Source organism: Puma concolor, chromosome D2 (genome assembly GCF_028749965.1).
Source record: "Puma concolor isolate L17-30 chromosome D2, mPumCon1.1.hap2, whole genome shotgun sequence".
NCBI lineage: Eukaryota > Metazoa > Chordata > Mammalia > Carnivora > Felidae > Puma > Puma concolor.
Window position 1 is genome coordinate 52,776,684 of NC_141677.1, and position 144,179 is coordinate 52,920,862.

The window sequence follows — 144,179 nt, forward strand, 5'->3', positions numbered from 1 at the left end:
GGTGTATAAATGTAAGTATGTACAATATGCTCTTGGAGCAGAGAGAGAGAGAGACAATTGATTCTAATTAGGACATTAAGAAAATGTCTTCTTTGTAAAGAATTCAAGTAAATGCTACACGAGCGAGGGGTTTCAAAGTTTTGCTTTGAAATTTTGAAACAAAGGGCTGACAAGAAGTTACGTATTTTGAAAAGGTCATTCCAGTAGGAATTGGAGCAAGTAAACACTGAAGGCAAGACCAAGTGGCAAGCTATGGAAATAATTTGGGTTAGAGGTTGTTGAGGGCCCTTACTAGGTCAATGTCCAATGGTATCTAGAGAGAAAGAACACATTCAACAGAGGTCCGATTTAAAATTCAAAGCTTCAGTTTTGCCTCTACCTAAACCTGTGCAATTCTTTAAAAAAAGCCATCTTGGGGGTATTCTAAAGAATAAGTTGCACAGATTCAAAACGTATTTCAGTATGCTCTGTTATAAAAACAAATCAAGAAACTGTGTGTGTGTGTGTGTGTGCGTGTGTGTGTATGGATGGAGAAATATTCTAAAGATACAGACCAAGGTCTTAGCAATTATCTGTAGTTGGGTAGGATCCAGAGTTTATTTTCTTCATTTTGCTAACCTGTACTTTCTTTTTCTATAATGACAATGTGTTGTTTATGTAATAAAGAAAAGCTATTTTTTACATAATAATTTTATTTTTTATTTATTTTTAATTTTTTTTAAACGTTTTTATTTTTGAGACAGAGAGAGACAGAGCATGAACGGGGGAGGGGCAGAGAGAGAGGGAGACACAGAATCGGAAGCAGGCTCCAGGCTCTGAGCCATCAGCCCAGAGCCCGACGCGGGCTCGAACTCACAGACCGCGAGACCATGACCTGAGCTGAAGTCGGACGCTTAACCGACTGAGCCACCCAGGCGCCCCTTTACATAATAATTTTAAAAGCCACAGTCATTAAACCTAGGGAAGAGTTCTAACAATGTTTTTAATGACGTCAACATGGCTAAAATAGTTTCTTTCACCAAGTTTACTACTACTTTAGGACAACAGTTGAAATGTGAAAAGGATGTTTTCTTTAAAAAAAAAACACCTTAAAAAAATAAAACAAGTTACTATTTCACAGCTATACTTTCTACAATTAAGGTATTAGTTATAAATCACTCTTGAAAGACCCGTCAGAATTTACTTTTCTATTGTTCACTAGATTACTATTGTTCTGTGTAATTATAATAGAATGTTATCTATAATTAGACCTTCCATTACCTTGTAATTTGGTCCTTCCTTTTCTTCCACGGAAATAACCAGTTCTCTAACCTTTCCACTCTTCAAACTCCTATTCCCCATAGATATAATTAATGGGCTTGGTTTTCTTTTTTTTTTTTTTATTTTATTTTTGGGACAGAGAGAGACAGAGCATGAATGGGGGAGGGGCAGAGAGAGAGGGAGACACAGAATCGGAAACAGGCTCCAGGCTCTGAGCCATCAGCCCAGAGCCCGACGCGGGGCTCGAACTCACGGACCGCGAGATCGTGACCTGGCTGAAGTCGGACGCTTAACCGACTGCGCCACCCAGGCGCCCCTGGGCTTGGTTTTCTATCTGGATTTAGGAAGGTGAAATGTTTCTCCTGCCTCACTCCCAGTTTTTCCAAGGCTAATGAGTTTATACTTAGATGCCATCACTGTTGCACTTCTGGCTGACACTTGCATAGCCAAAAAGCATCTTCATACTTTTGTATGGAACTGCCAAAGCACGTCCTGCTCCACAACCCTCTCTCTCCCACCTGGGCCCAGAGGCATGTTCGTGGTGATTGGGAATGAGCCCCTCAAGCCCACTAGTTCCCTGGGAGCCATCACTCTGAAGCTTTCCAGCATCCCCTTCCCTGCCTCCAACCCCCATCCTAGAGTTCATGTGCATCAAGAAGGGAAGGAGTTTTGCCTGGAGAGCAATGTACTTAATAGGATGTAAAAGAAAACATCGATGAATTATGGTTTGGGGTATGTAACTCACAGGTGAGTTAATCAGTGGACTTGTTTAGAAATGGATTATCTATGTTGGTGCAGTAGCAGAAATGAAAATTTCTGACTTGCCTGGTTTTGCCAATATTTAGGCATTTTGTTCTATTGAATGGGACTGCATGTACAGACACACTTTTATTTAGTCTCACACATGAAAAGAGAAAGCATAAGGCATGTAACTCAAGTGATTTCTCATCTAAGCATTTTTATCACAAATTACTAAATCTAGTTGAAAACAGTAAGAAAGGATACTTTTCCCCCTCTAGTATGTGTTCTACCAACCTAGCTTGGCAAGCTCAGAACATCTTGAATTGTAGTTAAAGGCTTCCCTTTACAAAACAACAGCTAAGTTGTTGCCATATCAAAAGATCAGCAAGCTGGCCTGCTAAAAGTCGGATGTGATTATATGTTCCTCCCTAGAAGGTATTTCAGAGGTTTAACAAGGAAAGAAAATCCTGAGAAAGAATTCAAGAAAAATAGGGAGAATGCTTCAAAGTGATGTCTGTATACATTATTTTCCCCCAAGGCTAATTAGCACAGAAATACTTTTTCCTATTACACTTGCCCCATACCTTTTACTAATTAACACTTAAATTGGTGATAATGGCAACGATAACTAGAAAGCCTTTCTATAAATGAGTCATAATTTGTGATTTAGAAATTAATTGAATACTAATTGTTATACTCATTACATTGGTTGCTTCAGATCTGCTTGCTACAAATTCGGGGTTTGAAAAACATGCAACTTCTGCACTTTAGTACTTAGTTATGCTACTAATTCTGAATTATGTAAAACAACAGATAACCCAAACATCATCTTTGGCTTTGTTTCAGATATATTTTTGGTTCTTGGATCTGGGTATCCCTTTATCTGACAATTCACTCAACCTCAAAGCAGCAAAGCCACAACCTAAAAATCTGAAGACCTGAATGCCAAGAAATTGCCTACATTTAATAGGCAAAACAGCGCATTCTTACTCTCTCCCTTCTCTTAGATCTGCAGGTGTCCCCGCTGCTCCAGTAGACTGAGAAAAGAAAAAAGAGGGGGCGACAAGAAAGAAAAGGAAATTGTCTTTGTGGTTGGGGGTGGGGGAGAGATTGTAATATCATGATTAAGAAGCTTTCCTTTTCTGTTTGAAAGTTCTTTCCCATATTAATGATCTGACATTAAGGAATATGAGTCTACGCAGCAGCGGAGTTTGAGCCTGTCCATCTGTAACTTATAAAAGGAAAGGAACAAAGCAGGGATAGGAGGCAGGAAAGGGATGCAGGGAGAGAGCGAGATGTAGGCGCGTGGGGACGGGAAGGGAGAGGCGGATTTGGCAGTCAAAGGGGGGACGAAAGGAACAGGAATGGAAAGTGTGGCCTGGCCGTCCAGCGCTGTGGTGGAGAAGGTGGAACCCACGGCGTCTCACTTCCCCCCCACCCCCAGGTTTTTCCTTTGTAGGTGGGGGCTCTCAGGGCATCTGGAAAGGATCGGTGGGCTAAGAAAGGAAAGGCTGTCGCCTGAGGATGCGCAGGCTCGAGACCGCCTCTCCTGGAGCAGGCGGGCAGGCAGGGACAAGCAGTGACCCCAAGGCTTTGTGGGCACTGGGCGGGGGAGGGGAGGGGAGGGGAAAGGCCACCAGCCAGGTCCCGCGGGTCCCGGACGCCCAAGGTCAGGGCTGTCCATGTAAAGCATGTGGCCGCGCCCGCCCCGCCCTAACCAGCGCCAACTCGGGCGCTCTCTATCCCGGCCCGACCCTCTGCAGACCTCCGCTTGTCCCCCCCCCCCCCCCCCCCCCCGAGCCCAGACACTCTAGGGCAGACCCCTCCTCGCCGTGCCTGGCGACAGTCGGCAAACAACATGGCGGCCGGCGTCGGCCGCGGCACCTTCTCTCCCAACCCCGAGAACGGCCCGGCCGGCTGCGGCGGGCGCCCCGACCAGCAACCCGCGAGCCCGGGGCGGGGCGGGGGCGGCCGCGGCGAGCGGCGAGCGGCGGCCGCGGGCCCGGGCGCGCGCGGGGGTGGTGGCAGGGCGGGGCATCCGGGCTCGCACCCCAGGCCGGGCGGCGGGGAGCGCGGGCGCGGGGAGCGCGGGCGCGGGGAGCGCGGGCGCGGGGAGCGCGGGCGCGGGGAGCGCGGGCGCGGGGAGGGGGAGCGCGGGCGCGGGCGGAGGCGGCGGCGGCGGTTGGAAGCGGCGGCCCAGAGCCCTCTCGCGGCCGCGGCGGCAGCAGCGCCAGCCCCAGCAGCAGCCCGGCCGCCGCCGCCGCCGCCGCCTCGCGCTCCCGCCGCCCGGCCCGACATGAGTGAGGCGGGTCGGGTGCCCTCGCCTGCCGCGCCGCCGGAGGTGGCGGCGGCCGCTCCGGACGAGAGGAAAGGGAAGGAGCCGGAGCGCGAGAAGCTGCCGCCCATCGTGTCGGCGGGCGCCGGCGCGACTGCGGTAGGTGACGGGCGGGGGCAGCCGGGCGCCCCGACGGCGGGCGTCTGGAGGGAGGGCGAGGGGCGCTCGGAGACCCTCGGGGCCCCCCGCGGAGATGCGCCCGGGCCACCCTTCCCCGGACTGCAGTAGAGTGTGCCTGGTGGACAGCCGCGAACACCTCTAAAGCTGCACCTTTCACCCTCGGGAAATGTTGGGGTGGCCGCGTCCGCTGGCTGTTCGCGGTTATTGTCTGCTTTGAGGGGCCCACTTTGTCTAAGGAAATGGCCAGCATCTCGGAGGCGACGTTATCATCTGTTGGATGAGGATAAGGTGTCAGGCAGGGAGGAGTGGGTTTTCCACGGAGGTGCCTGCCTGCCTGCCTGCCTGCCTGCCTGCCTTAGGGGCGCCGAGATTTCCCCCCTGGCTTCGCTTTTCTTTCCCTTCCCCCCCTTCGGATTGCACAGGCTGGGCGGCGAGTTTCCACTTAATTGTGACCTTTCCGTGGCTGTCAGGGTAGTGGGAGGTAGATGCCTCGGTGATGGTTTTAGTTTTCATATGGTACAGACATGTGACGTAAGGTGGGGAGGCTTTTTTAACCTTTTATTTAAACTCAAGTTATCTAAGCTTGACAGGGATGATTTCCCAGCTGGATTTTCTTAAGGATTATTTGGAGAGCGCTCAGCGGCTTCAAACTACATATTGCCAGATGATGTAATGGGACAACCCCCCCCCCCCCTTCCCTGTTTTTACTGATGGTTATGACTCTGGTACTTTGGAGCACACACACAAAAATTAATCTTTAACTTCTGGGATTTTTATTTGACATAACATGTACTTTCTGAAAGTTTGCTTTGGTACATTTAAAGACCATGACTTGTCATGCATCTGTGCTTGACAAAATAGTAAAAGTTTAAAGAACATGATACATTTTCTTTATTCCTACTTGCAATTCATTTCTTAAAACCTCCCTCTTAAATGACTAAGAAGTTACTAAAATAGCTCACTCTTTAAAGCGTTCGGAATAATGTTTTGATTCTGTAGGTTTTTCAAAAATGTCTAAGGACTGTGATAACTGGAAATTGTTAGAACAGGCTCTCTTCATTAAATCATTGTGGCTAAGTGTGGACAGTAATAAAAGAACACATATGGTAAAATATAGCTACAGTTGAGTGGTAAATTGGAGTTGCGGTTAGGAATCACTTTGGGAAATGCTTTGAAGGAATTTGTCATCCAACTGCTTGCAGACCCATTGGGGTTCCTGTGTTGGTACCCTGGACTTTCAGAGCTTATCCAGGACTTTCTGAACTTGCAAAAAGGCAGTGTTTTAAAAGTTCATTTCTAAATCGGTTGTTTAAAACAATGAATGCATATGCTTATGAGAAACAGTTACATGAATGTGGGTCCTCAAGTGAGTGTCCTCCCCAAAACATATTTATCTCAGTGTGGCTGAAAAATTGAAGGCTTGTAATAAAAACTTGGAGAAATTGATAGTACGGACCCAGGACTACAGACTGTTTCCTGAAACCCTTGGAATTCAGAAATTTTCAGATTTTTAGGAAGGTAATTTGATATATAGGTCATGTATAATATCCACAAGTGGGGTCCTGGCCAGTTCCCTATAATCAACATGTCAGTAGTTCTGCAGTGTAATGTATGTTTGTTCCCACTAAGTGAGGTGAAGTCAGACTTAAGTATAAATAGCGTCAGATCAGTTCAGATCAGGTTGGATTGTCAAAGAGTTCAGGTCAGGTACATGTTTCATCATCATATGAGTTACAAAAGCCTTTCCGTTTTAATAGCTTATGGGGTTTCGGAAGTGTGAATAAAGGATTATGGACTTTTACCACTAGTCAAACAGAAGAATAGAGTTCAGTAAGCTTTTTTTTTTTTTTTTTTTTTTTTTAACCTTGAATTACAGAAATTAAAGAAAATTGAAGAAAATATGTGTTTGGTTCTCCAGAGGGCAAGAGAGCTGGGATGATGTCTCAGTTCACCAGCAAGTGGGGAAGGCCTTGGTGTGGAGGGGCAGGGAAAGACAGTTTGTGGCCTGTTTGGTTCTTTTTCAGCCTCCATTGTGGATTAGATGGAGCTTCTGGAAGTTTGCTTAGGAACCTGATTGCCATCAGTAACTTTTTTCTCTGGGCTACTTTCGTGATTCTTTTTTGCCCCAGGTGATCAGTTCTGTCTGTGTAGACTGAGTTCATGATTCAATTAATGTAACCCTCCATTGTTGGCTTTTTCCAAAAATCATTCTATCACGTTTTTGTGAGAGTTTGGAAATAATTCAGAGTGACAGCTCCCTAGAATAAGTAGAAGGTCAGATTATGATGACCCTAATGAAGCCTGAAGAGTTGGGACTATATCCTGGAAGTTTAAAGAAATGTGCAGGAGTGGGCTTCAGGGTGCTGGAAAGAGAGCCCTAAAGTGATTGATCCTAAGACCCCTGAAGTGTGAAGGAAGCCCATTCTAGCCAGGAAGTGCCTAACACAGTGGTCTCAAACCTGACTGACCAGAGTTACCCTGGTAGCACGTCAAAATCCTAATTCCCAGGTCTCCCTCCACAGCACGGGTTTTCAACGTTTGTTGCACCGTAGAATCGCCTGGGGAGCTGTTAGAGCCATCATTGCCCGGTTTCAAATGCAAGCCAGTGAAATCGATCTCAGGCTTCTTTTTACTTCTCACATGTAGCTAAGATTGAAAAATTGATGCTTAGGGGCGCCTGGGTGGCGCAGTCGGTTAAGCGTCCGACTTCAGCCAGGTCACGATCTCGCGGTCCGTGAGTTCGAGCCCCGCGTCAGGCTCTGGGCTGATGGCTCAGAGCCTGGAGCCTGTTTCCGATTCTGTGTCTCCCTCTCTCTCTGCCCCTCCCCCGTTCATGCTCTGTCTCTCTCTGTCCCAAAAATAAATAAACGTCGAAAAAAAAATTTAAAAAAAAAAAAAAGAAAAAAAAAGAAAAATTGATGCTTTATGTACTGAATTAAGGGCTCCATGGAATCTGTGTTTTAACTACATTGCTTCAAGTCTACTTAGTTGGTAGAGCAGTATTTGAAATGGACTGGTGAAAGGTATGGATTAAATGAATGGGGCACAGCAGAAACCAGGGGTGGTGGGAGAACTGAGAGAAAAGGTGGTTAAAGTGGCTCTAGGATGCTCGAGAGGCTCAGGATAGAGCCCTGAGAGAACCATCAAGGTGCGTGGTTTGTGTGGCGAGGTCGTGCAGATCTGCAGAGGTGAGGAGCCCAAGGAATTGGAAATAGTGCGTGGATACGAAAGGCTGGTGGTGTGAACACTGAATCTACTGAGACTGATGGATTAGAGTGGAGGAGAATATTGCAAATCAGTTGCTACTATAGTTGCTAACGGAAGTTAGAAAAATATGGTGAATGGGGGAGAAGAAAGTGGTCAAAGGAAGAGCAGAAATGAGTGGTGGTGAGGATGAGTTTGTCTATTTCAACATTTAAATCAGATGAACAGGAAAAGGGAGGAGGTTCTCCACAGGATAGGGTGGCAAGGAGTGGAATAAGTTCTAGCAAGAGTTAGCTTTAATCAGGTCAAGAAGGTGAAGGGAAATGGGGAGATCAGTTTAGGATTTCAAAGAGAAGTTTGCCCACAGTGAGGGCCAGGAGACTTGTCAAGTAGGTGGAAGGTGGGGGAAGGTTTTGAGGGAAAGCACAGAGTTTGTGGAGAAGATTTGATAGGAAATCAGTAGCAGGAATGAGAGGTTTGTACACATTGTATGAGGTGTGTATAAATGGGCTTAGTGGAACCACTAGCCAAAATGTAACTACCAGTTATTAAACACCTATTATGTTTAGCTTTGGGCTAGATGCTAAGAAAACATAAAAACAAGGTTTAAAAACATTCCTGCCTCGGGGTAGGCAGGGCTAACACATAGAAACATAACAAAGCAAAGCAATGTGTAGAAGTCACAGTGAGCCATAGAAACAATTTGCCCCATAGGAGACCAGAGTAAGGAAATCAGTGTGTGCAGAACTGTGAAGAAAGGCCTGGAAGTAAAGGTAATTATTTAAGCTGGCTGGCCATTGAAGGATGATAGGATTTGGATGGGCAAAAGAAAGTGGGAAAAGTACTCCAGTGGGGAAAACAACATGAACAAGGCTTACAGAGAAGCATTAGGGAGCCATACAGCGAGTCCAATGGAAGTGTGCTGGGAACTTGTGGGAGGTAAGTAAGATTGCATGGGGGCTGGAGCCAGATCACTAGGCACAGAAGTATGGACTTTTTTTTTTTTTTTTTGTCCATGGTTAGTGGGAAGCCACTGGAGTTGCTTAAATAGAGAATGAATGGCATAATGAAATCCATGGTGGTGATTAGCAATAGCATGGACAGGAGGAGGAAGAGTGTAAAGGAAGGAGCTTTGTAGTCGGTGCCCAAGATGACAGGTGCATCCACTCAGGTGGTGGCCATGTGATAAGGGTAAGGGATGGAGGAACCCGCGTGATGTGGAACCTTATTAGAGAACAGAATGAAAAAGAAGGAAGATTGATACATAAAAGGATTCTGCAGTTTCCAGACAGGTTCTCTCAGAGAAACATGTTTACATAAAAAGGTAATCCAGCCAACATCATTCCAAATGATGTGTATAAACTCACATAAACTCTGTCCCATCTAGTGTTCAGAACAATCTAACATATGGAGAATCTTGTGCCCTTTGTCCATCTTGTTCTAAACAAGAGGTGAGACAGGAAAGAGTGAAGGCTGTGGTGCCGAAGGTATTTTAAGCAATTGAATAAACAACAGATATTACAAAAATACATCATATATGTGTATGCTTAATACATATAAATCATAAATAATAGCTAGTATTTGAGTACCTACTCTACACTAAGCATTTTCCCTGTGTCTCTTGTTTAGTCAGATTGCAACCAAAAACAGTCACCACAACCACTGTGATGGTGAGGAAGATAATCTTCTTATTTCACAGAAAAGGAATCTGAGAGTCAGAGAGGTTACCTGTTCCTTGCTGGAGGGTAAAATGGCCGGTTAGGAGCAGAGTTGGTTTTAAAATTGAGATGTTTCTGACTCAAAAACTCTATAGTCTGCTCTTTCCACATACTATATTGCTGGTGAGGGGCAGTGTGGTTCAAAAAACCTGCACCTACAGCAGTATTTGTTATTTTTGAAAAGAGGTTATGGTCCAGTGACAAGTTAGTTCAAAACTTTGTTACTGGAGATAGAACTATTATGGAAGAGAAAGATGTGTTCAAGGATATCTGATAGTGTCAGTTTTCGTGATGGTGTGAATGTATCATTAACTTCTATGTAAAATAAAGCAGTCTAATTAGAGAAAAATAATCTGAGAGTTTTGCGATGTAAAAAGGAAGGGCTATAGCTATATAAACACATATCCAGGGTGTCTCTAATTTTGAGTGGGTTGTAAAGTCTGTTTGTCAATTTTTTTAACTGCACAGCCATTATGTAGTTGCCTGCTTGTTCTCTCATTCATAACTAATTCAGAATGTTAGGACGTGAGTAATTTGACTATATTTAACACTTGGAGAAAAGTGGTCGTTGTGCGTTGTGAACCAGGGAACCTCCAAAAGTGCCTTATATGATTCTGAATCTTCTTCACAGGGGAAATGAGAAGACTAAATTAATACACCAAAAGCATTTAGGAAAGAGGCTTGACAAAGTGAGCTGAATAAATGTTGGATGATATTATTATTATTATTTGCAAACCAACATCTGTCGCTGGAAAGCTGTTTGTAAGCCAGCCAGCCCTTTCTAAGTCCATCCTGTGGCTTTGGTACTTTCCTTCACAACTTTGTGTATCAAGCCTCCAGCCCCGTACCACCCTGTCTTCTTTCTCCTTTCCTTCTGTGCGTAGACACCACACACACACACACACACACACACAGACACTCACACACACTGAATTAAAGGACCTCACGCGTCCTCTGAACTCTTCAGGGCTGGTGTATGCCTGGGTTCACGTGAATTTCTTTTTGGAGAGGAAAAGAAATAGCTTCACAAAGGGATACAGCTAGTGTTGCCAGAGGAGCAGCTTGTTTTGGCATAGTGTTTGGAAATTAACTTATTTTGAGTTTGAGTTGAGGAAGAGAGAGTAGAGAAGGATCAACAGAAGACAAGTGAGGAAGTAGGTGGAGCTGAGAAGGCTCTGGGAAGCTTTGATTTCCCTACTTTTTCTGTGGTCTTGCCTTGCAAAAATGTTAGACTGCTACGCCTTATATGAATAACAAGTTGTTCCTAAGTTGATATTTGTAACTTAGTGACATTTTGGTACGCAATCAAAAAACATCTTTGGGGGAATGATTGTAGTAAATGAATATGCCTCTTAAAAATAGAAATTATTGGGGTGCCTGGGTGGCTCCGTCAGTTAAGTGTCCGACTTCGGCTCAGGTCTCATGATCCTGTGGTTCATGGGTCGGAGCCCCATGTAGGGCTCTGTGCTGACAGCTGGGAGCCTGGAGCCTGCTTTGTGGATTCTGTCTCTTGCTCTCTCTGCCTCTCCCCTGCTCGTACTCTGTCTCTCTCTCTCAAAAATAAATAAAACATTTTTTAAAAATTTTAAAATTAGAAATTATTGAAATTTTACTAATTCAACTGAATTGAAAAGTCTGTCTGAAGTCTGATCCTAGTCATTAAAAAGAGCTCTATTTCAAATTACCTTGCTTTTGATCCACATGTTTTTATTAAAGAATAGCAAATTGGTTGAGGAATTGCGATTGCATCAAATCAGACATTTTAGAAGTAGTATTTTACTGTATAAAGATAATCTGTTGATGAAAAATTTTTTTCTATTCCTATGTTGTAAGATATGTGAATAAAATTTCCCATGCCACCTTTCTTTCCTGATAAGTGAATACTGAATTTTCTGAGCTTCAGGACTAACCTTTCTTTTATATTAAGTCGGATTACTTTTCAGTTATTTATAAGATTAATTAATTGCATTGTGACTTTTCTGGTGTCAAGATTTTGTTTCAGAATCCACATCCTTATTCCTAGTCTCCTTTGAAAGAATTGGTTTATGTCACTTAAGAAAAGCAATTCCACTTGGACTGGTGCTACTTAGTTTGGGAGGGAAGTTCACACCTTGCAAGTAGCTAACTTTTCACATCTTAATAGAAGGCTACAGAGCAAAGTTAGCACTTTTTAAATTTTTTTTTTTTTTTTTTTTTTACGTTTATTTATTTTTGAGACAGAGAGAGACAGAGCATGAACGGGGGAGGGTCAGAGAGAGAGGGAGACACAGAATCGGAACAGGCTCCAGGCTCTGAGCGGTCAGCACAGAGCCCGACGCAGGGCTCGAACTCACGGAGTGTGAGATCGTGACCTGAGCCGAAGTTGGCCGCTTAACCGACTGAGCCACCCAGGTGCCCCAGCACTTTTGATTTTATAACGCAGCATCCTAATAGGGAACTGTGAAAAAAAAAAAAAAAAAAAGAAAAACAAAATGTCTTTATCCAGTAACAGGGCTTAAAATAGTCTCCTTTGTAGACTAAATACAATTGAGGCCTCTCATCTGATGTGTCCCTAACTGGTGGTTTAGGTCAGTTTCTATTAAAAAAAAAAAAAAAAATTGATAAAGCAGAGAATCTTAAATGCTTTTTATTTTAACTTAAACATATAAAAAACTTTAATGTTTATTTTTGAGAGAGGGAAAGAACAGGGGAGGGGCAGAGAGAGAGGGAAACACAGAATCCGAAGCAGGCTCCAGGCTCTGAGCTGTCAGCACAGAGCCTGACATGGGGCTCGAACTCACAAACCATGAGATCATGGCCTGAACCAAAATCAAGGGTCAGACCCTTAATCGACTGAGCCACCCAGGCGCCCCATTAACTTAAAACATATAAATGTACATATGTTCACCTGGCTTTTGATACAGTGACCTTTACTCAGTATCATAGAAAGTCACTTAATCTTTTGTAAAGTAGTTTTTCTATGCATGATAGGTAGTCCCTGGACTCCTTAATACTGAATGATACATGCATTACCTTAGGAGCACTTAAACTGTTGCTGAAATATTTATCTTTGGATTTGAAAAATAAATTTCAGTGAGGCATGGCCCAAAGTATAGATTGCTATTATCCCTACATGCATATCAGAAATCACCAATGCAAGAAACTCAGTTTTTATCCATTTAGATAATCTTTCGTTCTTTTTCTATAGTCTGTTTTATACTGCATTTATATTTACCACTTTTCCAGCAAAGCCCTTCATCCAAAAGTGATGCAGGGATATTCTGAATCAGAATAATAGTTCTTTTCTTTTTCCTAAGGTTGTATGTTGTATTGAGTCTAGTTTAGGAAAGTATGTTTTCATCTGTCTGGATCAGCTCTGTCGAATAGAAATATAATGTGAACCACACATGTAATTAAAAACTTTCTAATAGCTACATTAAAAAGAGTAAAAATAAAGAGGAAAAGTTACTTTTAATAATATATTTTATTTAGCCCAACATATCCAGAAACTTACACTTCGGTATTTAACCAATATAGACACTTCCTGAGAGACTTTGCCTCTCTTTCGTACTAAGTCTTTGAAAATTGTGTATTTTATACTTCATAGATATCTGTTTGGACTAGCACATTTCAAGTACTCAGTAGCTCCCTCTAGCAAATGTAGTATATGCTCCAGCAAATGGGCATATTAAGCAGTGCAGATCTAGAGAATATCTTCTTGTGCTCCCAAGATTCCTTAAATTCATTCTTAGTTTGAATGCCTATTGTTGCAATCCTCAGAGTGTCCTCCTCCTCCTCCTTATAGAGATACATGAGGTGGAAACTACTTCTATGATGATACTAAGTGTAGCATCGTAGTGTAGAGCCTAGTTTTCTAGAGGATACATGACACTTGGTATCGCAACAAATTGAACACAGAAGCAGGTAGAAGAATCCAGCTGTCTTCTGTGAAATCAGATGTTAAAAAATAGATTTGCAAAATGCAAAACAATGGCACTGTTCTCACTAAGAGGTTTGTTTGGGAAAATAATATTTTCTACAAACGGGTTTATTGTTCTCTTAAAAGGAATTAATACATGCAATAATTTTTAAGAGGGTAAAGGGATTCTGAGACCAGAAAGTTGGAGACACAGGTTGAATTCCCTTGGTTCTTTATTTGGCATTATTGATGATAGGTATTCCACATAAGTGTGTTTTCCAACTAACGAAGTGTTATTGCACATTTTAGAATGTCCAGATGTTGCTTATTGTATGGAGCATTTTCTAAAATACATCATGTATGGGGCACCTGGGTGGCTCAGTCGGTTAAGCGTCCGACTTCAGCTCAGGTCACGATCTCACAGACCGTGAGTTCGAGCCCCGCATCGGGCTCTGGGCTGATGGCTCAGAGTCTGGAGCCTGCTTCCGGTTCTGTGTCTCCCTCTCTGTCTGCCCTTCCCCCATTCATGCTCTGTCTCTCTCTGTCTCAAAAATAAACGTAAAAAAAAAAAAAAAATTTAAAATACATCATGTACATGTCAGATGATACTGAATGTAATCTAGCATGTCCTGTTGACTGGACCCCTGCGACAGCTCTGCATCCAGAGCTTACGTATCCGCGGAGATCTGTGTCAAGTTCATCTAGCTGTACATTTGCAGTGTTGGTCTCTTCTGTGAGTAAAAGTTCGGCCAGTTGACCCATCCAAATAGCTTAAATGTAACATTAATTTTCACTTGATACAGTTTAAAATGCAAGCATTTCCAGCTTGTTCACAAAACTAGTAGGTTGAACCATGTTATGAATGAATAATGAGTTTTGTAGATAGAGAAATTCAATTTTAATTCAGTCTAACATAGTGGTGAGATGCTATGGCTTGAAAATGTTTCATGGTGAAACAGAGCCAGCAAGGATTATTTTATCAATGATTGGTTTAGAATGTGAACAAAAATGTTTTATATTGTACAGCAGCTTTTGGGGATTAGAGGATGAGCAAGGTAAATTTTATCACAATCTTGAATATGGTGGAACTTGGTATTCAGCACAAAAGCTATTATGGAAAACTATGAATGTCCCTTTTATTAGTATCTGATGAGAAATATGGTAAAGAAATCAGAAATTTAACTCAGGGGTAGTTTGTTCCTCAGTAAAAGTTGAAAATAGGAATTTGTATTAAAATAAAATTTAAAATAAAGTTGACAGTATTTTATGTTAACAGGAGCAGAGCAGTTTTGTCTGTTTGTCTAAGTATTTTTTATTTCCATTTTTGAAATTGCTTGTGATTATAGAGACCACTGAGGTCAATGTTAGGTATTTGTGAAATGTAATCTTTGGTTAGTTATATAATTACTGCGTAAAAATTTTTCTGCTGTTCGTTGAGCTCACAGTTGCCTCTGCCTAGAGAGTCAAGTCTATTATTTGCTATACCAGGTTTAAATATTTTGAGTTTTTTCCTCAATGAATTCTTGCTGTTCTCTGCCCCCCCCCCCCCCCCCCATTTGTGCTTATCTTCAATCTGTAACAGCTGGTTGGGTATCCTGCTACTCTGTGTTCTTCAACACATCCAGCCCACTGTTTGCAGGCTGGCCACATTCCAGGACTTCATCCTTAATGTTCTCCTTCTGTAGGACTCACAGATCGCATTTCCGAAACTCCTCACGAAACCAGATGTAATTGTGGTAGATCCAATTCTTAGATGACTCAAAAAGTAATGATCTCTAACCTTTAATTTAGTCTGATGTTTGATGTCAGTTAATACCCAATAGCTTGTTGAGTTGTTTCTCTGATTTTTAGTTTACACGGCACAATATGCTGCCCTGTTTCTTCTCAGGAAAGTATTGGTTTCGTGTAAGAGTTCTCTTATGTCTTGGACAAGAGTGTGGGGCAGCGGCTGTTTTGAGAGTTGGCTGTTGTTAATCTGTAGTGTACTGTCAACCTGTAAAACGGTCCACAATTTATCCCATGTCATCTAAGTATAAGGTATCAAGAACACAGCTGTCTTACAAACGAGAGACTTACGAGACCAAGGATTTCTTTTTCATGTCATTTAAGGTTTTTTGATTAGAAGGAGCAGAAAGTAAGGATAAATATGCCTCCTTTTTGAAAAAGGTGGGGGACGCCTGGGTGGCTCAGTCAGTTAAGCATCCGACTTCGGTTCAGGTCATGATCTCGCAGTTCATGGATTTGAGTGCCACATTGGGCTCCAGTTTGGAGCCTGGAGCCTGCTTCGGATTCAGTGTCTCCCTTTCTCTCTGCCTCTCCCCCACTCATGCTCTGTCTCTCTCTCTCTCAAAAATAAACATTAAAATTTTTTTAAAAAAGAAAAGAAAAAGGGGGTTTATTGCAATGATACATGCATGCATATCAGAACCAGAAAGCAAAGTGGAAGAGAGACTGGCTACTTTCTGTGCCTCTGCTGTTCTCTTACTCTTGGCTGGGCTCTCTTTTCCATATTCCTTTATCTGAAATCTGGAAAGACCTTCTGATGAAATGCTAGGAAGCATTGATGCCCTTTATGTCAGGTAACCTAATGTGTAGCCACATAGGCTGCAGATGGCTGCCTTTTGGTTGAGTGCCTGTCTCCGCTCCCATCCTTGGCCATTCCTGCACAAAGAATAGCAGTAATGCTATGGGGTCATAGCAAACATTGGATTTGGCAGCCATGAAACATGCTCGGTGTATCTTCCCTCAAACCTTTGTACCTTTCCAGCCACTGGCCTTTCTCCTCTGCTATGAAGCTTCTGGACAGAGCAATCCCTGCTCATTGCCTACATCCCAAATTTCCCATTCATTCACCAGTCCATTTCATATAGTTTCTGCCACTGCCTTCCCTGAATTTGTTGTCTCCAGTGTCCCCTAGATTTCACACTTGCTCATTCTAGTAGGCTCATTTCAGACCTAACCACTCCATCATTTAACATCGTTGATCACTTTTTTCTTGAAACTTTATCCTCCCTTAGTTTTTAACACATTACCTTTTCTTGGATTTCATATCTCTTTGGCTGTTGACTCCTTCTCTTCTTTGTCAGCTTAATCATACATGCCTCAGAGATACTGTAGGTTGAGTTCTAGGGTACTGTGATAAAGCAAATATTGCAATAAAGTGAGTCAAATGAATTTTTTGGTTTCCCGGTACCTATAAAATTATGTTGACACTATACTGTAGCTTATTAAGTGTATAAAAGCATAACATCTAAAAATCAATACACATACCTTAATTAATACTTTATTGCTAAAAAATGCTAACCATCATTGGAGCTTTCAGTGAGTTGTAATCTTTTTTGTGGTGGAGGGTCTTGCCTTGTTTTTTTTTTTTTAAGCAAAGCCTTTTTACTTATTTTCTTTAAAGGATGGGGAGAAGGGCAGAGGAAGAGTGAGAATCCCACACTCAGTGTGGAGCCCAACATGGGGCTCAATCCCATGAGCCAGAATCAAGAGTCAGACACTCAACCAACTGAGCCACCCAAGCACCCCAGTCTTGCCTTGAGGTTGGGGTGTCTGTGGCAGTTTCTTACGACAACAGTGAAGTTTGCTGCATCGATTGGCTTTCCTTTCACAAATGATTTCTCTGCGGCCTCTGATGCTGGTCGATAGCATTTACCCACAGTAGGATTTCTTTCAAAATGAGAGTCATTTGTCTCAAACCCTGCTGCTGCTTTATCAACTAAGTTTTCGTAATAATCTAAATCATTTCTTGACATTTCAGCAATCTTCACCAGGAGTTGATTCCATCTCAAGAAACCACTTTCTTTACTCATCCATAAGAAGCAACTCCTCGGGGCGCCTGGGTGGCTCAGTTGGTTGAGCGTCCGACTTCAGCTCAGGTCACGATCTCGCGGTCCATGAGTTTGAGCCCCGCGTCAGGCTCTGGGCTGATGGCTCGGAGCCTGGAGCCTGCTTCCGATTCTGTGTCTCCCTCTCTCTCTGCCCCTCCCCCGTTCATGCTCTGTCTCTCTCTGTCTCAAAAATAAATAAATGTTAAAAAAAAAAAATTAAAAAAAAAAAAAAAAGAAGCAACTCCTCACCTGTTCAAGTTTTATCGTGAGATCGCAGCCGTTCAGTCCCACCTTTGGGCTCCACTTCTGATTCCAGTTCTCTTGCTCTTTCCGCCACATCTCCCTCCAGTGAAGTCCTGGGCCCCTCAAAGTCCTCCCATGAGGGTTGGAGTCAGCTTCTTCCAAACTCCTGCGAATACTGATATTTTGACCTCTTCCCATTAGTCACAAATGTTCTTAATGTCATCTGGAATGGTAAATCCTTTCCAGAAGGTTTTCGGTTGACTTTGCCCAGGCCTATCAGAGGTAATCCTGTCTATGGCAGCTATAGCTTCATGAAATGTATTTTTTAAATATGACTTAGAAATCAAAATGACTCCTTGATATATGAGCTGTAGAATGTTGTGTTAGTAGGCGTGGAAACAATATTCGATGCCTTGTACATCTTCATCAGAGTTCCTGAGTGACCAGGTGCCTTGTCAATGAGCAGTAATATTTTGAAATGCATCTTTTTTTTTCTGAATAGTAGGTCTCAGCAGTGGGCTTAAAATACTTAGTAAACCATATTGTAAACAGATGTGCTGTCACCCAGGCTTTGTTATTCCATTTATAGAGCACCGGGAGAGTAGACTTAGCATAATTCTTAAGGGCCCTAGAATTTCCAGAATGGTCAATGAGCATTGGCTTCAAGTTAGAATCACCGGCTGCATTAGCTCCTAGAAGAGAGTCAGCCTGTCTTTTGAAACCAGGCATTAACTTCTTTCTGTGAAAGTTTTAGATGAATCTTCTTCCGATAGGGGGCTGTTACGTCTACACTGAAAAATCTGTTGTTTAGTGTAGCCACCTTCATGAATTATCTTAGCTAGATCTTCTGGATAACTTCTGCAGCTTCTACATCAGCACTTGCTGTTTTACGTTGCACTTTTATGTTATGGAGACAGCTTCTTTCTTTAAACCTCATGAACCAACCTCTGCTAGCTTCCACCTTTTCTCCTGCAGCTTCCTCACCTCTCTCAGTCTTCATGGAATTGTAGAGAGTTAGGGCCTTGCTGTGGATTAGGCTTTAGTTGAAGGGAATGTTGTGGCTGGTCTGATCTTCCGTCCAGATCACTAGACCTTTTTTCATATCAACCACAAAGCTGTTTTGCTTTCTTATCATTCATGTGTTCATGGGATAGCACTTTTAATTTCCTTCAAGAACTTTTCCTTTGCATTTTCAACCTGGCTGTTTGGTGCCACAGGCCTAATTTTCAGCTTATTTCCTGCATCAAAATACCTTCTTCACTAAGCAGAATCACTTCTGGCTTTTGATTTAAAGTGAGATATGCAAGTTTTGCCTTCACTTGAGCACTTAGAAGCCATTGTAGGGTTATTAGTTGGCCTAATTTCGATATTGTTGTTTCTCAGGAGACAGGGAGGCCCAAAGAGAGGGAGAGAGATGGGAGAAAGGCCAATCCATGAAACAGTCAGAACACACACATTTATCAATTAAATTTCCCATCTTATATGGGCATGGTTTGTGGTGCCCCAAAACAATTACAATAGATCAAAACAATTATACCAAAGATCACTGATTACAGATCACCATAATAATAATGAAAAAGTTTGAAATCTTGCAAGACTTATCAAAATGTGGCACAGAGACACAAAGTAAGCAAATGTTATTGGAAAAATGGTGCTGATAGACTTCCTTGATGCAGTTGCCACAAACCTTCAATTTGTAAAAATGCAGTATCTGTGAAAAAGGATAAAGTAAAGCATAACAAAAGGTGTGCCTGTATTTCCCACAGTTCTGTCCTTATATTAGTTGTGAATAACAATGGCTACACAACAGTGGCATAATGATAACCCTGTCAATTAGTAAAATATCCATTATCTTGACATGAGAAACATGCTTTTGCCTAGCAGCGAGCATTGATTCCTTTTCCGGTCACTCATGAATCATAGTCTTATAAAACCCAGTCTAGAATTTTCAAGTTTTTGGTGAGTTGTCAAAGTATGCCCGTTCTCCTGAAATTTGAAATAGAGCATTTTACATTCCTTATTTATTTTGTAATTTATGGAAGAGTTCTGTGATTCTCATTATGCTTCACATTTGGAACTGAAATAGCTGTTACGTTTTGCCATTGTTTTGGCCCAGCCCTCCGTGCCTCTTCTTTCCCTGTTCCTGTTGTCCTGGTTCAGACTTCAGATTTCCTCTGATAGGCCTGGTTTAGCTTCTGAAGAGCCCTTCAGCCTCTTGCCTACACTGCCGACAGAGTGATTTTTCTGAGATACAGATATGATCATGTCACTCCCTGCTTAGAAGTCCTCAGTGATTTTTCCCTTTCTCCTTCCAGCACATCATCTCTACTCCGTAGCCTGAAGCCTTCATGAGATGGTTCTGCCTGCTTTTCCAGTCTCATCTTACTGGGCCATTCTCCCCTTCTGATTCTCTCTTTCAACCACACTGCTCCCTAAATCCTACTATTGCTAAGTCTTAAATGACGGCTGTCTTTGACAGTTATCAGTGGAAAAAACAAAAACCTTCCTTTGCATATTAACTTATTAGAGATATTTAAAGCCAAGTTAACAAAGCTCCATTATTGAGAGGCCATTCATTGATCTCATTGTACAAATTGGTTACTTACATTGCTTACTATGTGTAAATGAAATATATAGTGCATCAAATTTGGCATTTGCTCCCACTATCCTTTAAGATATTCTATAGAACAAAACATACAAATTAAGCAAACTTGGCCCTAGTAGTTAATACAATTCTTATTTAAGTATCCTAATATTTATAGTAAGGAATGATTTACTTTTTAAATATATAGCTTATTTTTATTTTATTTTCCTAATCAACATACTAGTTTTGTGAATTTGATTATGCAAATTATGTAATTTACTAAGACTGTTTTATAGAAAAATATTGGATATCACTGTCTTTTTTTTTTTAATGTTTTTATTTATTTTTGAGACAGAGAGAGACAGAGCATGAGCAGGGGAGGGGCAGAGAGAGAGGGGGACACAGAATCCGAAGCAGCTCCAGGCTCTGAGCTGTCAGCACAGAGCCTGACGCGGGGCTCGAACTCACAGACTGTGAGATCATGACCTGAGCCGAAGTCGGATGCTTAACTGCTTAACCGACTGAGCCACCCAGGCGCCCCTGGATATCATTGTCTTATCTCTTTATCCAATTTTCTCTCTCCTTGGGAATCTGTATTCTAATTCTACTAGAGATTAGAATTGATAACTGTTAAATAGCTTTATTGATAGGATCAGTTAGTTGTTATTTTTTATTATTTGGAGATTCCACATATGAACTGAGCAATGTTCTTTGGGACCTTCTTTTATTGAGAAGGGGTAGAGGAAGCAAGAGGAAAATAAAATATTGAGTCTTTCCTGGATTGCTAGGACATCAAATATTTCCTTAAAGTACACTTAGTTTTTCTCTTTAACATTAATTTCCTCTGCTTAGGTGAGTTGCTCCTAAAGCTATTGAATTTCATTCAGCATATATCTGTAAAAGTCAAGAAGATAATGTCAGCCACAAAAGGTTGTTGTGAAAACAGCCTGTGTTAGGTATAACACACTTACTGTCACAGGATAGATTCTTAATAAGTGATAGCTACTATACTGAGAGACTTTGATATAAGGTGATTTAAGGGTAGAGAGTTCAGAGTCATTCAGAGTTGGAATCCCCACTTACCAGCTTTGTGGCTGTGGGCTTGGCACTTCAGTTTCCTCATTCACAAAGTGGGGTGTAAATACATACCTCATAGGAATGTTATATTAAGGTACTTAATACAGCACCAAGCCTATAGCAAGTACTCAATAAATGACTTATTTTACTATGTTATCACAGGAATAGTCATTTCTTGAGCCACTCATCACATCATAGGTTTTGTACAAGACCCTACATGATCCTATTTATGATTTTGAAAACAGATTCATATCCTACATCCATTAGAAAACTACTTTACAGAGGTGCCTGGGGGGCTCAGTCAGTTAAGCATCTGACTCTTGATTTCAGCTCAGTTCATAGTCCCATGGTTCGTGGGATCGAGCCCCGTGTCAGGCTCTGTGCTGACAGTGCAGAGCCTACTTGGGATTCTGTCTCTCCCTCTCTCTGTCTCTGCCCCTTCCCTGCTCATGTGCTCTCTCTTTCTCTCTCTCTCAAGATAAATAAATAAACATAAAAAAAGAAGACTACTTTAGTTAGGCAATATGTTTAATGGGCTGGATTATATAGACTAATCCTAACTCAGAAATACTAATTAGTCTTCACTGAGCCTAAGTGTAGGCAATGAGGAAGTAAAATTTCTACTTGTCCCCATTAGAATGAGTCAGATGGCCCCACTTGTCTGTAAAAGAGTAGGGAAAGTGGGAGCGTGAATCCATGGTAATTGTAAATATTTCTGCTACATGTTATATGAGCAGATTCTGAAAAGGCAAATGGAGGTCAGTTTGGTGAATGAGGAAGGAGGAGAAGAAAAAAAGAAACTGAAAGACAAATTAAAGGAGCAATATTCCATAGTATATATACACCACATCTTCTTTATCCATTCATCAATCAACGGACACGTGGGCTTTTTCCATAATTTGACTATTGTAGATAATGTGCCATAAACATCAAGGTGTAGGTACCCCTTTGAATTAGTATTTTTGTATTCTCTGGGTAAATACATAGTGCAGTTGCTGGATCGTAAGGTAGTTCTATTTTTAACTTAAAAAAATTTTCTTAATGTTTATTTTTGAGAGAAAGACAGAATGCAAATGGGGGAGGGGCAGAGAGAGGGAGACACAGAATCTGAAGCAGGCTCCAGGCTCTGAGCTGTCAGCACAGAGTCCCACGCGGGGCTTGAGCCCACAACCCGTGAGATCATGACCTGAGCTGAAGTCAGACGCTTAACTGACTGAGCCACCCAGGAGCCCCTTAACTTTTTGAGGAACCTCCATACTGTTTTCCAGAGTGGCTGCACCAGTTTGCAACAGTACAAGAGAGTTCCCCTTTCTCCACATCTCACCAACACCTATTGTTTCTTGTGTTGTTAATTGTAGCCATTCTAACAGGTGTGAGGTGGTATCTCATTGTAGTTTTGGTCTGCATTTCCTTCATCTTGAGTGCTGTTGAGCATCTTTTCATGTGTCTGTTGGCCATCAGTATGTCTTCTTTGGAAAAATGCCTCTTCATGTCTTCTGCCCATTTTTAAATTGGATTATTCATTTTTTGGGTGCTGAGTTTTAGAAATTCTTTATATATTTTAGATACTAACCCTTTATCAGATATGTTGTTTGAAAATATTTTCTCCCATTTTGTAGCTTGCCTTTTAGTTTTGTTGTTTATTTTCTTCCCTGTGCATAAACTTTTTTATTTTGATACAGTCCCAATAGCTTATTTTTGCTTTTGCGTCCCTTCCGGAGACGTATCTAGAAAGAAGTTGCTGCAGCTGATGTCAAAGAAGTTACTGCCTGTGTTCTCATCTAGGATTTTAATGGTTTCCTGTCTCACATTTAGGTCTTTAATCCATTTTGAATTTATTTTTGTATATGGTGTAAGAAAGTGGTCCAGTTTCATTCTTTTGCATGTTGCTGTCCAATTTTCCCAGCACCATTTGTTGAAGGGACAGTCTTTTTCCCATTTGATATTCTTTCTTGCTTTGTTGAAGATTAACTGACCATATGGTTGTGGGTTCATTTCTGGGTTTTCTTGAAGTCTGGAATTGTGTCTCCTTCAGCTTTGCTTTGTTTTTCAAGATTGCTTTGGCTATTTGGGGTCTTTTGTGGGTCCATTCAAAATTTAGGATCGTTTGTTCTAGCTCTGTGAAGAATGCTGTTGGTGTTTTGATAGGGATTGCATAAATATGTAGATTGCTTTGGGTAGTACAGACATTTTAACAATATTTGTTCTTCCTGTCCACAAGCATGGAATGTCTTTCCATTCCCTTGTGTCATCTTCAATTTCTTTCAGCAGTGTTTGGTAGTTTTCAGAGTAGAGGCTTTCACTTCTTTGATTAGGCTTATTCCTAGGTATCTTATTATTTTTGGTGCAGTTGTAAATGGGATCGATCCCTTAATTTCTCTTTCTATTGCTTCATTATTGGTGTGTAGAAATGCAACAGATTTCTGTATGTTGATTTTCTGTCCTGCAACTTCTGAATTCGTTTTTCAGTTCTAGCAGTTTTTTTGGTGGAGTCTTTCAGGTTTTTTATATATAGTATCATGTCTTTTGCAAATAGTGAAGGTTTTACATCTTCCCTGCTGATTTGGATGTCTTTTGTTTCTTTCTGTTGTGTGATTGCTGAGGCTAGGACTTCCAGTACTATGTTGAATAAAAGTGGTGAGAGCGCACATCCCTCTCTTGTTCCTGACCGTAGAGGAAAAGCTCTCAGTTTTTCCCCATTTGGGATGATATTAGCTGTGAGTTTTTCACATATGACCTTTATTATGTTAGCATTATCTTTTTAAATTCTGGCACACCCAAGGTATAGTCACAGTGCTTGAAAAGAAATGAACTCTAATAACAGGTTTATCTTTTTGCCTGAACTTTTCAAGTTGCTGCATCAAAAGACAACAAAACCTTCAATGAATTGATGTGTGAAGTATCACATGCATGTTACCTATTGGAAATAATATTTGTGGAGCTCATAAAAATAAAGTTATCTAAATACAAAATGAAAAGAGCAGTTAACATGAATGGAGCGTGTTGTGCGAGGAGCTATGCCGGTTACTTTCTGTGCATTATCTCAGTGAAACCTCACAGTAACCCTGTGAGGAAGATACTGTTAATACCCCTGTTTCCAAACTCTGTCAGTTTATAGCATGATATGACTATTTTCATTGTATATTTAAAACAATTTGGTCCTAGAAAAGGTAAGTCAATGTTATATATTTTGTCTATTATCATACATCTATCATCAAATTAAAATCTCTGTTATAAGTGTTTATGATTTCTGCAATAAAATAATTTAAATATAGCCAGTGGGAATTGTGCTGCAATGTTAATTTTTCTGTTTTTAGGGTTTGGACAGAGGATCCAAAGGCCAAACTTCCACTTTTAGCAGTTTTATTTCAACTGTTAACCAGAAGAAAGAAGCTGCTGAAAACAGAAGTTCACCTACACATCTTGTTTTCCCTAACATCAAGAATGGTAAATTAATAATAATTAAAAGTACACATAGTCTGGATATTTTGGTTGAAAGTATATTATCAAACTATTAAAGAGTCATCTGGTAGGTGAAGTTAATTAATACAGTATGAAAAAGAAATAAGCTGTATAAATATTTACAGAAAGAAGCAAAATTGTTATTGTAGGTGATTGTTACATAGGGTAAGGTATGAATGACATATAAATCTCATGAATAATAATGTTTGGCTAGACAGCCGGATACAAAACAAATATACGAAAATTCACTAGATTTCCTTTATTTGAGGAATAATCAATTAGAAGACTTGATGGAAAACAATGAAATACTTAGAAATAAACCTAAAAGGAAACAAGCAAAACCTATGTGAAGAAAAGTGTAATACTTTATCAAAAGACTAAAAGGTCGTGGGATGGAAAAATGTCGTGAATATCATAAAGATGTCAGGTATACCTGGTTTACTCTCTACATTTAATCAAATTTTGGGCAGTTCTTTGTGGGGGGACCTTAAGAAAATGGTACCCTATGTGATCTAGAAGAGTCATTGTCCAAGAAAATGCAAGCAAAAACACTGAGGAAGCCCGTTCCTCCAGAGGACACATATTATAAAGCTATTCTACTTGCATCAAAAGTAGCCAAATGGACAGTAAAAATGCAGTGTATAAGTGGTATTCAGCTGTTCAAAAAATGGAATCAGGATGACTGGTTAACCTATCAAAAATAATAACTTGAGATTTTTAAAACTAAAAAATACCAGAAGAAAAGGCAGGAGGTTGTTTCTATACGGTCTCCTGGCATGACAACAATGCCAAGAGCCATAAAACAAAAAATTGACAAGTTTGAGTACATAAGAAAATTTAAAACTTCCATAGGAATTTTTAAAAGTCATAAAGTTAAAATATAAATGTCTATAAATGTCACAGTTGGTGAAAAACATATCCTTAATCATAAAGATTATGAATAAATCAATAAAAGGAATATTCCAATAAAAAAAAGGCGAGGGGTATGAGCAGACCAGTCAAAAGAGGAGATATGAGCAGTTAACACGCATGTGAAAGGATGCTCAGTCTCACTTGTATTTAAAGAAGTACAAATTATAACAAGAATTTAACATTTTCCTCTTCAGTTGCAAAGAGTGAAAGGATTTATATCTGTGATGTTGTCTAGGGAGTGTGAAAATTGGCACTTTTATGAATGGATGGCTTGGAATACTATGCCTCTATTAAGAAAAATGTGATATGTATATAAAGTGTCTAGGAGAAAGAGCCACACAATACACTGTAAAATGAAAAACCCAAGTTACCCATAATACAACTCCAATTTTCTAAGAATAGGGAAACCTTTTTTACTTCTTTGAGCATATGAAGAGGCATGGAAGGATGCCCACCAATCAGTTAATGGTTTTCTCAGAAAAGTAGAATTGGGTGTATATTATAAATATGCTTTATTTCTTTATACAACTCTGTATTGTTTTGTCACAGGAAACATCCATTACTTGCATAATTTTGAGTTCCCCTGGCCTGTAACAAAAGAAATCTGCAAAGGTTTAAATGTCCCTTGCATCTAAACAAAAGAAAACAAACCTAGAAATGTTTAAGGACACAGTTTTTGGTAAATTATTGTGTCCATCAGGTGCATGTGACATAAATTATTCTTTTTTTTAATTTTTTTAAAATGATTATTTATTTTTGAGAGAGAGAGAGAGAGAGAGAGAGAGAGAGAGCGTGCGCACGCCAGGGAGGGGCAGAGAGAGAGAGAGGGAGATACAGAATCCAAAACAGGCTCCAGGCTCTGAGCTGTCAGCATAGAGCCCGACTTGGGGCTCGAACTCATGAACCATGAGATCATGACCTGAGCCAAAGTTGGACACTTAACCGACTGAGCCATCCAGGCACCCCTGGCATAAATTATTCTTACACAGATTTTTAGGTGACATTCCACACTAGTGCTCGACCTGTTGATTTACACTTTTACTTAATTTACACAATAATTTACACTTTTGCAGGTTAGTATTTACATTATCTGATTTATCAACCTTTGCCTTTGATAACTTCTTTTTTCCTTTATTTATATACTCAACAGTGTGCACACATACATAAATTCATATTCTGTCATCTCAGGCTTACTCCAAGGAGGCACTTGTGCCCTTTATGTCACAGTCCCCTAGCCCACAACAAAATAAAATAAACCTGTAGTTTGGTACCATTAAACAAAGAAAATGAGCCTATTTGATGAGGGAGTGGAGTTGAGAGAAATGATATGTATATGAGACATGTTAACTGCATACCAGCTATAAATTTTATTTGTGTATTATTTGTGTATACATTATTTTATTTGAGCCTCACAACAGTCACATAAAATAGAATAGATATTAGAATCCCTGTTGTATTAGTTATCTATTGCTGTATAACAAATTACCATAAACCTAATTGTTTTAAACAACACCTATTTATTAGCTGATGGCTCTTTAAGTCAGAGGTCTTGGTGGGTGAGCAGGGTTTTCTACTCAGAGCCTCACAAGGTGTTGGCTGGGCTAGACCCTGGGGAAGAATCCTTCAGGCACCTTCAGGCTGCTGGCAGAATTCATTGTTTGCAGTTGTAAGGCCAACGTCCCGCCTCCCTGGTGGCCATAAGCCAGGGATGCTCTCAGCTTCTAGAGACCACTTGCACCCTCCACCTCCGCTCATAGACCCTGGAGTATCACAGCTTCCTGTTTTAAGGCTGGCAGCCGGCGCCCTTGTGTTGAATCCTCTTCCTGCTTCCAGTCTCTCTGACTTTATCTTTTGCAACCAGTGGGGGGAAACTCTCTGCCTCTAAAGGTCTCAGTCATTAGGTTTGCCTACCTGGATAATCTCCCTATTTTAAGGTCAACCAATTAGTAACCTTAAGTACTTATTTCTCTGCAGTCCCTTTTGTCATGTAATCCCGATGGAATATTAGAAAGCTGAGACTCATGGGGGCCATCTTAGTTTCTGTTTATAACACCATTTTATAAGTAAGGAAACAGGCTCAGAGAGGGTAAATGACTAGGCCGAGGTCACCGCTAAGTGTCAGAACCAAAATTCAGTCCACAATTTCTGACAACAAAACTCCTGTTCCTCTGACAGATAGAGGAAACTCCTGATTGACTTGTTTCTCTTGCCTGATTAATCATATCACATTAATCATACAACTCTTATTACATCATCTTCATATTCCCTAACGCTTCCAAAATTAAATTAAAAAAATTTTTTACCATGACACTCAAGGATGTTCAAAATATGACAGCTTTTCGTCATTATGTCCCACTTTTCCCCTACATATAACTTACATTTCAACTCTTCTCCTGGATGCCTCCTCACACCTTACCTCAGAGGGGTTTTTTTGCCAGTTTGATCCCACTGCCTGGAATGCACTCTCCCCTCATCTCCACCTGACAGAGATCCTGTCCTTCCAAGCTACTTCTTTACCAAACCTTTGCTGATTCTCTCCAACCAGATACAGTTCTTCCCTTCTTTGACGCTCCATTTAGGTTTTCTTTTGTTATTTCCTCTTATTAGTCTCCCAGTCTTATGAAATATCACTTGTATACTATAATCTCTTAGACTGTATGTTCCATGAGGGAATAAGTACCTTTGTAATCCCCACAGGCCCTAGGCAGTTCCCTTGTCCATTAGAGGTTCTTAGCAAGTAGAGTTGACTCTTAACACAGGTTTGAACCGTATAGATCCACTTATATGCAGATTTAAAAAAAAAAAATTTTTTTTAACGTTTATTTATTTTTGAGACAGAGAGAGACAGAGCATGAACGGGGGAGGGTCAGAGAGAGGGAGACACAGAATCCGAAACAGGCTCCAGGCTCTGAGCTGTCAGCACAGAGCCCGACATGGGGCTCAAACTCACGGACCGCGAGATCATGACCTGAGCCGAAGTCGGCCGCTTAACCGACTGAGCCACCCAGGCGCCCCCAGATTTTTAAAATAAATACAGTACAGCGAATATATTTTCCTTATGATTTTTTTAACATTTTATTGTCTCTATCTTATTGTAAGAATACAGTATATAATACATCTGACATACAAAATATGTGTTAACCAACTGTTTATGTTATCAGTAAGGCTTCCAGTCGACAGTACACTATTAGTAGTTAAGTTTTGGGGGAGTCAAAAGTTATATATGGATTTTCAACCGAATGAGGGGTTGGTTGCCCCTAACCCCCACATTGTTAAGTGGTCACCTGTATATACTACATAGAGTAAAACAAAAGAGAATTCAGAACAGAGGAAATGGCTGTCGGAGTGGATGTCCCCAAGCAGTAACAGCAGCAGCCACAGCAGCAACTTCATGTAGTGCTTACTGTGTGCCACTCACAGTTCTAAGCACTGTACATATGTATGAATTCCTTTAGTCCTTACAGCAGTCTGATGTTGGAATTCTTTTCCCATTTCAAGGCTAAGGAAACGTAAGCCACAGAGACTTTTAAGTGACTTGCCCTGCTTGAATGTACATAGCTAATGAATGGCAGAAATAGAAAAAGGAAAAGAAAGCCAAAAGTAGTTTTGTGTAATGCCTTCATTGAAAGAAGAGTTGGTGAAAGAAAAGGAAGTGAGTCCTGAAAGAGGGAAAAAATCATGTTGCGCTGTGACTTAGAAATCAAGGGGGAAAAAATTAGAGGATATAGTCTATGGTGTCATTGCTAAGTGAGGGTAAGATGAGTAAGCACTGAGTGAGACAAAGCCAAAGATTTGTTGGTTAATGTGTGCATGGGTGACTTAACAGAACAGTTTCAGTAGGATGGTGTGAGGACAGTGCAAATTGTAAAAGTTAAGGGGTGGACTAGTGGCGAGGATGTAAGGGCAACGTAGACTGCCTTTAGAGTAGCTTGAACTGAAAGAAAAGCAGGATCTTGCAAGGTAGTGTTGTCAAGGGCAAGGATCTAATACAGAGGGAGACTAAAGTTTCAGTAGGAACATAGAATAATAAAATGAACTAGTAGACTAGAGAAGTGAGCGGTATGAGGATGGGATCAAGGAAAAATGCAAAGCGTAGGGGTTGAGACGTCAGCTCCAGTGAGGAGAGAAGAGCACCTCTTACTCACACTGTGGAATTAGAAGGAAGAGAGGAAGTAGGAAGAGGAAATGGAAGTAGGGAACTCACTTCTCGCCTTGAATTCACTTCTCTCTGTGGAGGGTATATTAGTTTCTTCCTGCTGCTGTAACATAGAACATAAACATGATAGCTTAAAACAACAGAACTTTATTCTCTCAAGGTCCTGGAGGCTAGAAGTCTAAAATCCAGGCATTGGGGGGAATTGATTCCTTTTGAAGGTTCTGAGAGAGAATGTGTTCCATGCCTCTGTCCCGGCCCCTGGTGGTTACCAGCAATCCTTGGTGTCCCTTGGCTTGGAGATGCCTGTCTCCAGTCTCTGCCTCTGTCTTCACATGGCATTATCTCGTGTATGCCTTTTTGTGTCCACATTTCCCTCTTCTTGTAAGGATGCCAGTCATTGAATTAGGGCCCACCCCAATCCAGTATGACCTCATCTTAATTTGATTACATCTACAGAGACCCTTTTTCCAATCAAGGTCACATTCACAGGTCCTAGAATTTAGGACTTCAGTATATCTTCAAACCTATCTATTTGAAAGACACAGTTCAGTCCACAACAGTGTCAAGAACCTTAAGAACATTGAAATGTCTGCTGTGGAGAATGACAGTCAAAAAGAAAGTCATGATTAGCTGTGACCTTCTTTGTTTGGACTGTTTGTTCAAATTCATTAGCCTTTGCTTCCACACTGATTCCTGTATTCCATTCTGTCCATACTAAAATCCTGATGTCTGAACCAACTTATTTGCCCACAACCTACCTGCCTCCTCCTTGGGTGGGTGCGTTGACTCTGAATATGGTCTATGTGTTTGAGCCCCCACTGCTTGTCTGAGGCCCTCTCATCTGTGCCAGTCGTGTGGAATCTGGGCTCAGCCCCAACCTGAACTTGGAGTATTTGTATGCACCACTCTAGAGGAAAAGACCTCTTAGCAGACTTCTTTTACCCTCTTGGAATTCCTAGTGCTGACTTCTCCTAGCTGTTCTGTCTGGATGCCGGCTGGATTCAGGCATGACCTGGAGTTCATATGTCAGGGATGCTGTAGACAGAATTACTTTCTTGAATGGGAAGTTAGACTAAGTCTGACAAATGTAAGCATGTTTATAATTCCTTGATCTTTTGGGAAGCCTCTTTTACTTGCCAGTAAGATGGTTTCCTCAAAGATGCATCATTCTTGGCAGTTATTACAATTTCCTCCCTCTGGTAGCAGGACCTATGCTGGGTATTCTCTAACAGCTTGTCTCCCCATCTGATCTTCAAGTGGTATTAGAGAAGCTGCAAAAGCCCAGCGTGGGTTTACCTAACAGCTGAGGGATGCCTTTCCTCCCTGGAGATCACATGACTAGGTATGTGTGTCGAGTTGGCTGTCCTTTTGGAGATCAGGGAAGTGTAGGAGTTTTACCTACTACAACAGCTGCTGGGGATGATACATCTTCAGAGAAACAATATAAGTGGTAAGTAATGGTGGAGGGGGATTAGCACTACCTTCTCTCTTATTCTTTTGTATCTTCCTTTCTAAAGTGGTTATGTCCCCTTTCAGACTTACTTAAAACATCTTTAAACAGCACAGAAAGATTTAAAAGAAATGAAGCAGTATCCTCCCCGTATCTTTTAAAATGTCTTTGCACTTCCGGTAATTCAGAAAAGAGTAGACAGGAACCCTGACATTTCCCTCAGGGTCACTGTCCCTCTCCCGGCTCAGTGCATTTGGTGAGTTTAATCTAGAAGAGCCCTGAGGTGACACCGTGAGCTCTGCAGTTTTAGGCGTAACTCCGGAGAAAGGCGTCCTGTGAGCTTTGCCCCTCTGAAATAGCTCTGGGAAACACAGAGTGGTCCTCAGCTCAAATGGAGGCTGGAGCCGTGTGTGGCGGGGTCCTGCGACCTCTACACAGGTGAACAGGTGAAGCACCACAGAGTTTGCACTGTTTCTCCAACAGCGGCTTCAGAGGCCGACCGAGCCACAAGCTGTTAGGAGAAATCCAGCGCAGGACTTGCCATCTGGGAGAGAGAAAAGGATCTGAAATAGCTGCTTTCGGAATCTTACCCTAGAAGTATCTCCAAAGCCTCAGATGACCCTGTTTCCAGGTTTCTGGGGAGAATGAACTGATTTTCAACTAAATCTCCAAAATCTTTCCCTAGGTCAGAGTGCGTACCTTGGACTTGACTTTTCCTAACTCTGCCTAGGGGAGAAGTACATCTGTCGTGAACTCAGAGTACCTTGCTGCATTTATTTGTTTATTCATCTGTCTCTTTACTAGTCTGTAGGCTCCTTAAGCCTCTATTTTGGAGAGGGAAAGGGCTATCTATCCTTTCTATTTTTTATACTGAAGGTAATTTTTTGAATAGGTAGCAAGCACATTTGTGTGTTTCAAAAATCAGTACCATAAAAAATAAGTTATGTTTTGGACGTCTCAGTTTTACATTCCTCCCTGCTGTCTGTTGTATTCTTTCCTGTGCTTCTTTATGGAAATGAAATCAAATACAAATACACATTTTCACTTCCTACCTTTTCTTAAAGAAAAAGTAACTGCATGTGCATTGTCTTGCACCTTATTTTTTTTTAGTTCGTGTATCCTGTGTGTTTTTCTGTATCAGTACATAAAGAGCACCCGTATTCTTTTTTATAGTTTTCTTCCCCTGTATTGGACATACTATACTATAGCTTATTTAATAAGATGATATTAAAAGAAATTTAATGAGTTGTGTCCATTCTTTTAGTGTAAACAATGTCACACTGAATGAATTTGTACGTGTCTTTTTGTTCATATGCTGGTGTTTCTAGGATATTCCTAGAAGTGGGATTGTTGGGTCTGAGAGCAAATGCATCTACAATCTCCTTGAGTTTTTAATACATCTGTGCATCAGGATCCAGCCTCCACGGTACATGGTGTCTTTACTCAGTGCGGAAATACATGGGAGACCGTTTTTTTCTGGGTTTCTGGTCAGTTTTCCCTGTTGGAATGTCAGACTCATCCCTATAATAAATTTTCAAAGATATGTCCAGTAGCACATCAAAAGGACTTTTTAATATTTTTATAAGTAGACCCACAAGAGAACATTTCGCCTATGCTTTTGTTCCAGTTTTACAAACATAAACATCATTGAACTTAGTAAAAAGTACATCTCCAAAAACTAATGAATATATTGCAGTATATTTGGTTCTGGTGGCTAAAGTCCTATGAGTCAGAGGATTTTTCCCCCTCTCTCTTCCTTTCTCTCTCCCACCTTCCATTTTATTTTTTGCCAAATGTTCAGAAAAGTCACCCTATAGACAATGATGTAAACACCACCTGTTATGACTAATCCACTCTGGTCTCTTTCTGTTTCAGTTGCCTGCCACTACTAAAGTAATCAAAAGCAATAAAAGTACTGAATTGAGAGAGGGATCCTTCAAATTGTAGCTCATTTATCACTGCCTGGTATCCACACATTGTAAATTATGATATTAAATAAGAATTGAATTTTTGAGTTAACTACTACCAGTAATTGTCATCGCGACCTTAGACATTACACATAGCGCTCATGAGCCTTCTTTTACTCATTTATAGAGTGAGGAAATGGGGCGTTATGTGTTGAAAATATCTTCTACCTCGAAGTTTTATGATTTAAAGGGTTAATTTTCTAACCTATTGATTTTGTTCGGTCCTTGCTGAGTTTTGTTTGACTTTCGTAGTTTACCAGCCCCTACTTCATGCACTTTAGGCTTTAGTTTTGCTACTTGTTTTCCTGCATGGTAGAAAGTTTGGCATTATTGGACAGTGGAAAAAACATGGATGTTATGACTTATCAGGGTGTGTTTGAATCCTGGCTCTGTAACTTACCAGCTGTATGATCCTGGAAAAGTTATTTAACCTCTCTGTGCTTGTTTTTCCATCTATAAAATAGCGTAATAAAGAAATCGCCTCATAAGTTTGTAAGGATTAATGAAAAAAAGCATTTAAAAAGCATTCAGTTGTGGGGCGCCTAGGCGGCTCAGTTGGTCAAGTGTCCAGTTTTGGCTCAGGTCATGATCTCGCAGTACATGGGTTTGAGCCCCACATCAGGCTCTGTGCTGACAGCTCAGAGCTTGGAGCCTGCTTCTAATTCTGGGTCTCCCTCTCTCTCTGCCCCTCCCCTACTCACGCTCTGTCTCTGTCTCTCAAAAATGAATAAATGTTAAAAAAAATTTTTTTAAAGCATTCACTTCTGTGCCTTATGAAATTCAGTAAGTGTGAGTGATAATACGACAAGCAGTTACATTGGAGGGAAGGGATTACAATGGGCAGGTGTTTCCATTACTTATTTCATGAGTAACTGCACAAATTTTTTAAAATTTGAAACATCACACATATAGAAAAATGTCATCAACATTTGTGTATGGTTTTGATAATAATAAAAGGAAAGCACGTGAACTTAGCACTCAAATCAAGAAAAAGAACATTATGGGCCCCTTAAAAGCCCCATTGAGCCCACCCCAGTTGCATTGCCCTGCCTTTGTGTCCAGAGGTAACTACTATTCCCTTGATTTTTTTAAATTTTTATTTATTTTTCTTAATGTTTATTTTTATTTTTGAGAGAGAGAGAGAGAGCGAGAGAGAGAGACAGCATGAGTAGAAGAGGGGCAGAGAGAGAGAGACAGAATCTGAAGCAGGGTCCAGGCTCTGAGCTGTCAGCACAGAGCCTGACATGGGGCTTGAACTCACAAACCCAGGCACCCTCCCTTGATTTAAAAAAAATAGTTTTGTTTTTATACATTCCTGTAAACAATATACTGCCTAAATTATATAATTATACAGACTCTCTCTCTCTCTCTCTCTCTCTCTCTCTCTCTCTCTCACACACACACACACACACACACACACACACACACTGCTTAGTTCTGAAAAACTGAATAGCGAGCATAAACCTTGGATGTTTAAGGGACAATATTGCCACTATTAGGTGAAGATTCCCAGGAGATGATAGTCTGAACAGAGTCTCTGAATCACATCTGGCTCCAACTTCCCCAAGAATTTATGAGTCCTTTCTGGGGAAGTCAGTGGGCTTCCAGGTCATGAGTGAGCCCTGGGAAACAAAAGAACCATTGGCATATCTGACAGAGCTGTGATTTGGACTATGTAGTAAATGTCTGGCAGAAATATGGTCTCTCCAGCTGTCACCAGTTCCCCAGGTTAAAGCAGTGAGGTACACTGAGTGCCCTCAGCTGATTCAGATACCACAGCAAGAAATTTCATCTGGACCTAAGTACCTTTCTCTTTGGCTTCCTTCTTTTTCTGCTCATTTTCCTTCACGGGTTTCAGGAAGCTGTCTTGGCTCTTTGAGTGCTTAATATGCTCAATACTTAGACTCATTCTCTTGGCAAGAATCTTGCCTTTAGCTTGTTTGTTTACGACAGTGCCAACAGCAAGATGGGTAACACTGTAGACTTCCAGTTTTGCCCTGGTAACATTGGTGGGGCATTCCTTTTTGAGTAATGTCCATTCCCTTGATGTCAACAACATCACCTTTCTTGTAGATTCACATGTATGTGGCCAAAGGAACAACTCCATGTTTTCTAAAAGGCCTAGAGAACATATGGCAGGTGCCTCTCCCCGTTCCCTTTGAGTTGGTCATTTTAGCGAATCACTAGAAGATGGCGGTTCCAGCTGAAAGGCTGGTGATAGGCTTTTAAATTTTTCCCCTCCCTGCATGATTTCTGCCTCTTCCAGGTTGCTTTTGTTTACTTGTTTTGGTTTCTACAATATTGGAATCCCTTGAAGGCTTGTTCACTCCTATGCTGGTGACTGATGCTGGCTGTAGTCTTGGACTTTAAATAGGTTCTAGATGGAACACCTGCACCTGGCCTTTTCGTGGACTGCTTGGCTTCCTCACAGCATGGTGACTGGATCCCAGGGTCAAGCACCCCAAAAAGAGACAACCAAGCAGAAGTTTTATTACCTTTCGTAACCTAGTCATACAGCATCACTCTGTCACAGTTTTTCATTAGCAAGGATTAACTAAAGCTGGGCCGTATTCCAAGGGAGAAGAGTTAAGACTCCATCTTTTCATGGGGGAAATATAAAAGGATTTATAGATGTATTTTATTATTTTTTTTTATTTAAATTCAAGTTAGTTAACATACATTGTAGTCTTGGCTTCGGGAGTAGAACCTGGTGATTCATCTCTTACGGGTAACACCCAGTGCTCATCCCCAAAAGTGCCCTCCTTAATGCCCATCACCCATTTAACCCATCCTCCCACGCACCTCCCCTTCAGCAACCCTCAGCTTGTTCGCCATATTTAAGACTCTCTTATGCTTTGTCTCCCTTTCTGTTTTTCTCTTATTTTTCCTTCCCTTCCCCTATGTTCATCTATGTATTTTAAAATGACCACACCATGTGAGTGTAAAATCCTCAAAGAGGAGCCAGGTCTTTGACTCTTGTTTTAGAACTTTTTCTTATACCCTGTTGTAGGACAGGAAATCATAACTAAAATCAGGTGTTTAGAAGACATATGCATGTTACGTTTCCATGCTGCTTCAGTTTCTGTCATAATGTCATCGTATAGTTCACTCTATTAATAGAGAATTTTTTTCAACTTTTTTGATTGGTTTGTAAGTTCTGTCCCTTTTGTTCTTAAGTAGTTGTAGAGATGGACATTAGAAATTATTAAACTAGTGGTTTTCAGACTTATTTTTATTTTTTATTTTCATAGAAAACACTTTTTTGAAAACTAGAGTTTTTCTTGGGGCATCATTATATTAAAAGCAGAGAAAAGCTAAGCTGCTCTGAGCAAACATATCCACCAGCACCAGTCCCATGAGGTGGTCCTTGAAGTTCTTTGGAACCTTGGGAATAACTAACTTAGGTTATCTCTTTCATATTATCATTATTATTTCTTAGGTTTATTTATTTTTGAGAGAGAGAGAGACAGACAGACAGTGTGAGCAGGAAAGGAGCAAAGAGAGGAGACACAGAATCTGAAGCAGGCTCCAGGCTCTGAGATGTCAGCACAGAGCCCGACACGAGTCTTGAACCCACAGACTGCGAGATCACGACCTGAGCCGAAGTTGGATGCTCAACTGACTGAGTAACCCAGGCATCCCCCCCGCCATCTCTTTCATATTATAGTGTCAAAAGTGTGGTCTAAGGAGTTTCAGTGACATGTCTAAGATTATAGGAGTAAGTGAGCCAACAATGGGACCAAGTCCTTACTTTTTTATTATTACTTGAGTGTAAATTATTTGGGATGACACTTAGAGGATGGCATTTTGCAACACCGTGTCACCAGCAGCAAACCTTTTAAACTAGTGTTTCCTTTCCATCAGTAGAGGGATAAGGAACAGGCCCAGGTTCTCCTCCTGAACGCCCAGCCTCCACAGAGACTCGTGTTTACCTCTGATGCTGCCATTGCCATCTGTGCTGGATGGCCAGGAACAATCTTCAGTGTCCTAATCATGTGGCCAATTTAAAATGTCAGTCTTAATTTTGGTGGCTCCACTTGTGGAAAACCACGTATTACTAGTTTCCAACCAGAGTCAGCTTATGATCGCTTCTTGAAAACAGTGAGTGAGCTGGCGAAATTTGGCTGATAATCTCCCACCCTTATACATAGTTGTATTATGATCTTCATTCCCCCCTCACCCAATATACTTCCAGCCCCCACCAGAACCCTTAATCTTTTTGCACTGGCTTCAAGTGTTTCACTTAATGTTTCTAAGCAACCAACTAAAATTGGCAGCACTATATTAAAAGCTAGGGAAGACGATTACTGCTTATCAATTTAGCACAAATTGTTCCCAAGTATTGGCTGAATGAAACCAAAATGACAGGTTTTCACTGATAAACACATTTTGGCTTTTTTCAGCGTATTACAGTATTCTATATTGCAGAAAAGCCTGCATGTGATGGAACAAAGAATTGTTCTATTTATAATATCAGTTTGAGATTTAATTAATCTCTCATCACCACATTTATTGATTTTCTCTCTTGAATTAGACTTTAATAACCATCTGTGAGAACAGACTGAAAGCCTGTCTCTGGAAACAATGCCTTGATATTTAGGGACATGAGAGCAGCTGTGAGCTGTTGTTCTTCCTTTCTTAATAGTTGAAAGTCACATCCTGTAGTTTGGCTTTCATTCACTAATGTGAGCAAATGATCTGCCTTTCTTTCTGACTCAAGTTCCATTTACATAGTACGTTAACATTCTATGTGTTACTCTTCTGTCCAAGTTACCTTCTGACCTAAAAATAAATCCCATCTGGGCCTCTGGATCTAATCTCACCCTATAATCCTCTCGGTCTCAGCATTACTATTTCTCTTACATAAGAATCTTCCCACTCTCAGGCTTTGCCAAAATCCAGCTATCTTACTAACTAGACTTTTTCACTCTTCTTCCACCTCAGCATGGTATTAATAAAAATGAGTGGGTATAAAAATGTATATATACGCTTTGTGAGTGAGTAAGTTAATTTATATTTGAATGAGTCTGTGTGTATCTAATAGTGGGTGTTTATAGCCCAGGTTGGGAAAGGTGTGTGGGAAGGGATAGGAAAGGGTGAGCCTGGTGAAGAAGAAGAGAAACTGTAGAGGAGCCTCAAGACAACAGTAACAAGACCAGTGTTGGAGAGAGGAGACTATCATCTGTTTCTTTGCTGCTGAGATGCCCATTTCTTTCTTATGGTTATAGGTTTCCAAACACAACAAGATATCATTTGTAGAGATACCTAATTTTACTTGCTAATAAATTGAACCTCAGTCCAATATATGCCTAAAGTAAAAATTGCTAGAAATTGGGTATTTCCATATTGAATAAAGTGTATAAAAATCAGTTCTGGAACTGAATGAAAGAAATTTAATAGTCTCGTACTGTCAGCATCACTGGTCTTTCCTAGTACCCACTGAACAATGTTTCTCTGTGCGATCCTCGGACCGGCGGCATCAGCATCATCTGGTAACATGTTAGAAATACAGATTCTTGGGCCCCACCCCAGACCTACTCAATCGCAAACCTTGGGGAAGGAGCTAGTAACCTGTGTTTTAACAAGCTCTCCAGGTGATTCTGATACACAGTAAAGTTTGAAAATCATTGCTGTTAATTATAAGAAATTGGCATGTCTGAAGTATCCTCTAATATGAAAGATATTTTACTTTAAAATACACCCTGACACTAATGAAATTTATCCTAGTTTATTGATGTTAGTCATAGATGCAAGGACAGATACTAGACTGGGGGAGTGGATAAGGAAGGAAAGACCTTACAGCTATGTTACTACTGTGATGATTGATACAGCTATGTTTGCTTAGTTGAAGATATATCCTGATTACATAAGAGGAGAATTAAATTCTATATGTGTACATTTCATTATTGTAGAATTTAGGATATGAAAAATATTCATTTACTCTATTGGTTTGGAAGTATTAATAATTCATAAAGTAAAATAACCAAAATAAAATGCTTAGTAGATGGGCTCGAAAGCAGAATGGAGGAGACAGGAATAAATTAGCTGGAACATAGAACAATGGAAGTTACCCCCTCTGAGCAATAGGCAGAAAATAGACCAGAAGGAAAACATGAATTATCTCAGAGACCTGTGGGACTGTAACAAAAGAGGTTACTTTCTTGTTATTGATGTCTTAGAAGGACAGGAGAAAGAGGGTAGGCTGAAAAAGTACTTGGAAATGACTGAAAGCTTCCTATATTTGGGAAGAGACATAAACAGGTTCAAGAAACTGTGAACCACATACAGGATAAACCCAAAGAAATCTACGTCAAGACATTCGATAATCACATCTCTGAAAACTAAAGGCCTCTGAAAAGCAGCCAAACACAGCACCTTACCTATAGGGTAAGATCACTATAAACAGAAAACAGTGAAGGGACGTAAAAGGTACCATTTCTATACTTCACTCCAACTGGTAAAATGGTAACACCAGTAGACTATGATAAGTTGTATGTATATAATATCTAGAGCAACCTTTCAGAAACACTACAGATGAATCAAAATGGAATTCTAAAAAATGTTCAAAATAACCCACAAGAAGGTAGGAAAAAAATAAAACAAATAGAAAACAAAAAAATAAAACAACAGACTTAAGCCCTGATGGATCAATAATTACATTGATTGTAAATGGTCTAAAATACATCAGAAAAAAGAGATTGGCAGAGTAGATTAAAAATCTGACCTGACTGTATGTCATCTGTAAGAAATTCGATTCAAATATACCAATACAGGCAGGATAAACGCAAAAGGATGGGAAAAGATATACAGTAGTGGCTGTATTAATATCAGATAATCTAAGTAGACCTAGAACAAAGAAAATCCTGGCGAGAGAGAGAAATATTATATAATGATAAAATCAGAATTATAAGGAAAGAATTAGAAATTTTTTTTTAAATTTTTTTTTTCAACATTTATTTATTTTTGGGACAGAGACAGAGCATGAACGGGGGAGGGGCAGAGAGAGAGAGGGAGACACAGAATCAGAAACAGGCTCCAGGCTCTGAGCCATCAGCCATCAGCCCAGAGCCTGACGCGGGGCTCGAACTCCCGGACCGCGAGATCGTGACCTGGCTGAAGTCGGACGCTTAACCGACTGCGCCACCCAGGCGCCCCTAGAAATATTTTTTTTAATTTTAGAAATAAACCAGAGGGAACACAAAAGCAAACATACATACCAGATAATGCCCCAAGAGAACTAGAAGATGAAAAGGAGGAAATGTTTAAAATTTAAAAAGAAATGAAGAAATTGATAAAAAAATTTGACAGAAATTAACTAAAATTGAAACAGGCAGAGGCTCACATCTGGGTAATTGGAGAAAGGAGGGGCTTGGTAAGACTCTGTCACTCAACTGATTCATGATTTCAAAGCTATTTGTCTTCTAATAATTCATTAAGCCATGCATTCCTTTTGTGAGATTCTTCTGTATTTGTTTTGTTTTGCAATTAAAAGATTATGAAATGCAACAAAAAAAGCAAACAGTGAGCTGGCAAATATTTGCAAAAAGAAAAAGGAAAATATGGAAAAGTGTCATGCAAATAGGTTTTTTTTTTAAAAAAAAACTAAAACTACAGTCAATAATTACAGAGGATGTAAATAAATGGTTTGCATATATTCAAGAAGGTAATAAACATTAAAAACATTGAGTCTCACTGAAATACTCCCCGAAACACAACTTTCTGGAAAGGAGCAAGGAAAGAAACTTTAAATTTAGTAGATTATATCTGTAGATAACTTTTAATTAAGATACGGCGTAATATTTGTTGTGAGTGAAGTTGGGGTTGGAGGGGACTGGTGGCAATAGAGCCTACAGTAGGCGCCCTTTAACTGTGGTGGGTTTTCTGTTATATGATCCCAAGGCAAATGTATTACTAAATAATTCATTTGTTTTCTGTTCACGTTGAGGTAGCCTGGCATTTTATAATTTGGAAAAGTTTTACCATTAATTACATTGAATGCTTTTTTTATACTTCACAGTGAGAGACCTACCACCAATTTGCCTTGATGTTAGACAAAAACAGCGTATCTCTACAGAAGCATCATCATCTGAAATGAAGGCCCCAGTTCTTCCAGAACCTGTTCTTCCTAACCAGCCCAAGACCATGAAAGACTTTCAGTAAGTTTCAGCTCACTGTTACATGTAGACATATGGATATCTGCGTGCTAGTACTTTCCACGTTTTAACATTTTTGTGTGAGAAATTGGACTCGTGGCTGTTTGTAAGGCATTGGTCAAGAGGGAAGACACAAAAGTTGAAGGTGAAAACAAATGTATAAATAACAGGGAAGGGGTAGACAATGTGGCAGCAACACTAAATAATAGAATATAGTAGAAACACTAAATAACAGAATATGAGTTAAAATAGACAAAAAGGAGATGAAGGTGGTGATAAAATAATAAAATGTTGCCTTTTAAAAAAAATAGCATTTCATCTACTATGTAACACATAAACTCTAAAACCTATGTCACTACTGAAGAAAGTCCAAATGGATACTTGAAGGGCTGAGTGATAATGGGAAAGTAGAGAGAGAATGTAAACAAATCTTTCAAGAAGCTTAGCTGTGAAGTGGAGGAAAGGAAGTGTTAATTGTAAGGAGCATGTCAAGAATGACCTTTTTCAAAAGCATGTAGATGGGAAAGCTGAATTGATATCATGAGCTAATTAAGAATTGTAGATTCATAAACTATATTTACATTAACTGGAACATACTGAACGGCTTCAGTATTTCAAGTTACATGCTTGGTGACATTTGTAAAGAAGAAGTGCTGTTTTATCCGGGTAGTATTTCTGTCATAGTTGATGTATGTTTTCATTTTAGGGAAGATACAGAAAAAGCTAAGTCGTCAGGAGATTGGAAAGCAGTACATGATTTTTATCTGACAACATTTGATTCTTTCCCAGAACTAAATGCTGCATTTAAGGTAATTACACATAAAACACATTTTTCAATTTTAGTTTTCTTTTTTTCTTTTCTTTTTTTTCTTTTATTACTTTTTTAATGTTTTTATTTATTTTCGAGAGACAGAGAAACAGAGCATGAGCAGGGGAGGGGCAGAGAGAGAGGGAGAAACAGAATGCAAAGCGGGCTCCAGGCTCCGAGCTGTCTGTCAGCACAGAGCCTGATGTGGGGCTTGAACTCACGAATTGCAAGATCATGACCTGAGCCCTTCAGATGCTTAACTAACTGAGCCACCCAGGTGCCCCTAGTTTTCAATTTTCCAAAGAAGATACGATAATTCAGCTCTTTCCCTACCCAATATTGACTTAAGCAGCCGTTTAAAGAAACATTTATAGGTATTAATTTCTGAAATTATGCATATCACAAATAAATATTACTTAACTGATATCTTAAAGGTTGTTTGTATTTGTACTAATGCTGATGTTTCACGCCACTCTTTCAGTTTTAAAAAGGAAAGTGACTAAAATAATTCTCATACATTCATTTTTATTTTTAGCAACTTGGCCCTGAAAGTTCTGTTTCAACATCCTACCAAGAAATTATGAAGTAATGGTTAGGGCTCAGATATTACTAAGAACAGTCCTTAAATGTTATATATACACTAAACTTATTAATTGAATTTGCAGAAAGATGCCACCACCTCATTTAATACCATTGAAGACTCTGGGATTAATGCTAAGTTTGTGAATGCTGTATATGATGCCTTACTTAATACTGTAAGTATTGATTGTGAACAGATGCAAATAGCATAACTCTCTATCTCTTCTGTATTTCAAAAGCAGCCACAGAAATATTGTAATAATCACTTTGCAACATAATTATATAGAAATTCTGATATAATTTTACAGTAAATTTAGTTGGAATTCTCAGAAAATTAGATTTATTTAATTAAAAAAGAATTAAGCAGAAAATACTTCTGTGTCCAGTTCATCTAAGGCTTGCTGAAATAAAATCACGCTTCACTTAGTCAGCAAAAGATTAAAAATTATTTGATTGTACTGGCATTGCATTGAATTTATAGTGGTTCTCAAACTTTACTATGTATGGCAATCACAGGAAGGGTTTTTTAGAATACAAAGTTTCAGATTCAGTAGGTCTGGGTAGAGCCCAAGCATTTGTGTTTCTAACAAATTCCCAGGATATATTGATGCTCCTGATCCAGGGACCACATTTTGAGAACCACAGTACAATAGATGAATTTGTGAAGAACTGACATTTTTTAAATCCGTAAGCATGATATATCCCTCCAATGACTTGGATCGTCTTTAGTTTTTCTTGGTGATTCCTTGTAGTTTTCTGGATAAAGGTCTTACGTGTGTATTGTTACATTTATTTCTAGTACTTGATTTTTTTCTGATGCTATTGTAATTTGCTATTCATATTCTAATTACTAGTATATAGAAATACTTTCATATATTTATCTTTATTTACTTACCATGCCAAATTCACTCACTAATTCTAATAGTGCATCAGTAGATTTATTTGGATTTCTGTATGGACAATCCTGTCATTTGTGAAAAAGGAGACTTTGACCTCTTTAGTCCTTTTATCTTGCACTGGCTAGGACCTCTTGTACACTTTCAAATAAAAGAAGTAATAGATACCTGAGTACTTTACTGTTTAATATATATAAAAAGGTATATAATAATATTTGTCATGAGAGAAATGTAAATAGCATTACATATTTGTTCAAAATGAGTAAAAAGTTTTTTAAGCACCTTACCATGAATTGACAATATTGTGGAGCAGATGGAACTTTCATACCTTGATGAGGGACGGATAAACTAGTACAACCACTTTGGAAAATTGCTTGGCATTATTCACTAACTCTTAAACATATACATATATACTGTGACCCAAAAAGTTCCACTCCTAGGACATTTGTCTGACCTTTTTTGACTTGGAATATTGTCAGTGTTTTATAGACACTAAAAAATTAAATCTACAACACAAGGGGAAAACTCTCTAAAATGGAAATATGATTTTTTTTAGTATTTGAATTATTAAACTATGTAGGAGTTTTTTTTAATGCCTTTTCCAAATCCAACAATGAAAAAAAAGTCTTTTTGTTAATGTTTTATTTTTTAGAGAGAGAGAGAGAGAGAGAGAGAGACAGAGCATGAGCAGGGGAGGGGCAGAGAGAGAGGGAGACACAGAATCTGAAGCAGGCTCCAGGCTCTGAGCTGTGTCAGCACAGAGCCCGATCGGGGGCTCCCACTCACAAACCATGAGATCATGACCTGAGCCGAAGTTGGACGCTCAACCGACTGAGCCACCCAAGCGCCCCTGAAAAAAAGTCTTATTTTTTTATTGAACATAATTTCATTGCACTTAATAGGATTGTGGGTTTAACTGCTAATTATAACTTGGTTCTGGTGGTATTCATATATTTAAATATATGCAGACATTTTATACTGTTAAACATGCTACTCTTGGACTTGTGCTCGTGATTTTATCCTGTTAATCCAGGGAAAGTGAAATTGTTTTTCAGTCATACAAAACTGATGTTGGTCATCAAAGGGCCACCATATGTGTTTGTGCAGTTGGTGGTGCATGACCCATCCCGGGGAGCATTCTCATTGTAATCTTATGTCATTGGTGCTCTAGCCCTCTCAGATGTGAAAGTGATACCACCGTAAGTGGCAGTTCTGGGTCCTCAAGTCAGATTTTAACTATTGAAACAGATCTGTCACTATAATTAACATATAAAAGTCACCTAAGTAGTTAATCCTAATTATTTTATGATTTTCTTTTGCCTACAGCCTCAAGACATTCAGAAGACGGTATTAAAGGGAATCATTAACAGCCTATTACGAGAATGGAAAGGGTAATTGTAACTTACATTTAGCTAATTGATACAGATAATTTCTACATCCCATACGTCTTTAATATATATGTCTGTGGTTTACTCTCAGAAAAAAATTTTAGTTGTTATAAAAACATAGATCAGAAAGAAATTATAAACTGTTTATGACAAAGCTTTCTAACTTGAGATTTGTGACTTCTCAGGAAGGTCCATAGGTGAGCTTCAGAGGATCTGTGAGTCCTTTAAAATTGCATATAGGGGCACCTGGGTGCCTCAGTCAGTTGCGCATCCAACTTCAGCCTAGGTCATGATCTTGCAGTTCGTGAGTTCGAGCCCCGCTTTGGGCTCTGTGATGACAGCTCAAGAGCCTGAAGCCTGCTTCAGATTCTGTGTCTCCCTCTCTGCCCCTTGCCCACTTGCACTCTATCTCTCTCTCAAAAATAAATACACATTAAAAAAATTACATATAAAATTTGTTATGTACAGATATGTGTGTGGAACAAAAACGGGATGGGTAGTTACATTGTAATCTAGAATTAAATAACGTGGACATTAAATTTAGCTTTGGACTTCTTGGTAACTAGAGCAAAATTTTTCTTCTTTCTAATATAAGGAAATATAAGTTTGGCTACTGAAGTATTTTTTTCTTAGAACTAAATCTTGAATCGTTATATAAGGAATGATGGGCCATGTGATTGATAACGTTGAAACTGTGGATATGCATAACACAACAATATACTTTGAAAAGTCCATATTATTTAAAATGATATTATTTAAGTAGGATATAATGTAAATAATAGCTTCTTTTGAAGCCAAAGAAATACCATTAAATTATAATCCGAATGTTTATATTAAGCCCCATTTAAAAATATCAAAATTATTAAATGTTAAATGTGCTCCGTATTTTTAAGTAACATTGCTCTGATTTTCAAAGAAATTCATGGTTATTACAGAAAATTTAGAGAAAGCACTACTAGTATTATTTAAAAGCATAAAAATGTTGAGGCGCCTGGGTGGCTCGTCGGGTAAGCGTCAGATTTTGGATCAGGGCATGATCTCACAGTTCGTGTGTTCGAGCCCCACATCGGGCTCTGTGCTGACAGCTCAGAGTCTGGAGCCTGCTTTGAATTCTGTGTCTCCCTCTCTCTCTGCCCCTCCCCCACTCACACTCTGTTTCTACGCTGTCAAAAAATAAAACATTAAAACATTTTTTTTAAAGTATAACATGTTAACATTTTGCCATCTTTTTTCCTAGTCACCTTTTTTAAACAATTGACATCACACTGTGTAGTTTCATGTGATTTTTAACTTAACAGTATTTTTCCTAATTTATCATTCCAGTAATAAGTTTGCATTTCCTTGAATTGTATGGTTGTGGTCAAACACGTAGTGCTTTACTGAAAATGGAGAGATTTAGCACATGCGGAGCGTTCCGGAGAGATGAGGAAGCCCAGGGGCCTGACCCTGCCCGGCCTCAGTCCGCGCTCAGCACTCAGTGCTTTCTCGCCTAGCACATGCCCTGCCGAAGCGTGCCTGAGACACATTAAATGATAATTCCATTGATCTATCTAAAGAGCGTGTGGTCTTTACCCAAAAATCTTGTTTTGTTTTGGGCTTATTAGAATAACAACAAGGTCTAAAGCTCGCTGACTATTATGCGCTAGGCACCTTTCTAATAATCATCCATGTGTTTCTCATTGAATCTTCACTACACGCCTGTGAAGTGGGTAATACAATTATTTTCATTTCACAGTAGAGGAAACTAATTTACAGAAAAGTTACATAAATGGCCCAAGTTAACACAGTAAGTGCTGGAGTCAGGACTAGAACCCAAGCGGTCTGGCCTAGAGCTGTGATCTCCCGCCACAACTTGAGTGCGCAGAACTGTGTACTGCATTGGATTACTAGTCCCCAGGACAGGAAATTGGAAATTGGCATGGTATTGCCATAAAATGGAAAAAATAGTGTTTGCCTGTCACCAGGAATTTTAGTATTTATGAATTGCCTTGAGCATTTAAAAAAAATTTTTTTTAACATTTATTTATTTTTTGAGAGACACAGAGTGTGAGCAGGAGACAGGCAGAAAGAAAGGGAGTCACAGAATCCAAAGCAGGCTCTAGGCTCTGAGCTGTCGTCACAGATCCCGACGTGGGGCTCAAACTCATGAACCACGAGACAGTGACCTGAGCTGAAGTCGGATACTTAACCGACTGAGCCACCCAGGCGCCCCTAAAATACTTCCAAATATAATTTCTAAAACATAACAATAGTCCCATTCAGAAAATAGTATGACAATTATTTAGAATATTACAGACAGAAATAGTTTAGATTTGTTTTAAGCGTAAACAGTTTAAATCCTCATTCAGTCAAGATAGTTATTTTACAAAGAAATGTTACTGACTAAACATTTTTATAAAAATATGTGTATACATTTTTCACATTTTAATACATATGTTATATATTTATTTTCAGATTATGTAGCTTCACATTTTGTAAAGGTCGTTTAGGACATTTGGGGTAATGGTTTATGTTTTTAGATTTATTTTGTAACTATAACAGAAAAGTAAATAATTATTTAGTGATTTTATTTTCTTAAAGGAAATTCAAGGAGATACGGGGAGGGGAACCATTTTTCCCCCAGCATTTAATTTTGAAAATTTTCAAACCACAGAAAACTTAAAGATGATGAAAACTCAGTACATCTTTCACCTAGATTCACCAGTTGTTAATTTAATGCCACATTTGCTTTTTGCCTTCTCGCCCTATGTATGTGAGCACATGTGTAATTATTTTTTTAGCAAGTGGAAGACACTTCACCTCTAATTACTTCAGTGTGTATTCCCTAATAACATTCTCCTACATCACCATAACACTGTGTCGCACCAAACAAATTTAACATTTTTCTAATAGGACTCTCTCAAATGCAGTCCACATTTACATTTCCCCCTGTTGTCTCAAAAGTGTTCTTTAATATCTGGGTTTTGTTTTTCAATCAAGGACCCAGTCAAGGATCATGAATTGCATCTGGTTAACATACAGGTGAACCATTTTTAATTGAAGAAGTTACTTCCGGGTATTTGCGAGAACGTATTCAATCGATCCCGAGAGGGTGAAAAAGAAACCCTTACCAGTTTTGGAATATCAAAAACTCTTGGTCAGATTTGATAATGTGACAATCCAGATTAACATGGAAGACAATTACCAGTTAGTCATTTTTCAGAGGTATTAAAATATGAATTTAATTTAGAATTTAATTTGAAACATACTACACATATTTAAAGTGTGATTTGATTTGCAGACATTTCTAGATCTATCTCTTCAGAAATAGACCTGTAAACACAAACATATTTTCTTACTTCAGTGCATCAGTATTTTTAAGTGAGATATCAGCTATCCTTTATTAAAACAAAAACATAAGTGTTCTAAAATTGTTGATTGTTCATAGATTTTTAACTCCTTCCTGAGTTAGTCATGATATTTACCCCCAAAAATGTTATAGCCTACTTAATTCACTTTGTAGTTATCTTCAGAACCAGCCAAGGGTAAGCACAGAGGAACCTATATTCCCAGCATATCGTGAATGTTACTGTCTCAGTAATCATACATATTAACTTAAGTCTCATTTTTGGCTTTTACCAACTCAGTTCTCGCAGAAACATGTAGTGATCATTTTTTGTTCGATGCTATAAGATCAAATATGAATCTGTAATCAATTATGCTTGTTTCTTTTACAGTCCACGAACAAAAGATGATCTTAGAGCATATTTTATACTTTTACAGGTAAGAAAGCAAGAATCGAAGTTGTCTAACTCAGATCTTGGTCTATGCATGTGTTAAGGGAAATGATATCAAGTACTAAGTAGTATTTTGGGCAACATTATTGATACTTTTTAGATTATAATATAACCAAACATTAAAGTTATAACGGATAAACAATGGGAAGCTAAATTATCTTGGAGATTAAAATTTTAATGTAGTTCTTGCCTTTCTGCTGTGGTGTTGGGTAACAAGCAGCATGGAAGCACCTCTTCCTCCTCCAGCCAACCTCTTTTCTTGTCACTAGTTCTAACGGGCTCCAAAACTTTATTGTATTTCCCAACTAGTAGGTTTCTAACTTCTGTAGGTATTTTCAGTAAATGCTTCTGTTGGAGTTCTAATGGAAAAATCAAAGCGGTTGCTTATATTTGCTCTACAAAGGTGATGAACTTTTTCCTCGTGAGAGATACAAATGAAAAGCAATTTTTAGTTTGTATTATTTTTTGAAAAAGAAATATGTTATTACATAGCAAGCATACTACTGCTTTTGTATAGTCTTTACAATTTACAAAAGGTGCTTGTGTATGTACTTATCTCATTTAAAGGTAAGAAAAAATTATGTTAAATAAGATATGGTGTTCAATTCAATTTTATGTCCAGTAAAAGGAAACCTGCATGGTAGGAATAAAAGAAAGGGGAGAAGGGAAAAATGGAAAAAAAGAGGAAGATGGAAAAGAGGTAGCTGAGAGATGAAAAAAGGGAAAGAGAGAAGTAGGAGGACAAAGGCAAAGGTAGAAGAAAGAGAGGAAACATATGTAGATAGTAAGAGCCAGAGAAATGACAGCTTGTTCAGATTTGTTAAGTGAGTATATTAATTAGCAGTCCCCTCTGCCCATGATACCTTCTCTTGAGCACCACTAGGTGAGGCTATCAACTGAGGGCATTCTCTGAATTTGAATTTGTGCTTGCCAGTAAGTCAATTTTGAAAATACATGGTGCTCTCTTATTTCCCACAATTTCAGTTTATTTTTCAATAATAATCCTTTCTTCCATGACGTTTTGAAATGCACATCGTGAGAAGAGTGTTAGATTTTGGAAATATAACCAGAGGTTTTGCTTAGCCTTCAGGTACTCCTTCAGTGTCCCTTTAACATCTGAAAGTTGTCGAAAGCTGTTATATGGTTCTCTCCTTGTTCTTTGTGAGATATGCAACTAACTCATTTCATAATGGCCAAAGTTTCACAACCAGCTTTTATTTCATTTTTCCAGCATTGTTTTTTTTTTTTTTTTTTAATCAAGGAAGAACCAGGTTTTTAAATTGGATGACAGTGATTTTGCCATCACTTATAACAGCCACTGAGCTAGGAGCCTTACATACATTTTCTTTTTTACTACTTTAAACAAGTAAGATAGGTATTATCATTCCTGTTCTACAGATGAGGAAATTGAGAATCAAAGTTTAAGAAACATGCCTAAGTGGTAGAATCAGTCCTCAGACCCAGATCTGTCTTAATTTCAAAGCCCATGCTCTTTCTGCTGTACCATAGCCAAAATCTAAGAATCTGTTAATTAAATAATCAAACAAATAGATTATTGTTTTCTAGAATTTCACCCAGTATTTCCTAATCTCAAATGTAGTTTCCTAATTTACCACTTAGCTCATTAAGCATAGTGTCTTTCCTTTTACATGTTAACAAAATTTTAACACAATTATCTTTAATATCTTTTTCAGAATCCTCAATTTAATAACACATCTACGTATGTCATCTATGCTCACTTGCTACGACAGATAGCTACCTTAGTGGAAGCTGATCATCATTTCCTAGTTCACTGGTTTAAAAAGTAAATCATTCTATGATACTAATAAGAACTCTTATAATCGTACAGTTGCAAGTTTGATATTAGTGCTTTTATAACCAAATATATTTAAATGTTTTCAGGTCTTTAGAAATGATCTTCTAATTAACAGCATTTCAAAGCCAGTTATAAACATATATGTTAGTACCACAGAGAGGGCAGGTAACCACTTGCTGGTGCAAGCTGTTGAGATTTCTGTCCACTGCTCTCACCTTCCTGTCATTGGTTTTCATATATCTCAAAGATGGTGACTGGATTTGCTCAGATACTACTATTTCAGTGTGTGTTTTTTAATTTCCTATCTTTATGTCAGTAAAGACACATAGTGTCTTTTCCTTACCTAATAACATCATCATAAAATATAGATTAGCCATCAATATCAATTTTTTAAAAATACAGTATGTTTTTTCATAGAACTATACTCACATAAACAGTGACTTTTCTCTATGATTGAGAAAATATTAGAGGCAAAATATTTTCAAAATTATTTTTAAATACAGTGGATTCTCATTACTCATGTTATTCGTGTTCTGTAAAGTTGCTGCTAACAGTGAATTAACAAATACTGAACCATTGTTCCCATGAGACATGACATGGTTAGGTTCATGTGAGCTGTGGGTCATAGCATTTCCATCAACCAATGAATACATAATCTTGCTTTATCTCCATTCTCTGTAAAGATATCTTATTTAATATAAGTTGTCAATTCATTAACATTGAACTTATGACCAACAGCACTATAATGTCTGAACAAACTTTGTCTAACACAAGTTTATTCTCCATAAGGTACCTCACATTCCCCTTGTACTTAGGAACACTGGACAGAACGTCAGCACTGCATTTTGGGAACTTTTAAAACACCAGAATTACAGCAAAAAGCACAAAAGTGTGGAAAACATGACACTGAGTAAATTGTATAAAGGATACCTGTTTACAGTATGAAAGCTAAAACAAGAAGGGAGAGTGTTTCTTTGTTCGACCTCAGCTGGGAAAATGCACATCTAGCAACTCACATTCTTTGCCCTTCTCCACATCTGCAAATGACCACACATGAAAGCTCCACCAATACCGGTTTTGGGGGTTGCCATTAAATTTTAGCAAGTAGGCGAATTTGCAAATACTGAGTGTGAATAACAAGGATTGACTGCATATTGAAAGCCTTAAAAATGAAATGCTCAAGACTAACTTTATAGTAATTTTGGTGTTTATTTCTTATTTAACCAAGAAACACTATTCAAGGTAAGATTTTGCATCTTTTCAAATGTTTGGCAATTTAAGAAATAAAATTTGAGGGGATATTCTAAAATTGTATGTGTACAAGATGCACTTTGATATCTAACAAATATATTGCCAAAATAGAAAATGTGAATTTTATTGGAATTATTTCAAAATCTTTACCAGATTGTCCCAGAAGAGGTTCAAACAATTGGTAGAGAGATTGCTGCAATTTATTTCCTTACGCCTGTTTCCTGCAAAGCCTGAAGAATTTCCACCTATAACAAAGTGCTCCTGGTGGATCCCATCAGCATCTAAAGTGTTGTCTTTACTCAGTAGGTTTTATGATTTTATCTTCTATTTTGTGAAATATTAGGGACGTTTCTATAAGGATCTCAAAGTACTGTAGAGGCATTCTCTTAAATTTTAAAACTTTCCTTTGAAGTGAAGAGTTGTAATCTACTTGTTTTGATAACAGATTTCACAGTTAATTTATGAGCATGGAAAAGCTTTATGCATTTTATTGGGCAGTGTTCTGTGTTATGGCCATCTGCTGCACGTGACCTGCTAAGTAGTGACCCATAAGGAAACAGGAACTTGCATTGATTCCTGAGAATTCCTAGGAGAGAACACACTGACAGGGAAGTGGTGGGAGAAAGTGACCATCTGTGTTCTCCCTTTACTATAGTCTTCTAGTCCCCACCACAAGTTATTTTATAAAAGCAAGAAACTATTGGCTGCATTTGGACCATAGTTTTAAAACTACCTTTTAACTTCAGAACTACAATTGCTTAAAATAGGAATTTCTAGATAAAGTCTATCTGGTGGACATTAAAGTGTTCTTATTAGAGTGAATCACGTGTATTTTGGAAAAGATCATTGTTAGAATTTATCTTTACAGATACTGCAAACAGTTTGGTTCACCCTCCCCTTATTCCTTATACTGATTTCTATAATTCTACATTGGATCACATTGATCTCATGGAAGAATACCACACCTGGCAGAGCTTTGGAAACTCTCACAGGTACGCTCAAAAGCTCATTTTGGTTACTTACCTAAATGAAATACTGTTCAAAACAATGACTGGATGTTAAATTTGTAAAAATAAATTTAAATCTGCATATGACTTTATATATAAACTTTGGATATCCAGTCCTGAAACATTATTATATTTCTTAAGGCATCTTTTTCTTACGTTTTGAGTTTATATACATGTTAACTTGGCTTTGGTTTGATTAACAACATCTTTTTAAGAAGGGAAAAGTTGTATCTTAGTATGCAAGTTTCTTATGTCGTCTTCTTCTATATGCTATCATCCAGTACAGTGGTCACAAACTTTCTCTCTAAAGAACTAGATGGTAAATATTTTTGGCTCTTTGGACTATACCAACTCTAGTGTACCACTGTAACACAAAAACAGTGTTAGATAATATATAGATAAATGCATGCATCAGTGTCCCAGAAAACTTTCTATACGAACACAGGTGGTAGGCCATATTTGTTCCACGGGCCTGAGTTTGCCAGTGCCTGATCTAACACAGCAATCACACACATGTGCACATACACACATACATTTCATTCCTTTCCTACTTTATTCTGCAGAAAAAGTATCCTTTATACACAATATAAAAAGAAGGGGTGTTACAGCAAAGGGGCTTCACCACAAAGTACTTACTACAATAGTATAATAGATTTTTTAAACACTTGACCAAATTCTTTAATACACTGCACCTATATCCACATTCATAATTTGAATTAAACCAGTGAGACTGTCCCAAACATAATTTAATCCCAGACCATGTGATATCCTGGAGAGTGTGTTTATTCTAAAGGAGATTAAGAGATATAGTGTGGATATAAGTATCCTCAAAACCCCAGATTACTTTATAAATTGGTTCAGTCCACCAGGGACCCTTTCTACTAGAATTGGCCAAAACTATAGACTGGCCTTATGGACATATCCCAGTCCATATCTGAACACTCAGAACCAGATAAGAACTGTTTCTGGGGACCTTGTTCTGTCTGATGGATGTTCTTTTGGCAAAGCTGACTTATTTTACAAAGACACTTTTTTCCTCCACCTTTAATATAATTGTAATGTTGTAGACAGAACAATTCCAAAAGTTACTGTGCATATTTCAGTGACATCTTTTAATACAGAGCTCTTCTAACCACTGGGCTACAGCATTGGTGTACCAGAATGAGTTACAGGGGAGTTTTGATCCTATGATCCTTTCAGTTTGGGGAAGCCAGCCTGGACTTAGAGGGGGACCTGGAGCCCTAGAGCAAGTCACCTTTGGCCATGAGCAGCCACATCAGTTTATTTGCTTAGTACCATTTTTCTGTGTGCATGACTAGGACAAGGTTGAGACACACTGTTTGAAAGTACAGAATAAGACCATTATATATCCTGCTAAGCTCATTGTACCTGTTTTATTTCCAGATTTTTAGTTAGCACTTAGTGATTCATAACTATTACACATTAGTACTGAACAGCTCTCATTAATTGACAGTCGCCTCTTGGAGAAAGCTGCTTTATTTGTGGTTCACACTAGGGCTATCTCCTTTTTCCTCATAATGCCTTCTTTGCACCCAGGGTTTGACTGTACTTGAGTGGATTCCAGCTGTAACTGATGGAGTGATTGCAGCCACTTCTGGTGAAAGGCTGGCTCCTGAAGTGTCACGGTTGCCATAGTAGTTCTCTCTAAAGGCATTTCTCTTGGGATAGTTTGTGGCTCTTTTATTAACATAAGATCAGCTCTGATCCAGGAAGGAAGTTAGTTATATTCATGACCTTTGATCATAATGTTGTGTGTCTTTACAAATACATACCATTCAATTCAACTACATCATTAAATACAGTGAAGCTTGCACATCAGAAATATCCATGTAATAATGGATTTTTATAATAATTTCCACACATGAATTTTCTGTCCTAATCCTCCTTCATTAGCACTTCTGCCTCCTGGTTTTGGTGTCGGCCATATTTTCACAGGTAATGATCTACAGGTGACTATTCATAAACTGAAATTTTCTGTATAAACCATGTAAGTGATGAGCACGTTTCAGAACGTTCGATGTAGCTTGCTCTAGAGGATGAAAGCATAGTGCATCTAGTAATGATCTATGCTTCACAAGGCTGTGGGGATTGAAAGAGATGATACACATAAAATCATTTTGTAAATGGTAAAACACAATACAAACGTAATGTTTTATATTGTTAGGAGGGGTACCTTAGATTCCCTTAGTATAATTTTGCTAAAAATACACCATTTTGCTTTTTCTGTTTTCACTTGTTGAGCAGGTTTTCCTTCTGTCAGTACCCATTCGTTATTTCTATAGCTGCAAAAAAAATCATTATTCAAAGAGACTCAGAGCAACAGATGATAAGCATCGCAAGGGTAAGCCAGCTACAAAAATGTATTTATGCTGACTATAATCAATATAGTACATAATTTAATAAATAAATCAAGTGTCTTGTGAATTGTTCTAGCATAATCAGGAAATGTTCAAAGTAAAATTCATTTTCTAACTCTCCCCAGAAGTGCTTAAACCTGTTCACTATACAAGAAAGAGATAGCCCTCATCAAATTCTCACTGTATTATGAGTAGAGCAGGAAGATTGGAAGCCTCTCACAGATCCAAAGTACTGGGAACTTGTTGGATGCCATTCTGTGGAGACCATATTCCAGCTCCATGGCAGTCAGAGCACTGGTGGGAACTATAGGAAGGCCAGGCGTGTCCTTACGAGCAAACCTCTCAAACCACTGGAATATTCCCTAAGTTTTATGAAAATCCAACAGAAATAACCCGAAAGTTATAAGATGTACAATGTTGGGAAACTGGGAAATAAGTCCAAAAAAAGTGAAAGACATTTTATCGATTCTCAGGGAACCAAAATGCATGGAGACCCATAGAAACTGGGATGGTAGTCAGACTGGCTGTAGGCAGATCGTGCGTTCGGATGAAGTTGATCTCTAGGCCTATCCTTACCACCCCTGCCACCTGTGGTTCAGCACAGCGCCCGAAAACTACGTATTTTATCTAATAGATACAGATCTATCTAATAGATACTGCTCTGAAGGAGCAGATTTTCTTTTATTAGAATGCTAGACTATATATTTAAATGCTCATATATTTGGAGTATCTGCTTTCATGACACTACTTTAAAAATTAGAAGAAAGGTTGGCTGTAGTCTTCTAAAGATAAAAAGAGATCCTCAGAATAAAAAGAAATGATTTCCATGTCTTCTCCAAGAATATAAAAACAATTCTAAAGTATAATTTATAATACTTCAAAATGCTTTTAAAAATAAGAAATGTTTATTTTTAAGTAATTCAGTTCCCAGAAGGTGAGTATTTTTTTCTGTCACAGAGCAGGACAAAAGATTTGAGTGACTGGTGACACCCCAGAGTCAGCTTACACTGACTATGAGAATATTAGAAGAAACGTTTTTGCCTGTGTGTACCAAGGGAGTTCCAAAGCCACTAACCCCCCTGAAAAGTAAATTTAAACAGGTATATTTGGCATCAGAATTATTACTTAATCTCAGGTAGATATTGGTTCAAATATTAGTCTATAGAGCTACTCATTTTGGCAGTTTCTATTAGTTGCATTTATGCAATTTCATGCCACTAAACCTTGTCTCCCATTAGCATCTTAGTATAACTTGGTTTGCTGGATATTTCCAGTGTGATGGCTTTCCAGGAGGTAGACTGGGAACAGAACATAAATGCAGCCAATAGTTACAATTTTATGCAATTTTAGTACTTTTTTTTGCCTAGGGCTATGATTTTGTACATTTGTAAAAACAAAAAGTCTGAAATAGCTAGAAGTTTCCCTTAGTTCCTCTGAGCAGTTTTCTGCTGTGGCACTCATTTTTGAAACATCAGGTATCTTCTGTGGAACTTTTTTCTAATTAAAAGGAGAGTGGCAGCTGTAGACGCTGTCACAGGCGTCTTCCACAGAGAATGGACACAAATGAGTAGAGATCGAAGACTTAAGTGGAATTATGTGTTACTATGGGTGTTTCCCAACATTTTAACTTGTAAATTGTCACACCACTTGGAATTAATGACTGGTGATCATTTTGACCCAAGGACAGACAGCCTTACAAGTAGTTAATGTAAACAAGAGCTTATCTGAAGTTGCGAAAGAGATTGCCCAACAAAAATAACTTCCTCATCAGACTGTGTCCCAAATTCTACCATTTGGGGGTTTCTTCTTTTGTTTGAAGTATTTTCTATTAAATATTAGTTCCTGATGGGAGGAGTAGCCACTAAACCTTGTCTACCATTAGCATCTTAGTATAAATTTGTTTGCGGATTATTTCCAGAGCTATGGCTTTCCAGGAGCTAGACTGGGAACAGAACATAGGAAAGAGGACAGTAGGATACTACCCCAGGAGTATAGATCTTTTTGAGTATCAAAGGGAAGACCCAGGGAAGGAAGAAAAACACTATTAAAAACCTTTAGAGAAAGACAAATACCATGTGATTTCACTCCTACTTGGAATTTAAGAAACAAAACAAATGAACGTGGTTCATAAAACGTGGTTTTATGGTTTATTGTTAACCATAAAACTGACTCTTAACAATAGAGAACAAACTGAGGGTTGCTGGAGGGGAGGTTGGAGGAGATGGGTTAAATGAATGATGGGCATTAAGGAGGACACTTGTGATGAGCACTGGGTTTGTATATAAGTGATGAGTCACTAAATTCTACACCTGAAACTAATATTACCCTGTATGTTAACTAATATTTACCCTGTAAATGTGAAACTAAAAAAAATAATAATTTTTTTAATTGGAGTATAACTGACAAACGGCATCCTATTCGTTTTAGATGTATATCATAGTAATTCGATATTTTTACCCATTATGAAATGATCGCCATGATAAGTCTAGTTGCCATCTGTCACCATATGAAGTTTTTACAGTGTCATGACTATATTCCCTATGCTGTACGTTATATCACTTAGACAAATAAATTTTTAAAAAGAATAAAATTTCTAAAATAGGAAACAAAAATAAAAAGGAAAAGTCTTTAGAATTGGAAATACAGAGATGAAGTGCTCTGAATTAGAGTGTTTTATTATAGTAATCTATAAAATCGTGAGTATAGTGTTATGTAGATTTTTGGTATTAAAATTTTATCTACTAAAGCACTTTGCTGCATGTATTTAAAATATCTGAAATGTTCATCTCTAGTCTGTAATTTTCCTTTGCTACCAAAGAAGATGAAGTAGTCTGATAAAAATTATTTAGATAAATTATATAAAATTAATTAAATAAATTATACAAGCTTGTAGATGCTATATGATAAATATTTATGTATTTCTAATAGATATCTTTAATGTTTTTTACATACTCATTACTTATATTTTGAAAAACCATGAAAAAAAGATTTTTTTAAATTACATTTCCATTAGCCAAACATAACAATTGTTAATATTTTGGTAAATTTTCTTCTGCTATTCCTTCTCTGTATTATTTTTAAAAGGCAATAGAGTTGAAACCATTTTGTATACACAGTTTTGTTCCCGTATTTTTTCACTTGTACCTTTCTTGAATATTTTCATGGTATTTATATAATTATAACCATCCATTTTAATAGTATTAGATTCCATTATGTAAATTCATATATAGAATATTTCTAAAGTTCCACTTTTATAGGTGATGCTGTGATGAACATCTCACTGTATAAAATAGTTTTTGTGTTTAGAATTCCCAGAATTGGAATTATTGGGACAAAGGGTATGGACCTTATTAATGTTTCTGATAAATGTTGACTATTATTTTCTAAAAGTAGACTAATTGTGCTTTTAGAGTAAATTCAGTACTGTTTAAAAAGCTTAAGCCAAGCTTGTCATCAGTAGTATGTACCTCATTTCAAATGTTCCCACTTTGTTTGTATCTATTGGACAGAAAGACTTACCGTTTAAAAGATGAGACATATGGAAACTGATATGCAACATACTTTACTATAGAAGGTGAATTATTTTTGGTCCTCCCTTTTGGACCCCGTTTGGTTATCATTATTTCAAAATGAAAAAAATATATAAATATATAATAATAATAATTTGTATAATTGAGTTTATGAAAATATTTATATGAGAGAGGGCATAGAGAAGGATACAACTGATTTTTAGTCAAGTGCTTAAATGTTTTAAATGAAATTATAGTCTAAGTAAAAACTAAAAAGTAAAATGTTTGCTTTTCTTTTTTAATCAGCAAAGTCTGGTGGATAAAGTATCTCGAAGACAGAGACCTGATATGAACATGCTATTTCTAAATATGAAAGTAAGACGGACACATCTGGTTAGTGATTCGCTTGATGAGGTATAGATCATTTATTCCAACATGGAACTAATTGATTAAAACTTTAAGTAAATTCTACAACATGGTGTATTACTGAAATCTTAGTAATCTGTTTTTCATTTCTGTATGTCGGTAGGTGTGCATCCTTATATTTTGATACCATAGTTAAAATCAGTCGTGTATTCACAATTAAGCCTTATGTTCATTATTTATGTTTCTTAATGGTTTGTTGTTAACTCCCCAGAAAAGGATTTTGTGTTGAACACTGAAAATGAGTAATTCGTGTTTCTGAATATGTAACTTAGATTCTAGACCCACCTTTGTTACTGGTTGGGTGGGTAACAAGTCATTTTAACTTCTCCAGGCCTGAGATTACTCATCTATAGAGGTCTGACCTACAGGGTATATTAAGTATACTCAGGCTCAGAGGTACTTTGATTGTATGTATGTGTGTATATTACAGAGCTTCATGTGTTTACAGTGCTTCAGCCAGATCTTCATGTGGCTGTTATAAGATAATGGCTGATGTCATTATGTGATTTTTAAAATCAGGAAGGAAAGTTAAAGAAAAGGAAATTAATTATTTTATGATATAACCTGTTAAATTAAAATCTTGGAGGCAGTGTAGGAACCCAGGAGACAGTAACTTTGGGCAAAGTACTTGATCTCTCTTAATCTTTCTCTTCATCTATATGACAGACATAATAATGCTTAATTCACGTAGTATCTGACAAATTACTGGATGAATGGATGAATGGAGTGAGTTTTATGACATTGTAAAGAAAGATAAAGATTGCTTACCACATTTCCCAGAATTGAAAAAGTTAATTTCCTTTTTACTGCTCTTTGTTCTTCTCTATAATATAATTTCTTCAAATAGTTAACCCGGAAAAGAGCAGACTTAAAAAAGAAGTTGAAAGTTACGTTTGTAGGGGAAGCTGGTTTGGATATGGGTGGCTTGACCAAAGAATGGTTCCTTCTTCTAATTCGCCAAATTTTTCATCCAGATTATGGTGAGCATTTAATTTTTATGAACTGGTGTTTCTTCATAATTGTTAGATTCAAGTAGTGACTTATTTTTCACCTACCCTATGACTTTATAGGTTTGTTTGTTTGGTTTTTTTTTTTTATCAACCAAAAATGTTGAATAATTTAAGGATTTTTGTTTATATTTTTAAAAGTGACCAAATTGATGATCAAAATGTTTGTTACCTTACTGGGAATCATATACAAAATGTATAAAGACTGTAAGTATATATTTGCAAGGCAACATCCACCTCTTTCCTGAATAAATCAAACTCATGAAAATTTGTCATTGAAAAAAGAACATTCAGAATTAGAAACAAGATGGCAGCTTGCTTTACACTAATAGCTGAGGGCTTTTTCGTTAGATTGTGAGCCATTTTCATAAATAAGAATTCATTAATTTTTTAAGACAAAAGTAAACTTGAAATTTAAATTTTATTTTTTATTTAGAGAAAACACCTATACAGTCCTTAGTATCTATAAAATATTTTTCTTCAAACAGTTTTAAGTGTTTTTCTTACTTTTTATTTTGTATATATGTAGATATAACCTCTTTCTGGCAATGGAAAATAGAGATGACATGGATAAATTAAAATCTCCAGATAATCCTCATAATTAATTTTGATCATAACTTATAAATTATACATTGTTGTTTTTATAAAAGAAAATCAACTGGTTAATTTAGTTTCTATCTTTTTAATGCATATATACCCTTGGTTCAAGATACCAATAAACAGTAAAAGGTTCTTACACACTCTTTGTGTATATATTTTATATATTTTACCATGAAAGATGGTTTATAACAATAACTGTTGCTGAAATGTTTTGCTTCTAATAGTTGAGATATCATGTACATTTTTAGTACTTTGATTTTTTTTAATCAGTCATGTTAATGAAATGTTTCTTTTTTTTTTTTTTCCAGGCATGTTTACATATCACAAGGATTCACACTGCCATTGGTTTAGCAGTTTTAAATGTGATAACTATTCTGAATTCCGATTGGTTGGAATTGTATCCTTTAAACTTTCCACTAGGAGGTGCTAGTAGACTAGAAATTTTAAATTTTATCAGAATTTTGGAAAACTTCTCATTAAGTCTTGCAGATTAAATATTCTTGTCAAATTTGCTAATAGACTTTTAATCATTTGCAGTATCACAGTATATCACAGTTATATGTCAGCAGACTTAATTGAAAGGAATTATGAATTTTTTATATTTTTCTCTGAAAACATGATCTCAAAATAAAAACAGTTCTTGTTTCATATATTATTTAAATTATTAGAAAATTAAGATATTTTTAAAACAAAAGTATCTTTCCCATTCATAATGAACTGTTTTTCTGTTCTTTTACCTTGTGCTTATTTCACTGAGTTTAATAAATTGAAATTGTGGAAATTAAATCTACGTCTTTAATATTCCCCCAAATCCTGAGACATCCATAAAAATTTTAAATTGAATAGAGTGGGAATATTTAAAGTATATGTTGTTATTTAAAGTGTTTTTTTAATTATGTAAATTAATTTACATCCTCTGTGCCATCCTCTGATGCTTCTCCGGTGTATTGAAGGTGGCATTCCTGCACTGGGTAGGAGATTGGAAAAGATACCTACCGCATTAGCTCTTTTAATTCTAAGAAATATAATCGTCGGTGGAAGAAAGGAGGGAAGAGTAAATAAGTGAGCTAGCACTGGAGATAACTAGCTTAAAAGAGAGAAGAATATCCACCTTTAAGAAGGTTCTCTAGATGGGCAGATGACCACCAATTCAAGGTCATCAATTCTCAGAGTCACATGATTATTTGACACGAAGTGGTAAGGAGTTTGGAGAAGGAAGGGTCAGTGTATTCTTCCCAGACAAGATAGAGATTTAAAAATGGAACCATTCTATCTGATTAGCACAGGGCTGGAGTGACTGGGAGAATGGCTAGAAAACAGGCTGCATTGTGCTGGGCTTGTTACAGAGCAGTGTGGGGGGCCTTGATTGAAGCAGAGGGCACCCCAGGAGTTAGGGAGGACACCTTCAGCAGTCAGGAATGACCTTAGAGAGGGCTTGGAATGTCTCTTATACTTGTAATAAATCCTGAGGATTGTATATTAAAACTGAGAGAGTAGATGGAAGAAAAGGTAGTAGGGAGAAAACCACACATTAAGAGAATAAACTTGATTTGAAATTTTGTATATGTTGTTATGTCCAAAGGTCTGAAGTGCCAAGTTCCACAAAATAGAACGCTTACCAGTTCTTAGACCTATGGTTTTATTTTGTATTATCTACAGTAATCATTTGTTGCACGTTCCAGTTTCATTGAAGGCCTGAGTCACAGATGCTTCTCACTATACTATGAGTATGAGCTATTTGAATTCCCTGATATATATGTTTATTATACTTTACATTCTTATCACAGCTTAGATTTGGGTGATATTTTGACTTTCTAATATTTATAATGAAGTATTAGAGCTTACTTAGCCATCACATTTTTAGAATGGTATTATACATTAAGTCATGAGCTTACTAATTAGCTTCTTTGGCAAATAGGCATTAGTTTCTATCCAATCATTACCCAAAAGAGCAAGCACAGTAAGCATATTTACATATGCTGCATATTTCAAGTTAATTTATTAAATCTAAATTAAATTATTATAGCCACTACTATCTCATTATTATGTGTCTTTATCTCACATGCACACACATGACAAAACTATGGAAAGTGAGATTGATGCCCAAAAAGCACGATAATATATAGGAAAAATGTGAGATGGTTGTGAGATCACATGGATTGTGATCATCTACGTAGGTGAGAGATCTACCAAAGGTGAGGAGAAGTAAAAATTGAGAACACACATGACAATTGAGAAGATGTAGTTGGTTCTATAACGTATTTTCACTTTATAAATTTCAATTCCAAAGATTTGTTGTGCTAGTAGTTCTGACAGCATTGCATTCCAAATAGTTCATTTTTATATACAGTAAGGCTTTGGAGTTTACAAGAAATGTTATAGGGAAACCTATAACAATAATTATAAAAATGTTTCGAAGATTGCATGAAGAGCCATAGTATACCAGTTTTTAAAAACTAGAATGGCTTTTACCAAAAAGGGCATTGACGCATGGTATTCAAACCCTACCCTGTTTGCACTACATGATGCCTCCCTCAGTGGCCCAGCAGAACCTCCCTATCCTTGTCTCACCCCTGCTTCAACCAGCGCAGCTGACTTACTGTGAAATGAAACACTGTACTCTGCATATGAAAGTGCCCTGTAGCAAATCTTATGAGCCTACTCTTAAAAACCTGCCTTCAGAGTTAAGATTTTTTTTTAATTTTTAATCAAAAATGCTTGGAACTTGTCACTCTGGTAGATGATCATAAATGGTAACTATAAGTATATTATGGTCATTATCATTATTGTTATTATCGCAATTACAGAAGTATGTTATAGCTCATTTTCACTATCTGTCCCTTGAATACACTGCTCAGTCTCTGTCGATATGGCTACCTATAAAATAACGTATCTATTCCTTAAATTATTATTAACTTGTGTTCTGCCTTTAGTAAATTGAAATACTGCTTGTCTTCCGATTAAACATTTTTTTTTGAGATGGGGCGCCTGGGTGGCGCAGTCAGTTAAGCGTCCGACTTCAGCCAGGTCACGATCTCGCGGTCCGTGAGTTCGAGCCCCGCGTCAGGCTCTGGGCTGATGGCTCAGAGCCTGGAGCCTGTTTCCGATTCTGTGTCTCCCTCTCTCTCTGCCCCTCCCCCATTCATGCTCTGTCTCTCTCTGTCCCAAAAATAAATAAACGTTGAAAAAAAAATTTTAAAAAAACAGAACAAAAAAAAAACATTTTTTTTTTTGAGAGAGACAGCACACACATGCACACATACAACACACACATGCACAAGAGGAAGAGAATCTTAACCAGGCTCTGTGCTCAGTGCAGAGCCCAACTTGGGGCTCGATCTCACAACTGTGAGATCATGACCTGAGCTGAAATCAAGAGTCAGATGCTTAACCGACTGACCCACCCAGGCGCCCCTTCCAATTTCTAAAAATGATTTTCAGTAATTTAGCCAGCCCATATGTTTAGATTTCCTTTTGAGCCTATAAAATTAATGATTTCCTTAATAACTTGATATAGTAGTCTTTATTTGACGGTTGAAATATGACATTTAAAACCCCTCTTTTCGTGGGTTCAAACCCCAAGTCAGGCCCTGTGCTGACCGTCCAGAGCCTGCTTTGGATCCTGTGTCTCTATCTCGGTCCTTCCCCTGCTTGTGCGCATGCGCGCGCGCTCTCTCTCTCTCTCTCTCTCTCTCTCTCTGTCTCTCAAAAATTAATAAACATTGAAAAAATTTTTTAAAAACCTCTTTCAGCAAATGGATAAGTTAAATTCTTCCATATAAGTAATAAATAATATATAGTGGGGCAGGGTTTAGATATTAAAAAACATCTATAGCTTTTTAACTTCAGCACTTTGAGTAAACCCCAGGTAATAAAGCCCTTTCAACTATTTCTGTAGGAAACTGATTGTCTTATTAGCTTACCAGTAGCATGTGTGTGCGTTTGTGTGTGTGTATCCATATGGTTTACTCAGTTCAGCTGTCTTTACATAGTCTGTAGTTAGTTTTAAAATAGCAAAATGATCACCAGAATTAGTAGTGTGTTCTGCATCGAGTTCTGAATAAATTGCTGCTACTTATAAAATCACCAAAATTGTTTAAATTTAGAAAATGTTTCCTTGTATGTTAAACAATTTATGAAATGTCTGAAGTTGTTATCTACTATGATCTTAGATGAATTTTTCTAGGGAAATCGTCAAATACTGCCACCTGAACCCTTCCCTCTTTTCACATGACTTTTGGTAATCAAGGAATTATATTATGGAAAATAAAGGAAAGGAAGTATGTGGGATTAATTAAAGTCGGTGTTAGATCTGAAAAAACTGTGCAAGAAATATACTGATGCATAATTCAAAACACATTTGTTGTCATGGATTTTATGTTAATGCTTAACATTCAGTATGCATAGCTTATGGGACTAGCTGTTTATAACAGCATTACCTTGGATATTCGTTTCCCCCCCTGCTGTTACAAGAAACTGTTGAGCCCTCCCATCATTCCTAGTGATCAGAATACACCAGTAGGCATCTGCAGTGTGACCACTGACGACTTATGTCAAATTATGCCTGTAAGTATAAAGTCATTAGCATCTTATTCCTTAATGCTAAATCATCTCTCTTCTACCTGAAGCCTTTATCCTTCTAATGCTATTCTTACTTTTAAATATGGTTTCTCTCTACCTTTGGAACCCATCTCCTTTTTCGTCTTTCTCCTTCCTCAGAGACACATCACCCACTTTGCAGCACCCCTAAGCTCTTGCAGCATAGTGGAACAGGCTTTGAAGTGAGCTCTGCCACTTACAGTCCTGTGAACTTGGATAGGTTGTTTAATCTTTCTGAACTCTAGTTTCCTTATGTGAACAATGGGATAGCAAAACTTATATATGGGGGATTACATGGGATAATAAAGTTCTTGGTACTTGATTACTTCTGTGGATTCTTATTAAGATGATACTGTGCAGTATCGTTAATAGTATCTGCAAAAATGTCTCTAAAATGAAGACAACAAATGAATTTCATGGTACTGTCTCTTATAACATTCCTCAATTCAGAAATTAGATTTCTGATCATCAGATTTAATCCAAGATTAAAATTTAGTAGAGGAGTGGATAGTATCCATATCCTTCTGACAAACCCCTATGATCATGTTTTTTACAGCTGAGTTTTCATAACTATTGGTCAGCAGGAAATTCTCAGTAAAGTCTTTGGCAAATAGCCTAGATGTGGAGAATCTCTGTTGCTAAGTATTCCTATCTAAATACCCCGGTGTTTTAATGGCCCGATGAGTTTGGTGCAGGGTTGGTGCCTTCCTGTGAAAGTTGAGAAACGCGTCCAGAACACGTGTTTGGTTAGAAAACTACTCTTTATACTCCTCAGTGGGTTGATACAAGGCACATTTTTGGAAGTTAGTTTGGGATATTTTCAATTAAGAGCATAAAGCCACATTTTTATTAGACTTAGTAGTTAGAAAAAAAAGTATGATATGAGAGTTTACTCAAGTTAATAGAGTAGGATCTGATTAAGAAACTGAAAGGTCTCCCTTTTATGGTCTTGTATCCGCAACACACTAGCTATGACTCTGGATGATTCACTTAATTTTTTATCTGTAAAATGTTGGGAGTAGACTGATATCTGAGTTACTGTCTCATTTTAGATTTTTGTGATTTTTTTTGTCTCACATATCCAGTTTTTGTCAAATTTGTTACCAGTCTTCTCATTTTATTACTGGTTTTGGCCAATAAATTGCCTAATTTTATGATTAAAGTTATTCAAATTTGGCTCACTTAGGTCCAATTTTATTGTTGTTGTCAATAATAATGGATATTTTATGAATAACCATACCAAAACATTGTTTTATATTATGGAGCTGAAGATTCCACTGCACTAATTTCATATTCTTATGTTGGCTCTTTAATGAATCAAGATTCTGCATATACCAGGAGATCAGCTGTAGAAGAAATTAAGTTTCTATACATGCATTAATCAAGATTAAAAGGATGTAGAAAAACTGCTGTGTTAGAGTAGTGGAATGTGGGTAATTTTTTTTTAATTTTTATGAATGGATTATTTATTAATAGCACCTATTAAACGTTGCTACCTAATTTCCATTTCACATGGGGTAAATATATCCATAAAAATTTTTAATGCTTTTTTATTCAAATCTTTGTTTACCCATTTGTACACTGTATGTTTCTAAGAAGAGTAACAGGAAAGCAAAGAGAAACATGTAGAAGTAGACTGGTTTCTTAATTTAAGGACAGTATATGTGAACACAGGATGAAAAGTACAGAAAGTAAGTGAAATATTCAACGATGGAGCCTAGTGTGTGCTGTTAATAAATACAGTAATAAGTGCAGTAATACTCAACTGTTTCCTTAGACAAAGCACTAGAATTGTCCAGTGGCAACAATAAGAAATCTTCCCAACACAGTCTTGTGAAAATTACACTTGAGGGTGTTAGATGAGAATAGAAGAGAGTCCAGAATAACCTTGAATCAGCAACTGTAATATCTCTTCTGCTTAAGTCACTCCCGAATATGTTGTATTAAACAAGCCCAGGGTATTCAAATGGTATATAAAAATAGTATTCAGTATCTTCACATACTCTTTTTTAATTACACGTTTACAAAATCATTAAAAATCATTAAATAGTATATTATAGTTAAGAGTCTAAGACTGACAGTACAGGTAAAAAAAAAATTCTCCACAAAAATAGGGGTTTGAAACTACAAAGTCTGGAAATAAAGGGCCTGTAGTCCTAAATAAAACAGATCTGAATATATAACTTCATGACCTATTAACTTTGTCATTAAAAGTTTCACCTCTGAAAGATGAGAAGTCCTTTCCCTTGGGTTCACCTACTAGTCCCTGGAGTTCTTAAAAATTTCAAACTCCCAATTATAATTTTCAGCATCCATAATTTTTATTAATAATTGAAGGATGACAAGCATACCAAATCTGTGCCAGCCTAGATTTGTATAAAATTTTCTGACTTTAATGGAATGGAAAATGTATTATGTATGTAAAATCTAACTATTCTGTTGTTTACCTTTTCTTCTAATAATTTAAAATAAATTAAACTATAATGTTTTTCATAAAACGTGAAACATTTTTTAATAATGCATTAATTTTTCTGTTTGTAAATATTTGTTCATGGATAACATGAGTTACAGGAAACTATTTCTTCCACTGTTCTCACTTTTGGGGGGCAGAGGAGAGCACTGTAACAAATGTAGGAACCACTTAACATATATGAACTGTGTGTATTTATGCTTAAAAGATGAATCCTAATACAGCAGATTTTTTAAATACTACAAATTCGTAAGTAGTAATGTTGCAGAAAGCAGTGATTTACTATGGAAACTGCACTCTTGCTACCTAAGAACAGATCCCAGAGTCATGCCCCCATCATCTCAACTGGATGTTTTCCTCTTATATGACTTTTTCTAGTGAGTTTTTCCAAGCCTTTTATGTCGTAGAAATCACTAACAAACATTACATTCCTTGGAAAATATATCCCAAATATTACCTTTAGTTCAAAATCGGAGTGTATCGACTCTACTCACATGTAAGTTAACTGAAGTAGACGTGCTTAACTATTTTAGGTAACGTTATTTGATTTAAAAACACGGGTAACAGATTTCTTTTTACAGGAGTTGGCCCATGGGTTAAGTGAACTCCTATCATATGAAGGCAATGTTGAAGAAGATTTCTATTCAACATTCCAGGTACTATTAAAGGCAAATAGCTTTCTGTTAACCATGTATTTCATATATGAAAAAATGCCATTTGTTATTTAACACCTATCATTAGAAAAGATGAACAAGGATTAATCAGTACACACCATTCCTTGTCATAAAGGATCTTAACTCAATAAAGCAGAGACAGTGAAGTAGACACCTGTAGATGAGCAGTCAAGAGAGTGCCTAAAGAAATTCCTATGACTCTGCTAGACAACTGTCATATTTCCTTGACTCAGTTACTTTTTCACAGTTTTCAGCTTCTAAAAATAAGCCTCTCCTAATAAAAACTAAAAGAAACAAACGGGAAGCCTGGGTGACCCTGTTAGTTAAGCATCCAGCTCTTGGTTTCGGGTCAGGTCATGACCTCATGGTTCATGAGGTCGGGCTCTGGGCTGGTGGTGCAGAGCCTGCTTGGGATTCTCTCTCTCCCTCTCTCTTTGCCCCTCCCTGTCTTGTGCACGCATGCTCTCTCTCTCTCAAACAAAAATAAAAATAAGCCTCTATTTTAGCTTCATACAAGAAGATAGGAGCATGGGGCACTTGGGTGGCTCAGTTAGTTGAGCATCTAACTTCGTCTTGGGTCATGATGTCACGGTTTGTGAGTTCAAGCCCCACATAGTCTTGCTGTTGCTGCTGTTAGCACAGAGCCCGCCTAAGATCCTCTGTCCCTCTCTCTCTGCCCCTTCCCCTCTCATCCCTTCCCCCTCCTCCCCCCCCCCCCGCCACCACCTCTCAAAAATGACTAAATATTTACAAGAAAAAAGTTAGAAGCGGGAACTAATGGTTCAGACCAAAATGGTCTCATTTCCATTCCCCTAACAATAATTGGGAGATGGAAATCAGAGTAATCCACATAGCTCCAAAAGCTCCAAAGACCTGTGTATTATCTAAATGGCCACACAAGTTTATGAACAGCTGTTAGGTGTTTAACTGTATTCAACAGAGAGGATTTGTCCCTGTAGTTTCTATATTTAAAACCAGGAAGAAAACTGTTCTTAAATGTCACAGACCAGTTCACTGGATCCTACTATTAAATTAACCATAGCAATAAATATCGTGTGTTGGAATCTCCCATCAGGTTTTTCAAGAAGAATTTGGAATAATTAAGTCCTATAATTTAAAGCCAGGTGGTGATAAAATTCCAGTTACCAATCAAAATAGGAAAGGTAAGTTAGACACCATTTCTTAATTAAAATGCATTAATGTTTACCATTTACTTTTACTGTTTAACAGATGTAAAATTGCTTTCCAGAATATGTACAGCTTTATGTTGACTTTCTTCTCAACAAATCCATCTATAAGCAGTTTGCTGCATTTTATTATGGATTTCATAGTGTGTGTGCTTCAAATGCCCTGATGGTGAGTTTAAAACTAACTTAGGCTTTTAATTAGGTTTTGTAATACTATAATATTGACAAATAAGTCCTTAAGTATTTTAATAGATAAGCTTCTAAAATAGAAAATAATTTCTACTTTTTAAAGGTAGAGCTAGAAATAAAAAGAGTTTTCTCATTTCAGCCTTAATTCTCTAATAGGAAAAAAGGCCAGTCAACTCTATTTTTCTTTCCTTGTGCTGTGTCTTATACTGTCTCTTTTGGGGCTTTAAGAATTTTCCTCAAGAGTAGATGAAGAGATCCCATAGGCTCAAGGTCTTAACGGAGTCAACACAAGCTCCCGGGCGAAAGCCACAACTTCTTCTGATTAAGGAACATATTGAAACTGCTTCTGGCTGCAGCTTGGAGTTATCATTTACCCATAGGAAATAGTTTGTCTTCAGAATCATGATGAACTCTCGTTGGTTTGGCTTGCCTTAGCTATGTGAATATGGGTCAGCTGCTATATAGAACACTGTGTCGGAAATATCCTAAGATAAAAGCATAGCTTTCTAAAGAAGCACTGCTCTCCACCCAAGCTACGTAGGGTGCACTGCATCATGCCACTTGTATCTCCCCTCGGTTTTATTATGAAGGTTTGGAATAAGGTCTTCCATTTGAGTTATTTTTATAGAAGAGAGCTTGTTTTAGAGTAACCTTTGTCACATACTTGTTGTTAAAAACACCTTTGAAAATGGAGCACTTTATTGAGTTCTAAGTGGATTTTGGCTGTGACGCACTGGTAGTTGTGGGGGTGGAAGGAGGGAAAATAAGAATGAAATGGCGTAGCATGGTCTCTGTTCTTAAGTTTTAATCTCTTTAGGTGGGAGACAACTTATATGGGTGAAAAAACAAGTAGGCGACATGAGACAGACTGTAACCCAAGTACCCAAATTCTGCATGCACCTAGAAGGTGCGTGGGGTATCGGGAGGAGGCTGGAGTAACTCAGAGTTTCAAGCAGGCTGTGGGGGGAGAATTGTAATTTGGATTCATGCTTAGTCATCTGCTTGTTTTTCTGGCAAACAGCTAATTACTGTTTGCAAAAGGGAGAGCCTAATAGTTTGACAAGATTTATAAACTTGCAGAAGCAAAAATATCTTAACCTCGGTAGAAAAATAAAAATGGAGATTTTTCTTTAACAAAAATGGCTTGATTTACTAGAAGACATGTTTTGTAATTTGATTCAGGGAAGATAGTTCCAATTTCACTTTTTTAATCATCACTTTTTATTATTATTTTGGGGAAATGACTGTCGGCAGCTGCTTCGTCCAGAAGAGGTTGAAATTCTGGTCTGTGGAAGTCCTGAGCTGGATATGCACGCTCTGCAGAGAAGCACTCAGTATGATGGCTACGCGAAAACAGACTTAACTATACGGTGAGCTCATTTCCTTCTGAAAGTGAGATTGCAGAGAGGGAATGAAAGAGAATGTGACTTATTTGTCAAATTCACACTCTTTGAATCAAGTTAAGTTAGCTCAAATATTGTAGAGTCCCACCCTACCTTATTTTATCTTTAGAAAGTAAGGTGAGACTATTAAATATGAAATCACTTAGCAATCCACTTGGGAGAAAGTGATCTAAGTAAGTTTCTGTAAAACTATAGAAAATTTACTCTTTTTTTAAGTTTATTTATTTTGAGAGAGAGGGAGAGAGAGAGCATGAATGAGCACAGGGGAGGGGTAGAGAGAGAGAGAGAGAGCAAGAATCCTAAGCAAGCTCCAAGCTGTCAGCACAGAGCCTAACTTGGGGCTCGAACTCACAAACAATGAGACCATGACCTAAGCTGAAATCAAGAGTAGGATGCTTAGCCTACTGAGCCACCCAGGCACCCCCTAGAGACTTTACTTTAAAAAAAATGACTTTGGGGAGGAGCCAAGATGGCAGAACAGCATGGAGGTTTTTTGTGTGTCTCACATCCATGAAATACAGCCAGACCAACACTAAACCATCCTTCACACCTAGAAAACTGATCTGAGGATTAACACAACAATCTGCACAGCCTGAACCACAGAATTCAGCAGGTACATGGCACGGAGAGATGAACTTGGGGAAAGAGAAGCCACAGAGGACAGGGAGCTGCTTTTGCATGCAGAGAGAGGGCGGAGACCATGGGAGAGAATATGGGAAAAGTACCCCCCGCTGAAAGCAGCTGGAGAGAAAGTGGAAAATTGGAAACAGCCACAGGGACTGAACTAAAAAGGGAGAAAGGAGAAAGTTTAAATTCCATTAAGACTATAAACAGGGAGCACAGAGTCTGAAACTCCACAGCTGATACCTGGAGGTGCTCTGTTGGGAAGGGCGAATCCCCAGGAGCAGAGTGGGGTCTGGGAGGTTCTCAGGCCACACGGGGATAACCAGTTCCACTGCTGGAAGGACATTTGGTAGAGGATGTGAGGCCATCTGGTCCCAGCAGACCCCAGAGAACAGCCACATTCACTGGTGCTGGAACAAGGTCATTAAGGGTGAAGCCTGGTGCCAGATGTGTGTTGTGATTTCTCATAAGCCTTGAAATGCTGCTGCTACACTATTTCGCAAACTTTTTCTGGGGTGGGCTGGCACCTGGTCACAGTCTCTGGGCATCTGCAGCAGCACGGTCCCGCAAGCGCTCCTGGGTGCGGCCAGCACCCGGCCATTGCTCGGTGAGACCCTCCACGTAGGGGCTGAACGGGTCAAAGCCACAGTCCCTCAGATGGAAGGGGCCAGGAGAAACAGCCACATCTGAGACAAAACTCGGGAGGGAGGCGCTGCCTGGGGCTTGGTCATGGACTGTGTAAAAGCAGGGAGTGGACGGAAGCCGAGGACAAAGGATAGGTGCACAGTTGCTGATTGAGAACAGAGTTCCAATAGTAGAGACTGGGTAGCTGGGTGACGCAATTTTCACCACTCCGGTGTATACGCAACTACAAGCGCCATAACAATCCACCCCAGTAAGCTAAGCAGCGCCATCTAGTGGAGAACGGAACCATTACACTAAGCCACACCCAACTGGGCCAACCTCACTCTTCAAGAACACAAGTCTCACTGCTGCTTAGTTTATGGACTATAAAGCACTTCATAGTTTGACTTCTAGTGGAAAATGAAGTAATTTAAGTCGTATTTCAGTCTGTTAGCCAGTCTGTCCAATTTTCTTTGTTTTTTTTTCTTTTTTCTCTTTTTTGTTTCTCTTCTTTTTCTTGAATACAGAAAAAGAAAATTCATTTCTATTTTCAATTTTTATTAAAAATATTTTTCTTTAATTTTTTTCTACTGTATTTTTTACTTTTGTGTAAATATTTTCAAATTCTATTTTACTGCAATCATTTCATTTTAGTCTACTTCAGTGTATTCATTTTTTTCAAATATTCAAACAATTTTTCTTTTTTCCCCCCTTTTTTCTCTAGTCTATCAAGCCACTTTGAACACCCAGACCAAAACACACCTAGGATCTAGCATCATTTATTTGATTTTTTTTGTGTGTGTGCTTGTTTTTAATTTTTTAATTTTAATATTGTTTTAATTTCAATTTTTTATTTTAATTTTTCTACCTCATTAATTCCTTTTCTCCCTTCGAAATGATGAAACGAAGGAATTCACCCCAAAAGAAAGAGCAGGAAGAAACAACAGCCAGGGACTTAAACAACACAGATACAAGAAAGGTGTCTGAACCAGAATTTAGAATCACAATAATAAGAATACTAGCTGGAGTCGAAAATAGATTAGAATCCCTTTATGCAGAGATAAAAGAAGTAAAAGCTAGTCAGGATGAAATAAAAAATGGTATAACTGAGCTGCAATCTCAAATGGAGGCCACAGTGGCAAGGATGGATGAGGCAGAACAGAGAATCAGTGATACAGAGGACAAACTTATGGAGAATAATGAAGCAGAAAAAAAGAGGGAGATTAAGGCAAAATAGCACGATTTAAGAATTAGAGAAATCAGTGACTCATTAAAAAGGAACAACATCAGAATCATAAGGGTCCTAGAAGAGGAAGAGAGAGAAATAGGGGTAGAAGGGTTATGTGCAGGCCAGAAAGGAGTGGCAGGATATATTCAATGTGCTGAATCAGAAAAATATGCAGCCTGTCATTCAAAATAGAAGGAGAGATAAAAGGTTTCCCAGACAAACAAAAATTAAAGGAGTTCGTGACCACTAAACCAGTCCTGCAAGAAATTTTAAGGGGGACTCTCTGAGGGGAGAAAAGATGAAAAAATAAAAATAAAAAACAATAAATAAAGACCAAAAGCAACAAAGACTGGAAAGGACCAGAGAACACCACCAGAAACTCCAGCTCTACAAGCGACATAATGGCAATAAATTCATATCTTTCAGTACTAACTCTAAACATCAGTGGACTAAATGCTTCAATCAAAAGACACAGGGTAATAGAATGGATAAGAAAACAAGATCCATCTATAAGCTGTTTACAAGAGACCCACTTTGGACCTAAAGACACCTTCAGATTGAAAGTAAGGGGATGGAGAACCATCTATCATGCTAATGATCAGCAAAAGAAAGCTGGAAAAGCCATACTTATATCCGACAATCTAGACGTTTTTTTAAAATTTTTTTTTAACATTTATTTATTTTTGAGACAGAGAGAGCATGAACAGGGGAGGGTCAGAGAAAGAGGGAGACACAGAATCTGAAACAGGCTCCAGGCTCTGAGCTGTCAGCACAGAGCCCAACGTGGGGCTTGAACCCACAGACCGTGAGATCATGACCTGAGCCGAAGTCGGACGCCCAACCGACTGAGCCACCCAGGCGCCCCAACAATCTAGACTTTAAAGTGAAGACTGTATCAAGAGATAAAGAAGGGCATTATATCATAATTAAGGGGGTCTATCCACCAAGAAGACCTAACAATGTAAATATTTATGTGCCAAATGTGGAAGCACCCAAATATATAAATCAATTAATCACAAACATAAAGAAACTCATTGTAGTAATACCATAATAGTAGGGGACTTCAACCCTCCACTCACAGCAATAGACAGATCATCTAATCAAAAATCAACAAGGTAACAATGGCTTTGAATGACACACTGGACCAGATGGACTTAACAGATATATTCAGAGCATTTTATCCTAAAGCAGCGGAATATACATTCTTCTCCAGTGCACATGGAAATTTCTCCAGAATAGACCACATACTGGGACACAAAACAGCCGTCAACAAGTACAAAAAGATTGAGATCATGCCGTGCATATTTTCAGATCACAACGCTATGAAACTCTAAATCAACCACAAGAAAAAATTTGGAAAGGTAACAAATACTTGGAGACTAAAGAACATCCCCCTAAAGAATGAATGGGCTAACCAAGAAGTTAAAGAGGAAATTAAAAAGTTCATGGACGCCAATGAAAATGTAACACCACAAACCAAAACCTCTGGGACGCAGGAAAGGCCATCATAAGAGGGAAGTATATAGCAATCCAGACCTTCCTAAAGAAGGAAAAAATATCTCAGATACACAACCTAACCTTATGCCTTAAAGAACTGAGGAGCGCCTGGGTGGCGCAGTCGGTTAAGCGTCCGACTTCAGCCAGGTCACGATCTCGCGGTCCGTGAGTTCGAGCCCGTGTCAGGCTCTGGGCTGATGGCTCAGAGCCTGGAGCCTGTTTCTGATTCTGTGTCTCCCTCTCTCTCTGCCCCTCCCCCGTTCATGCTCTGTCTCTCTCTGTCCCAAAAATAAACAAACATTGAAAAAAAAATTAAAAAAAAAAAAGAACTGAGAACAGCAAATAAAACCCAAAACCAGCCGGAGACAAGAAATAATAAAAATTAGAGCAGAAATTAATGCTATCAAAACCAAAAAAATAGTAGAACAGATCAATGAAACCAGAAGCTGGTTCTTTGAAAGAATTAACAAAATTGATAAACCACTAGCCAGTTTGAGCAAAAAGAAAAAGGAAAGGACCCAAATAAATAAAATCAAGAATGAAAGAAGAGAGATCACAACCAACACAGCAGAAATAAAAACAATAATAAGAGAATATTATGAGCAATTATACACCAATAAAATGGGCAATCTGGAAGAAATGGACAAATTCCTAGAAACATATATACTACCAAAACTGCAGTAGGAAGACATAGAAAATTTGAACAGACCCATAACCAGTAAAGAAATCGAATTAGTAATCAAAATCTCCCAAAAAATAAGAGTCTGGGGCCAGATGGCTTTCCAGGGGAATTCTACCAAACATTTAAGAGAGAGTTAACACCAATTCTCTTGAAGCTGTTCTAAAAAATAGAAATGGGAGGAAAACTTCCAAATTCTTTCTATGAAGCCAGCATTACCTTGATTCCAAAACCAGACAGAGACCCACTAAAAAGGAGAACTATAGACCAATTTCCCTGATGAACATGGATGCAAAAATCCTCAACAAGATACTAGCCAACTGGATCCAACAATACATTTTAAAAAATTATTCACCATGACCAACTGGGATTTATACCTGGGATGCAGGGCTGGTTCAATATCTGCAAAACAATCAACGTGATTCATCACATCAATAAAAGAAAGGACAAGAACCATCTGATCCTCTCAATAGATGCAGAGAAAGCATTTGACAAAATACAACATCCTTTCTTGCTAAAAACCCTCAAGAAAGTAGGGACAGAAGGATCATACTTCAAGATCATAAAAGCCATGTGTGAAAGACCCAACACTAATATCATCCTCAATGGGGAAAAACTGAGAGCTTTCCCCCTAAGGTCAGGAACAAGACAGGGATGTCCATTCTTGCCACTGTTATTCAACATAGTATTGGAAGTCTTAGCCTCAGCAATCAGATAACACAAAGAAATAAAAGGCATCCAAATCAGCCAGGAGAAGGTCAAACTTTCACTCTTCACAGATGACATGATACTCTACCAATCAAAAGATTCTACCAAAAAACTGCTAGAACTGATTCATGAATTCAGCAAAGTTGCAGGATATAAAATCAATGCACAGAAATCGGTTGCATTCCTATACACCAACAATGAAGCAATAGAAAGAGAAATCAAGGAATCGATCCTGTTTACAATTGCACCACAAAACATAAAATACCTAGGAATAAATCTAACCAAAGAGGTGAAAAATCTATACGCTGAAAACTATAGAAAACTTATGAAAGAAATTGAAGAAGACACAAAAAAAGGGAAAAATATTCCATGCTCCTGGATAGGAAGAACAAATATTGTTAAAATGTCAATGCTACCCAAAGCAATCTACATATTCAATGCAATCCCTATCAAAATAACACCAGCAGCATTCTTCACAGAGCTAGAACAAACAATCCTAAAATTTGTATGGGACCAGAAAAGACCCTGAATAGCCAAAGCAATCTTGAGAAAGAAAACCAAAGCTGGAGGCATCACAATCCTGGGCTTCAAGCTTTATTACAAAGTTGTAATCATCAAGACAGTATGGTTCTGGCACAAAAACAGACATTCAGATCAATGGAACAGAATAGAGAACTCAGAAATGGACCATACACGTACGGCCAACTAATTTTTGACAAAGCAGGAAAGAATATCCACTGGAATAAAGAGTCTCTTCAGCAAGTGGTGCTGGGAAAACTGGACAGTGACATGCAGATAAATGAGCCTTGGACCACTTTCTTACACCATTCAGAAAAATAAACTCAAAATGGATGAAAGACCTAAATGTAAGACAGGAAGCCATCAAAATCCTCGAGGAGAAAGCAGGCAAAAACCTCTTTGATCTTGCCTTCAGCAACTTCTTACTCAACATGTCTCTGGATATAAGGGAAACCAAAGTAAAAATGAACTATTGGGACCTCATCAAAATAAAAAGCTTCTGCACAGCGAAGGAAACAGCAAAACAGCAAAAGGCATCTGACAGAATGGGAGAAGATATTTGCAAACGACATATCAGACAAAGGGTTAGTATCCAAAATCTATAAAGAACTTATCAAACTCAACACCTAAAAAACAAATAATCCAGTGAAGAAATGGGCAAAAGACATGAATAGACACTTCTCCAAAGAAGATATCCAGATGGCCAACCAACACATGAAAAATGCTCAACATCACTCACTCATCATCAGCCAAATATAAATCAAAACTACAAGGAGATACCACCTTACACCTGTCAGAATGGCTAACATTAACAACTCAGGTAGCAACAGATGTTGGCAAGGATGCGGAGAAAGAGGATCTCTTGCATTGTGGGTGGGAATGCAAGTGGGTGCAGCCACTCTGGAAAACAGTATGGAGGTTCCTCAAAAAATTAAAAATAGAACTACCCTACAACCCAGCAATTGCACTACCAGGTATTTATCCAAGGGATACAGGTATGCTGTTCCGAAGGGACACCTGCACGCCAATGTTTATAGCAGCACTATCAACAGTATCCAAAGTATGGAAAGAGCCCAAATGTCCATTCATGGATGAATGGATAAAGAAGAAGTAGTATACACACACGCACACGCACACACACACGCACACACACACGCACACACACACAATGGAGTATTACTCGGCAATCAGAAGGAATGAAATCTTGCCATTTGCAACTATGTGGATGAAACTGGAGGGTATTATGCTAAGCGAAATTAGAGAAAGACAAACATCATATGACTTCATTGATATGTGGAATTTAAGATATAAAAAAGATGAACTTGGGGCGCCTGGGTGGCGCAGTCGGTTGAGTGTCCGACTTCAACCAGGTCACGATCTCGCGGTCCGTGAGTTCGAGCCCCGCATCGGGCTCTGGGCTGATGGCTCAGAGCCTGGAGCCTGTTTCCGATTCTGTGTCTCCCTCTCTCTCTGCCCCTCCCCCGTTCATGCTCTGTCTCTCTCTGTCCCAAAAAAAATAAATAAACGTTGAAAAAAAAAAAAAAAAATTTAAAATAGATGAACTTAAGGGAATGGAAGCAAAAATAATATAAAAGCAGGAAGGGGGACAAAATATAAGAGACTCTTAAATATGGAGAACAAACAGAGGGTTACTGGAGGGGTTGTGGGAGGGGGGATGGGCTAAATGGATAAAGGGCATTAAGGAATGTGCTCCTGAAATCATTGTTGCACTACATGCTAACTAATTTGGATGTAAATTAAAAAAATAAAATTTAAAAAAATTAAAAAATAAATAAAAGGATAGATTTTAAATTTTAAAAAATGACTTTGGTTCTAGAATTTTAGGGATGCTATACTTGTAAGTAGAATTTTAATAGCACTGTACTGAAGAAATAAGAATTGTAAGTTATATAATAGAGAAATGGCTTTTGTACTATACCCTGTTGGACTACTTTTATAATTTTATAAAAATGTTACTTTTATAATAATGTTAGAAATAAGTCATACATAGAGGCTTGTCATTTGTCAATCTCACATTAAGGAGTATTATGTATGTTTAAGGGAATTTTTATCCTCAGAGCTTACTTTATGTTACTTTACTCTGACCTGCAGGATTTCTGACAAGACATTTTATATAAATTTCCTTTGGTGTTCTTTAGATATTTTTGGGATGTTGTGCTTGGATTTCCTCTTGATCTTCAAAAGAAGTTGCTACATTTTACTACAGGAAGTGACAGAGTGCCTGTAGGAGGAATGGCTGACTTGAACTTTAAAATCTCAAAGAATGAAACTTCTACTAACTGGTAACTTTCCAGATTGTAATTTTATTTTTAATCTGTAAATTTTGCTAATAATAATATGCTTGGACTTAGAGGAGTCTTTCAGTCTGAAGTCATTTTCATAGAAAAATCTTGGGAGTAAAAACAAGCCTGAAATGAGAGAGTGTGCTTTAAAGTTCTCTGTTAATTTTTGAGACTTGCTAATGCTGACTGATAACCTATTGCCTTTTTTACAATGCTAAGTCAACTGCTTTGTAGTCCCTTTTAAAATCTAGCTGGCTTTTAGTAGAATATTGTGTAATGTTCATTTTTATTTAAAGGTTTTTTTTTTATTAAAAATTATTAAGGTGAGGGGTGCCTGGGTGGCTCAGTCAATTAAGCGTCCAACTCTTGATTTCAGCTCAGATCATGATCTCATGTTTCATGAGTTCAAGCCCTGCATTGGGCTCTGTGCTGACTGCTTGGGATTCTTTCTCCCCCTTTCTCTGCCCTCCCCAGCTCGCTTTCTCTCTCTCTCTCAAAGTTAAAAAAAAAAAAAAAAAGGTAATCTGAGTTATGTAATTTAATACAAAGGTGACATTACATCTAAACTTTTCCTATTATTATTTCAGGGATTATTTTATGAGTTCCCATGGTTTAGGCCTGAATCTTCCACAACTCTAGGATTTGCAGTAAGACATTCACAAAGATTAAATATAAGTGACCGTCAAAGATGTATACATCACTGTCATAGACCCACTAGGTTTTTGTTAAATAAGAATGTTAAATTTTTACATGGTAACAATATTGGTGTAAAGTCAGACTGATCTGAATTTGATTTTCGGGTGTGTGTGACTTCACCGGCTCTACAACCTGGAACAGATTACTTAACTCGTATATTCCCATGTTTAGTTTTCCTCATCGGTAAATTGAGGATAACAAAAATCTGTTTTTTAGATTGCTTTGAGTCTTAAACACTGCATATAAAAGCATTTGGCACAATGCTTATCATAGACCAAGCACTCAGTAAATGCAAACTGACTATAACAATTTTAAGTCTTTCAGTAAAGAGGGCTGTCAAAGTTTAGTTTCTAATAAATGCAAACTGACTATAACAATTTTAAGTCTTTCAGTACAGAGGGCTGTCAAAGTTTAGTTTCTAATAATATAAACTTCTTTTAAAATGTTCTCCTTTTCCCTGGTACATTCCCTATTTTTATTCACGGACTTCTCTGACAACCTTTGTGATGCTGTGATGTTCATAAAGACTGAAGGAAGGGCCTAAGAAATCCGTAGCCTCTAGGGTGAAGATAGATACACAGTGTCATGGAGGAGAGGATGGGGGGGGTTGGGGGGGGTGCTGAGGGCAGCAGCATGGAGGGTGCAGATATCAAGTATCCAGGAGTGATCTTTTTATTACTTTTTGACGGTCAAGACTGAAATTATAGTAACAGTTATATTGTCTACCATCCTGCCTGTTTAAATCTTTTAAACAACCCACTTGGATGGCTTACCCTGTCATGGTGGCAAGGACACTAAGATTTGGAGACATGAAGCTACTGGAACAAGGTCCCATGGCCAGTAGTCGGGGAGACAGCATTCAAATTCAGTCTGACTCCAAACATAATGCCTCTAGGATGAAAGTTTCCCAGGAGCACGGGGACATTGACTGCCTTGTCTTCAGAGGCTGCCTCAGTGTCTAGACTGGTGCCGATAGGTAGTAGTACTCTGTAAGTATCTGTTCAGCGAAGGGATTGATGAGCCGCCTCCTACCATAGTGAAATAGATTTGAATTGCCCTGTTTGAAAGTAGTTTAGCAGCTATCCTGTATGTATTTTGAGACTTAGTATCTTTAAAATACATTTTTTCCCCTAGGTTGCCTGTGGCCCACACCTGCTTCAATCAACTTTGCCTTCCCCCCTACAAGAGCAAAAAGGACCTGAAGCAGAAATTGATCATTGGAATTTCAAATTCAGAAGGTTTTGGACTTGAGTAACCTAGAAGACTTGAAATATATTTTATATGTAGCATTCACTTCCCTCTTATTGTGCCTTTAACCTTTTCATGTCTCTGTCTCACCTTGACAAACACCTTGACAAAGCTCACCAACTTTAAAATACTGATTTTTTTTTTTAAATCGAGTATGAAGTATGTTCAATGGGGGAGGCACGATTTTCTAAAAACACAGAAATCGCTCGAGTAAGGAAGAGACCAGACAGCAGAGACAGGTGTGGGTCCGGCCCCTCTTTTTTATAGCACTTTATGATTCTCTGTAAGTAGCTTCTCACAGGTGTTCCACTGGGAAAGCAAAGCACAGTGAAGCACGCGTTGACCCCGTCGCGGAGCCCAGTGGCAGATTGCGTGCTGCCAGCACACGTAGCAACGCACATAGCTACATTCTCATTCATGTAAGGCATGTAGCCATATTTTCATACACCTGAGGGCAACAACAAACAGCAGTATAAATGCAGTTTACAGGGTTTTTTGATATACTGGCTTTGGTCCTATAAGATTCTTTTCAACTGTTGCTGAAAAGCATGTAAATAACTACATACTAGCCTGAGAATAATGGGATTTTGATAGTGCCATTTATTGCTAAAAGATTTATTTTTACAAAGTAAATTCAGGGTTTTAGATGTGTATACAGCTTTTACAAATCAATAAAGATGACTGTACAGGAGTGTTAACTATTTTCAGACCATTGGGTTCGAGGTTATGTTCTTTTAAGTAACGTTAGTCTGCATGCATGTTGGCAGTAAACTAGTTAGAGTATTCTGTAATATTTGTATAATGATCATTTCTTCTTAAGGGTCAGAATATTAGAAAGGAAATCAGATCTAACTAATTGTTGATAAATTAAGTCAATTACAAGCACAAAAGAAAAGAACTGTTTTTATACATACTTTGACATACAAGGCTTATTTCTAGTATTTTTGATCACCAGTTGTACTGAAACACTAATTTTTGCTAAAGGCTAGGATAAGATATTTGACAAAAGTGAATACAATAATAACATCTGTGTCAAAATGATATAGCTTGGTGTAAAAATAAAGTTCAACATTTTGGCCAAAATGTTTGTATTTCACTGGATTCTGAATGTAGTAAATTCAAAAGTTCCCTTTTTGGAGTTTCTTAAAAAAGCAGCATGTAAAAAGAAACTACATTTTAAGTGAGACAGTAAATGGTTTTCTTTTTATTTACAGCAAATGAAGCAGTTTTATTAGCATGTTACAAATATTTTCGAATCAAGACTTCTTTATTATACTTTGAATAGCTTTCCTTCAGAAAACTCTGAAGATGTATTTGCAATAATAATGAAGCCAGCATTTAGTACCAGCATATGGTTCACAGGCAAATAATACTGTCCCCCAATTTTTTCTCAGTTACACTGTTTTCTTATTGCTCTGCTTCCTGCACCCAACCAGCAGAATTCTTTTAGGGTGGAGGAACGAATTAACTCATTCTCCTGTAGTTCGAAAGCCAATTCGCCAATCTTCAAGGAAAAGGAGTTAATTACTTTGTTTACTATTCTCTTTAAGACGGAAGTGACTCTGCTTTTCCATAGGGTATACTATGTCAAGGATTTTTCTTCTTAAAAACCTTGGAAAATCCTAAGAAAGTTCAAGGCATGTTGGTTTTGTTTCGTTTGCTCTGTTTTTTATCCATATGCAAATAAAACTGCTTCTCGGTTACTCTGCTTGAAATAGAACGTAAGATGTTTAATGTAGGTTACTGCTTACTAGTAAGCAAAAAAGAATCATGTATAAGAAATCAGACTTAAGTGTTTTAAATAAAATGTAAACAGTTTTTATTTGGTAGAGACGGGAAAATTGTGCTGGCTTGGTCTGCATGTTTAATGATGTGCTTGTATATCGATAGCTATGTCACTTTTAAATAAGTACACAAGCAAGCCAAATTTTTAAATGACAAAGTCCATAAATAACTGGAAAACTATTATTGTCTGTTGTTAATAAGTTGAAATTTGTAACCATTTATCACTTACTTACACATTGCCTTTATTTATTTATGTTCTGTTTTTGGTTTACAGTGTAATAATACCTCATTTTTTAAAAAAATCACTACTGTTCTATTTCATTAATTTAAATAGCTAGAAAATTCATGTAGTTGCTTTTTTAAATATAATCTGTTAAGGAATTCTTGATTTTTATATCCGCCACAGTAAATTAAAGCATTGCACAGTATTTATCAGTATTTACAAAATGTCCTGTCCTTTTTAAATCTTTGCTTAATCATATTTTTGTCTGTATGATCAAAAGTTTTTAATGGTCTGTCTTTTTTGTACAAATCTGTATTGTATTAAGTTGTTCATTTCTGGAAGAAAATTTTTCAAATATTAAAGTTATACAATCAGTCAGGCTTCAGCTCAATTTTTTAACATTTGGCAATTACTTAAAACCATTAGTTTAAAATACATTATAAAAGCAAACTATTCTTTTCACTACACTCTTAAACTAGTGCTTAGGAAAACTGCCAATACATACAGCTTCAAAAGCTATGTGTTAATATTGACACCAAATAAAACCAACTTCTTTCACATTATTTTCAGTATGAAACAATGTATATCCAGTGTCTGGATGGTCACAGATATTCTGCCAAATGAATGTTAAAATGCCATGGAGACCACTGGAAACAAACTAAGTATGGCATTTCATTGGCTAGCTTCAGATCTTATGTGTTCCTCCCCAAAACCATTAGTTTGGCCATTTCCCCCTTGCCCACATCTCCTATGCTTAAGGAAAAGAGAGAGGAGATTGTGAGAATATAGGGGAGAATATTATGGGTGATTAATGGAAGAAGGTAGATAACTGATTAACAGAAGATAGGGTGAGAAGATAGGGTGAATAACAGAAGATAGGGTGAGAGAAAGACCAGGGTGGTCTTTCACAGGAGCAAATACAAGATCAGTTCACCCAGATGGCCACACAGCCGTTAATCCTTTAGGTTTACCAGTCGTGCTTTGGAGCCAGACTGCCTGGGTTGGGGTTTACTATGTACTACTTTTGTTTCCTTGGGCCAGTTACTTACTCTCCTCACACCTCGACTGCTGCTTGAAAATAATTTGTTAATGGAGCTAACAAACCTACCTACCTCGTAGTGTTATGCCCAGAATTCATGATCCCCAAAGACCACTAGGGAGCCGAGTCCGATGCAAAAGCAAAGAGCCTTTATTCGAGCTAGCTCGAGCTCAATCCCCTACCTGCACCGACGCAGCGGTGAGATACCAGGGAAAGAGAGCGAGTTTCAAAAGGACAAAGGTTTTATTGGGGCCTGGGGCAGTTGGTGAGGTAATGGCTATGGCCTCAACCGATTGGCTGGGGAAGGGTCCTGGGGAAGGGTCCGAGTCCTGTTAGGCAGGTGAGGGGGGGGTTACTCAAGGGGAGGAGGTGTGGTCAAGGTGAAGGACACAGAACAAGATGGAGTCGGCTGGCGTAGGCCCGCCCTTTCATTCCCCCCTTGTCATGTAGCTTAGGGACCCAATCATGGGACCGGCTGCATTTATGGTGACAAGGGGAACAGAGTTTGGAGGTTTATGCAAAGTTCTGGGAACCAAGTGTCCCTGGGGTGGCTCTGGGACGTCTGATTAAGTATTGTCCCCAAGCTGGTGTCTATGATCTGCCAGGTGATGTTTTGGGGGGCGTGGGGACTCCCGGCAGCATGAGCAATGACAAGCAGTTAACAGAGTTACCAATATTAGGTAGGTCAAATGCGCTGTAGCTTGAGGTTGAGCGGGCTGTGTTGGTCCCGACTGATGGCCCATCGCGTGACAACGTCCTTCCGGATCGAGGAGGGGTCCGCTGGCTGAGCGTGGGTGTGATGGACCCAGGTCGCGATGCCGTCTACCTTGAGAGCGGTGGGGGTTGTCAACACCACGATGTAGGGTCCCTTCCAGCGCGGCTCGAGAGTCTCTCGGTGGTGCCTCTTGACGTAGACCCAGTCTCCCGGCCTGTACTGATGAGGTGTCGCGATCGGGCCAGCCTCGTAGATGGCACGGAGGCGCGGCCAAATGTCCTCGTGCGCCCTCTGGAGCCCGCTCAAGGAAAGAAAAAGTTCTTGATCTTTAAACTCAGCAATAAGTTCAGCTCGAAGGCTGGGAATAACAGGGGGTGGCCTGCCAAACATGATCTCGTAGGGAGTAAAACCCGGAGTGTAAGGAGTGTTTCTAACCCGGTAAAGGGCGTACGGTAGGAGAGTCACCCAGTCCCCGCCAGTCTCCATGGTTAATTTGGTAAGGGTCTCTTTTAGGGTTCTATTCATTCTTTCTACCTGTCCTGAGCTCTGGGGCCTATAAGCACAATGTAATTTCCAGTTTGCCCCCACCGCCTTGGCTACCGCCTGTGTTACCTGCGAGATAAAAGCTGGTCCATTGTCTGATCCTACCATGGCAGGAAAACCATACCTGAGTAAGATGTCTTCTAGTAGCTTCTTAGCCACCGTCTGAGCCGTTTCATGCTTGGTTGGGTATGCCTCCACCCAGCCAGAGAAGGTGTCTGTAAATACCAGGTCCTCGTGTACTGCCTCGTCGAAGATGGTGGGTGAATTTTTGAATCCCTGAGGTAGCCGTGTCCAGGTGAGTTGCCCATTGTAGCCCTCCTCCGGATCATGCCACTCGAAGGCGAACAAGGGTTGGCTCTGGGGTGCCAACGGCAGACTGAAGAAGGCGTCCTTTAAATCTAGTACAGTATACCAGACCCTGGAGGGCGCTAAGGAGCTCAAGAGAGTATATGGGTTGGGAACAGTTGGGTGTATGTCCGCGACCCTCTTATTTACTTCCCGGAGGTCTTGTACCGGTCGGTAGTCATTTGTGTGAGGCTTTTTGACCGGCAGTAAGGGGGTGTTCCAGGCAGACTGGCAAGGAACTAGTACCCCTAGGCTTCGTAGTCTCCGGATGTGTGGCTGGATCCCCTTCCGGGCCTCCTGAGACATGGGGTATTGTTTGATCCTTACCGGACTCTCTCCTGGCTTGAGCTCTACCAGGACTGGGGTCCTGTGAGCGGCTAGTCCCATCCCCCCTGTCTCTGCCCAAACCGAGGGGAATTCTCGTAGCCATCTGTCTATATTATCCTCTCTCAGGAGCGCCTCCTGGTGGAGGAGGTATTCATCCTCCAGTTTCATGGTCAGGACCTGGATGGGGTGGCCCTTGCCATCGGTGACCTGAGGCCCCCCTTGTCTGAAAGTTATCTGAGCTCCAATCTTGGTCAGTAAGTCCCGTCCTAACAGTGGGTAGGGGCATTCTGGTATTGCCATAAAGGAGTGGGATACCCGGCCCGTTCCCAAATCTACTGTTCTTCGGGTAGTCCATGAATATTGGCTCATACCAGTTGCCCCTTGTACCCAGGACTTCTTGCTGGCTAGTTTTCCTTGTGGGGTGCGGAGGACCAAATGTTGTGCTCCGGTGTCGACAAGGAAGTCAATAGGGGTCCCCTCCACTTTAAGAGTTACCCTGGGTTCGGGGAGAGGGTCCGAACCCCGACTCCCCTAATCACTTAGTTCATCTAGCTCTAGGACTTTTACTCGATCAGTCTTGCTTCCCTTCCCGCCGGCCCTTTTTGGACAATCTCGGGCCCAATGCCCTATCTCCTTGCAGTATGCACACTGATCCTTCTGCAGCCTCTGCTTCCCCCCCCTTGGTGGTTCCTTTACCTTTTCTTGCGTCGTCTGCCAGCTGCCGGAGACGGCGGTCTCGTTCCTCGGGGAAGTCAGCAGTGGTAGCTAGTAGTATTCTGGCCAGGTCTCGAGTCTGCTTACTGCTGGCAGCCGCCATGGCGCGAGCCTGCTTGTCCTCAGGAGGCTCCCGGTTATTATATACCTTTTCGGCTACCACCAGTAAGTCCTGCAGACTTTTTTCTCCTAGTCTATCTATTTTCTGTAATTTTCTCCTAATGTCTTTGGCCGATTGGTTTACAAAGGCCATGATAACAGCTGCCTTGCTTTCCAGAGCCTCTGGATCCATGGGGGTATAGGTACGGAATGCCTCCATGATCCGTTCTAAAAAGGCAGCCAGAGATTCATCTTTTCCCTGTTGTACATTTCCTACCTTGGCCAAATTGGTTGGCTTTCTAGCAGCCATTCGGAGACCCCCCATTAGAGTCTGGCGGTAGACCCGGAGCCTCTCCTTACCTTCTGCCATGTTGAAATCCCACTGGGGCCGAGTTAAGGGGAAGGAGGCATCTATCTGAGCCTGGTTGGTGGTGGGATTCCCGTCTGCGCCTGGAACTAGTTTCCGGGCCCCACTGAGGATTCTTTCTCTTTCTTCAGTCGTGAACAGGACCTGCAAAAGCTGCTGGCAATCATCCCACGTGGGCTGATGGGTAAAAAGAACAGAGTCTAATAAATCAATAAGCCCTGCCGGTTCCTCAGAAAACTTAGGATTCTGAGCTTTCCAATTGTAGAGGTCACTAGTGGCGAAAGGCCAATAGTGATGAGGCTGATTCCCCTCCGCGTCTGGGGGTCCGGTGGCTCGCAGGGGCAGAATAGTGGAGTCGGCGGCGGAGGCGGATTGCCCCCTCTGAGCCCTTTGTCTGGTAAAGGGCGGGCTTCCCCCTGGAGCGTTTCCGCCTCCCGCTCTCGTAACAGCGTCTGCCTCCCCCGGAGGGGGAGGATGGTGTTCTTCCAGCATCCTAGAGGGGTTATACGGGGGAGGAAAAATTAATTCTTCTTCAGTACCCCCCTGTAGGACAGGGAAGAGGGGTGCTGAAGGCTAGGTAAGACTTTTCCTCTTCTCTGTCTCCTGCAAAGCAAGAATGGGTTTTGGCTCCGGAGGGAGCAGGGTTAGGAAGGGCTTAAACCAAGAGGGTGGGTCTTCTACAAGGTCCTGCCAAGTGATAATGTAAGGGAGCTGATCAAGATGGCCCGCCTTAGGCTGAGAGATGATACTCCTGGCTCGGTGGATGGTAGGGAGGTCGAAGGTCCCCTCTGGTGGCCATCCGACATTGAAACTTGGCCACTCGCTAGAACAAAAAAACTGCAACCGACCCTTTCGGACTTCCACACTGAGGTTGTTAGCTCTTCCCCTCACATCCTTAAAGTGATCAATCATAATACTTAGAGGAGTAGTCTGAGTCTGTCCCATAACGTCCGTCCAGTAAGTCCACAGAACAAAACAGAGAAACACAAAAACAGACAAACAGAGGGCCCCTAGAAAGTCTTCCAACTCCATGGAAGCAAAACTGCAAGCTAGCTTAGACCTTTGAGGGGATTCCACGTCCCTCCAAAACCGATGAGGGGATTCCACGTCCCTCCAAAGACGACGGCCTCACGCCGACCAGCGGGAGCGACCCGCTTCGTCTCAGACCTTTGAGGGGATTCCACGTCCCTCCAGAAGGGAGAATCGGAACGTCTTCCGAAACTCCCGGCCCGTGGTCCTCCAGTGCGTCCACTTAGACCGCGTCGGGCACTACCAGAATTCCAGAAATGAGCTCACACAGAAAAGACAGAACAAACAGACACTAACCATGGCCAGTCAGGCTCTCCGGGTCGGGGGTCCCTCGGGGTTCTTGGGGATCCCGGACGAGCCCCCAAATGTTATGCCCAGAATTCATGATCCCCAAAGACCACTAGGGAGCCGAGTCCGATGCAAAAGCAAAGAGCCTTTATTCGAGCTAGCTCGAGCTCAATCCCCTACCTGCACCGACGCAGCGGTGAGATACCAGGGAAAGAGAGCGAGTTTCAAAAGGACAAAGGTTTTATTGGGGCCTGGGGCAGTTGGTGAGGTAATGGCTATGGCCTCAACCGATTGGCTGGGGAAGGGTCCTGGGGAAGGGTCCGAGTCCTGTTAGGCAGGTGAGGGGGGGGTTACTCAAGGGGAGGAGGTGTGGTCAAGGTGAAGGACACAGAACAAGATGGAGTCGGCTGGCGTAGGCCCGCCCTTTCATTAGATAGGGTTGTAGGAAGATTAAATGCATTAATGTGTGTAAAGCACTCACAGTGCCTGGCATATAGTAAACCATATGATGTGGTGCAAGAGGAACCATGGTGGTAATGGGGTAACATCTTAAAACCCCGGCTTCTGAAGCCTTCTGGAGGTTTTGGTCTATCAGACATGAGGGCCAACCACAGATTAAAGAACACAAAGAGCTTCGGAGGCATTGAAATGATGTTAAGAGAATATTTCTTATTCTAGAAACAGCTTCAGAATTTATCCCATAATCATTTATGTGTTTGTATGATGACTATTACTAGTATAGATTATGCATCGCAGAGATCTTCTAGTATGAGGCCTGACTTTCATGATGCAAATTTTTAACTGTTACTGTAGTCCATAAAATAAAACATTGTATAGTTTGTTTAGATTTAACCACGTATTTACAGTCTCCTTGCACACCATTCCCTTGTCTGTTGTTCCTCACACTTACCTCCGGGATCAATTTTCTTCCTCCTAAGTTACAATTATTTAAAGCTCCTTTAATGTTTGTTGGTAGTAAATTCTTTTTTCATTTGTCTGAAAATGACTTTCTTTCACTTTTATTCATGAAAGATTCATTAAGCATGCATTTTTATGTTGATGCTTTTTGTGGTTTTTTTCTCTTAGGACTTTTAATATATTAATCTACTATCTTTGGGTTTCATTGTTGATATGAAGTTAGCTGTCGGTGTAATTGCCATTCCTTGGTATATAATCTCTTTTTCTCTACTTTTAATATTTTCTCATGACACTGCTGAACATCAATGACATATATAGATATATATACACACATATATAAAAACACAGAGCTTCTGAGGCATTAAAATGATGTTGAGATGTTTATATATATATATATATGCAGTGTATTTTTTATCCCACTTAGAATTCATTATGGTTCTTCTATCTATGGATTTGTAACTTTCAATTCTAGAAAATTCTTCAGCCATTTCCTCTTTGAATATTATTTCTTCCCTTTTCTCTCTAATATCTCCTATTAAGCGTATAATGGAACATCTCATTCAACCATTCCATCTCTCTGTGTGCCTAATCTGTTGTTTAACCAACTCACTGAGTTTTTGGTTTTGGTTTTTTTTTTCAATGGCTATACTTTTTATTTCTAGAAATTTTTTTAGCTCCTTTTCAAGTTCACCTACTCTTTTTTCATACTGTTCTTTCCTTCATATGGTTTTATTTCTTTAACAATTTTCAGCGTACCTGTTTGATATTCCTGTAGATGGTTCTACTCTTCAGTTCTTGAAGTACTAATTCTCATATTTCTTTTTTTCGTTTTAGGATTTTCTTTTTAAGGATACTCTACATCAACATGGGTAAAACCCACAGCCTCGAGATCAAGAGTCACATGCTCCACCGACTGAGCCAGCCAGGTGCCCCTAATTCTTGTATTTCTTCATCTGCTGGCTCTCGTAGTGATTTGCTTCCTCATGTAATTTGTAATTTTGTATTTTTGCATTTTCTATTTAATTTTGGGTCCTGAATCGTGCAAGTGCCCTAGCACAGTAGTTTCATGTTATTCTCAACCAAGGCCGCACATATTTCCCACACCAATTTGTTAACTTCTTAGATTAGGGTTCTCTTTCCATGTAAATGTGGATACCCTCAACTGTGGTGGGTTTATGAGTAGAATTTTTCTATCCCCTTTCCATACACTTAACAACCCTTTTAAATTCTAGGCTTTATAAAGTGGGGTTAGTTTTTGGCTCCTCTCCTTGAATAGGCCTGAGGCATGTCTACTCAACTCATGCACATGGAAATCCATGAGAGGTCTCATCACCCCATGAGTCACCTAATCCTGCTTACTGCTTTCAGCTTTTCATTTCATCCTCATTTCCTATAACTAATGATTTCCCTTCCTTTCAATCTTGGACATTTATATTTTAAGATTTTTATAGATAGGTTTCCAAAATTTATAAAATTTTACAGTAGTCAATGGCCTCTTCCATTTCAGCTCAGCCTATATAAGCGTGCCCCTTGGTTCTTTTACCCCATCCAATGCATGAAACTTTTAAAAACATTGTTTTCTGTAGCTTATTTGCAACAAGCCTTATTAATTTGTTGATTTAACACTTGTTTATTGAGTTACTATTATATTCAGCTGGAGGCTGATCTTCCACTCCATACACCTCTTGGTTATTCTTTACAAACATACAAAGCAGATGTAATTTTAAATATTTATGAAGCATTAAAATATGTATTATAGCAAAAAAAAAAAAAAACTTCTCCAGGATTTTCATAGCAATTATACAACTCAATGTTTTCATGCCATTTAGATATTATGACTGCACCCATGGGTATACATACAATAGGAGCATTAGTCCCCATCAAGTTTAGCTGCTGGGTTTTCCAGCAATAAAACTTGTTTTTTTCTATGTGTATGAACACACACACACACACACACACACACACACACACACACCACAAAAGAGAAAAAAAGGAATTATTTCAGTAGAATTTCTCCAGAAGCACAGTCTTGTACTGTGTTTCCACTTGTATATAGCCCACCTCTCAATTTGCCTTCCCTATTCGTCTCTTTCTCTCTTACTCTCCTGATTGACTTGACTGGTAAACATTGGTCTCATTTTGACTTTTCTTTCTCTTCAACCTCCTATCGGCAAGCTTCACCTTTATGTTTTATCTCCCAATTTCACCCTTCTTTCTACTCCAGTTCCTACAGCCTCCTCCTTGGTTTAGACACTCAACCTTGACATCTAACTGGCCTCCCTGACTGTAGGCTCACTCTTTCCCCATTTATCCTAAGGCTCCTACAGTTAATCTTTATAAAATCCTGTTTTTAACATGCCTCACCATCAAATGTCAAAGATATATCTGGTGCTTATCTGACCACCTTCCAACTCCAGAGTCTAACATGCATTCCACTTCTATTTTGCATATTCCCCAAAACCAGCTTCCAAGAGGATCCTCCTTTACTGAACACCCTACTCAGTCCCATCCCTGCTCAGCCTAGTGCTTCTGAAGTGCACTTCCTGATCCTCTCCAGCCAAGTCCTCCCTCAGCTCTACCCCAAATCAACTCCACAGTCTCCTGTCCTCCATAGCCTCCCAGACTCGAATTTTCTGTCCCCGGCCGAACCTTTCCCTGAACCATCATTCCCCCCCCACCAAACAAAAAAGCTAGCTTGAAGGCACATCTCACTCTTTTTCACACCACCCCACCTATCTTCATTCCTCAGGTGGCGCTTCATGTTTTCAAACTGTTGTGTGGGTCAGTATGTGCATATCAGCAGCTTGAGAACGGAAGATATTTCTCGTGTCCCCACCTAGCACCTAGCACCTAGCACAGTGCTGGGTCAGTAAACTCAGATAAAATCCTACCTGACTTGTTGACTTGACTGGACAGGTGAAACAGTCATCAAATCAGTGGAGTGAACCAGAAAACTACTTACCCTGCTTGGGTAGTTTCATCGTTAATCGTGGCCTATTGTCCTGATTCACGCAAACCCTTTCACACTCTGGCTGGCAAGACTCCCGTGTGTAGGCCTTGGAGAAACAGCTTTTGATCCCCCACCTACCACCATGTTCCCATCAGCCTAGGCCCACCTTTCCACACCAAACTACACAGAGCCTTAGCCTGCCTGCCTGCCTGCCTGCAATTACCAAGTGGTTCATTTACCAAATGAAACAAAACCAAGGAGCAGTGGTGGTCATCATACATTCACTGTGAAAGGGAAGAAAAAAATGACTGCGGATTAGTTCTGTGGTATAATCCAAATTTTGGTTATGAGTGTACGTATGTGTGTGAATATGTATGTGCCTGTGTATGTGTGTGCTATATTGCACTTTTTTAATAGTAGTTATCTCTGGGATTATGTATAATTTTACTTTTGTCTTTTTGCTCATGTGTTTTTAATTTCTCTGCATGAATACTTCCTAATAAGGGGAAAAAAAACTTTTTTAATTTTCTAAACCAGCTATCCAGTACTCTAAGTGCCTACAGAATATTAAATGAAGGAACAGAGATAAATATTTATGGACACTTATGATGTATGAGACATATACATTTCACATTCAATCTTTACAACAACGACATAAAAATTGAGATGAAAATTGAAACTCAGAGAAGTCTGGAAGTTTGCCCCAGGTCACACAGGAACCAAGGCAGAATTTGAACTCATGTTTGTCTGACTCAAAACATTATGATTTTCCATTTCAAATGCTTCCCCAATTAGTGAGACTTTCCAGAAACTCCTAAGCTCAAACTATGCTGCTAGATGTGGACAAAATATTTCCTCATTGATTGGCCCAGGAGTCAGTCAGTCTCTGTTCTCATCCTAAATCTGACACTTTATGGCTGGGTAACCTTAGATGATTCCTTTATTTGCTTTTTTTTTTTTTTTTGTCTTCAAAAAAAATTACAAATATTTTTGGAATTTTAAAATATAGTACCGAAAAATAATTTTCTTTGGGTGAAGGAAGAAATTTAGTCTGTAATAATGTCTAGGAAAACCTCAATAGTGAAACATTATATATCTGATCATTTGGAATATAGGCAAAGAGTATTAGTGGGGAAATTTATAGTTCTAAATATCTTTATTGCCGAAAGATAAAATTAGTTGATTTGACAAAGAAATTAAAATTTCAGTTGGGGGGGTGGCACAAAGAAAAATAAAGAGAAAAGGAGAAAAGCATCAAAAAAGAACTAAGTCAGAAAAGATAGAAACAGTATGAGTGAGACATTAACCCAACAGCAGGTCCCTTGAAGAGGCTGATACAATCAATAAACTTCTAGCAACGTTAAGGGAAAACAGAAAACCACACCAGCTTAGACAGGAGAAGCAGTTGCAAGTGGTGAGGTGTGTCATAGAGCCCACGTTTATCCTGCTCAGCAGAAGCTGCAGTTTCATCACTGGACAAAAACAGGTTGGACAGGACAGATGTCAGAGACTGTTCTCACAACACCCTCCAGAAACATGGCTAAGGAGAAAGAAACCGCATTGGACCTAATCACCACACCGGGGGACTCCTTCCGGTTATGCTCTGTCCTTTGCCCTAACCTCTCCTCTGAACTCCACTTGCAGATTTCAGCAGCAGCCCAAGTGCTCCCCTCAGGGTCCTAACAGCTCCTTCAAAATGCAGCCACTTGGGGGGCGCCTGGGGGGCGCAGTTGGTTAAGCGTCCGACTTCAGCCAGGTCACGATCTCGCGGTCCGGGAGTTCGAGCCCCGCGTCAGGCTCTGGGCTGATGGCTCAGAGCCTGGAGCCTGTTTCCGATTCTGTGTCTCCCTCTCTCTCTGCCCCTCCCCCGTTCATGCTCTGTCTCTCTCTGTCCCAAAAATAAATAAACGTTGAAGAAAAACAAATTAAAAAAAAAAATGCAGCCACTTGGTTCTCAGATCTCAGATCCTCCCTTCCTCCTCTCATCCCCCCTCTGTCCTTCATCTCTCTTCTCCTCCACCTTTTTTCTCTGGTTCTAGAAATGACACCACCTACCTGGTCACTCCAGCTTTCCCCTTTGTCCTTGTCCTTGTCCGAGCAGTTGCTGAGCCCTGAAAATTTTGTCTGTACAGTGTGTGTTTACTGGTCCAGGCCTCGACCCCCTAATCACGTTGGGAACTCCAACCTGGTCTCTCTGTGGCCTCTTTCTTCCCAAATCCGTGTACACACAAGCTACCATCACCACTTTGCTCCAAAACCCTCAACAGCTCTCTGTTGCCCACAACACAAGGTCAAAACATGGCAGCAGACTGGAGGCTTTCCATTGTTCAACCCAATTTTCTCAACCTTAACGCCTACGCTTCTCCTTCAAATGTGCCATAATCCTCCCAAACAGACTTGCTGGAAAGCTATGGCAAGAGTTCTGAGAGTGTTACTAAGAAATTGTGTAGGCAACCAACTTGTTCCTCAAACAAAAGAGCAATAAACATATTTGGGTATGCAAGAATTTAGGGAATGCATCCCTTCAAATGCCTGTCTTAACCAGATGAACAAAAACTACTAGATGGCAAATCCAAGCTACAAGTAGATGAATCCTAAACGTAAGAAAACAAAAGCAAACATAATGTCTGATGGGGCAAGTGAAACCCTGTGTACGGGGCAAACAAGACATGTTCATTGCAATCCTCAGCAGACAGAAGGATAGAGAGCCAGGTTTTAAGTCCCAGCTCTGAGTCAAACTAGACCTGGATTTATTTTATTTTATTTTATTTTTTTCAACGTTTTTATTTATTTTTGGGACAGAGAGAGACAGAGCATGAACGGGGGAGGGGCAGAGAGAGAGGGAGACACAGAATCGGAAACAGGCTCCAGGCTCTGAGCCATCAGCCCAGAGCCTGATGCGGGGCTCGAACTCACGGACCGTGAGATCGTGACCTGGCTGAAGTCGGACGCTTAACCGACTGCGCCACCCAGGCGCCCCATAAACTAGACCTGGATTTAAATCCTCCTCTACTCTATACTAGTTATGGGACTATGGAAACATACCTCAACGTCTCTGGGCCTCGATTTCCTGTCTACCTACTTACTTACCTATCTTCATCTATCTACTGCATCTATTCATTGTCTAAAATCTATCTATATACCATCTATCATCTACCTCTCCACCTCACTTCTGTTTGTCACCTGTCACCTAGCTATCCATGAATTATGAAACAACTGAATTATTCCATTGTTGGGGAAATCCTGCTTCTTTTCCTATATACCCATACTGACCCCTCCCTCCCCCCCACCTCACCGCCCCCCCAAACACACCCCCACACACAAAAGGCCTTTGATTCTCCTCTTCATTCAGGGAGTGTTAGAATGAGAACTTCTCTCCAATCTCTGACTGGGGGCAGGGGACTGGGGCAGCTGCTTTTTGATTGATGAGTGCCTGGGCACATTGGGCCATGGTTCACTGGAGTATGGATCTATGCACGGAAAAGCTTCCCCAGGCCTTGTTCTTCTCTCTAGTGCTCTGGGTGGCCTAGCCACCATGGGCATGTGAGCTTTCAGACTCCTCAGTCAATGGCCACGCCCATGGAGACCCACCATTCTCAAGCTCCTCCATTTGTGGGGAAGTAAGTGCAGAGGGGAGATAGGTCAGTGAAGATCAAGCTAGAGTAACAAAACAGATGCCCTAAACTCAGTGGCTTTGCCCAGTAGAAGTTAATTTCTAACTCACTTAACAGTTCTGGGAGGATAATCAGGTCATCAGGCAGCTGTCACCATCATGATGCCCAGGCCACTTCCATTTTGTGGCTCCACCATCCCCTAGTGCATCACTGATGTCCGTATCCAGTGGGCTGAAGGAGAAAGTGTGGCAGATCCACCCAGAAGATTTTCACGGGCCAGGCCAAAAAATAGCACACACTACACGGGAGAGAACTCAGTCACAGAGCCACAGGCTGGATTCTCAAGAAGCAGATGCTGACGTGAAGTTCAGGGGTGCACGAAAGTCTTTAGAAAGCAGTGCCTATGGAAGGAAAATGGGGGAAGCAGAACTAGGCAGAGGGAGAAACCAGGCCATGATAGCACAATCTGACAGTGCAATGGCCAAACCCATGGGGAGCTCTGGAGCGAATATTGCATGTCAGACTTGTCCTTTTTCGTTCAAAATGGCCAGGCCTTTCTTCCATGCCTCAGGCAGTCAGGACAGCCCTGGGAAGGGTGTGACATTGGGTGAGGTGGCTCCATGTACTTCAAGCTGAACCTGAAGGAGCTGACAGCTGAAGTCTGTCTACTGACTACACTTCCTGGAAGCGGTGTCTGGAGGCACACCTGCGTGTCTGCCATACATGACCACACCTAACTTCCAGGGAGTCTGAAAAATGTGATCCAGCTCCAGGCCCAAAAAAAAGGGGAAAGCAGAATGCTGTGACACCCAACAGTCAGGCAAGATCTCAGCATGTTCTCCAAACCCAGGAGGGGCCTGTACTTGGGAGCTAAACGACACAGCAGGTAGTCTGATTTCCATTTAGCCACGTGTGTTTACTCCATCTGCTACAGCCCTGAGGAGGGTGGGTAATGGGCACAGGAACCTAACCCTGGCAATAACGTCCAGAAAGTACCCAAACAGAAGGTGCCTGATCAATGTGGCTTCCGTCTCCAGGTTTGCCTGCTGCATTGGACTTCGTTGAGAGTATGAACAGCCCCATCTGGAGCCTTGCTTATCAGCATTGGGAGTGATTTATTAAGTGAAAGGGGGAGATGAAAATGGCCTCTGAATTACACAACTGCCCTTGTTTATGTGTGGGCCCATCGGCCTTGACCTCCAAGCTGCTGAGGGCCTATGATCACTTTCTAGGTCCAAGAGAGAAATCTGGAAACCTAGAAATAAATCCCCCACTTTATACCAAGTGAACTACTTTTCTCTTTTGACTGTCATTTCTGAAGTTCCAATGGTCAAAGGAAGAATTGGGAAGTTTTCTGTGTAGGTCACAGCTGAGAGCACAGCTGCCAAGCCCTCCTCTTTGATCCCTCACATGAGAACATTGGGAAATTCAAGCCAAACATAAGTCCTAGCCAGGGAGGCTGCCTGGGTTAACCCAGGTCTTGTCATCCAGAACCACAGGCAACTAGCCCTGGGTAGCTACCTCCTCCCTGAGCAGGGAATCTGATAGGCTGCCAGCCCAGGTGGGTGAGGGGCAAGAGGGTTGCAGAGGAGGGCGTGGTGGGATGGGCAAATCTGGGCCCACCATTCTTTCTCCTCAGTGCCACTCCTCAGTGGCATCTTAAGTCTGGTGCTCCCTTTGAAGAAAAGAGAGGGGCGCCTGGGTGGCTCAGTTGGTTAAGCATCTGACTTCGGCTCAGGTCATGACCTTGAGGTTCATAAGTTTGAGCCCCACATCGGGCTCTGTGCGGACAGCTCAGAGCCTGGAGCCTGCTTAGGATTCTGTGTCTCCCTCTCTCTCTGCCACTATTCTGCTAGTACTCTCAAAAATAAATAAACATTTTTTTAAAAAAAGATGAGAAACCATCACAGAACTGAGAGGAAAAGACCATCTCAGCCCTGCTCAGGCCCTCACCTGCTCTGTGACCTTGGGCAAGTGATTTTGCAGAGCCTCCATGTTGTAGCCATCAAATGGGGGTGGGGGGGGGAAGGAAGAATATCAAGTCCACCGACCTCTGTGGTGGCTTTTTATTTTTATTTATCTTTTCTGGTGACTTTTTAAACCTTGGGTTTGTAGACCTCCAGGCTCTGTGTGCATTCTTCTTGAGGCCAATCAGCTCTCCTTTGTCACTTTTCTTTTTGATTTTGATAACCTAAAATAATTTCTGCAAGATGACTCTGGCTTACCTGAGGGCCATGTCTTACTGAGTACTGGAGGTGTCATGATTTCAGACAGTGTTTATGTTTGAATCCAGGGGAGACCAAACAACGTCTCAACATGTAAGACAAATGAATGAAGGTGTATTAGTTTCTTATTGCTGCTCTGACAAATTACCACAAACTTAGAGGCTTAAAACAACAACTTTATTTTCTTCTAGTTCTCAAGATCAGAAGTGTGAAATGGGTCTTCCAAGCTAAAATCAAGGTGTCAGAAGTGCTACATTTCTTCCGGAGGCTCTAGGGGAGAATTGGTTTCCTGGCCTTTTCAAGCTTCTGGAGGCTGCCCACATTCCTTGGCTTGTGACCCCGTCCTTCATCTTCAAAGCCAGCAATGTAGCATCTTCTAATCTCTCACTCTGACCCTCCAGCCTCCGTCTTTCATTTATAAAGGCCCCTGTGCTTATATCAGGCCCACCCAACTTATCCAGGATAATCTGCCCACCTCAAGATCCTTCACTTAATCATATGGGCAATGTCCCAATGGCCAGCTAAGGCAACATATTCACAAATTCCTGGGATTCAGACATGGATCTTTGGTGGTCATTGTTCTGCCTACCACAGAAAGCTTTCCATTGCTCAACCAGTCCAGTTGAAGACCAAATGGACACAAGAATAAAGAATGGTCAGAATGGTAAAGCAGGTCTTTCTCATTCACTGTTTTTCTTCAGTGATCCAAGTGTCATTCTTGTGACTTTTTTTATTTGACTATATCTGAAGTATTTGAAAACTAATTTTAGATATTATCCTGTGCCTAAATACAACACAAATAATATTGAAAATGAAAGAAAGTAAGCTTTATATACTTCATGGTTTCCTCCCTTTCCTAAAGTCCCCAATGCATTAAGAAGACCTCTTCTTGTGCTAACATAGACCGATGTCGAAAATTCGTGGTTAAGTATGAAAAGCGACCTTCAGAGCAGCATGTTTGGTATGATCCCCGTTCCACAAAATAACAGATTTGTGTTTGTTTCTACAGAGCAAATACCTACAAGAATATAAACCAAACTATTAACTGTGTTATCCAGGGAAGAAGAGGCAATAGGATTCCAGATTTTCACTTACTGAGTTACAATTTCAATAAGGTTTGATTGTGTGTGTGTGTGTGTGTGTGTGTGTATGTGTGTGTATATATATATATATATATACACATATATATGTATATATATATACATGTGTATATACATATATATACGACTTCAATAACGTTTGATTGTACATGTACATATATATACATACATGTGTATATATAGTGTGTATATATATGTGTGTGTGTGTGTGTGTAAAATATTGTCTGTAATACAATAATATAATATATATGTAATAAACCCATTATTTTTTATAACCAGGGGAAAATAAGGTAGTACTTGCTTATGTTTAAAGACTAAGGGGCTCTCCTAAAATATAGTTTTTGCTAGAGAATAGCATGAACCAAAACTTCAGGATTCTGCCCAATCAATGAGAACCTTAGGCCTCACCTCTAGGTACTTCCTATTACCTCCTTTCCAATTCCTCATTAGAAATTTGAGATCTGTTCCCTACCATTGCAGTCACAGGGAATGTAGGTCAGGTAATTAGTAACCAGGGTTTGTATACTTTGGAAAACACTCAGTACACTCAGGAAAAATAGGCCAGTTCCCATTCCTCAGGACAGTATCCTAGGGCTTTTGACAGAAGAGGGACCCTAAAGTCACTGAAAGCAGGCCCCTCATTGTACCCTGAGACACAGAGCTAGGTCACCGGGTAGGAAGCAGCAGTGCGGGATTCAAGTGAGCTCTATGGGACTCTGGAAGCCTTGTTCTTGCCACTTGACTGCCCCCTGGTCAAATACTGAACATGGCCCTTCCTGGGATTCCAACTAGGGCTCCAGAGAACTGCCAGGGTCCAGATGTGCAGGAATGGCTCCTCTCATGCCCTGTTTCACCTTAGGCTGGGACACTAGTGACCATGGGGAGTAATTGGGTGCATTGGTTACCCAAACAGTTAGCCCAGAAATACACATGTTGCAAATGGGTCAAAGGCTGGTTGGAGGGTGGGTGAGGCTGGAGGGTGGCTGGACTGCTCCTGCTGCAAAGCAGCACCATCTGTGTTAATGCTACTGTCTTGATGATTTCTTAAGTAACCGTTGGCCCCTTAAATGTAGACTTTTACAACAAAGCCATTCTCTTGAGTGAACTGAATATGTTATGGCTCGTAGACCCCAGAATGGTTCTGGCCAGTGAGAATATCAGTGCAGACAAATTGGAGTAGCTTTAGAAAATCACTGGGGGTGTTTACACCACCCACCAAGCACCAGGTGAGTTGGAAAATTCACATGCAGAAAATCCTGAGATTCACCCAGAGAGTCAGGACAGGAGGTCCCAGGATATAGTAGCATTTGCTCCAAGGCTCACCAGTTGGCAGAAATCTATGAAGAAAGGTGGCCCAGCTGGTAGCCAGCCTTGAAATGCTGCTTGCTATTTTCTCACCAGACTCTTTGCTAGTGTTGGTGTGGTCACCATACTCTCCTCCTATCAGGACAAGGCATACAGTGGAAGATGCTAAGGACACATAGCATTGGTGAAGGGGGCCGAGCTGCTTCTATGTGACACCTCCAGGGTGTCACTACCTATGAGCAAAGCCTGACTACAGAAAGTCACCAAGCTTTCTCTCAAACGAAGTGGGATCCCAGTGCCACACCATATAGATCCAGCTACTACACTGCTACATTCCCTTGAAAGCTGGAAACATGTGCTTTGTTCTATGGGGGTGGGGTGAGCAAGGACTGAAGCATCTACTCCAACTCAGAATTCAGAAGCATCTCCTCCAGAGCCTTCCAGAGTTGTTCTCATCAGTCCCAATTTTCAAGGATTCATCAGTGTGGAAAGCCACCCAGCTAATCTGTGTGCCAGAGGGCTGGTCCTTCTATGCAACCAAGAGCACAGAAAGGTCCTTAGGAAAAGAGCCCCTCATCCTTCCCCCCATTGCTTATAGGCCTGTGTTTGGTAAGTGGAGATTGTCCTACCCCCAGGTCTTCCACCTAGAATTCTATCTAGGATGGCAGGTTTTGGAGTGTAGGGCACATGTGAGACCAGACTCAGACACCAGGAAGCTCTACCTTCCAATGGAAGCATTCTGTTCCTTCTGGGTTCCTATGTTCAAATGCCTGGGGATTATGAGGAAGCCATTGTGTACTACTAAAGGTTGATTTGTTGAAGGCCAGCTTCTTTCTTTCCTCCTCATTGTGGACAGTATCATAGCCTGGCTATAAGGGAACAAGAGGCCATAGAAGCAGAAATCTTGTAAGCTGGGTCAGAACTCAGAGGCCACCTAGTGAGGAACACAGCCATACCATCAGGGGCTTTATACACACGATTGCAAAGGAAATGGATGATCTTATGGCACATAAGGCCCCAGAGCTCCAGGAGTCTGCAAAAGAGAGCGACCACTTTTCCACATCAGATTTCGGTTTCAATATCCAGGGTGTTCCAGAAAGCAAGAAAAGGCAGATGGTCCCGAGATGCCCTGACCATCTTGGCAGTTTTCCCTCCTTCCTCCACTCTGAGGAGTGAAATGACTCATCACAACACCTTCCTTCCCTTCCCAAGGCCTGATGATTTCCTGTCTAGGAACTGTGGAAGGAGCTGAAATAGGCCAGGGCCCAGGGTACGAGCAGAGAAAGGTGGTGAGGAGAAGACAGCACCCAGAGATCCAAGCACAGAAATTAGCTAAGAGAAGAGCTACTTCCTTTGAAACGAGCTACAAGGGACTCAGGGCTCTGGCTACTTGGCTTCTGTCATGCAATTCCCCCGAGGCCTCTGCAAGAACCTCAGGCCCTCCAAAGCCCGGGGTTGAAAATGTCATCCATCCAATCCAGTGTCCTTGGGGAGTGACTTCAAGAGGAGTGGGGGGGGAGGGCAGGAAGGGACCACTTGCCCCACACGAAACACATTCCGGGCCAGGCCCTCTGGGCTCCACCTTGGCTCCCTTGGGCCACTCTTCCTCTTTTCAGGGTTTCTTGGAGCTCTGACAGCCATATCCTCTTGCAGCAAGGCCTATGGGCACATCATTACTGGCCCTAAGTGTTTACATCTAGGCTTCTCCATGCCATGTGGCCCAACACTGAAGCACATGGTGGGGATGAAGGCTGCCCTTCCTGTCTCCCAGTCACACTGCCTGATGCCTGTAACCAAGCCACTGCAGGACACTGATGAAACACTGTGTGGACAGACGGGGGGGGGGGGGGGGGGGAGGGGGGCCACAGGGATGATGGGTTGACCTTACTGGCATCCCTGAAAGAGCAGTCCGCACAAGAATGTGGGAATGATGCGTGTCTCTAAATTCCTCCCTAAATCCTGTCCAGGCATTTAATCTTCAAAGCCTTAGGATCTCCACACCACCCCCTAACTCCTGCCAAAGGACCTTTGTCTCAATTTACCAGGCTCTGCCCATAAGATCCCAGGATCCTTCCTGCTTGTGTCAGCCCCCAAAATTCTGCCCAAGGACTCTACACTAAGCTTTTTTATAATGCAGCTCTGGACTGCCTTCTCTGCTCTGTTGGCATGGGGAGCACGGAAAACACAGAAATGATAGAAGAGCCCAGCCCCACCCTTGCTAAGCTCTCCACCTGGTAGAGAGATAGGACCTATGTATTCTAGTCCCATAGATTTCATGGTGGCATGTGCTGTAGGAGAGAATCCTCGAAGAGCCAGGGAATCCCAAGGAGTGATCAGTTTGAAGTGAGTAGATCTGGGCCGGCTCAGAAAGGATGAGGAGAGTAGAAAGATGAAGACCAAGGCCCCGGGCTGGGCAGACCAGATGTAAATCTTCCACTTCCTGCTGTGTGACTCTGTGCCTGTTAACATCTCTGAGCCCAATGGGGATAGTAATACCCATCCCACCAGACTATTGAAGGCTATTGAAGACTGTACTTGGTGCTTGCCCCACTGTGGATGCTCAGTACACATTATTTCCAAGTAGGAGGAAACCATCTGAGGCCAAGGGCTATAATAGTTTAGGTTATGGGCTTATTTTACAAATGGAGGAAATCGAGGCCCAAACAAGGGAAGCAACTTACTCAAGGTCATGATACAAGAACAGAACTCTGGGCTCCGAATTCCCACTTTTGTGATTTTTCTACTATACCACCACACTGCCCAGCACATTGTCGTTTGGTAAATTTCTTTTTTTGTTAGAAAAAAACATTTTTATTTTTGACGTATTGTAGTGGGGAAACCATCTTTTAAATTTTATTTAATTTTTTAAATAATTAATTTAATTATTTAATTAATTCTTTTAATTCAATTTACTTAAACTAAAAAAACAAAAACAACAAAGTTTACCCTTTTCTCTAACCCCTTCACCCTATTACACACCATCAATCTATTTTCTGTACCTGAGCTTATTTTTGCTTTTCAATTTGATTCCACATATAAGTAGAATCATATGGTATTTGTGTGACTTATCTCACTTAGCATGATGCCCTCAAGGTCCATCCAGGTTGTCACAAATGACAGGATTTCCTTCTTTCTCATGGCAGAATAATATTCCATTGTGTGTATACATACCACAGTTTCTTTATCCAGTCATCCATCATGGGCACTTAGGTTGTTTCCATATCTTGGCCATTATAAATATTGCTGCAACAAACATGGTACAGCTACCTTTTCAAATTAGTGTTTTTGTTTTCTTCACATAAATACCCAGACGTGGAGTTGCTATATTGGTAGATTTTTAACTTTTTGAGGAATCTGCATACTGTTTCAACTTTTTGAGGAATCTCCATACTGTTGTCTATAGTGGCTGCACCAATTTACGTTCCCACCAACAATGCAGAAAGTTTCCCTTTTCTCCACATCCTCATCAGCACTTATTATCTATTGTCTTTTTGATACTTGCCGTTCTGACAGTGTGAGATGATATCTCATTGTGTTTTTGATTTGCATTTCCCTGATGATTAGCAATGTTGAGCATTTGTATGTCTTCATTGTATGTCTAGTCAGAGCTTCTGACCATTTTTTATTTGGATTGGTTTTTTTGCTATTGAGTTGTATTATGAGGTTAGGTTTTTTGGTTTGTTTTTTTTTTTTTTTTAGTTGTATGAGTTCTTTATATATTTTGGATATTGGCCCCTTATCAGATATATGATTTGCAAATATCTTCTCCCATTCAGTAGGTTGCCTTTTCATTTTATTGACGGCTTCCTTTGTTGTGCAGAAACTTTTTAGTTGATGTAGGCCCCCTTGTTTATTTTTGCTTTTGCTCCTTTTGCTTTTTGGTGCCAGATTAAAAAAAAAATCATCACTAAAACCTATGTCACAGAGCTTGCTGTCTATGTTTTCTTCTATGAGTTTTATGGTTTCAGGTCTTAAGTTCGAGTCTTCAGTTCACACTGAGTTAATATACCATCTGTGTATCAGAGTTCTGCCCCAGCTCTGTTTTAAGCTGAGGAAAACTTGGACCCCTGAAGGGCAAGTGACTTGCCCCAGGTCACACAGCCAGGAAGTGGCAAAGTGGGATGGGTATCCTTGCTCCTTCCCCTGCCCCACTGGTCCAACCCCTTAAACACGAATGTGCATGTCCCAGCCTGGGGCTCTGGGCTCAGCTCCTACTGTGTCTGACTGACCTTCCTCTCACCACACTGGATTCTGTACACAGTTGGCTGTCCCCCTGGTTGTTCAAGCACAAAACTGAACCTTACGTGGATTTGGGAATGGACATGTTTTCATTTCCTGGGAAAGCCTAAGCCCCCTAGTTGGGGCTGAATACAATAGAATGTGATTTAAACGTTTTCTTTTTGTTGCAGGACTCCTCAGTCTTTATTATAATAATGTGGATTAATTTCTAAGAGAAAATGTCATTTATGAAACTTTTTCCAAACTTTAAGTGCTTTTTCCCAACAAACACTTACTGATATCTTCATAAATAAAACAGGTGGGAAATGTAGGTCTTATCTTGTCTATCTATTTGCATCTAAAAATAATCATTCCCTAATCCAAAACTCAATCATGATTAAGAAGATAAAGACTTGGGGTGCCTGGGTGACTCGGTTGAGTGTCGGACTTCAGCTCAGGTCATGATCTCACGGTCTGTGAGCTGGAGTCGCACGTTGGGCTCTGTGCTGACAGCTCAGAGCCTGGAGCCTGCTTTGGATTCTCTGTCTCCCTCTCTCTCTGCCCTTTCCCCACTTATGCTCTGTCTCTCTCTCTCTCTCTCCCTCTCTCTCTCTCTCTCAAAAATAAACATTAGAAAAAGAAGATAAAGACAGGGCCTCTTCTTGAAATGAAAAAATAAATCCCAACAAAGGTTCAGTGTGAGCATGAGATTACGTGGACTGCCTGTCATTCCTCCAACACCCAGTGTCTGAAAGTTGGTTATCTACCTACTAGCAGGGGAAGCTGGTGGGAGTGTTCCAGATTGTATTTTCCAAAGATGGCTGCACAAATATTCTTGTCCCACTTTCTCTTCCACAATGCAACTTTGCCAAGCTGCCATTAGGAGGCAGAACAGATTTCCCTCCCCTGAAATCTCAGTGGGCTTGGAACTGCTTTGACCAGAGTAGGGCAGGAAGTAACACTTTGATTTTGGGGGCTGAGTCATAAAAACTGATGCAGCTTCTACCTTGGCTCACTGGAATACTTCCAGCCATGTAAGAATTCCATCTGCCCCAAGGCTGCCATGGTATCAGGGAGCCCAGGCCACATGGAGAAGCCATATGTAGGTGCTCTGGTCGGCAGTCCTGGTCTTCAAGTCATAGCAACCAAGGCACCAGACATGGGAGTAGAGGAACGTGCAGGTGACTGTGGCCCCCAGCTGAGGTCCCAGATGTCATGGAGCAAAGACAAGCCAGCCCCTTTGTGCCCTCTCTGAATTCCTGACCCAAAGACTCTGCGAGCATAATAAAAATGGTTGTTGTTTTAAAGCCACCAAGTTTTGGGATGGCTTGTTATGCAGCAATAGTAACTGGAACAGGGAGTGTGTGTTATTTGGGCACAGGTGAGCACATTTCATTGAGGATTCAGCTTGTATCAATATTCTCTTTTATATTGATAAATGATACTGTCTTGTATGCTTTTTTTTTTTTTTAATTTTTTTTTTTCAACGTTTATTTATTTTTGGGAGAGAGAGAGAGACAGAGCATGAACGGGGGAGGGGCAGAGAGAGAGAGGGACACACAGAATCGGAAACAGGCTCCAGGCTCTGAGCCATCAGCCCAGAGCCCGACGCGGGGCTCGAACTCACGGACCGCGAGATCGTGACCTGGCTGAAGTCGGACGCTTAACCGACTGCGCCACCCAGGCGCCCCTTGTATGCTTTTTTGATTGACATTCAACCTTTTGATTGGGGGCTCCTTTATTCTACAATATTCTACAATATATCTACAATATTCTACATATTCAAATACAGCTATTTGCAGGATCAAAGGGACAATGCACAGATGTGGTACCATCTCCACGGGGCTTATACTTTATGTGGACACTTGGTCAAATGCTGGTTTCACACAGTTGGAAACGCTCAACAGGAAGGAGGGACTGGGGGAGGAAAAAGGAAAAAGAAACCCCCTGGTAACCAGGAGATAAATAAAGCTCTGGGTGCTCGAAGCCACAGAGACAGTAAGTCAAATGGCTTGAAGCCGGAAATGGTTTTCCAACCAGCTGTGAATTTGAAATTCCCATATGTGGTACAACATTAAGCTGCTATTTTGGAAATTCTTTCATCTTTTTCAGAAGCATCTCAGGAGCCCTTCCTTCCTCTTGGAAGGCAGCCAGTCCTCTACAGAAATCACTTCATCAGCAGGAGCCGAGGCATTTCGCATGCAACTGTACAATTCTAGAAACGAGGCTTAAAAATATTCTCTCCTGGGTGAAGAAAGAAACATCACAGAGCAGTGTTTCTGTAAGCACCAGCTGGGTAGCTTTGGATGCACTTTTTTTCCCCCTTTTCTCCTTTGAAGTGGCAAAATTCTGGCATCTGCGTATAAGCATAATGCAGCATTATTGATTTTCTTAAAAGAATGATGATTCCCCTTCTGAGTTATTGGGAATTTTCCACTATCACCAATGTCCACAGCACCAGGAACATCCTCTTAAATGTTCAATTGAATTTATAACTATTCATTGAGTATTTGGGCCAGAAACCATCAGGAGCTGAAGAGGGAATAATGAACAAGAGAGTTACCCTCTCTGCCCAGCGGCAAGAAGAAGAGCAAGGAAGGGCGCTCCCTCAGATGGAAGCAGCGCTAAAAGCACCTGCATCAGGATGAGTGGGAACCCATCCTGATAAACACATTTTGGACACAAGGAGAAAGACGGGATTGAGATAGAGAAATGTTAATGCGAACTGGGTATTAGGAATTATTAACTATGTTTATATGATAGTGGCACTGTATATGGGTGGGTTGTTGTAGTTTTGGATTTTGTTTCAGTCCTTTTCTGTTACAGGCACATAGAGTATTTATGAGTGAAATAATATGCTGTCTGAGATTTGCCTTTTAAATGTCCAGGAACACACACACACACACACACACACACACACACACACACACACCCCCGACCAGACAACCTCCCAAGTGTCTTCCACCAACCCTTTAGGATTATATCATTGCAGTGCTATTTAAACTGTTCAGAGAACTGAAGATGAATTCACTCATTTGATCCCCATTCTCTCATTTAATGACCCTACGGGGCAAAGAGTGTCCTCACTTTACATGTAAGGTCACTAAGTCACAGAGATGTGAAGAATCTAGGAGGTCATGGAGACAAAGTCAAAACCAGACGATGAAATCCTAGTGTAAGTGCCCCTAACCTAGGGCTACCACATATGGTCCCTGTGGATGGCACCCCCTGGAATTGAGCAGAACACAACATGACCTCTAGAGTGGGCCTCTCGTGTGGGCCTACCTTTATTACTATGCTATTCAGTGTTTCATAAATGAGTAAATGAAAGAAAAAATAAATGATAAATGAAGGAATTCTCTTCACTTCTTACTAGTTTCCCCCTCAGCAGATGGGTTCCCTAAATCTTTCCTTGTTCTCAAGAAGGCTGAATGCAGAGGTATCCATGCCAAGGCTGCACTGACTGAATTCCAGCAGCTTCTTTGCTAACTCTGCTTTCCTGCTTGGGAACAAATCAATTGTCAAAATTGCCTTTAGGAAATGAAGTGATGTTGGCCTGGCTCCTTTTGGCTGCCCTGTCTTCCTCCAACTAAGAGGAAGAGCAGTCTGCCCCCTGTCAGAAACCCTGGCCTAAGATGAAGGAAAAAGCCATCAACACGGTGGGGTGCAAAAGAAACCAGAGGCCCATCTGCCCAAAAGTACTTACTTCCTTGGACTACTTCTGTGCTTGAAATTCCTGCCATTGGCATCTCTTGCCTAGATTAAGGCCCAATCAAAATGTGAATCTATAAGCTGAGGGTAAGAGCACACAGATGAACTTTGGTCACATGTTCACAGAAACACAAATACCTTCATCCACAAACTAGGAAATAGTGGGACCAAAAGGAATGAGATCCAAAGGGGTATCATGAAAGGAGAGAGGAATCTCCAGAAGTCCCACGTGTGGAGCTATTTATTGAGAGGAACCTGTCTCTGGTGCGATTCCGGAGGGAAGAATCGTCTGGGAAGAGAAGCGAGGCAGCACGTGGACATTGGGAGACCAGCAGCAGATCTGCGGGACCAGGAGCTGTGAGAAGAGAGAAGACTGAGAGAGGGTTGGGATGGGTGTGTTGGTTTATTTTGGTGTCCACCACTCTCTCCCATGTTCTCTCCTTTGAACCTTTGCGGAATCCCTCCCCATTTCATAAGGTCCCCAGTGAGGCTATCTATCACAGTGTCTTACTCCCATCTCAATGAAATGAGCATGTGATCCAGGCTAACCAGATTCTTCCATGAGATCTATACACAGACTTTGAGAGATAGAAGTCTGCCATCAATGCCTTTTAAAGAATTGTTTTAATTTATGTGTTGCTTTCAAAATCCAAACTTACACAAAAATAGCAAGAATAGTACAATGAACCTAGTATGTCCTTCACCAAGATTAACACTTTGCTGTATTTGCTTTATGATTCTCTTTCCTTTTCCCTTCTCTGCATATTCTTTTCTGTTCTATTCTATTCTGTTTTGTTCTATTGTATTGTACTTTCTTCTGTGATATTATAGTACTATTGTCGTTGTTGTAATTGTTGCTGAACCATCTGAGAGAAAGTCACAAACCTCATGATCCTTTATCCCTAAATACTTTACATTTATCTCTTAAGAACAAGAATATTCATTTATATAACCATAATACAACGATCAAATCCAGGAAATTTAACATCAAATCACTACTATTACCTAATATACAGTAAATTCCTTTATAACAACTTTTTTCCCCATCCAAGGCCTAATCCAGGACCTAGGATGGCACATTGCATTTAGTTTTCATGAATGAAAATGAGACTCTCTAGTCTTGTTTAGTTTGAGGAACTCCTTAGCCTTTCTTTGTTTTTCATGACATTGGCATTTTAAACAATATGTAGGCCAGTTGTTTTTGTAGAATGTTCCCGAATTTAGGTTTGTCTGTTTCCTCACAATTGGATTCACTTTTGGCAGGAGTACCAGCAACTTTCCTGATAGGGAGAGCCTATCAGAGGAATGAAGCCTTATAGAGAACAGAGATGGTAGAGAAAAAGAACCAACCCTGATGACCCCTTTAGTCCAGTGTACCTAAAGTTATTTGCAGCTCTGGACCTTCCAGTTACATAAGGCAATAAATTCCTCTTTTTTTTTTTCTTTCTTAAATTAATCTGAGTGGGTTTCTGGCTACTCTGACTCACTCGTCTCTTAGCCAATAATCTTGGGCTATGCAGTATCCTCAAAAGGCCTCAGATGGGTAGGACCAAATGAAGTCTGACCAGAAGGACATGTCCTAGACATCCCACACGAAACTGACCATCTTCCCTAGTAACAAGTCAGAGGCCATAAGGCAATAACTACTTCCACTTGTTTGCCCCCTGAGAGCCCTTGACCCTGGAGAAAGCCCATAACCTGCTATGGTCTAAGACCTAATGATACAGAAAGGAATCTGGCTTATCTTTAGTGCAGGGATATACGTGGTCTTTCTCTTCTCTCTGCCTCTTCTCCTTTTCCAGGACCTCCCCATGGGGGCCTCAGTTGTCCTCTCCTTTGTCCTTCAACTTGTAGTCACCAGATGTCCTATCTTCATTGACCATTTATGCCTCATTACTATCTCAGTATATGGCACAGGCTGTTGGGCAGTGGTGTGGCGGAGGTCCAGCTGAGGTATGCAGGGGGAACTTGAGACAAGGAGAATCACTAGGAGACCCCCAGCCCCCAGAAACAGAGGCTCACGTTTTGGAAGCTAAAGTGGGGGGAGGCATCCAGAACTAAGAAGGTGGGTGGATCGGAGAAGCACAAATGAAGACAGAAATGGCAGAGCTCCCGGATGAAGCACAGAGAATAAATGCAGAGACAGGGAGACCAAAATTTCCCCTCGTCCAGGGTTGAGGACACACACAGCTGCTCCCCATCTGCATTAAGCCTCACACTGACACCCTGAGTTGGTTAGGAAATGGCTTGGCAAGGTCCCTCCTGGCTTTTTGGAAATCCCCTCTGAGGGACTGTTCATTTCCCCTCCCTGCTCTTCCTTCCCTTTCTCCACTCCTCCTCCTCGTTCCCTCCTCCTCTTCTGGCTCTTGTGGCATAAACATGACCTGGCTTGACCATAACAAACATGACCATAAAACTTTCTGGCTTCTAGGGGCGCCTGGGTGGCGCAGTCGGTTAAGCGTCCGACTTCAGCCAGGTCACGATCTCGCGGTCCGTGAGTTCGAGCCCCGCATCAGGCTCTGGGCTGATGGCTCGGAGCCTGGAGCCTGTTTCCGATTCTGTGTATCCCTCTCTCTCTGCTCCTCCCCCGTTCATGCTCTGTCTCTCTCTGTCCCAAAAATAAATAAACGTTGAAAAAAAAAATTAAAAAAAAAAAAACTTTCTGGCTTCTAGGGGCAAAGCTCCCCCCAGCTATGCCCCCAATTCTTGGAGGACAGACATCCTCACTCACTGGACCCAGATGATCGGGAAGATGCCAGAATACCTCTGCCTGCTACTCCCACCAGCCTGACTCCAGCTGCCTCATCCCCAAAAACCTGCCCAAAGGAGAAGATCCAAGTGACACAGGAAGACTCCTTTTTTCTCAAAACTCTCCAAGCTGCTGCCACCCAGCTTGTGGGGAGAGGGTACTAGTGGCATTTGGGGCAGGAAGGACCTCAGCTCACTAGAAAGGCTGGCTTCTATTGCCAAGGGACCACGTGTGCTCAGAGGTCTGTGGTCAGGTACGGCTAGCACACCCTGATGTCAGTCTTGGTGTGTGTCCTCAAGGGGGCAGGGCTGCCTCTTCTTAAGTGTATGTGTGCACGCACAAGCACACGTGTACGTGCGCACACATACACTTAGGCACAGCAACACACCCAACGTTAGGAAAAGGTCATTCTAACCCCTTGTTGGTAGAAATGGATTCTTGCAGCTCTAGATGGGAATGTGAAAGCCCAGACCAGCAGAAAACCAGCTTCAACTGCTTCACTGAGCTATAGTCGACTCAACTAATAAATCCTGGTGCCAGGAAAGTCCTGCTGACCTACACAGGCTGAGCCTCCTAAGCCCCCCTCTCCTTTGTGCAGCCATCCTCCCAAGAAAACCATTTCCTACTGCACACAGCACTCTGCACACTGGAGGCGCCCCACAGGCACTGGGCAAGGGGATGTGGATTTCCCAGAGAAGCCTTTAAACCACCAGTATCTTGGCTGCAAGGCTGCAGCCTCTCCCATTTGTAGTTTATCCAGGGCCATTCAGTTAAGCAGGGATCCCTGGAACGGCCCATACCTGCAATGCAGGTCATGTTTATGCCACAAGTTTCAAGTCAGGTGCATATCCTCGAGGGTTCTTTCCCAAGTGCGGGGGTTGGGGGATGTGACCACTGTCTGGAATTTGTACCATTAGTACTGCTGTCACTGGAGACTTCCTCCCCCATGAGGACACATGTGCACTCACACTCACGTAGACACTTAGATACATGTGGATATACACACACATTAACGTATTCCCGCGCACACACGATCACAACTCTCTTTTTTGCTTTATTCAAGATTTTATAATTATAAGATGTTTATACTTACAGTAGGCAAGGTATTGCAAAGATAATACTTTAATAATCTCAATGCTTCTATGTTATCAGTGTTAGCAGTTTGGGATATGTGCTCCTGTATCTTTCTTGGAACTGACACAAACACGTAAACACATTCATCAGGGATTTCTAGGTCTGAAAACAGGATCATTATTAAACTTCTTTTTCAGCAACTTACATCGTTATCACTGTATTTTAGCTATTCCATCAACTCAGTATGGATCTAACTCTTTATAATAGCTGCGCGCACACACAATCTGCACCTACTTATGTTTGCATAGACATGTGTGTATAATTACACACACCCACACACATCCATCCCCAAGACTATTCGTGCTGGTGCTGCCCCCAGTCTGCCAAACACGAGGTCACTGCTGCGTTGTTTCACCCTCACAACCACTTTCGAGACCTCACCGGTTTGACGCTAGAAGGTGGTTAAAGGCGCACCACCCGGACAGCCTGAGCTTCTGAACAGGCTGCTCATGCACCTCCCCAGTCCCTGCCAGGACCTTCTAGAGGTAAAAACTTTAGCCTGAGAACATGGACCATGCTCAGGGCCAGGCAAACACATTCGGAGGCTGCCATGGTGACAGGAGGGAAGAGGGCAAACTGGCAGGCCCAGCAAGAAGCTATGGGGTGTCCCGGAGCAGCAAAAGATCCCCTTTGGCTAGGAATCAGAAACTGGGTTCTAGCCCCAGCCCTGACATTAACTCACTGTGTGACCTCAGGCAAGCCTTTACCCTCTCTGGGCTTCTGTTTCCTCTTCCACGAAATGAGGTGTTAGCACTGATGTTCCTAAGGCCCTTCCGGCACAAGTACTGGGTTTGGTCGGTGAGCCTTGCTTCTCCCTCTGTGCTGGCAGCTCCCTCTTACATCTTCCTCCCCTTGGACTCTGCTTCCCGCACCCTCAGGGCTAAGGACTCCCGGGAGGGAGCTGGGGAGGCCAGGGCAGAGGCTGTGCCTGCTGAGAGAGCCCGGAAGAGAGGCTGTCCTGGATGCCAGAAGAGAGGGGAATTGCCTAGGCCTGGGCAAAGCCTCACCACCTCCTCCTCAGGCCGGAGAAGGTCTTGCTGTGCTTTGAAACCACGTTGCACCGTAATTACACCTGGTGACACCAAGCACTTTCTTCTCAATTTGCCCAAAGAACAAGGTAATGTTTCAGCAAGCGCTGAGCACTTTCTACCTTGCTGAGCAAGTTCTCGTGTGATCTTCCCTGGTGAACTGTGGGCTCCTTAAGTGCACCATCTACTGCTTGCCCATTGCTATATCCCCAGGGTCTAGATGATTCCTGAGATATATGAAGTGTAGAGTAAATATTTCTACGTCTAGTTGATTCTGATTACAAATGTAATCACTTATGTTGCTAAAAAAAAAAAAAAAAAATCCCAGCAACACGTAAATGATTAAACTTAGTAAGTGAAAACTTTTCCAAACTTCTGTTCCAGCTTCCTTCCCACCAATACCCATTATTAACAGCTTGGCAACGAACATTCTTTCATGCTAGGGCCAGATAATTCTTTGTCTTAGATGATTAGCAGCCTATCTGTCCTCTACCCAGAAGATCAGTAACATCTCCTCAGTTGAGATGACCAAAAATATCTCCAGACATTGCCACATACCCCCAGGGGGTCAAATCACCCTGGATGAGAACTACCATTCTGTACAGATACAGAAGGAGAGAGAGAAGACAAGTAAGCAGGAGCAAGAGAGCAGGGAGAGTGGTCGGTAGGCATAGGTGTAGACAAATCCATACAACTGGTTGAATGTAAATTAAAATTCCTATTCCTGATTCCCAGTCTTCTGTGGTCCTAGTCTATTCATTCATTTTTTTTTTTTCTTCATTCACCAAATATTTCCTGAGTGCTTACTTGCTATGGGCTGGAAACTCTGCTCACAGATATATTTAAAATGCAAAATGACAGCTCTAATTCCTACCATTGCCCCCTTCTTCATGGGCGTTTTCGACCCCCCAAATGAAAGGAGAGTGGGAGCAAGTCATTCTCAGATTCAGACGGTTACACCTCAACCTCCAACCAGTACTGACCAGCTCCCTCCCTGCTTCTGCCCACACACCTCCATCTGGCTGGCTGCCATATTGGGCTGAGAAGAGAGAAAGGGACAGAAGAAAGAGAAAAGAGGAAGGGTGTTGCTTGGTGCCCTTGGACTTCCTTGGAATGGACAGCTGGAATAAATGCTGTCTGGAAAGACTGGAGCTCTGGGTCCTCTCCAGCCCACCAGCACCACAAATGCCATCTCTCTGCAACAAATCTCTAAGCACTTAGCGAGTACCCATCTCCCAGATGTATATAAATCCCTGTCCTGCCCAACTGGTCTCAGCCTTAACTGTGTATCTTGGATGGTCCCTGAGCAGAGTCTGTGTCCACCCTCAAATCAGGCAACTGGCACAGCCTCTGGGTATTGACTGATTCAAAGATTATGGTTGAGCAAACAGGAGCATGTTAATTTTTAATTTCGCTTTGTTGGTTGGTGATCAGGCTTCCTCTTTGTCCTATAACCAATAATTACCTGGTCAGAAGACACACGCGATCCTTTCCCTGTAATGAAAGTCCACTCGTCTGGCCTTCCTGACCCTAGCTGGGATTTTTAAAGCAACTCCCATATTGATTCGGTCTCTGTCAACAGAGAAATAAGGGACTTATTCTGAGTTGGGCAACCCTGGATCAATGAGAGACCCAAGTTGAGCAGCATGGTCGTCCTAGAATTAAAGAGGAATTCCCAGGGAGGTCTCTGAGGTTTGGGCTTTTGGGTGGGGACAGGGCCTTTCTTCTAACAAAGGAGAGACTGTGACAGGGCAAGTATCTCTTTCCACGACCCCCAGTTCATAATTCACCACCTACCACAGACACCTTGCAGTACAACATGAAGATAGAAAACACCAGCGATGTTCACCTCATCTTCACAGGAGCTCTGCCATTTGCCACATGCCTTGGTTCACATTGACATCATGTCTTTCCTCGCAGGTCGCTGACTGCACTCCATGGCATGGAGAAGGAAACTGAGGATTATTGGCCTGCCAAAAGCTACACGGTTTTTCAATATCTTATAAGGTCCAATCACTTCACGTAGAGATCAGCCATATATTTTTCCTCTTCCTGTTTTCCTTTTGCTTTTGGGGGCCAAAGTGGTTTCAGTTTGAATACCATGATGAATTCAACATAGGTCAGGAAAAGACACAGAAGTAAGTTTTCCCATCTGGGATGGAGTAGATTTTTCTTTTTTATGCCATGATGTCTACCCTGTCACTAACTGCAGAGAAAACATTCTAACATTTCCCTGAGGTTGTTGAACCAAAAACAAACAAACAAAAAACCTAGAGAGATAAAAAATATAGTCAGAACCTGAGTAAAACTTGAATGTTAGAGACCCACTGAGCAGGGATTCATTCAGCTAGCCTGCTTAAAGAATTCACTCCCGGCTGGGGCGCCTGGGTGGCGCAGTCGGTTAAGCGTCCGGCTTCAGCCAGGTCACGATCTCGCGGTCCGTGAGTTCGAGCCCCGCGTCAGGCTCTGGGCTGATGGCTTGGAGCCTGGAGCCTGCTTCCGATTCTGTGTCTCCCTCTCTCTCTGCCCTTCCCCCGTTCATGCTCTGTCTCTCTCTGTCCCAAAAATAAATAAAAACGTTGAAAAAAAATTTAAAAAAAAAAAAAAAAAAAAAAAAAAAAAAAAGAATTCACTCCCGGAGCACCTGGGTGGCTCAGCTGGTTAAGTGTCCAACTTTGGCTCAGGTCATGATCTCATGGTTCATGGGTTCGAGCCCCGCGTCGGGCTGTGCGCTGACAGCTCAGAGCCTGGAGCCCGCTTCAGATTCTGTCTCCAGCTCTCTCTGCCCCTCCCCCACTTGTGTTCTGTCACTAAAATAAATAAACATTAAAAATTTTTTTTAAATAATTCATTCCAGAAAAAGATGTGTTGAAGACACAAGTGTGCAGATGTGGATGTGGATGTGTGTGTGTGTGTGTGTGTGTGTGTGTGTGTGTGTACAACTTCAACTTCATTTACAGATGTTGGCGAGTGGCTAAAAACGGAAGGAAAATTTTGTTCAATGCTCACAGACAAATGTACCAAATTATACAAGCCCCACAGAATTCAAGAACCCGAAGGAGACCAAGAAATGAGTTAGTAAAGTAAGTTAAGGCTTATGACCTTTTTCTGAAAAGCTACTTCTGAATTTCCTTAAGTTTTAAGATTATAGGAGACATAATCTTTGGTGTGGCTGGAGAGTGAAAGGTGGGGTTTACCGAGCACATACAGCTATCTGCCTGCATTAAAATCTCACAAGCCTCCCCATCGCCTATACTTGTGTTTCGGTACAATATCAGCCTCACGGCATCCTCTATGCCCGTTTGCATGGTCACGCTTGGTTGGGAAATGCTGCCCTTGGATATTTACAATACCAATCCACATAATAAAGGCTGTTGCATTGAGAAGTCCCAGAATAAGGGAAACCTCATTAACTTTGTTTAAGACGAATACCCAGTCTTATTTCATGATGGTAACAGGTAGGACACAGCTGCAAGTGACAGAAATTCTGACGCAAAACTAGGACGACAAGGAAGTTGATACTTCACAAATCAGACGTTCGGCAAGGTAAGCAGGCGTGGGAGATTTTTCCTCACGTGATTCTATTCTGGTAGTCTCAGTTACAGTTTCCGTTCGGCAGACTCGTCCTGAGATGGCCATTCCAGGCATCACATTATATTTCCCACTTATTGTACAAGCATACCAGGGGCTTTTTAAGTACAAATAAAACACCAACTGGAAAATCTAATCTGGGGCGCCCGGGTGGCTCGGTCAGTTGGGCGTCAGACTTCGGCTCAGGTCATGATCTCACGCTTCCTGAGTTCGAGCCCCGCATCGGGCTCTGTGCTGACAGCTCAGAGCCTGGAGCCTGCTTCAGGTTCTGTCTCTCCTTCTCTCTCTGCCCCTCCCCCACTTGCACTCCATCTCTCTCTCAAAAATAAACATTAAAAAAATTTTTAAGGGGCGCCAGGGTGGCTCAGTCGGTTAAGCGGCCGCCTTCGGCTCAGGTCATGATCTCGAGGTCCGTGAGTTCGAGCCCCGCGTCGGGCTCTGTGCTGACAGCTCGGAGCCTGAAGCCTGTTTCAGATTCTGTATCTCCCTCTCTCTGACCCTCCCCCATTCATGCTCTGTCTCTCTCTGTCTCAAAAATAAATAAAGGTTAAAAAAAAAATTAAAACAAAATTTTTAATCAAAAATAAAAAAAAAGAAAAGAAAATCTATTCACTTCTTGGTGAAGGGTTGCCCTGCACCTCTTAGAATACTCGTCTGCCATGTGGTTATGCCCTGCTCCAGGTCCTAACCCAGGCTGCAAGTTACAGCTCTTATAATCACACCTACCGGCGGAGCTGTGCCCTCAGAGCTTTACTCCAGTGACTTCCACGGCCATCATTAGGCTCTCTGTGGATCCCAAGCCACAAAGCCAGACTCCGCTTTCCCCCATGCCAAGTCCCTCGCTGGAGACTTTGAGGAGATATTCTGTCAGTCAGGTCAAAGTCTGACCACCCCAGTCCCCCCCCATCAAATCCCCCTCACTTCCACACTCTGCTCCGTCCTTTCCCTCCCCAGAAGGGCTTTGTATGCAAACTGACCCAACCTTCTTCGGAGTGCTGCAAACCAGAGGGAGAAGCCAACAAGTCCCCATTACACCTTTCTCCCAGGCCACCAGAGCCTCTTCCTCTAGAGCCTACTAAGCCAGTGGCTTCTATATTGAGCTGTGTTGGTCACTGTGACAATTGCCAAAGCCGTATGCCCACAGCTGTAATGCCAGAAGGCCCACTCGCTCTGTGACAGTTAATCTGGTGGATGGTAGATAAGGTTGCAACCTTGATCAAATTGCAACCCGGCTTCTGCCTTCCCATGATCATTACTGTTACCTCAGCACCTGCTGTATCTGAAAGGACTGTGAAAAAGGATCCCCCACCCTCCTACAGAAGTATTTGTAAGTCGTAATGCTGAAAGCATCTTAGCTGAGACATACACAGTAAGCACTGGGTTGGGTTCTGAAAAGCATATAACCTGGCACGTTCATCAAAAACTAATTCCATTCAAGGCTGCCTGGGTGGCTCAGTCAGTTAAGTGTATGACTCTTGATTTCCGTTCAGGTCACGATCTCATGGTTTATGAGTTTGAGCCCCACGTAGGGCTCTGGGCTGGCAGTGAGGAGCCTTCTTGAGATTCTGTCTCTCTCCCTCTCTGTCTGCCCTGCTCCAACTCTCTCTCTTTCTCTCTTCCCCAAAATAAACAAATGAACATTAAAAAAAAAAAACACAAAAACAATTCAATTCAAATAAATTGAATATATTCAAAAACAAATATGCAAATATTTATACAGCAACTGCCATATGGTCTGCTGTGTAGTCTGTTTCAATCAACAGTTTGGACTGTCTCTGTCTTTGCTGAGATTAACAATGTACATAGAGTTGTTTTGTAAACATAAATTATTTGAGCTAAGGGGAAGTAAAAGAAAAAGGAACACCTGAGACTGAGTGCCCCACCCGCCTACAAAAAAGATAACCATTTGAAGTTGAGGTGCTGGACATTGATAAAACTTTCCCCAGGCTCGGGGGCCCAGGTGGAGGAAACATTACAGGTTTCTGAGTGAGTATGGAATCCAAGGGAAGGAACCAATAGCACTTAGTGGCTGCAGAAGAGCTGGACTTGAGGTCCAGCCAGAAAAGAGTAAATTTCACTAAGAACTGGGGCTGAGAAAACTCACTGAACAGACTGGGCAATCCCTGGAATGCCTATAGCCAGGCCACCCTGGACTCCAAGACTTTGGAGCCCACCTGTAAATTGCTTTCCTGCATGCCACATATGCCCTGAAATTCCTTGTGGAGGAGTCAAATTTAGCTCTGGAAGGGTCATATGCTTCGGATGATTCACCACCAAACAAGTCTAAGGGGGAAGGAGGAACAAGGAGTCCAGATTTAGGTCTTAGGTCACAGGCAAGAGAAGGAAAAGGCTTTAGTTCTTTGGAGGCACTGAAAGCGACAATGAGAAGGGGATCTAGCCTCCCATTTGAGGGTGTCATTCAGGAACTGACCACAAGCTAAGAATCATTTGTATACAGGAGGGACCACAAGGTCTCTTAAAAGGCCTAATTGGCAAGGAGAAGGACCCTGCACATGTGGCCAGGGTCCCAGCTGCAGCCTGGCTCTCCGCTAAGTCATTGGTTCCACAGATGCCCTTGTGATTCCCCAACTGGCTGACATCAGTGCACTGAGAGACCCCACCTGGGTGAGCTTTGTGGCAATGCACGGTTCTGAAATCTTAGCTCGTTGTCAAGGTGATCCCCACAAAGAGCATCTGGAGCAAAGATTGGCCAGGACATGTTGATCCAGGGTTATGCCTCAAGTTTCCACGGAGCCCAGACAATAGGAAGGGGCAATTTTTGCCCATGGACATCATCTGGGATATAGGACAGGTCAGCTTTCCAAGGCATTCAAGGACTAAAAAAAAAAATTCTTGGGGGATAATCGGGAGATGCTTCTAAGGGCAAGAGATCAGAGTATTAGCAGAAGGGGAAGGGTTAAGAAGTAAGAATTATTGAATATCTACCATGAGCCAGCTGCTTTATTCGCATTCTCTCTCTTAATCCTGAAAAAAATTCCATAAAGGAAATGTGACCTTTCTGCATGTGACAAATGAGAAAACAGATTCAGAGAGAGAGAGAGTGAGCTGCCCAGGGATGCTAAGAAGTGGCTGGGTCAGGGTGCAAAGCCAGCTCTCTCATTTTTAGCAGAGCCTGTGTTTTCCCAGTTAGACTGGAAATCTAATTCAACAACGACAACAAAATATTAAATGTCTATTATTTAATAAGGCATAGAGCTGGGCCCTGTGGGCAGATACAAATACGAGCAAGACACACTGTCCCTGCCTCAGTCTACCAGGAGACGTGAGAACTGTAATTGTAAAGTCCAGAAACTAATAGTAGATAAAATAGTCAATATCAACAGCTCTTCAACCTCACCTTGCACACTCCACCCTCAGTCACTGGATCTGGCTAGACTGGACTTCTTGCCCACTCTTCTAGCTCATTCCTGCCTCACAGTTTCTGTATTTGCCCTCTCCCCTGCCTCTCCTGACCTTCCCCAGCTCCCTTGCCCCCTATGTACACCCTCACCCCCTTTCCTCCCTCCTGGCTTTATTTTCTTCCTAACACTGAGGACAGGCTCTGAAGCCTTATTCTCTGGGATCCAGTCCTGGCTTCACCACCTTCGGTGTGATTTTAGGCAAATTAGTAACTCTCTGAGCTTCAGTTTCCTGCCTGTTGGTCGACAACAATTGTATGTGGTACAGAGTATTTCAGTGAGGGCAGACGAGAATAATTAATGAAAATACCTAGAGCAATGACTGGCATAGAGCAACTGCTTCACATAGGACAACTATCGCTATTATTATTAATTTGTTTGTTTCTTGTGTTTCTTCCCCACTAAAATGTAAGCGCCACGAAGCAGGGATGTGGTCTGTTCACCAGGACGTCCTCAAGGCCCAGCACAGGGGAGCCCCACAATAATTATTTATTGAATGAATAACTTTCTATGTGGCAGGCATGGGTTATCCAACTAAAGCTTCATAATAACTCCACGAGGCAAGAACCATCATCATCCCCATTTTACAGATGAGATTCAGAAAGGCTAAATACGTTTCCTAAGACCACACAGCCAAAACATGGCGCGCCAGGACTCAGGCCAAGTAGCTCCACCCTGAAACACCACCTGGCTCACAAGCCAGCGGAGGCCGTGGAAATGCAGCGAATGAGGCAGGCACAACGGGCAGGAAGAAGGAGAGTTGGTCGTTTTGTGGCCTTCAGTTTAGGTACCCAGGAAAAGCAGAGTTAGAAGAGGGGGTTTCTGAGTGGGTCTGAAGGATGGGCAGTATTCATGGACAAAGATTGAGGAGAAGGCATTTCTGGAAGAGAAAGGAGGAAGGAGTAGAGCACAGGCCAGAGGACAGGAAAGCTCTGAGCATGTTTAAGAAAAAGCAAATTGTCTGACTAGGATATGAATGCCCTGGGGTGTGACCTGTTGAGTCACTTCTGGCCAGTCACTGCTGGAGCTAACGCATTATTTGTAAAGGGGTGGCTGCTGAGGGAAATTATGCAATGCCAGCCTTTTCTGTGTCCAGAGGTGGAGATGGTTAGTCACCTTGGAGCAGACTTTTGTATTGATGGGCAAAATCACTTGAGTGATTCCTTATCCGGGGAAGGGGGGAAACGGGGAATTTTTCCTGTGGTCTGGCCAAGGCTGCCCCCTCCTCACCCCTCTGTATGTAGAACCCCGGAGCAGTGGAGCCAGGAGAGGATGAGAAGCAATTTGCAAAGGAGCCCTTCTGGAAGGGAAGTGACCACAACCACACTTTCTTCCCAGAGTGGGAGGGTGGAAGCAATTAGCCCTGATTACGGCTCAGTTCACAGGAAAGGGCATCAATGGCCCAGAAGGAACTTGCCCCAAGGTAAGAGCCCTGGGCTGGTGCCCTGAGTTTAACACAAAGTTAAGGCAATTGGTGTGGCACAGGGTGATGACACAGAACACAGGGTCCCTCAGACCCCAGCCACGGACCAGTATCATACTTTGGAAGCATCCACTGGGCACATGAGAGAACTGGAAACCATGACTCTGGGTCATAGCCCTGCTGAGATTGCTCAGAGCTCACTGCATCATTGAACACATGTCTGTAGACAGGGAGGAATGGAATGCCACAACCAAAATAGTGACACAGTTGGAATGATAGAACATTCTAGTGCTCTCTGCCTAGATATAGAAACAGTATTGATAGCCACTTGTGACGTTTGGCTAATTCTGAAGGAGATGAGCTTCAAAAGCAGGATATCAGCCTTTCTGCTACTAAGAGAAGAGGAGCTAGAGGAACCAACTAGAGAAAAAAAAAGAGATTGAAATGTGACCATATTTTTACTTCAACCTAATGACGTGGTTATAATTTTCTAGAAATAAGCAAAGACATCTCCCAGCAACGCCCTTCAGCAATAACGCAAGTGACTGGTGAGTCACAATATGGCAGGAAGAGGGCGGAGCCTGAGAGCCCAGGACGAGGAACAATGGCAGGACAGCAGTAAGGGGTGGGAAAGCAGGCTGATGCCAGGGAAGACACACTCTATCTATGTCTATGGCTGCCCCAGCCATCAGCTAGTCCCTACCTTCCACTTCAAAGATTATAGAGATGTTTAGAACAGACTTAAAACTGCCACGCAAGGACTACGCTACAAGTTGTGATCCATTCTACTGTTGATGGACATTTGGGCAGTTTCCAGTTTAAGGATATTATAAATAGTGTATATGCCAGCACATATCTATTAGTGAACATATGTAAGCATTTCTTTTGAGTGTCTACTCAGGAGCAGAATTGCTGGGTCATTTGGGTATCACTATGTTCTGCTTTGTAGACACTGTGAAACAATTACTTAAAGTGACTGTACCAATTTATACCTCGTACCTGAACTGCGTGAGAGTTTCAGTTATTCCACATCTTCTCCCAAACTTGGTATCATCAATTTTCTGGTGGGTGTGTGAGGATGTTACATTGTTTTTAAGGTGCCCTAATACTCTATGGGCAGAAAAGGAACCTCTGCTTTATTCCTACCCGTATGACCACTTGAGGTATGAAAATAATGTTCTTGCTTTTATTGTCTAAAGCAATGCTTCTACAATATCCTACAAGCCAACTCAAAGCGTTAGGCCAAAAGAATAACTTTTTTAAAAAAAAAAGTGTTTCTTAATTTATACCAAAAAAAAAAAAATAAGTGGATTAAAATTTTACTTAAAGTTCTCCAGCAAATTTTTCTTATATTTTTGTCACACATTGTTGCTTCCCACTAGCAAATGCTAGTGGCCAACAAAATAAACAAATAATAAATGAAACAATAACCTCTTCCAATCCATCACATGGAATTATAGAATATGCAATTTGCTTCTATAATTTTTTTGGTAACCATAAGCATTTCCTGCTAAGTATACAGGTTCCTCTGTGCTAAAGAGGCCCTTAATGTCCATCATTCTCTTCTTTGAGATTCTATCTTCCTCATAGCTGGGAAAAGGAAGCCCTATATACCATACGATCCTCTTCTGCCCACAACTGATTTCATCAAGAATAAACACACCTGGCTCAAGGTGAGCCAATCAGATCCTCTCTCTTGCAGCAGTTAGGAATTAGGACTTAAAGGCTGAGTCAGTTATTTAGAGCCATATAGTTATATGAAATTGGAACCAAAATTGACATGAAGTTACACAAAAGCCACGTGAAAGCTGATGTGATGTTGGCATGAGCAGAGCTTAGGAATATATACCTACAAGAGGGTTTGAGAGCAAAATTAAGTATGGGTTGCACAAAATGATTTCGGTCTCAAAAATCCGAATTATTGCAGTTATCTAGTACTATGGCAGGACAAGGAGAGATGAATGTCAGCTACTTTTTGTCATTAAATCAGAAAGACATGGAGCCTGAAACAGACATCCAGACTCAGAAAAAAATCTCTTAGCATGTTAAGAAGAGTAATCCTGAAGAAGTCTTCTCAAATAAGGGATGATAAATGGAAATTAATGGTTCAGATGCCATTGATACTAATTTAAGGTGCATTAAATATCATTGATTCTGGTATTTGACATCATTAAGTATATATCATGATTTTCATTATTTGTTGTGCTGTCTTTGTGGTCTATTTTAATGAATGTAAAATAATTCATAAGCTTTCATCAGCTCATCTAGCTATTGTCCATTTAGTATAATTCTTTCTCATTCAATTCTAAATCTTTCTAATATGAATACTCCAGTCACATGGCTAGTAGGTCGTGGACCTCCAAAGTTGGAGATGAACTATTGAATTAACAGACAAGTTAGGAGGAAATCAGCAGTGCTCCATTTAACAGCTTATTGGTTTATTTTTGGTAAATATATCAGTTAGAATTGGCTAGGTTTTGCCATGGTAACAAAACTCCCAACTATTAATGGCTTAAACAGACAAAGATGTATTTTTTGCTCATACCACATTTGATGTAGGTTGGCAAAGGACCTCTACTCATCATAGTCACCCTGGGACTCTGGTGAACAAACGCTCATCTCAACGTAGACTTCCACAAAGACTACACTACAGGGAAAGGGATGAGGAACATCATGCACTGACTTTAAAAGCTTCCATTCACATTTATTTGGCCAAAACATGTTATATGGCCATGCCTACGAAAGAAAGTAGAGAAGTGCAAGCTCACCATGTGCCCAGAAGAGAACCAAAATATGTGAGACTGGTCTTAATGACGAACGCAGTGTGTGTGATCACAGTGTTATTCTATGTGTATTACCAGCTGGCTTTTCTGCTGGCAAAGTGGCCTTCTCATTTGTATGATGGAATTAAGTAAGTCAATAATTCATGGTATTTCACAGGTGCGCTGACACCCGAGTTCATTTGAAAACTGCTGGCACACCCCGTAGTGGGAATTCCAGTTAGGTGGGCAGGTATCATACCACATAGACAATGCTGTCCACCATAACTTAGGTCAGTTCTATTTCCAGACTTCGGTGTGCATGAAATATTATAAATCTGGGCACTAGTCTGGGTTTTGGGAACTCTCTGAGAGAAAAGAATGCAGCCAGATATTCTGGGTCCTGTTGGACTTACAGAACCATGGTACAACCACATGTGAGGGAGTGGGGGTGGTGGTGAACACCATAGTGTTATGTCATGAGCTGGCTTTAAATCTCAGAAATTCACCTTCCTTTCCTGTCAAGTGAAGAAGTTGAAAAAGAGCAATTTATTTTTATTTGTTTGTTTATTTATTTATTTATTCATTTATTCATTCATTCATGCATGCATGCATGCATTTTATTTTAGAGAGAGAGCATGAGCACCAGAGAGGGACGGGGCGGGGGCGGGGGCGGGGGCGGGGAGGGGGAGGCAGGAATCTTAAGCAGGCTCCACGCTCAATGCCAAGCTGAATGCAGGTCTGGATCCCACCACCCTGGGATCATGACCTCCGTGGAAATCAAGAGTCGGATGCTCAACTGACTGAACCACCCAGGTGCCCCTAAAAAAGAACAGCTTTTAAGTACACAACCCTTTACAGAAATAGTATTCAGCATCCCAGTGTATAAAATAGATATGACGTGATGCTAAAATGGGGGGATGAAGGACCAATTCTCACATCCCATTATACATCACAGGAAACAGCAGTCCTTGAAACATGTTCACATAGAATCTTGAGAACTCCAGGGAACATGACTTAAACGCTAGGATTCTGTATTTGTAAGATGCTTCCCTGTGATCCTGTTACTCTAGCTTTAAGGCCAGCACTTCCTGGTTCCAGGTCTAAAGTAACCACGCTCTTCGGGCTGCGCAGGGGGTAAGGGAGGTGGGCTTTGCTGGAGGCTGGGGGGTTGGGAGGTGGGGAGTGGGCAGCGGCAAGAATGTTGGCGACCAGAGTAATTATTCTAATCTGCAAGCGAGCTCTTCCCACCTCCGTGCGTGTGCGAGCACCTGGAAGCGTGAAGCGTGAAGACTATGCTCTCCCCGGTTATGTCCACCAGCGCCACTATCCCTTGCCTAACGCGGCCCACATCAAGATCTCTCCGCCAGCCAGAAGGCCTTGAAATAAAAGGAGACCCCCCCTCGAGCAGCCTCTCCATTGATGAGAATGTGGAACTGGGCCCCATGAATTTCAGCCCGAGCTCTGCGGACGCGAACGGGAGTGCGCAGGCGCGCGAGGCGGCTGTGGGCGCCGCCATGTTCTTGAGGGGCGTCCCGCTTCTTTAAGAAGCGCTGCCTGTAGCGTCCCTCCTGCGCACCTTTTAAGGGGAGAGCGTGCCCAAGCAGACTCAGAGGATGCCCGACGTGAAGGTCAGCCCGATTCAGGGCTTCCCTGCCCAGTGGGACTACGACAAGAACGACTGGAAGTAATAAGAACCATCTGCTTGTACATCTGAGCCTCCCTTGTTCTGCCACCTCCGTGCAGCTCAGTGTATTTACTGGAAACTGCTATGTCGCAGTACCGATGCTAACAAGTGAGCAGTTTGCATGGAAGAAAAAATAAACAACCAGCATCCACAGCCCTCCTTCCCTGGCACCGTGCTTGGCCCAGCCTGGACCTGGCCTCTCACCCCTCCATGCACCAGAAGGCCACCCTCGGCTACTCCCCATGCCTTGAAAACCGTTATTATTCCGATCCCAAAGCTGCGTGCCCGGGACTGCCAATAAGGCTGACGTCTTTTGCCTCTACTTGCAAGAGGGCAAGCCATGCCTGTGATTTAGAAATCTCACAGGCCAAAGCTCTTCTGTTTCTGTGCCCAGGCTCCGTTTCCTCTTCTCATCAAGTGCAGCTCTTCTGTCATCTAGGTGTCATGAGGTGTGGTGAGAGGCAGTGGAAGGAGGCTCTCCTCCCGTCTGAGAATTCCTTGGTAATTCTCCAGGTAATTAATGAGGACTCTGGGAGACACTGGGAACGCCTTTGGAATATTAAATAAAGTGGCTTTTATTCTGGTTCTCTTGCTGCTGCTGCTGCTTCCTCACAACAAAGGGACTTACTGTGCTGTTGTTGGGTGTGTCTGATCATCACTTGGCCACCACAGCCCCAGTCCTTCCTTTGACTTGTTGAGTTGGTCTCCTGTCAGAGTGTTGCTGATGGGAAAAGGACATACCTTTACTTTAAGACTCATAACTATCAGGAGCTCCCTTTCCAGTCATTGACGTTGAAATGCTGTACTGTTTGTCAATAAGCCTGTCTTTATCTAGGTCATTTGCTTTGTTTTCATTTGAGTCATTCCCTAGCTGCTTGCTACTCAGAGTGGTCTGGACCCTAGACATCACCTGGAAATTTGCTACAAATGCAGAAAATGGGCCCTATCCCAGACCAACTGGGCTCAAAATCTGCCTTTTCAACAAGATCCCCAGGTCATTGCTCTAGTCTACAAAACTGTAAAAGATTGAGTGACACTGTCAGTGGTGATAGCCCAACTGTCTCGGAGAAGGACATTTTCACAAAAAGCAGTCATCCAGGACTGGGGAGACCTGGCTTCCAGTCCTGACTTAGCCACTAACCCGCTCAGTGGCCTTTGCCAAGTGATTTAACCATTCTGGAATCTTGGATGAGCTGAACTCCTGACTCTCCAAGTGCCTGCTCTGAGGACAGAAAAGAGAAAGGTAAGCTCCCTTCTGTATGCTGATGACATGGTTTTATTGCCAGGCACTCAATAGACAAGTGTCCCCAAGATCTAATTCCGAAAAGAAGAGCTTCAGAGCAGCTACCATAGTCATTTTGTTTTGTTAACTGTCCTTCAGCATTTAATTGTTTTGTCAAACACAAGGCTCTCTAGGGTAACTCACTCCATTCATTTACCTTTTTGTAACCTCTTTGCTCTTCGGTTCTCCCAGCTTCCAAAATACGTGTGATCACATCTGCCAGGTGTAGACCCTAGGGAGAAAACTATGAATGAGTGTGAAGGCTGTTAATAACTATAGCATTGTGAAGAACAGTGAAAAGTTATTAACAACCTAAATGCCCGGCAACAGGGAACTGGTTAAATAATACACCAGTAATAATACATAATAAATGATGGCACCCGCAGAATCGAATTCCATGGAAACAATGTTGAAAACATGTCTCGAAAGATATGGACAGTTGTTAGTGACTTCTCACTGATTAATAAAAATATACTGAAGACTATGGTATGGAGTGTGATTACATTCCAATTTGAGTAAAAGTGTATAAATATGCACACGAAAAAAGACTGAAAGCATGATGCTCGTTGCTTGTGAGTCCTGGTACACTCTGATTATGGGCAGTTTTATGTTCTTCGTTTTGCTTATCTGTCTTTTCCGTGGTGCAAGAGCATTATAATTTTCTAAGGGAGAAAGTTTTTGTTTTGGTTTGGTTTTTGAAAGAAAGGCATAGCATTCCTAAGAAAATAGAAACACTATTTTTATCATCATTGTATTCATCAGTAGAGAAAGCTGCCTCTGGCTGGGGGAGAGCAGACTTTAAGAAATAGCTCTGCAGAGGGGGAGGGGATCTATCTTTTGCCTTCAGAGACCGAGAGGAGAGGGGGGAGTAGAGCGGAAATCATCAATTCTTCCTGGAGGACAGAACTGGAAACTCACAGCCCTGCAAACAAAAAGGCAGCAGAAGTAGATGGCATGCCTCCTGCAAGAGTGTCAAAGTGCTACTTGGAGGCCTGGCTGGGGGTGTGCAGACAGCATTTCTCCCGTCTCTGACCAAAAACAATGAGGACAGTTCACCTGCCACATGGTCCTTGTAAAACCCAAAGGAAGGCGATTTGTTTGAACCAAGTGGAGGCATTTGATTCTGACCTACCTCACTCCTTATTCGTTGAAACGCTTGTTTTCTTCATTTAAAATCTCTCTAGAACAGAACTAGCAGTGATACAAAGCCCGTTGTCTTTTCTATTGTAAATAATAGTGATGGTGGTGGTGATGGTGATGACAGTTAGCGGTGATTCTGGTAGTGATAGTAGAGGAAGTAGCAGTAGCAATACTACGTGTCAGCTAGTTGCCTATATGGTTTTATTTAGATCTTCATAAAAAACCCTTTGAGACTGGGAGTATTTATGAAACCAAAGATTTTTGAGGAACCCAAGGCTCAAAGAAAGTAACTGCCCCAGAGTCGTATAGTAGGAACTGGAAGCTGGATTCTGATAAGTTTGTGAACTCCAAAAATCTTCCTTTCTCCTGGAACACACCAGAAAATTAAGATGCCACCGGCCCCAGTTATACGTATCAAAAGCCTGATGAAGATAAGCTAATTCAGCCCTCGTTTTACCCCTGTACATGGCCTGAAGTTGGTTCTAAAATTGTCTACAAGAGTCAAATTACATTCAACAAACTCAAGATGCCTTTTTTTGAAATTCAGCTTTTTTCTTACATCGGTAGTTACGAGACTCTTAAAATATCTTCCTCCCCACTTTACTAAAGAACCACTTCACTTTCCAGTAGATATTACTCTTCCGTCTGGATAATGTGCCAGCCAACATTCCCTGATTTGGCTGTCACTAGTAGGAGACTTTCCCTGGTCTCTCCCCTGCTAGAAACCTGTTTGCTAATGAGCAGAATTCAAGATTGGTGCACTCTGACCCTACCCAAGAGTATTTAGCTAGAAAAAGATTAAAAGAAATTTTATTTCTCAGCTTTTATAGAGTGGTCAGATGTGTTATTTTTCCTAGTGATGAAACTGAGTTGAAGGACATTATACAGCAGAGACATTTCTGCAGTGGCCTAGGTGTCATGAACCCATCTGCCTGTTCAGGGGACCCCCATCTCTGCTAAGCCAGAAATGTGGGGACTGTCTGGATATCAGGAAACAGGTGTCTCCCAAAAGCACTGGTCATTCAATGAAAGTACATGACACAGAGGCCCTGAACTTAGAGAGATTAGAGAGAAGCAGGAAATAGCTCAGGAATGTTCTCAGCTGCAAGTAACGGTAAACCAGCGAGGAGTACCTTTTTAAAAGGTAGAGTTATTTTTCTCTGTAACAAAAAGTCTGTGGGTAGTCGGTCCATAGTTGTTTTAGCAGCTCAACAATATCATCAAATTCTCTGTTTCTGGCTTTCTATCCCAAATCTTAAGCATGATGGCTTTTCAGTTTTGTCTATAACGTGTCTCAAGATGCCAGCCACAGCTCCAGATATTATTTCTATGTTTAAGGTGTAAAGAAAGGGTAGGGTGTTGCTAGTCATATCTGATGATTTCATTTGGAATGCAAAGGCTTTCCAAGAAGTTTCCCAACTGATTTTTACTTAGATTCCATTGGCCAGAATGGCTACATGAGCCAGCCCTCACTGTGAGAGAGGCTAGAAATAGAAGTATCTGGTGAGTGAAATTATAGTGAATGACTTTGACTAATCAGATTCAATCTCTGCAACTAGGCCATTACCATCCTAAACAAAACCAGGGTAACCAGAAGAGCTAAACAAAATCATGGTATGTGGGGGAAAAGGAGGGATGGCAGATAGCTGACTAAAATTGTCATGAAGAATAAGATTCCAACTAGTATGAGGAGACTCTGTCACAGTTTAGTGTCTAATGCTGTGAACTCTTGGCCATCTGAGCTACACATCAAGCTGAAGACATACCTCGGGATTCCAGTCATGCCTCACTTAGGAGGGAACATAGAACCAGGGCCAGAGGCAGCAACAGCTGATCGGGAATCAGTGGTGACAATGTTGTATGTTAGTGTTCTTTCGTGAGCAACTGTTGATATGTGTCCTGAGATTATAACCTGTCTGGTCACTTGGAATCTACAGGTCTCTGCTCCCTCTACTACTGCCAACTTCTTAGATACTTATAAACTTTTCCTTAGACTATGGATCTGTAAGAAGTGCCCCTTGCCTTAGGTTCTTGCTTCCTGCAAAGAAAGAAAAATACACCTAAATGCCCACTAAACTGAGAATGGTTAAAGAAAGTACGGTATATCTTTACAATGAAATATGATTTGGCAGTTAGAGAGATTGATGTAATTCTGTATGTGCTGATATGCAAAGATCTCTAAGGTGTTTATTAAATGACAAAAAGCAAATTGCAAGACAACAGAGCGTGATACCATGTACCTCTAGGATAAGCTTTGTGGTAGTTGTAAAATATGTCTATAAATTCTGTTACAACTGCTTTCAATCCCCTCCCCCCCGGAGCATGGGCTTTTTGTAGTGATTCACTTCTAGAAAAGAATGAAGCAGAAGCAGTGGTATGCAATTTCAAAAAAAAAAATGTCATAAAAATGCTATGGGCTTCCTCCTCCTTCTCTCTTAGATTGCCACTCCTGGGGGGAAAGTTAGTTGCCGATGTCGCAAGGACACTTAAGCAGCCTGTGGCAGTACCCATGGGGCAAGAGATCAAGCCTCCTGCCAACAGCCATATGAGTGAGCCATCTTGGAATAAAGTTCTACACATCCAGTCAAGTCTTCACATGGTTGCAGCCCCTGCCAGCATCCACCCAGATCAGAGACCCTAAATTAGAACCACTCAGCTAAACTGCTCCTGAATTCCTGACCGCAGATAATACATGTTTGCTGTTGTATGCCACGAATTGGCACACTCACTAAATTGTGAGTTGTTATACGATAGTGGATAACTAATATGACCTCCTTATGTACATATGTAATAAGACTCAAGCCCTTACACTGTGTTAGTCACTGTTTTGAAAGTACTTACATTTAATCTTTACAAAAACCCTATGAAGTAGAGTCCAATATTATCCTTATTTACAGAGGAAGAAAGCAAGGCACAAAGAAGCAAATTAATTTGTCCCAAGGCCACAAAGCAATTTGAACCCAGATAATATTAGAATGATTACTTGTAACCTCTTACACTATACTCTGTGTGTGTGTGTGTGTGTGTGTGTGTGTGTGTGTGTGTGTGTGTGTTGCAGGTGTTTTGGTGGGATGTGCTGTGTGCATGGAAGAAGTATGGGATTGGGGCTCCTGAGTGGCTCAGTCGACTGAGCTCTGACTCTTGGTTTTGGCTCAGGCCATAATCTCACCATTTGTGGGTTTGAGCCCCACCTCAGGCTCTGTGCTGGTGGCATGGAACCTGCTTGGGATTCTCTCTCTCCCTGTCTTTCTGCCCCTCCCCACTCATGTTTTTTTTTTTTTCTCTCTCTCTGTCTCAAAGAAATAAACACTTTTTTAAAAAGAAAGAAAAAGTATGGAAGATAAATATCAAACCGTTGATCACAGTTACTTCTGGGGACAGAGGTTGAGTTGGTGAGAGATAAATGAAAAGGGAAATTTTCATTTTTTCCTATCAATTTCTGTATTGTTTGAGGTTTTTTTTTTCATACAACATACTTGTATTAATGTACTATTTGTGTAAGTAAAATTACTAATTTGGCTAATAGATGTATACTATTCAAAGAAACAAAGTGTCAGGAAAAGAATGGGCACATCTGACCAAATACAAGATATCAGCCGTGGATTTGCTTAGGAGTGAATCAGAATCAGTGAATCCTTTGGTGGATTTGCAGGGGTAGGGGGAGCACTCCCAGCCCCCTTCCCCTCCAGTTCCAGACTTCCTCCCTTTCCCACCATCCATGAGGCAGGTAGAAGATGTGTGCCCTCTCTGATGTGTCTTCCAAGACATGCCCAGGAGTCCTGCAACTTGCTCCACGGCTGCCCCCCATGCTTGACACGTGGCATCCTATCTGGAGACCACAAGTAGAACAGTTGGCCAGGACACAGGCAATCTATTTGTAGTCTGGGCCAAGGCCTGGTTCAGGAATAGACTCTGGGAGCAGAGTGATTTAGGAATAGACTCTGAGAGCAGGGTTTCTCCCTTGTGATTGGGAAGGATCATGTGGCTGGCGTGCTCCCTGACACTCCTTGTCACTGTGGGGAAGATATACTTAGTGTCTGGCCTGTGACAGAACTGTAACTAGAACCTCGCTGCCTTGGTAACTCCAGGGCACTGGTCACAACCTGATCCTGTCTATTTTTACAAGCTCACTTTGTGGAGTGGTGATAAGAGTTATCTTTCTGATGCAAGACAGGATCAGATGGGCCTGCCCTGGTGGCCTGTTGCAGTAGGCATGGGGTGATGCATGGCCTTGAGCTTCTGATATGTGAGAAGTCACACCACTGCCCACTATCCTCCCAGATGACTGCAGTGTGGTAGGAGGTTCGCCCAGCTTGTAGGAACAGGGCTATCACATGTGAATGCCAGACACCCTGTTAATATGCCCAGATAGAAGGCTTTTGTCCTTACCCCTAAAGGAAAAGAAGCCAGGTCTCATAACAAACTTTTGCCCCCAGAGCCTCCATTTATCGAGCAACAACCACAGTGACCTCATTAATCAATCCCAGTAATTTTTCTCAACTGAGCCTTCAAAATTAGCCATGGAAGACCACCTCTGGAAGCCTCTACCAACCAATATTATCCCTCCCTGTGATGAAAACTAGGAGCCATCCTGGGCTGGAGGTACTGAGAAAAACAGTAGTGGAAACTTGACTAGGAAAGAGGATGAAGTTGTACCCAGGTCGAAGGTGGTGTTAAGGGTGAAAGAGCCTGGGTGTATCACCATGGTGAGGAAGAAGCAATGAGGGCTGAATATTGGGATTTAGACATTAATAAGAGTTGGTAGAGACTTAGGGTACAAGGCAGTATTAGGACTGCTTCTTTTATCATGTGACCCTGGGTAAATTCCTTCCCTACTCAGGTCCTCACACTTCCTACCTGTAAAATGAGTGAGTTGGACAAGAAGCCTTTATCACCACTTCTAGCTCTGACATCCTGTAATACAAATAACACATCCTATAATCCTATAATAAATAATATTTATTATAGTATAGCATGGCATGTGGTGACTTTTAACCACAGTACCCCTTAGTTTTCTCTTCAGGGTTGAGTGGAGGGGACTTCTAGTAACTTCCCAATATCCTTTCCCCTTTTTTCATTAGTAAAAGAATTACAGTTTTTAAGCAAGCAATTTCACTTAGATGAAAGACTTAATCTCCCACATTCCCAGCAAGTTAACTATGTTCTATCCAATGAGATATAAATTAAAGTGTTATGTGGAACTTTGGGGAATTCTCCTTAAAAAGGAAGAGGCTGGGGGCACCTGGGTGGCTCAGTCCGACTTCAGCTTAGGTCATGATCTCATGGCTCATGAGTTACAGCCCCGCATCTGGCTCTGTACTGACAGCTTGGAGCCTACTTCGGATTCTATGTCTCCCTGTCTCTCTGCCCCTCCTGTGCTCACACTCTGTCTCTCAAAAATAAACAAACTTAAAAAAAAAATAAAGTAAATATTTAAGAAAAGGAAGAGGATGATGTGATGGGTATAGTCTCTGCCTTAGAGTTGCTTAGACTGTTTTGGTAGAGAGAAATAAAACACTGGAAAAATTAACATATACACTACAAAAGCATACATGCCTTTGTCTTCAACCAGTTGACCAGCTGTTCCATTCAGCCTTCCAGGAGGAAGTAACTGGAAAAATTTTAACTTATCCATTCAACAACAAATATTGAGTTCCCATTATATTCCATATTCTGCTGAATTAATCATCTATAAAATTTGACCTCAGGGTGCTCTCAAACCCAAGAAAGACACAATATTGACCTAATATTTTAAAATCATATTTAACCAGGGACACCTGGGTAGCTCAGTTGGTTAATCATCCAACTTCGGCTCAGGTCATGATCTTACAATTCATGGGTTTGAACCCCACATTGGGCTCTGTGCTGACAGCTCAGAGCCTGGAGCCTGCTTCAGATTCTGTGTCTCCCTCGCTGTCTGCCCCTCCCCTGCCCATGCTCTGTCTGTCTCAAAAATAAATAAAACATTACCAAAAAAAATTTTTAATAAAAATAAACAAAATCATATTTAACATTAAAATACAGATTTTTTTCAGCTTTTATTGAATAATAGAAGAGTTGGCAACATGGAACTTATATTCCTACCTGACAACAATTTGCTGGAACTGAGTAACAATGCCTCCTTTCATGGGGATTTTGTTTTCCATTTTATGACAATTGTTACCATTCATTTTCTTTTTTTTTTTTTTAATTTTTTTTAACGTTTATTTATTTTTGAGACAGAGAGACAGAGCATGAATGGGGGAGGGTCAGAGAGAGGGAGACACAGAATCTGAAACAGGCTCCAGGCTTTGAGCTGTCAGCACAGAGCCCGATGCGGGGCTTGAACTCACGGACCGCGAGATCATGACCTGAGCCGAAGTCGGCCGCTCAACCGACTGAGCCACCCAGGCGCCCCACCATTCATTTTCTTTACACCAAACTGTTTTATCCATTTCCATTATTTCCTCACTGGCCCTGTAGGGCATTGGGGGTTGTGACCCCTGCCCTAAGAGCTAAGATGCAAGGGGGGGTCATATGTTCCATTATCATCAGAAACAAACATTTTTAAAGCATTTATATATCAAAAGACTAAATTTGAAATATTGTAGGCCTAAAATCTACTTGAGCCTCTGTGTTGATATTTGGAAAGAGAGAGAAAAGAAGGAAGAAGAGATGAGGAAGAACAATGTGAAGAACAATAAAATCCTGTTTCGTCCTTAAAAGGGATGAGAACAGCACTTCTTCCTGCTCTTTCTATTTGGCTGTCTTGGGTTTAGATGAAATAGTGGATCTCTAGCATCCATCTTTGACATAAGGAATGGTGGATCAGAGATGTGGAAGGATTTTGAGTCTCTGCTGACTTCATGGAACAGCCACAAGTATTATGTGAGAGAATAACACCTTGGGAGTGGAAACCATTATTTTGTGTTTTCTGTCTCATGAAGCCAACCCGAATCCTACTGATTAAAAGGTTCAAGTCCAACTCTCAGGCCTGCCTATGAGAGCTTCCTGGGAGCCCCCAGTTTTCTGCAGGAGCTCAATCCACCTGCTACTCAGTTGACAATCTTGAACACTTCTTCACCCCCCCCCCCCCCCATTACCTCCTGGTAACCACAAAGATCACTCCAGCCATTCCAAGAAGCCACCTAATCACAGCATTAGGAATCTGATCTTACCTGGCCATGTGGATGCTTTGGGAGACAGATAACAGAAAACCCAAGTCAACTATTTTAAACAATAAGGACATCTTGTTACCTCAGTTGACAAGGAGTCCAGAGGTAGAGGAGTTTCAGGGCTGGATAATCCATTGACTCAGCAATGCCATCTTTGGCTTGGGCTTTTTACATCATTCCATTTTGCCATCTACAGTGTATTGGTATTTGTCCTCAACATGACTCTTGGCTGCAATTACTCCAAGCATCCTGTCCTTATCCAACAAACTCCAAAGCCATGGAGACTAAGATTGTAGCCTTCACTCTCATAGCTCTTTAAGATGAAGGAAAACTTTCCTAAAAGCTCCTAGCAACAGGTTTCCCTTCATGTTTCTTTGGTTAGAGTTGTATCAATGTTCATTTCCAAACCAGTCACTGGCAGAGAGGGTAGAATTGTTGTGATTGGTTCAAACGAATTAAGATTCATTCTCTGAGGACGGAAAGGGGTATATAATGTCTTCCCTGAACCATGGCTGCCCAATACCAAACAAAACTGGAGTTTTGCTATGAAGGAACAAGGAGCAGGAAATGGATATGTTGGATATGCAATAAACAGTTCCATCAAACCATGTGACCTTGAGTCATTGATTTTCCCTCTCTGCGTCTCGGTTTCCTTATCTGCAAAATGATATCTAGGGCCTCCAAGTTATTTCCCAGTTGATTATGAGTACTGATTGCTAGTGGCAGAAGGTGCTCCTAAACTGACTGGCATGTAGGGATCACAGCAGCATCAATAGTAGCATAAGGAGGTCTAGAAAGGACTCATTGGAGTGTTAAGGCTGTAGTGTCCTTAGCTGTAGCCTCCTCCCCTAGGGAGCCCCTTTATAATATAAAAGCCCTCCTTAGTCTCTCTCAAGCCATTGGCCTTTACAAAGAGATGTTGATGCCCATCACTACCCAGACCTCACCTAACCACCTAGTCATCCATTCATTTATTTGCCATTGAGGATCTACTACATTCTGAACTCTCTCTGATTTCCACTCTGCCCTATTAGGGGATGAACAAGAATGGATTTAGGGGTAGGGAGTTGGGGACAGGTAAAAGAAGAGCTGTAAAATCCTGGTCCCAGTTTTTCCTCTTTCAGTCAGTTAAATTCTAGTTCACAGCTCACTTCTCCCAGGGAGCTTACCAGATTCCTCTAGCTTCCTGCTCAGTCTGTGGTCTGCCAGGAGAATGAGAAGTCACAAAACAAATTATGATGCATCTTTCTGAAGCATCAGATAATGTGGAGATTGGGGAAAAGGGTGAGTTAGGTAATGAAACTTGTCAGTGGTTTAAAACATTCTCTTAGATTGAATTATTAGAAAGCAAAGATGGTATGAATTTTTTAAAAGAAATATTACTTTTGTTTTTTAAAGATGTTTTTTAATGTTTATTTTTGAGAGAGAGGGAGCGCACGCAAGCAAGGGAAGGGCAGAGAGAGAGTGGGACAGAGGATCTGAAACGGGCTCTATGCTGACAGCAGAGAGCCCTGTGTAGGGTTTGAACTCACAAACCGTGAGATCATGACCTGAGCCAAAGTCAGACGCTCAACTGACTGAACCACCCAAGCTCCCCAAAGAAATAAGATTTCTAGGAAATGTCAAGCTTCATGCTATGGCCCACAAATCACTTAGAGAATGACAGACACCATCCTCTTTGGTTAGATGGGAACCTGGGGAAGAAATTCTGAGAACCCATTTATTCAAACGCCTTAACTGCTTGATAGCTTAGTGTCCCTAGGAAAAGTATTTAACCTCTGGAAGTCTGTTTTCTCTTCAGTTAAAGGAATCCTGTTGTTAAATGGAGATGCTAAGTGTACTTCACTAGATAAGTATAATGGGCAGAAGTGATATTGCATGGAAATGCTTAGCATGGAACCCCAATAAATATTAGCTTTATATTAAGTAATAAGTGCTTACTAGTCAAAAAATAGCAAACAGCTAATAGTGTTTAGCATCTACTGCATGCCAAGCACTGTGGTGGGTATCAGGAAGTAAAGGTACAGAAGGGAGTATTTTGTAATTAAGTACCTACTTTGTGCCAGGCATTGGGCATAGTCTGAGCTGGGATCTTTTATATATTCTTTTTCATGTGATGAGAGATAAACAATGCAGTGCACCTCTCATAGATGCAAGGCAGTGTGCCAAAGGCACAGAATGCCCCGTGCTTGGAACTTTACTTCACTGGATCATAGCTGTGACAGTAATTTGCACTGTCCCAAGTATCTTCTCTTAAAACCCACTCCCTTTAATTTATAACAATGCACCCTGTTAATTATTAGTACATATTTGGTATATGCAGTTATCAAAAGCAAAGAGCTAGGGACAATGTGGGTAACTGCCGGTCACCAAAACCCTACCAACTCTAATTTACTCTAGCCGTCAGTTCCAGCCTCCTGGATCACGATGTCACTTTTGGAGCTTTACTTTATACCATGTTAGCATTCAGACCATGTACCACAGCTGGAATTCTGGCTGTGTTCATTTATCAGGCGAGCAACCTTGGGCAAGCCACTTGACCTCTCCGAATTTCATCTCTTCATTTGTAAAATAGGAATAAAAATAGTCCCTTTCTCATAGGATTGAGTGGTTGCTTCCTTATGTGTTAAGCAGGACAAAAATAGTTCCAACCTTATACAATTGAATGAGGTAATACACATAAGCCCTTAGCACATGGCCTGGGACATGGAACATGTAAAATAAGTGAGGTAGTGGCTGTTATAATAATTATTATTAGCTCCTTACCGCTCTGCATAACCTTTTACCAGAGATAGAACACTGGTTCATTTTGCTCCTTGGTGTGAGTCATCTCCCGTCATCTCCCGTGGGATAAATATGAGAAAACCAGTGGGAGACCAGGAAACATGGAAGTAAGTGAGTCCTCAGCTAGAATAAACCATCTTTGGGGATGGTGTCAGAACTACCCCTGACTGAGCAGGTATTATGCTGGACTCTTTACATGCCTCTTCAGACTTAATCTTCAAATTACTCAGTGAGGAGGATATCCATCCCACTACTCCACACGGACTCCTCCTGTGCCCCCTGATTCTTCCTTCAGAATCTGGAGGGGGGAATTTCTCCTCTGACATCAATAAATATGACCCAGTTATGGTGTTTCCCTGGCTAGCTGACACCCAACAGGATGGCATCGTTTTATATGAACATTCCTTACCCACGTGTTAGCCCATTTTAATTTCTTTTCAGGGTATTTGTATGTGCATCTGTGTGTTTTCCGTTTTCAGCCCAAGTGAGCAAACTATCCTTTGGCTCATAAGGGCACACATCAGATATTTTTGGCTCTGTCACTCTTGAGAGACAAGAAAGAGTCCCAAATAGAAAGGCAGACCATTACCATATGTTCGTTCCAGAGACCCTTGAGAATTGAGGAAGAAGCTACTGGAGAAAAAGCAGGGGTGTCTTACACAAGCAAATTGACATTAAGCATCTTAACCCTTCTGGGCCTTGGTTTTCTCTTCTGCAAAATGAAGACATTAGAGCCCATGATCTCAAGCTTGCTTCATTTACCCATTCAATAACTACTGGGCTCTTGCTATCTGCCAATCACTGGGGATACCACAAGACCAAGCCAGACTATGTCCTGCTCTCATGGACCTTCTATTCTAGTCACAAAGACACTGAATAAATAACTTCAGACAGTGAAGAGTGCCATGAAAAAAATAATGAACAGTGATGAGAAAGACAGTGCCTTGGGTGGGGTAGGGGAGAGTCCTTTTCTTTGGGATAGTCAGACAAGGCCCCTGAGGAAGCCACACTTAGGCAAAGATCTGAATGAGAAGAACCAGCCATGGGGGAAGAGGGTGCTGAGAAGAGGGAATAGTTAACAAAAGTTCTAGAGTATTCGCTGAGGAGACACTCCGGGTGTATAACACAGGAGCCACTGAGCAGGCCCCGATGAGGAAATGCTGCTTTCACACAGGCTGCGATGGCATGTCTGCATACGGGCATGACCTGACGACTCCTCTGCAAACATTCACAAGTGCCTCCTGCATGTGAGGCTCAGCGCCTCCAAGTCGGAATCACTGCTCCGAGCCCAGGGGCTGGAGGCAACCGAGAATGCACACTGACCTTTCTGAGCAGTAGTGACAATGATAAATGACAGGGGATTTGGATGCTCGCCCTTGACTATAAGAGGAAACAGGCGGATTGTGGGCTAGGGTTCATGTTCCAAAGCTTAAGTTTCACCAGCTATGCAGTTTCTAGAGCTGCTTGCTCCCACAGAGCATGGCAGGCATTTGGACTTAAGGACCGCTCAGCTATCTGCCAAGATCTCAGAGCCAGGGATGAACAGGCAGCTTCACAGAGCGTGCAGCCTCTGCGTGGGGACGGACTGGCCCGGTGGGCACACGGCTGACTGCGGCAACAGAAGGGGCTGTGCTGGGAGAACACTTGGGCCCAGGCCCAGCAGTGCCCACAGGAGTTGGGAAACCTCTTCGGCCATTAATATGGGAACAAGGGAGCATCTGCTAGGGACCAGGCATGGAGAGGGCTCCTCACGTATGGGATCTCATTTAACCCGCAGCACAAGCCCTTGGGGGAAAGTGCTAACATTATCCCTAATAGATGAGGCTGCAAGAATTTTTGCAACCTGCCTGAGGTCGCTCCATGGCAGAGGTGGGATTCTAACTTGAGTCAGGCTAATTTTAAATTGCCCGGTCCTTTCTGTTAGCAATTCATCAATTACATGGGGATAGTAATTATGTGTGTCCTACTCTCCTCGTGTACTTGTTGGGTGACTCAAAGGAGGTGAGAAGGTGCTTTGTAAACACAGATGAGCTATTCCTGGGTCTGCTGGTCCTAGAGTGGTTCCCAGCAGCACAGCTGTCTGCACAGCTTCCTGCCCACCCCGGGCCGCACACCTGTTGCCCACCGCCCGCTCCTGTACAAAACACCTGCCTGCACCACTACCGCTACCCCTGAAAGAGCGGCCCTGCGGCCCCTGCAACAGCAACACATCCTGCCCTTCCCCGGAGCAGCCCCGCCCCGGCCTTGCTGGGAAGTCTTGGCATTCGGCCAGCAGGATGGGGAGGGTGTGTGGAAAATCTGAGGAGATGTTTTTCTTTCTTGGGAAGAAAGCCAGACTGCAGTTCGCTGGAGCTGTATAAATTATGCACCCAGAGAAGATTTAGTTTAGGGAGAAAAAGGAAAAAAATCTCTTGCTGTTTGCTTAATGAGCTGGGTTGGCCGAGCCAGGGCCAAACCTCACATAGTTGGCCTAACTTGCTGTGTTTGCAAAACAGGCCCGTGTTCCAGGAGATGGCCGAAGCCCACAGAGCGGCCAGGATTTCTGCGCAGGCTTCTCCATGCCACCTTCCACCCCCTTGCTCCAGCCTGGGCCTGCAGCTCGGTTTCTTGGGCCTAGAGGCTGGGGGGCTCAGGGGAAAGGGTAGGCCACGGCAATCCTTCTCCCCGCACGCCTGTCTCACTCCCTACCCTTTCAACCCCGTGAAGCCCAACTGACCAGAGGACACTGCCTCTAGGAAGCCTTCCCTGAGGCTGGGTCACGGCTCTTTCCTAAGTGCTCCCACAGCACCTAGTATTTATCACACAGGATTATTGGGCTGGCCGCCAGCCATTCTTCCACAGGTTTCTTGACAGCAAGAGATTTGGTCAGTTTTGCTCACTATGGCATCCCCAGTGTGGTATTTCAGTGAAGAAAGAAATGAAGACCACCTCTGCCTTCCTGTGTCCCACTCTGGTACTCTTTTCCCAGTTAAGCTCCAGGAATTCCTTCCAGTAGAAGATGGGCATCCTGGAAGTTATATTGTTGGGTTTGTGTTGTATTTTGCTCCTGTTTTTCTGGCCTTCTCTCCTGCTCTTCTCAGCCTCCCACTAAATGCCATCAACAATGAACTGCTTGTGGTGTCTCACCATTCTGTTTCTGCTCCCATGCCTTTACTGACCCTGACCCCTCTCACCCCACCCCTTCACCCCTCACTCCCAGTCAGCCTTGGAGAGTGGGTTCTAACCTCTGTCCACCCAGGAAGTCTCCCATAACCCCACGCCCCATCCCAGGCAGTCTACCCTCCCCCATTGGCTTGGGACCCCTTATCTTGGATGTAATAAAAACCCTGCCATGCTTATCACTGGGCTACCACAAGGCCCCCAGTGATTTGTTTATATAGCTGTCCCCCCCACCTCTGACTCCAGGCTACTTGGGAGTAGAGAACCTGCTCTAATCATCTCTGTGTCTCTAAGACTTAGCACAGTGCCTGACGCGTAGCAGCTGTTCAATGCATGCTTGTTGAATTAATTAACTAACATGAAGAAGATAATAATAGCGTGCCATGTCATGGGGCAGAGTGTGATTAAGATCCCAGCAAATGCCATGAGCTCAGAAGAAGGAGTGATTGCTATGGGATGGAGAAGGGGGCGGGTACTGTAGAAAGAGAAATTGACATGAACTAAAGCACAAACGGCAGGAAGGAGAATGGCCACAGGGTAACGGGAAAAGTGAGAAGTAGTTAGCGCTTTAAAAAACATAAATCAGGAGTGCCTGGGTGGCTCAGTCTGTTAAGCACCAGGCTTCAGCTCAGGTCACGATCTCACAGTTTGTGGGTTCAATCCCTGTGTTGCACTCTGTGCTGACAGCTCAGAGACTGAAGCCTAATTCAGATTCTGTGTCTCCCTTTCTCTCTGTCCCTTTCCCACTCGTACTCTGTCTCTCTCTCTCCCAAAAATAAGTAAACATTAAAAAAATTTTTTAAACAAATAAATAACGTAAATCAGATCATGGCCTACTCCCACATAAAATACCAGTAGCTTCTTCCTGTATTTAGGAAAAAATCCTAATGTCTTATCAAAAACTGTGAGGCCCCATGAATCTAATTTAGGCATCAAACATTGGAAAAGGGAACCTGAGTACCAGAATGACATTTTCAGGGATGCTATGATCACAGTGGGTTTTGTTTTAATTTTTTTTTTTTAACGTTTATTTATTTTTGAGACAGAGACAGAGCATGAACGGGAGAGGGTCAGAGAGAGGGAGACACAGAATCTGAAACAGGCTCCAGGCTCTGAGCTGTCAGCACAGAGCCTGACGCGGGGCTCGAACTCACGGACCGCGAGATCATGACCTGAGCCGAAGTCGGCCACTTAACCGACTGAGCCACCCAGGCGCCCCCACAGTGGGTTTTTTAAATGTTTATTTATTTATTTTGAGAGAGAGAGTGCTCAAGCACGTGTGCATGTGCACACGTGGGGAGGGGGGCAGAGAGGGGGAGAGAGAGAATCCTAAGCAGGATCTGTGCTGTCAGCCCAGAGCCCAATGCGGGGCTCGAACCAATGAACTGTGAGATCATGACCTGAGCCAAAATCAAGAGTCAGACGCTCAACTGACCCAACACCCCTCATCACAGTGTTTTTATTTAAAACACTCTTTTGCTTAAAAAAAAGTTTTTTTTAAAACAAATCATGTGTAATATTTTTACTGCAAATGTATTTGACTTCAGTTTGAAATCCCTGATACAGTTTTCCAGAGTTTTTTCCCTATGTGAATCAAGTCCTATGAGCCTGCCTTTATATAACACCGTTGAGATTTTTGTTTTTGTCATCATGACCGATTTGAAAGCTGCCCTATTTAATACTGTAGGAACCTATTCTGGAATTGTTTATCTTTTAAATTGCTATGGGGCCTTATGTTAAATAAGGTTTTAGCCTTCAAACCCCGGTCTCCTGAGAACCAGGGAAAGAAGAATTATTTGTTTTTCCATCAGTAGCTGATGAGGCCCCTCTTCATGCCAGCACAGGGCCAGGAGTGACTGATCTGAGAGGGGGGAGAGCTGTGTACCAGTATCAGATGAGAGATTTAAGCCAGGCACTGCTCTGACCACCTTATGTCCTTTCTTTCTTCCTCTCCCAGTAATCCTAAGGGGTAGCTATTATTACCTTCATTTTATTAGTGAGAAAACTGTGGCTGAGAGAGACCAAAGACTCACCCAAGTCTCACACCAAGTGAGTGTCCGTGTGGGACCCTGAGTCCCGATGTGTGCTTTACCTCAGTCTAAAGCAAAACAGGATTACCTACACAGAGGAAGAGAAGAACTTGCTCTGACCAT

The 144,179-nt window shown here is 41.1% G+C and overlaps 1 protein-coding gene and 2 pseudogenes across 2 annotated transcripts; 2 read left to right on the forward strand and 1 right to left on the reverse strand.

Annotated features, from left to right (window-relative positions):
• Positions 1 to 4,149: 4,149 nt before the first annotated feature.
• On the forward strand, positions 4,150 to 83,584 carry HECTD2 (HECT domain E3 ubiquitin protein ligase 2). 2 transcript variants are annotated; one of them, XM_086680355.1, is made up of 22 exons: positions 12,627 to 13,649; positions 13,879 to 14,009; positions 24,331 to 24,460; positions 40,978 to 41,116; positions 41,820 to 41,922; positions 42,587 to 42,676; positions 44,723 to 44,787; positions 48,501 to 48,546; positions 50,255 to 50,364; positions 51,781 to 51,929; positions 52,496 to 52,619; positions 54,900 to 54,996; positions 58,828 to 58,935; positions 59,795 to 59,927; positions 60,863 to 60,951; positions 64,962 to 65,120; positions 68,205 to 68,279; positions 69,373 to 69,460; positions 69,547 to 69,653; positions 70,928 to 71,043; positions 79,115 to 79,258; positions 81,089 to 83,584. In XM_086680355.1, exons 1-22 carry the CDS (start codon positions 13,637 to 13,639, stop codon positions 81,207 to 81,209), a joined length of 2,337 nt encoding a protein of 778 aa, XP_086536481.1. In that variant the 5' UTR covers positions 12,627 to 13,636; the 3' UTR covers positions 81,210 to 83,584. The 2 variants fall into 2 exon arrangements, with proteins under 2 accessions (XP_086536482.1, XP_086536481.1); XM_086680356.1 differs by lacking the exons at positions 12,627 to 13,649; positions 13,879 to 14,009 and adding an exon at positions 4,150 to 4,435.
• LOC147576070 (large ribosomal subunit protein eL21 pseudogene) lies at positions 34,690 to 35,131 on the reverse strand (annotated as a pseudogene).
• Positions 83,585 to 126,006: 42,422 nt separating the features above from the next.
• Positions 126,007 to 126,787, forward strand: LOC112854867 (cytochrome c oxidase subunit 4 isoform 1, mitochondrial pseudogene; annotated as a pseudogene).
• Positions 126,788 to 144,179: the final 17,392 nt, after the last annotated feature.

Coding starts and splice junctions, on each gene's coding strand:
- HECTD2 (XM_086680355.1), top strand. Junction 65,121..68,204: donor ACTTATGTCAAATTATGCCT/GTAAGTATAAAG, acceptor TTCTTTTTACAG/GAGTTGGCCCATGGGTTAAG. Junction 79,259..81,088: donor AATGAAACTTCTACTAACTG/GTAACTTTCCAG, acceptor TTTTTCCCCTAG/GTTGCCTGTGGCCCACACCT.